The 114189-nt window shown below is 43.2% G+C and overlaps 1 protein-coding gene across 1 annotated transcript; it reads right to left on the bottom strand.

The window, feature by feature from the left end:
- Positions 1 to 30391: 30391 nt before the first annotated feature.
- Positions 30392 to 98896, bottom strand: LOC115464466 (vomeronasal type-2 receptor 26-like). The gene is made up of 6 exons (XM_030194844.1): positions 98604 to 98896; positions 95825 to 96116; positions 91346 to 92134; positions 61788 to 62015; positions 33177 to 33303; positions 30392 to 31298 (listed from the first exon to the last, which is right to left on the bottom strand). Exons 1-6 carry the CDS (start codon positions 98894 to 98896, stop codon positions 30403 to 30405), a joined length of 2625 nt encoding a protein of 874 aa, XP_030050704.1. The 3' UTR covers positions 30392 to 30402.
- Between the last annotated feature and the right edge of the window lie 15293 nt (positions 98897 to 114189).

Genomic DNA, 114189 nt, shown 5'->3' with positions numbered 1-114189 from the left:
TTTTTTGAGATGTGGAGGTCCAGAATTGCACACAATGGCTATATTCTTTCAAAAAGTACAAAGACCAGGGGACTCTCAATGAAGTTACATGGGTATACTTTTAAAACAAAAAGAAGGAAATATTTTTCACTCAATAGATCAGTGGCGTACCTAGCGTACTTGACACCTGGGGCCGACGGTTTTTTTAACACCCCCTCCCCATGAAAAAAATCATTTTTAGCAATGCCCCTTTCCATCCAGCGTCTGGTCTGCCCTTTCTCTCCCTTCCATCAGCGCATTCCGGCCCTTAGTCTGTCCCTTCCATCCATCCATGCAGTGTGCCCTCTTTCTCTCTCATCCGGTGTTCTTGGCCCCCCTCAGTCCTTTCACATTTTATGACCCCCCCCCCCCCCCCCCCATGCTGCTCCTACCAAACTAGGAGCAGCAGCACAGCAGCAAGCAAATGCAATAAAATGTTTTTAAAAAAAGAGCCAAGTCAGCACAGTGACAATTTAAATTAATAAATAATTTAATCGCGCCTGACGCGGGGCCAAATTACCTGGCTCTGCTGGCTGGCTAGAATGGAAGTCGAACGACGAGTGAGAAGGCTCAAGGGAGAGGGCTGGGGGTCAACAGCACCAACCTTGGGGCAGAGTCGGTCCGGTCGATGATGGCTGGTGATCCAAAATCCCTCTCCACCAAGATCCACTGATGCTACGTGCCACTGCCCCCGATGCTACTGGTGGCCCAGCGGGGGTGGAATGCGAGCGCAGCCACTTGGAGGTGAAAAACCCAGGCAGGCAGTCTGGCCTGGCGGCGCTGCTGCATACTGACGACAGAAGAGACAGAGGAGGAGCGGAGCCAGACACCCAGAGGAGAAAGAAGATGTCACTCACGCAGGCGCAGCAGCAGGAAGGCGCACGCACACTGGCGCAGGGTTCCGCAGAGCCCAGGAGGAAGGCGGCATTGAGGGAGGGGAGTTATGTCTCGGGACAGCGACAGAGAGGAGCCGCTCTGGCGCTGGGAGGAGATGCAGTGAGCAGCGCTGTTGAAGATGAAGACAGAAGTGTAGTAATAGATAAGTTTAGTTAGGGGAAGGGTGCAGGCAGGGATGGACAGGGACTGATGGAGCAGAACACCCCCCATTGATTTGCACCCGGGGCGGTCCACCCCTACTGCCCCGCCCTCGGTACGCCACTGCAACAGATAATTAGGCTCTGAAGAGCGTTGCCAGAGGATGTGATAACTGCAGTTAGCGAATCTGTGTTTAAAAAAGGTTTGGACAAGTTCCTGAGATAGTATGCCCCAGAATGGGTAGTATGGAATTTTGCTGCTCCACTTTGTGGAATTTAGCAGTTGTACATCAAATTGGCCCACTACTCCAGCAGAGTATAACAGATCAACAGAGCACTTGTTCTCAAAAGGCTGGTCCAACCACTAGACATGACTAGCTAAGCATCTGGAAAGCCAGTTTCTTCAGCGCAGCGAAAAAAAAAAACAACAACAGCGCCATCAAAGCAAAACAATAGGTTCTGACAGCCAAGCAAACTCAAAGAAACAGCAATTTTGTTAAAAAGGTGGTAAATTTAGGATACTGACTCCCAAAATTAGGTCCATAAATGCTTTGATAATTACTCTACCTAATTCTAAACAAGGGGGGCTGCTATTCAGTATGAATGGATTGGCTGTTGTTTGCATATGGTTAACAATAGTGATGTGCACCCTTTCAAAAGAGTACACACTCTTTTCTCGATAATGCACCCATTCAAACTATTGTGGAAAAGAGTGTGCATACTTTTAAATAATTGTTGCCCTATTTGCAAGTACTGCACAGTCTTCTATAAGAATGAACATTCAGTAATTTTGTTCCCATGACAACGTTGCCAAAAGAAAACAAATAAAATGAACATTCCTGTAAATGACATGGAAAATGAAAGGATTTTTGGGCTGTCCATCCCTATTATAGAGTGCTCTAATGTGTATTCTGCCACATTCCGTATTGATCGCTAACAGTTGGATGAGCCAATTTGGGCATAGATAGCAGAACTCTGTGCAAACTAATTAGCCAATTAAAAATTAACAATCAATAATTGCTTTTAACAAGCCCTTAATTGTCAGTAATTAGGAGTTGCGTGTGGATCCCCATCATGTCAATTCTGTAACACGCATGCCTAAATTTTATAGCGTGCAACTCCAAAGGGTGTGTAGCCATGGGAAGGGCATGGACAGGTAAGGGGAAATCCCATAAATTAGTTGTGATGTTATAGAATACCTACATTTGCATGCCTAATTGCCCTCAGTTGGGTGCCAGCACTTACACCAACCTTTAGCAGGTGTAAATCCTCGCACTCAAAGTTAGGTGTGAAATGCACACTAAGCTAATATTCTCTAAAGGTCAATTCATGCAGAGCATCCTTTACAGAATACTGCCATAGCATTATTTCAGTGCCTATCTTTAAGAACATAAGAATAGCCATACTGGGTCAGACCAATGGTCCATGTAGCCCAATATCCTGCTTCCAACAGTGGCCAATTCAAGTCACAAGTACCTTGCAGAATCCCAGTTAGTAGCAACATACCATGCTACCCATCCAGGGGCAAAGAGTGGCTTCACCCATGTCTATCTCAATAGCAGACTATAGACATTTCCTCCAGGAACTTGTCCAAACATTTTTTAAACCATATTGGATCAGACCAATGGAACACCTAGCCCAGTATCCTGTCTCCAACAGTGACCAACCCAGGTCATGAGTACCTGGCAAAATCCCAATTTAGTGACACTCTGTGACCTACTGATACTCAGTGGCTACCAAAAATGAGTAATATTAGCCCACCAAACATTTGTCGTTGGAGCACTACAGATAGTTTACTCGCCTCGATAAAAGAAATCCTAGAGCTTCCACTTCACCGTAACATTTATGACTCACTTTCAAGACACCTATTGTTGAGAAATTCAATCTGATTTCACATTCCAGACCCGGACCTGACTGAAGGCAGTCTGTGGTGCAAGATATTTGACCACAAATACATGTAACTCAGATCTTGTATAAGATCTGACCACCTGGTTTCAACCTTCCGCTTCATTTGTGGTCATACTTATAGGCTGGTTTCAGTTAGGTTATGTCACAGAGTCAGGAGTAGTGAGCCCTTGGGCCACTGCCGGTGACCGGCAGCAGCAGATGAACCTCCCAAACAGGAAACGAGGCTGAAAACAGACAGGGCTGGTACAAGCAGGACCGGAACAAGCAGGATTGGAACTGAAGCTGTAGGTAGGCAGGGCTGGAATAAGCAGGACTGGAATAACAGGACTGGAGCTGAAGCTGGAGATTGGCAGGGCTGGAAAGGAAGCTGAAAGCAGACGGGGTTAGAACAAGCAGTGGAGGAAATGAAGCTGAAGACAGACCGGGCTGAAACAAGCAGGGTTAAAACTGCTGAACACTTACAGGGCTGGAACAAGCAGGGTTGGAGTAGAAGTTGAAGACTGGCAGGACAAGAACTAGCAGGGCAGGAACTGCAACAAGCACAGACAGAGGAAAACTCATCTGAAGACCTCTGTTGCAAAGGCAAAGCCTGAAAGTTCCCAGGTGCTTAATAAAGGCATTTACAGATGATGTCACAAGTAAGAGTGAGGCTTGGCAGCAAGAATACCAGAGCACGGCTTGAAAGTGAGGCTTGGCTGCAGGAACCCCAAAGCAAGTCTGGAATGCTGGAACATCAAAATAGGACTGGAATGACCTCTGGAACACGTTTAGAAAACAGGAAGAAGGCAGTCCACAGCAGCTACAGGGCTTGGTCACCAGGAGGTGAGGTGAGTGTAGACACGGGTTACAGCCACAACCGTGACAGGTTATGGTCAGTACACATTCAGTGAATGGCACTGAATCTTTAGAGGCGATCCAAACTGTCTATGTACTGTCTTCCAGACAAATGAACACATCATCAATACATGTCCACTCATGTCTACCTGGTGGTCTTGAGGCTTTGTACACAACATCAGGCTCTGCTATTGACAGGCATATTGAGTGATAAGCATCTGTTTGTTTTTTTGTTTGTTTGTTTGTTTATGTCAGCGAATTTGATATACTGCTATGGCCTAAAAAAGGCAAGAAGTGGTTTACAGTAGATAAAAAAGCAAAGATACAGCTCGAAGGGAAGAATAATCAGGAGATCAGGGAGAACGGAAGAGAGATTGGTCAATATATCAAGAGGTAGGATAAACAGATAGGCTTTAAGGGCATGTTTGAAGGCAGGAAAAGAGGACTGATTACATACATCAAGTCTGAGATTGTTTCATAATTTCACACTATTGCTTAATAGTATGCCGTATTGATCAATATTGAGCACTGTTCTTCTATAACACATAGAGGGGCATTTTCGATGGAAACTGAGGGCGCCCATCTCAAAAACGAACAACTCCAAGGCATTTGGTCATGGGAGGGGCCAGGATTCATAGTGCACTGGTCCCCCTCACATGCCAGGACACCAACCGGGCACCCTAGGGGGCACTGCAGTGGACTTCACAAATTGCTCCCAGGTACATAACTCCCTTACCTTCAGTGCTGAGCCCCCCAAGTCCCCCCCAAAACCCACTCCCCACAACTATACACCACTACCATAGCCCTAAGGGGTGAAAGGGGGCACCCACATGTGGGTACAGTGGGTTTCGGGTGGGTTTTGAAGGGCTCCCATTTTCCACAACAAGTGTAACAGGTAGGGGGGGATGGGCCTGGGTCCGCCTGCCTGAGGTGTACTGCACTCATTAAACCTGCTCCAGGGACCTGCATACTGCTGTGATGGACCGGAGTATGACATTTGAGGGTGGCATAGAGGCTGGCAAAAAAAGTTTTTGAAGTTGTTTTTTTAAGGGTGGGAGGGGGTTAGTGACCACTGGGGGAGTCAGGGGAGGTCATCCCCAATTCCCTCCAGTGGTCATCTGGGCAGTTCGGGCACTTTTTTGTGACTTGGACCTAAAAAAAAAGGGACCAAATAAAACGGACCAAATTCTCACCAGGGACGCCCAGTATTCCAGGATCAGGAATTATTGATAGCCTTTTCCAGAGGAAAAAATATTAAAGAAATCATTAGCTCATCTGAATTACCAGTGGATCCGGTGGAATTATTATCAACCACCGAAATGAGCCATTACAGGTGTGGCCATTGTAAGACATGTGATATCACTATGCAAGGAGACATGTTCATCAATCCGCATGATCAAAAAGTATATAGGTCCTCTTTTTACACCAATTGCAGATCAACACATGTGGTATACATGTTACAATGCCCCTGTGCAAAGGTATATGTGGGCAAGACCATCAGACCTCTCAATATTAGGATGAATGAGCATAGACATAGTTTTGGCCACTCATGAGCTGGGGCACCTCTTGTGCCCCATTGTCAAGCTTTATCACATTCCTTTGAAGATTTTTCCGTCAGGGTAATTGATCGTGTGCTCCCCAAGAAACGAGGAGGCAACCCTGACAGACGCCTGTTACAACTTGAACAGCGGTGGATATTCCGCCTGCAGTCAGTGGATCTTCAGGGTCTCAACAACAAAATTGATTGGACTGTATTTTTCTGATTTATTGTTTTGTGTGTTTTGGTGTCCTGATTCTTATTGTTACAGGATACCACATGTGAGCATAGTGTTCAAGCAGTGGAGAGTACATTACCTCTTCAGATGTGCCCAATCACGCGACACTTTGCATCTTTTACGGAGTTATGTTTACAATGTTTTTGTGTTCACATGATGCAGAGGATGCACTAGTTATGGGGCCGTTTTGGCCGTTTTTTTCTTTTTGTCCTGCTTTGTTTGCTTTTTCTTTTATGTTTCACTTTGTGTGGTTTTGGTTTTTCAGGTTTTTAAAGTTGTTTTTTTTAAAAGTCCGTTCAAGCCTTTGTTTTTGGTCCTGCTGACGTCACAGTCCACAGCAGGTAACTCCACCCACTACGTGGGCGGGGCTTGCACACAGCTGTTGTTTGATTATCGCATCAGATGCACGATTGGCCGTTAAGCATATAAAAACAGCTGATTTTTTCGCGACGTTCGTGCAGCAGCTTAATCTTCAGCCGTGAGTCAGGCTGATTAAATGTAGGTATGTTTTTTCAGTTTTTTGTGCAGTTTGTGTGACTAATGTGACTTTGAATGGTTACCCATTATGTGTTGTCTTTTCAGAATCTTATGATTGCCACTTGAGCAGTGTTTTTGGACCGGGTGTTCGTGTTTCCCCTGAAGAAGCCCTCCTGGTGAAACGGGACCGTTGGGTGGGAAACCCCATTTCCGAGGCTGCATCGAGCTAAGTGTTTTTTATACACTATATGTTTTTTGAATTTTGGGACACACAGTGGAAGTAGCATATTTTCTAAAAAAAATACCATAAAAAAATAGATTGTTCCACGTCAAGGGAGGAGGTTGGGCTGAGACCAATGATTGATTTACGGTGATCCACTAATTAGAGTGTTGTCAGCAGTTGTGCTGGAATTTCACCAGTCTGAGGTTTCTTCCCTCCTTCCATTCATGGTTTAGGTCTCACACTCTGTATGAGTAGACCCGCAGTATATACCTTTTTTGTGGATACAAATGTAACAAATAAATTAATAAATAAATAAGGTGTGCTAGCGTTTTTAGCGTGCGCTAATGCTAGACACATCTATATCTATATATATCTATATATATCTATATCTATCTATCTATCTATCTATATATATATATATATATATATCTATATATATCTATATCTATCTATCTATCTATCTATCTATATATATATATATATATATATATATATATGTATATATATACAGTGCACTCCATTTAAGTGCACGTCAGATAAGCGCATGCTCTAACTGCATGCCGTACTTTGGTCCCGTTTTTGGCGCCATCAATGTCTATGGGGACAAACTTCGGTTTAGCGCACCACTGATAAGTGCAAGATTCGCTTATATGCATGGTTTAAGACCGCTTCTCTGCAGGAAAGACTCCGCATAAGCACACGCATAGAATATGGAAGCCGATTGGCACATGACAAAGGGGCGATAAATTTGAAATCTCATTGGTTAATTGCCACAGGCAGAATAAGCGAAAGAAAGTTATTAGAGTGTACACTGGAGGAGTCGTCGTCATCGCGCAACTGTAAGACTTTAACACTGGCTGAACAAATAGAAGTTCTTAAAAAATTAGAAAACAAACAAAGTCAAGCATCTATTGCTAAAGAATATGGTGTCAATCCCAGTCAAATTTTACGTATCTTGAAGTAGAAAGACCAGCTTCTGGAAGACTGGCAAAACAATACAAATCCACAACGTAAACGTAAACGGGCGGGAAAAGCTGAGGATGTAGAAGATGCTCTTCTCTGGTGGTTTTCTCAAGACAGGAGTAGACAGTTTCCTGTCAGTGGTCCACTGCTTATGGAGAAACCTAATCAGCTAGCTGAAAGTCTTGGACTAACTGAATTCAAAGCCACTGTTGGATGGTTGGAAAGATGGAAGGAGAGGAACATAAAATTCAAGAAACAGCATGGTGAAAAGCAAGACGCTGATGACTTTGGTGCTGAAAATTGGGTTGTTTCAGTTCTTCCTACCATCTTGAACGAGTTTGCACCTCGTGACATTTTCAATGCTGACAAAAACGGTCTCTACTGGCGAGCGATTCCTGATGGAACACTTGCATTCAAACAAGCCGAAACTACAGGAAGTAAAATATCGAAGGACCGACTGACGATCGTCCTTTGCTGCAATATGGATGGGAGTGAGAAGTTAGAACCACTTGTCGTCGGAAAGAGCAAACAGCCCCATTGCTTCAAGAATGTTAAGCGACTTCCTGTGTCATACAAGGCTAACGCAAATTCATGGATGACTGGGGAAATTTGGAAGTAGTGGCTAAAGAAGTTATACACTAGAATGCAGGCACAAAAGCGTCAGATTTTGTTGCTTTGTAATAATTGTGGTGCACACAGGGATGATGTCAGGCTGTCTAACGTCAAGGTGGTGTTCCTGCCACCAAACACTACCTCTCTGATCCAACCTATGCATCAGGGCATAATAACCAATTTCAAAAAACATTATCGGGCTCTTGTGCTACGTTGTCTGATGAGCGTTATGGATGACCAGACTGGCAAGGATAAACGTGCTGTTGAACTGGCTTGTAATCTATCACTGTTGGAGTCCCTACATGTGCAGAAAGAAGCCTGAAATCATGTTACACAGGCAACCATTGTGAACTGCTACAAGCGGGCAAGCTTTGTTAAGGATGTGGAGAGGGATGAAAGAGATGCAGCTGTTGCAAACGCATCAGATGAACAGGCTATTGACATCCCAGCCGGTGTTACTGAAGAGGAGTTTCATCACTACGTAACTGTTGATTACGATCTACAAACAGCTGATGACAGCACTGATGTCGAGATATGCGCCTACAAGCAGGGCCACCGAGAGCCGGAGCCGGGGGGGCCCGGGACAAGGCCGCCCCCGCCCCCCCACCAGAGGTCGCCGCCCACCCGAGATCGCCGGACCCCCCCCGCCGCCCACCTACCCGAGGTCGCCGGGCCCCCTCCACCCGCTACCGGCCGGGCCCTCGGAACTAACCTTAAGCCGCCTTTCACCTTCGCAGCAAGCAGTGGCAAGGCAGACCTCTCCTCCTTCCTTCCGTGCCCCACCCATTCTCATCAAAAAAGAGTTCCTCACCCAGAACATTCTTAAAGTGAAGGTTCTTCAGATAATGATGAAGCTAATGAAAAAGAGAAAAACATTTTTTAGTGCAGCTCACTGCAGGGATACACTCCTAATTTCAAGCACATGCAATCTGCTCACGATTTAATGGACATGTTTTCATTTTGAAGCAATATTAGGGTGGAGCTTATATTGAAGAAGGTCCCTTGTCATGGAATGGCCCCCAAGGTATCATTACCATTGATAGTGTTTATGATGTACGTGTAGGGCTAGATTTTATTTATGGCACCTAAAAAAATCAGCACTGGAAAAAATATGCCTAGCAGTATTCTATAAATTGTGCCAACTTAAGGCGCTATTTATAGAATACGCCTAGTGTTATAAGTTCGGCACATTTTAAGACTATGCTTAATGCCTGTCCCTGTGACTAAATATAGGCATTGCCATTTACGTCAAGTAAAACTTGCTGTTAATTCCTACAACTAACTTAGGCGCAGAGCAGGTGTACTCTATAACACTGCATATACATTTTAGAAACACACATGATCCACCCTTGTTCATCCCCCTTTTGAGATCTGCATGGTAGAATTTATGAGCATTACTTTAAAAAATACGCTAAGCAAGTGTGCGTATGAATTCTAATTATTGCCAATTAGTGTTGTTAATTGCTTGCTAGCATGTAATTATTGGTGCTGAATGATTGCTAATTAAGTTACATGTATAATTTGATCACCAAAATTGCGTACATAATTTTAGTCCCATATATAGAATCTGGTGGGTAGTGTGCACTCTTTTATTTCAATAAACATTTAATTTATATAGGAGTTGCAAGATGGCCGCTGACTGAGACAGACGTGTTTCAGAGCTCCTGCGGTGTTTCATACTTACGATTATTTCCTTGAAAATGCCGAAGAGGAGAGGTAGAGCTGCTGCTACTGCTTCTCAGGAGCAAAGACCTCCGATTGCTTTGGGTTTGATTGATCATATCTGCAGCGAGCTCAAATTTCGAGAGCTATGTCGGAGAGCGGTTCGCTGGTACAGCCTAGGATTGGAGACCATGAGCTGAACCTTGAACTGGAAGTGTATCTAAGCCCCGATGGAAGGGCTCCTCCTCCCCAGCCTGTGGGAAGAAGTTCCCCGTTGGCAGCGTCCGCTGCCCCGAATTCTGAAGTGTTACGGGGCGGACTTGGACGGGAAGTAGTTACAGCTATAGCAGAGAACCAGGGAGGCACTACATCTTTCTCCCTGCCAGCACACACGGAGGAAAAATCGAGGGAGGAGAAACGAGAGACAGTGGAAGGTGAGAAGCATGTCTCACATCAAGAAGGTGAGGATATCTCACTTGCAAAACTCTTTCAAAAACCACAAGAAGTGACACTAGATAATTTGTGGCAGTTGATTGCTGAAATGGGGAAAACTTTATGTCCCCAGATGAGGAAAATAAGTAATGAAGCTGTGATATTAGATGGGAAAGTCAAAGAAACTGAAAATGATCTGAAAGCAATTAAAATAGATTTGGTTAAACAAGAAAAAAACTCCTCACAAATGCAGACATTACAAATGACAATGCTTAAAGACCTGGTTAATCTGAGGAGAAAATCAGAAATGTTGGAGAATAGCTCAAGAAGCAACAATCTGCGTTTTATCAATTTTCCACGACAACCACTAATTTCTCCTAGAGAGATGTTGACGAATTATTTCAAGGAACTTTTAGAGGTGGAAGATAAAGATATACCGCCCTTTTCGCAGGTTTTTTATATCCCTGCGAAGAGTATGGAATTTCAACAAAAGAATAATGTACAAAATGTTCAACCACTTGATGTTTCAGCTTTGCTTGAAATGTCAGATAGGGAACAAATAACTGCCACTACTTTACTGGCTACAGTAGCGTTACCCTCAGATAAGGTCTGGGAAGTATTTCCAGAAAAAATAAAAAGTTTTTCGTGGTTTGCAAACTCGTGTGTTTCCAGACCTAGCGAGGGAAATGCAAAAACGAAGACAAAAGTGTTTGCAAATGAAGCAGGAGGTACTCCAATTGGGAGCAACATTCTACCTCAAGTATCCATGTAAATGTTTAGTTTCTTATCAAGCAGGGAAATACTGTATGTTTATTTTGATCCTGTCCAATTGTCTTCTTTTATAACAGCTAAAAGAACCCTTATTTAAAGATAGTCGAATAGAAACATGTTTGTAACTCATTTTGATTTAAAATGATTATTGCCTACTTTTTTCTTTATCTCCAATATATGGAATCTTGGACTCTAGTTGTGGACTTATATGAAGCTATAGAGTCTTTTCCTTAGTGTCTTTAATTTATTCAATATTTTTGTAGAAATTGATTGTGATAGCAGAATTTTTCTTTTGCAAGTGATAAGCTTGTGTAATGTAATTGTTATATAAAAATGATAAATAAATAAATAAAAATGTATATAAATGGATTATGTTTATTATTTCTGGGGTCCTTTTACTAAGGTGCTCTGAAAAATGGCCTGCACTGGTGTATATGCATGTATTGGATGCGCGTAAGTCCATTTTTCAGCGCACTTCAAAAAAGACCTTTTTGGGGGGGGGGGGTCAAAAATGGACGTGCGGCAAAATGAAAATTGGCACACATTCATTTTGGGCCTGAGACCTTACTGCCACCTATTGACAGGGTTAAGGTCTCATGCGTTAACCGGGCAATAATCGTCAGCACACGCACAATGCCAATTACCTCCCGGCTTGTGCCACACACCAGAAACTTTTCCAACGCGCGTAGCAGATGTGTGTAAAAAACTGAAATTACTGTCTGGGCCATGCGGTAGTTCAAAATTGACGTGCATAGGACGTGCCTACATGGCTTAGTAAAAGGGCCGTTCTATTTGCTATGCTGTTTGTCATAAGCAGGTTTAAGATCTTAACATAAAAACATGAAATCCAAAATAAAATCATTGAAAAGAACACCATAAAATTGATAGAACAGTACTCATTCAAACAGAACATGCAGAAGATCACAATAAATTAAGAGGCTGCTGAGTTCCCAGTCTCCCTGTCACCCCATGCCATTAGCTAATTCAAAATAATGTGTTTTAAGCTGGATTTTAAAATAAGCAAATGAGACCAAGTCAGCACGGCTTTAGTGTGGGGAAATCTTGCCTGACCAATTTACTTCAATTCTTTGAAGGAGTAAACAAACATGTAGACAAAGGGGAGCCGGTTGATATTGTGTATCTGGATTTTCAAAAGGCATTTGACAAGGTACCTCATGAAAGGCTACAGAGGAAATTAGAGGGTCATGGGATAGGAGGAAATGTCCTATTGTGGATTAAAAACTGGTTGAAGGATAGGAAACAGAGAGTGGGGTTAAATGGGCAGTATTCACAATGGAGTAGGGTAGTTAGTGGGGTTCCTCAGGGGTCTGTGCTAGGACCGCTGCTTTTTAATATATTTATAAATGATTTAGGGATGGGAGTAACTAGTGAGGTAATTAAATTTGCTGATGACACAAAGTTATTCAGTCGTTAACTCGCCACAGGATTGTGAAAAATTATAGAAGGATTTTACGAGACTGGGAGACTGGGCGGCTAAATGGCAGATGACGTTTAATGTGAGCAAGTGCAAGGTGATGCATATGGGAAAAAAGAACCCGAATTATAGCTATGTCATGCAAGGTTCCATGTTAGGAGTTACGGACCAAGAAAGGGATCCGGGTGTCGTCATTGATAATACACTGAAACCTTCTGCTCAGTGTGCTGCTGCAGCTAGGAAAGCGAATAGAATGTTGGGTATTATTAGGAAAGGTATGGAAAACAGGTGTGAGGATGTTATAATGCCGTTGTATCGTTCCATGGTGCGACCACACCTTGAGTATTATGTTCAATTCTGGTTGCCGCATCTCAAGAAAGATATAGTAGAACTGGAAAAGGTGCCGCGAAGGGCGACTAAAATGATAGCGGGGATGGGACAACTTCCCTATGAAGAAAGAACCATGCTTTTATCTTTGGAATTAGTTGCATATCTGTGATGTTTGACATGAAGCATCTGTGTGAGTATATAGACTTCACTGTATCCTGCTTCCCTTTCACATTACACAATCATATAGCATCGCTTCTTTCTGAAAATAACATTCTTCTAACATAGGATATTACCTTCCATGGCAAAAAATCAAAAAAGCTCTCACTTTCTCCACTCCATATGGTAGTATTTCCAGATCGAGAAGTGATCATGTCATGCAGTGCATGTGCCAGGCTGTACACAGTATTGTGTACATTATAGCTGTCACCAGAGTTTATGATGTCACAGTGTAAGATGTAGGCAGATGTTTCACTGCTGCAGGATCTCTGGATGCTCTTGGGGCACTGGTTTTTGCACAGGTCCTTCCACCACATCTCTGTCAATGAATCATTAGGAAACATGGCAGGATTCACCTCACGGACAAATTTGTGAAAATTTGGAATAAGTTTCTTTCCCACTGTAAAAGCTAAAGTGTTTTTTTTTATCAACATAGTATGCGGGGAAGAAAAATTCCCATTCAGCTGTGATGATCCAGACTTTTCCAGGTGCTTCCCAAATAGATGTATGCCTTACAATCTCTGTGTAGTCTTTATTACAATATAAAATAATCACCTTAGTTGAAGATTTCTGGATGATCTCAGAAATATTTTCCATATTTTGAAACAGCAGAGAACTGGACTGACTGAAGGTTTCTATGAATTCAATGCAACCTCCACTCTGCTCAATCCCTTTTCTCAGGATCTGCACAGCCCTCATGCTGTTTTCATCATTGGATGCAACGATACCAACCCAGGTCCAGCCAAAATGCTTCAACAGTTTGACTATCCCAGCACAGAGGTGCAGCTCACTGGGGACAGTTCGGTAGAAATAAGGAAACTCAACTGTGTCGCTCATGACAAGATTCATTGAGGTGTAACTGATCTGCTGAAAATAAAAGATGGAATTTATCAGCATCTTTGTCATGAAAAGATCACATTTTATTCATATATCAAATTCTTAGAGCCTAATTCTACTGTTAAGAGTGGAGGAGCAAAAAGGTGCGATGATAAAGCCAGCTAGTATAGTATGATTTATTTTTATTACATTTGTACCCTGCGCTTTCCCACTCATGGCAGGCTCAGTGTGGCTTACATGGGGCAATGGAGGGTTAAGTGACTTGCCCAGAGTCACAAGGAGCTGCCTGTGCTTGAAGTGGGAATTGAACTCAGTTCCTCAGGACCAAAGTCCACCACCCTAACCACTAGGCCACTCCTCCACTATTAATGCTATTAATAATGGTAGAAAAAGAACTGAATGGTCCATCTAGTCTGCCCAGCAAGCACACTCATTATCCACTCCTGATTATACAAAAAAAATGAATGTGATATAAAATACTTGATCATTGTCTCTCTTGGCAGTTCTGTGACACAGACCATAGAAGTCAGCCCAACCCTGTCCTTAGGTTCCAAGTACTGAAGTTGCCTTCAAAGCCCACTCCAGCCTATCCAAATCTGTTTTGTAAATTGTGGGACACCAACCGTAAAGTCTGCCTGGCCCTGTCCTCACATTCCAAATTACTGGAATTTCAATCAAAGCCCACTCCAGCCCATCCTAAACCGGTTTGCAATAAATGGGACCCAGACCATACAAGCTTGCCCACTGGTCTTAGCTCTTCACAGCCAGAGTTGCCATCTAAGCATCACATGACATATAAACACACGTATAGCCATGATTTTTATACCATTAATTTTCTACTTAAAGATGCTTTGTGTTCAGCCCATGCCTTTTTGAATTCTGTCACCATTTTTTTCTCCACCACCTCCCTCAGAATAGCATTCCAGGCATCAACCACCTCTCCATGAAACATAATTTTCTGACTTTACTCCTAAGACCTCAATTCATATCCTCTAGTTTTATCATTTTCCCTTCTCTGGGACACCGCCGAGTAAAAGGCAACTTTCCCCCATGTGAGCTCTGTTGCTGCGACTGATGAAATTCTGACCTTCAAACTTCACAGAAGCTTTGTTTATTAATTTCTTCACAAGGCACTGTTATTCTCTTCTTCAGCTTCTGTAGATCATGATTGCCGAACAACTTAAGGGTGGATGATTGTTTTACATATAGTAGGTTGTCTAACTGCTGCTGTGATCCAGAAAACAGGGCTGCTGAGATGTGCACCTGTGTTTTATAAATACACACCGGTTGAGAATTGCTGAATTAGAGCAATTCATCTTGTTTCCAGGCAGTAGAATCAGGCAACCTGATACTTCGGTTTGTTTCATTCAGGAAAATACATTAGTTATAATAAAACTGATGCTTAAATAAAACCCTACTGGTTTGGTTATTATACAATAAACTATTACTTGCAAAGAATTTCCCTCTCAGACTTATTGTACTGAGAATTAATAATTTTACTCTCATGAGTTCAAATAATACATCATATATATTAATCACATTGGCCTTAAAGTTTGAACCAGAGGCAACAGAGGTTAAAGTTGTAAGAAATACCAGGAGGGGGAAATAGGATGTTTCAGCCCATTGCTCTGCCGACTTAATATTTGATCCATCATTTACTTTCATGTAGTTCATTTTACAAACTTTTGTCTCTGAATCATCATTTAAATTCTTCAGTTTGTCACAGTTAAGAGTGAGAGGTTAATAATTTGGTTTCATTCTGAAAATATTGATGTTCTTTAAGGAAGGCTTATAGAAGAGTGAATGAAGTGAAATCAAAGATGACCTGTGGGTAGTGGTATATCCTGGACAGGCTGGAAAACTGGCTCGAATGCTCATCTGGAAGACCTTCAATAATAGCAGCCAGTGGTCCAGATGTTTTGCAGTTGTAATTTGGGATCCCTTTGTCCATTCCTGAAAATATGTTCGTGGCAGCTGTTTACATTAATAATAAATTGTTGTAAGGGTTATGAATGTGGAATCCCAGTGTGAGGTTGGGTAAGAGCTTTGAGCTGTTGTTAATCTCCTCCACCGGAGAAACAAAGGCCAGGAAGTTGTAATAGTTCAATGGTATATGGCTTTAAGGACAATAAATGTCATTTAATATAAAATTAGCATCAAACAGATACAGAAATACAGACATTAGTAGAAGACAAGAGTAAAATAGGTTTAGAATAAGAGTTTGAAGCATTGTTTGTGACAAACTTTATATATTGGTCTAATAACAGAGACAGAAATGTGTATGTTCCAGCTTTAGAAGAAATTAACTGCATTTCTTTCCTCTTTTTCCCTTATCCCATATTTTTTTCTGTTCTTCAGCGATGAATCAGGCCACAGCAAGTTAATGCACATCTTACCCTCATTCACACACCCATAATCACTAGACTCTAGCACCTCTCTTTCTCTGCCTATACATATGCATCTGAACCAACAATTTGAAGGGACATTTTTGGTAGTTTGTCTAAGTCAGACTTTGGATGTTTTGAGCTAAACATTCCGAATCTGAATAGGAAATATACCCATTTTTGAAAAAAGAAAAACATTTATCTTTTTTTTCAAAAATCCTGTTTCAAAAAAGGTTTTGTGCTTTTATCTTTATAGGCCATTTAAAAAAAAGCACAAGTTAAAAATGCACAAAATCAAGCCATTGGGATGTAGGAGGGGCCAGCATTTTTAGCAGACTGGTCCCCCAGACATCACAGGAGAACAATAGGTCATCCCAGGGAGGACTGCTGTGGACTTCATAGAAATGCTTCCAGGTACACATCTCACCATTGCTCCCTTATCTTGTCTGCTGAGCCCTATAAAACCCACGTAAAACCCACTACCCCATAATGTACACCACTACAATAGACCTTATGGGTGAAGGGGGCACCTTTATGTGGGTACAGTGGATTTCTGCTGAGTTTTGGAAGACTCACAGTTTCCACCACAACTGTAATAGGTATTAGGAGGAATAGGCCTGGGATGGATGAAGTATACTGTCTACTTCAAGGATCTGTATGCTGCTCTGATGGACCTGGCTATAACATCTGAGGCTGTCATAGCGGCTGGTGAGTACTATTTTTAGTCACATTTTTTGGTGGTGGGAGGGGGTCGGTGACCACTGGAGGAGTAAGGGGATCATCCCTGAGTCCCTCCAATGGTCATCTGGTCACAGAGGGCAACGTTTTGTGTCTTGTTCATTAGAAGAACAGGTGTAGAACAAAACGTTGAAGATTTTGCCATGATGTTTTGTTTTTATTCCATTATGACTGTAAAACATCCAAGTTTTCATGCCCTAATCCGACCTTTGAAACACCTCTGACACATCCCCTTGTGATTTGGATGACCTGCAGATGAAATGCATAGCTAGACGTCTGCAAAACAGGTTTAAAAAAAATATTTTAGACATTTTTCTCTTTCGAAAATGAGCCTCATAAAGTGTGGAAGGAAAAAGAAAAAAAAAAAAAGGAAGGGGGAGATCAGAAGGAGAAGAGAAAGGAAAGGGGTAAGAGCAAGAAGGAAGAGGAGTTGAGGTAGGAGAAGACCTCTAAACATCAATGAAGTTGACTATTTAAAAATTTCATGCAAAATTTTATTTTATTTATTTGTTGCATTTGTATCCCACATTTCCCCACCTCTTTGCAGACTCAATGTGGCTTACAATACATCATGATTAGTGAGAATACATGAGAAAGTATACATTTAGTAATAGCAGAGAATTTTTGGTAACATGATAATGATAGAACATGGAAGTATTTTAACAAATTTCATAATCCAATTCATTTTTATGGGTAGATGTATTTTATTTTTGTGGAAAATGGCAGACAATTTACAGGAAAACCCTCAGGCTTTTACATCAGTGTTTGAATTCCTAAATCTTAATGCACAGATTGTGTGTATTTAGGTTTCCTGGGATATTCAGGCAAAACACTTCACTTGTTATGTGCTGTCAATCATCAGATATAAAATCATCTGTACATTAGAGTGTTGCACTGAGCTTCAGAACAAAATGCTCTAATGCATGTACAGAATTTTTCTCGATACAGTAAACTAATGACAAGCAAACTGCTGCTGTATTAGAAAACGTGCAATGATAGAAAAATAGCGCATACCACAGATTACTGCATCAGGAGTGTTACCATTTTTACAGATAACAGTAGACAAAGAGGAAATCACAAAATGTTGTGATGATCTGAGGGGAGTGAAAAGCAAGGTTTGCTGTGGCTACTAAGTTGCTCAGGATCAGATATTCACCTTAGGTGGAGTGGCTACCTCAGCTGAAGTAAAGTTTCTGCTCTAAAGGACAGTTAGGATGGAGGTAATTCATACAAAAGTGAGCAAAATGGTGCATAGTCTGCAAAATAAGTCACACACAGGGGATGAAGGAGTTAAAGACACACGCGACATAAGAACAAAAGCAAAAGGAAGATATTGCATACTTACGTGCTTTCAATAAGGTACAAACAAGTAGTAGTTTCAAAAGAATGAAAAACTCAATATTAAAAGAATGTCAAAGGAATTAAGAAGGGGCGAATCTCAAAAAAAGATATGAATTTTTTCTTTCCTGGAAAGTATATTGGATTTCTAAAGTTCAATAGAAAACAGCATCAGAATGCAAACACTTTTCCCCAATACATTTACCCAGAATCTGAAGATGTCTGAAAACTTTTCACTCTGTTCATTAAAGAAGTAGACATAGAAAAGTACATTTTTACCTGCCCTAAAAACATGAGGGATTGAGAGAGACAACACCACATCCAGTTGTGTATTTTCACAATGATTTTATGGGGAAAATATTTACCGATAAAGAGATGAAATTCTTAGCAGGTCCTTTTTCCCCAGGGTACCTTTCAACGAGAAAATACTCATACTTAATATGAGAGAATTAGTAAATTGTAATCAGGTTATATTTGCAGTTCATGCCACTGACTAACCAAAAAAAAAAACCTAAAACAAAACAAACAAAAACCAAGCATGTCTCATATATGAATTGTCATGATGCTACTTACTAGGTATGTCCATCAAATGAAGGAACAGTTGTAAAGGATGGATGATGAAATGGGTGAAAGTTTTCTACAGTTACAAGTCCCCCGATCGCGATGTCCCCATCCCTATGGTAACCTGGTCATAGCTGTATTGAGAAGTAGTTTCCAAGTGTGCACTGACACTCAGCCTTCTTCCACAGGATGTCACAGAGCATCAATACTATTAGAACCAAATGAGCTTCCATCGTTAATGCTATGAAACAGTTTATACTGTGATAATGTTCGCTCTTGCCTTTCCAAATGTTATCGTTGGGCATAGCATGGGATGTGCTGCATGGTTCCCGATGGTGCTATCTAACTGAATATTTGAATGATGGGCAGAAAACATTCAATATTAAATTGCAGTGAAATAGACCTGTGCATTTACACACAAAAAGCATGAAGAAAGACTGAACAATTGTAATCCTTATGGTGAGATGATTGCTCTATTTCTAGCTGAGCTCCAACACCTGTGAGGACATCATGTGGTCTCTGTTGGGCTCTGTTGCTCAGAGGTTCATCCTTAAGGGATATCTGCTCCTGACAGCTTCATTTATCTTGAAATATAGGTTGTTTCTTTTAAATATAACCTTATGGATCCTCTGTCTTCATTAACTTAAAGACAAATATTAATTTGATTGGGATGCTTGTCTGGACCTCACTATAACACAACATTGCAATACAGTTGATGATAACAGAAAAAGATTTTTAAAAAAGCCCATTCATTCTGCAGATATTGTGTCCATACTGCTTTGATACATCTGAGATTCCAGTTAGAGTGTCACTAATTACAAAGCACCTCTCCTAGACAGTCTATTGTGCCCCTTCCTTGGTAATCCAGCACCACGAATAGTAGAGCACATCTGATCCCTATGACTACCATCCTGCACCCCATCTTTCTTACCTTTAGTCACAATGCTTTGTAATAATTAAAATAAATCTGCTTGATACAGATTTATTCCACTGGCCTAAGCTAAAACCATAAAGCCAGCGAAGTCAGTATCAGTAGATTCAGTCCTACTACCTATATAAATAATGACCTTGCCTCTATGGATTATCCTATATAATAATTCTCACCTCCAACGTTCTGTGCCTGAGACCGTGGATCCCTGGAGGTGGTCTGCTAGGCAGACACGCACTGACGTCACTGACGTCATGACAACTGATTCCAAGGCAAGGGGAGGAGTAGGGAAACATGCACAGCGTGTTTCCCTACTCCTCCCCCTGCCTCGGAATCATCTGTCACCCCCCGCGCTACGGCCCCCTCGACCCCCCGTAGCCCACCAAAAACCGCCCCCGCTGCCATTGTGGACTACCTGTGCTGACGGGGGACCCAAACCCCCGACAGCCAACGTGCTATTGTGCCCTTCGCGTTGCTTCCTCAATCATCTTCTCTGCAAGTTTCTCTGCATGCGTCTGACCTACCAATCAGAAATACCACAGTATAACTGCTGATTGTTTAAGGGTATTGTCATGGAATGCTGATAATGTTCTGTCTTTTCATTTATGCTTATCTTATTTGCCATGGATTGTTATTATCGTTTGATTTTACCTTTCTGTTTTATGTTTTGAAAAACCTTAATAAAAATATGAAACAAAAAAAAAAGAAATACCTCTGAATCAACACGCTCATACCTAAATCTACACTACCCATGATGCAATGGACTCAAATATAAAACAACCTATGCATCCAGCTTTTCCTTTAGCGCACAACTATGGAATGCATTGCCAAAAGCGCTGAAAACTACATACGACCACATAAACTTCAGAAAAACACTAAAAACTCACTTGTTCAAAAAGGCATATCCTTCCGATCCAACATAATTGACAGGACCCTGCGACACAACATCACTAAAGACCGAAATGGACATTACACAACGCTTCCACTCAACAAATCTTTTATGTGGCCCTACCACATGAACCTATCCTCCCACAACATCACCTTGTATTTGTTTACCCCAGAGCCTGCAAACACCTCTCTGGCACTATGTAAGCCACATTGAGCCTGCAAATAGGTGGGAAAATAAATAAATAAATACTAGAGAGATTTTCCATTTATTTTTTTTAATTAATTTATATTTGATGCTCATCTTTCATGGAACAAGGAATGGGACAAAGGGCACTAACAGTGGCATGAAGAATGCAAACCCCTCTAAAGGGGAAAAGAAACAGAAAGAGTGAAACAGAGTCAGGGCAAAACCGACGATAGCAGAGCACTGGAATAGGAGTAACACGTCACCATACTGGGACCGACCAAAGGTCCATCAAGCCCAGGATCCTGTTTCCAACAGTAACAAATCTAGGTTACAAGTACCTGACAAGTTCCCAAAACAGTACAATACATTCAGTGGCGTGCCTAGGGTAGTTGACACCCGGGGCTGGTCATTCTTTAACACCCCCCCCCCCCCTCCAAAATCCAGTACTAGGCATACCGAGAATATAAAACACTCGGGACCTATAGAGCAATTCTAGCATACCATAAGCAGTAATTTCTATGAGTCACACAATGAAAAGGAAAGCATCTTAAACACTACACCTATTGTAAAATGAAACCAGACAGAATAGTACAGATCGTCGATCCTGCACAGTCAATGCCAACTGAAAGCCATGTCTTTTTCACAAACACAGATACACCCTAATCCACTATAGAATAAGTAATCATAAACTTTCTATTTAGACAAAAATTAAACTGAACCCCCAAGATGCCAGACTCTGCATACAATGCACCACAACAGAAACAGAAAATGTACATTTGAAAAAACTAACAAATACCAATCACCACTTTACAAATTAACAAATAGAAATAAAACAAATATCTAATATAATAAAACGCACCCTCAACGTTCTGAGGACAACGTTCTGTGAAGCCTTGAAGCCTGAAGCCTTGAAGCCTGAAGCCTGAAGCCTTGAAGCCATGAAGCCATCTGACGTCACTCCCAGGTTGAAGGGTTCGTGGATTCATGCTGTGAAGCCTTCAAGCCAGCCAGCCGTCTTTGCCCCGCCCTCGCCTCAAACCAAACAAATCCGGAAGCGAAACGTCAGGGAAGGAGGCGGCACTCCCGACGTCTAGCCTTCCCTTCGCTGTGTTCCGCCTTCAAAGAAGGCGGGAGACAGCGAAGGGAAAGCAAGACGTCGGGAGCGCCGCCTCCTTCCCTGACGTTTCGCTGCACGAACCGCCACGGAGGTAAAGTTAAAACGAAGAAGAAAAAAAAAAAAACATGGATGCGAAGGGGGGGGCATGGATGCGAAGGGGGGGATGCATGGATGCGAAGGGGGAGGGACATGGATGCGAAGGGGGGGGCATGGATGCGAGGGGGGGGCATGGATGCGAAGGGGGGGGCATGGATGCGAAGGGGGGGGAGAAGAGGGCGGGCCAGGCTGGGACATGGGAGAGAGAGTAGCATGGATGCGAGGGGGGGGTCATGGAAGGGCGAGAGGGGACTTGCTGGAAAAGGATGAATGGAGGCGGCAGGGGACAGAGGAGCATGGATGGGTATGGATTAGGAGGGCAGGGCACAGGGAGAGAGGGGAATTACTGGAAATGGATGAATGGAGGGGGCAGGGGACAGAGGAGCATGGATGGGCATGGATTGGGAGGGCAGGACTCAGGGAGAGAGGGAAATTGCTGGATAGGGAAAAATGGAGGGGCCAGGTGACAGATGAGCATGGATGGGCATGGATTGGAAGGGCAGGACTCAGGGAGAGGGGAATTGCTGGATAGGGATAAATGGAGGGGACAGATGGGCATGGATGGATATGGATTGCAGAGCAGGCCTCAGGCAGAGAGGGGAAATGCTGGATAGGGAAAAATGGAGGGGCCAGGTGACAGAGGAGCATGGATGGGCATGGATTGGAAGGGCAGGACTCAGGGAGAGGGGAATTGCTGGATAGGGATGAATGGAGGGGACAGATGGGCATGGATGGATATGGATTGCAGAGCAGGCCTCAGGCAGAGAGGGGAAATGCTGGATAGGGAAAAATGGAGGGGCCAGGTGACAGAGGAGCATGGATGGGCATGGATTGGAAGGGCAGGACTCAGGGAGAGGGGAATTGCTGGATAGGGATGAATGGAGGGGACAGATGGGCATGGATGGATATGGATTGCAGAGCAGGCCTCAGGCAGAGAGGGGAAATGCTGGATAGGGAAAAATGGAGGGGCCAGGTGACAGAGGAGCATGGATGGGCATGGATTGGAAGGGCAGGACTCAGGGAGAGGGGAATTGCTGGATAGGGATGAATGGAGGGGACAGATGGGCATGGATGGATATGGATTGCAGAGCAGGCCTCAGGCAGAGAGGGGAAATGCTGGATAGGGAAAAATGGAGGGGCCAGGTGACAGAGGAGCATGGATGGGCATGGATTGGAAGGGCAGGACGCAGGGAGAGGGGAATTGCTGGATAGGGATAAATGGAGGGGACAGATGGGCATGGATGGATATGGATTGCAGAGCAGGCCTCAGGCAGAGAGGGGAAATGCTGGATAGGGAAAAATGGAGGGGCCAGGTGACAGAGGAGCATGGATGGGCATGGATTGGAAGGGCAGGACTCAGGGAGAGGGGAATTGCTGCATAGGGATGAATGGAGGGGACAGATGGGCATGGATGGATATGGATTGCAGGGCAGGCCTCAGGCAGAGAGGGGAAATGCTGGATAGGGATGAATGGAGGGGGCAGGTGACAGACAAACATGGATGGCCATGGATTGGGAGGGCAGGGCTCAGGGACAGAGGGGAATTGCTGGAAAAGGATGAATGGAGGGGGCAGGGGACAGATGGCCATGGATTGGGAGGGCACGGCTCACACTCTCTCTCTCATATACAATGTCTTTCTGACTCTCACTCTCACACACTCTGTCTCACACAGTATCACATTCACTCTCTATGTGCCACACAGTCACTCACACACTCACTCTCACAGAGAATCTGTGTCTCACACACACTCTCTCTCTCTTGCCCACACACACACACTCTCTCTCACACTGTCTCACATACACACTTGCACACACTCTCATTCTCACACACACTCTCTCACAAACACACTCACACCCAGACTCACTCTCTCTCTCACACACTCACACTTTCACTCTGACTCTCAAACAGTCACTCTCACATACACTCTCCCAAACATACACACTCCAAGGAAAACCTTGCTAGCGCCCGTTTCATTTGTGTCAGAAACGGGCCTTTTTTACTAGTAGAAAATAAAATAATACCATTTTATTGGACTAATACATTTAGCTTTCAGAGGCCAAAACCTCCTTCCTCAGGTCAATACAGTATAGTGCTGTTACAGTATCCTATCCTGATCTGAGGAAGGGGGTTTTGGTCTCTGAAAGTTAGTCAAAATGTATTAAAATTAGTTCAATAAAAAGATTACCTTATTTACATGTTCTATTTATATATTTTATTTACAGTTTGTTGTCTCTGGTTTCTGCTTTCCTCATCTTCTTTTCACTGTCTTCCTTCCATCCAGCATCTGTCTTCCCTCTCTCTCTGCCGTTCCCATTGGCACCCGGTATAAGAGGCTAGGGGAGGCTAAGCCTCCCCAGCCACAAGCCCCAAGCGTCTCTCTCTCTGTCATCTATCATACCTCGTGGTGTTAGAGCAGCAGTGAAAAGCATTGCAGGCTGCTGGGCTCTGTGCTTTTTGCCTTCTCTCTCTCTCTCAGCTCTGGCCTGCCCTCATTTCCTGTTTACGCAAGGGTGGGCCAGAGCTGAGAGAGAGAGAGAAGGCAAAACAAGTAAAGCATGGAGCCCAGCAGCCTGCAATGCTTTTCACTGCTGCTCTAACACCACGAGGTATGATAGATGACGTTTAAAATTTGGAGGAAGCCTGGAACTCGAAGGGAGCGAGGGAGGGGGGACCCTGGAACTGTCTGTGAGGGAGGGGCACCCTGGAACTGTCTGTGATGAGTCTGACTTCTTGAGGTAACTTTCCAGTTCAGTATTTTGCCTTCATATCTGTTGTGTCATGTGTTTTTCATGTGTGATCAAGATGCAGTATTCTGTTAGCATGTAGTATTTGCAGCCCTTTTTGTTTTGTTTTTGTTTTGTTTCACTAGGTTGTGTACTGGTGTTTTAGAGCCAGGTGTAAATATAGTGCTGCCTTTCCACGCATAAGGTTGTAGCTCGTCCTGTCCTTGGAATTAGTGCTGTTATGGTTTGGTAAGGTTATGAGTGTGTTTTTGCACAAGTTTGTGTATAGTGTTTTGCAGTGGAGAGATTGTGTGTTGGCCTTACTGAGGTGGCACCAAAACATGAGAAAGGGTGTAGAGCCTAAATCATGACACACTACCTCTTGAAGGATCTACATATGGTCATTAATAAAAGGAGCTCATTGTGAACACTAGCCACCCTAAAAGGGTGTTTTTTGGCTCTACACGTATCATGATATTATGATCCCTTGTTTCATATTGTTGACTGTCTGCATTTTCCGTATGGTGGTATATTGGTGTATTAGGTCTGCCCAGTGTAATATTTAAGGTACAGTAAGGTTATGAGTGTGTTTTTGCACAAAGTTGTGCATAGTGTTTTGCAGTTGAGCAATTGTGGTTAGTATATGCTTTGAGCAACCACTTTATTCTTTGACATATGATACATATCTAATATCTAAATTTAATAAAAGGTATTGATTGTGATTATTTTATTTTTACTTATTTTTTTTCTGTGTGTTGTCAGACAATTATGGATATAAGTCCCGCCCCTGGCTCCACCCCTAACCCCGCCCCATTTAGCCTCCCCAGACAATTGGGCCACTGACCACCTATGGCTGTTCCCTTCATCCAATGTCTGCCCCTCTCTCCCTTCCATCCACATCTGCCCTATCTCTCTCTTCCATCCACATCTGCCAGTGGCGTAGCCAGACTGCCAATTTTGGATGGGCCTGAACCCAAAGTGGGTGGGCACAAAATTTTCTCTCTACCCCCCTCCTCCAGCAAAATTTAGTCACACTAATCAGATGCATTTGTCACACAGGGTAAAGTGCTGCTTTTCAGTGCATCAGGTTTCAGAAAATAATTTAATAGCCTAACACCCTTTTCAGTGAGCTTTCAGAGGCCAAAACCTCCTGCCTCAGGTCAGTATAATGCTGTTAGTATCCTCTCCTGACCTAAGGAAGAAAGTATTGGTCTCTGAAACTTCATTAACACAGGTACCATATTACTTTATCCTAAATTAAAAATAAAATTATTTTCTTTACCTTTCTTGTATGGCCATTTACTTTTTCTCATTGTGTCGCTCCCAGTCTCTAGATTCTGCTTTCCTTTGTTTTCGCTTAACTCTTCTGCCAGGTTTTCCTGGCCATTTGTCATTTTTCTCTCCTTTTTCTTTGCTTTCTTCAATATTTTTCTGCCTCTCTCTCTCTCTGTCCTGATTTAATTCATTCTTACTATCCATTCTTTAATTTCCTTCATCTACTTATGACTTTTCATCTTTTTCTCACCCTTGTTCTCCCCATGCCCCTTCCTCTTATTCTCCAGTCTTTCACTACTCCCCTTTTCCATCCAGCAGCTCTCCTCTTTCTCTCCCCATCCTTCCAGTCTCCCCTCTCTCTCCCCATCCTTCCAGTAGTCTCCCCTCTTTCTTTCTGCATCCTTCCGTCCAGTGTCACCTCTTTCTCCCTACCCTTCCATCCAGCGTATTCCCTCTTTCTCGCCCCATCCTTCCATCGATCTACCCTCTCTCCTGATCCTTCCATCTAATGTCTCTCTCTCCCTCTTTCTAACCAGTGTCTCTGTATCTCTCTACCCTTTTCTGTTCAGTGTCCCTTCTCTCTCCACATCCTTCCAGTCTCTCCCCTTTCTCTCTGCATCCTTTCATCCATCTCCCCTCTTTCTCTCCCCATCCTTCCATCTGTTTTTCCTCTTTCTCTGCCATCCTTCCATCTGTTTTCCCTTTTCTCCCCATCCTTCCATGTTGTCCCTCTCTCTCTGCCATCCTTCTATATTTTCCCTCATTCTCTGCCATCCTTCCATCTGTTTTCCCTCTTTTCTCCCCATCCTTCCATCTGTTTTCCCTCTTTTCTCCCTATCCTTCCATGTTTTCCCTCTTTTTCCCCATCCTTCCATGTTTTCCCTCATTCTCCCCATCCTTCCATGTTTTCCCTCTTTCTCCCCATCCTTCCATGTTTTCCCTCTTTCTCTGCCATCCTTCCATCTGTTTTCCCTCTTTTTCTCCCCATCCTTCCATGTTTTCCTCGAGGCCCGCCCTGCATGCCAGCGCCAGCCCCAGCTCCCATTGCCGGCCACTGTTGCTTTTCCTATTGAGCAGCAGGGCCGGCACTACAAAAAGAAGAAGGACGAAAAATGTTTAAAAAAAAAAAAAAGCGCGGCTCCGGCAGGCACTGTCTAGGCAGCCTTGAGGCATTGGCTGCTAGCTCTGCAGGCTCCTCCCATCTCTTACGTTACTGCCCCTGCGTCGCTCCAGGGGCAGTGACGTAGGAGACGGGAGGAGCCTGTGAGCCAGCAGCCAATGCCTCAAGGCTGCCTAGACAGTGCCTGCCGGTGCCACGCTTTTTTTTTTTTTTTAAACATTTTTCGTCCTTCTTCTTTTTGTAGCGCCGGCCCTGCTGCTCAACAGGAAAAGCAGCAGTGGCCGGCAATGGGAGCTGGGGCTGGCGCTGGGCGGGCCTGGGCTGAAATTGGGTGGGCCTGGGCCCAGCCAGGCCCACCCGTAGCTACGCCCCTGCCATCTGCCCATCTGCCCTCTCTCTCTCTCCCGCTTCCATCCACTGTCTGCCCTTTCGCTCTGCCCCCTCTTTTTGGCCCCAATTTCCAGCCCCATTATCCCACCTGCCCCTAGTTCTAGCCCCAGCCCACATCTCCCACCTGCCCCCCTTTTTCAGCCACCAGTTTCAGCCCCACTATCCCATCAGTCCCCAGTTTCAGCCCCAGCCCTTTTCTCCCACCAGTGCCGAGCTTCAGCCCCAGCCACTTCTCCTTGTCCCCTTTTCAGCCCTCAGTCCCCACAGTTTCAGCCCCTGCCCCTGCCCCTTTTCAGCCCCCAGCTCCAGTCCCCTTCATCCACATGCCTTGCATTAGGGCCCCCTTTTCAAGCCCAGACCCATTCTCCCACCTGCCCCAGGCATGGCCCCATTCTCCCTCCTGCCCCCTTCTCAGACCCCAGTTCCAGGCCCCTTCTCCTATCTGCGCCCCTCCCCTCCCCAGTCCCCTTCTCCCATCTGATCCCTCCCCTTCTCCCATCTGAGCCCCCCTCCACGACCCATTCCCCACCTGCCTACCAGCTTCGTGGACAGATGACCCTCTTCTGCCACCCGGCACCTGACCCAGCCTTTTAAAAAAAATCTGTGAAGGTGGCCACACAGCGCAGCGCCTCATGTCTGTCTGCTCTGCGTGTAAAGGAAGCAAATCGCCTCGTTGGCCGGCCTTCTCTCACTGTATCCCGCCCTCTGATGTAACTTCCTATTTCTGGAAGGGTGGGACACAGTGAGGGAAGGCCAGCCGACGAGGCGATTTGCTTCCTTTACACGCAGAGCAGACAGACGCGAGGCGCTGCGTTGCTGCTTCACAGATTTTTTTAAAAGGCTGGGTCAGGTGCCGGGTGGCAGGAGAAGAGGGTCGTCTGTCCATGGAGCTGGTAGGCAGGTGGGGACTCAGGTGCCGGCGGAGCACCCCCCACCTGCTGACTATGGGGGCAGACCGCCCCCACCGCCCTGCCCTTGGTGGCATCTCAAACCCGGTGAAATCCAAGGCATTTGGCCGGGCCACACCATATTATCGAAAAAAAAAGATGGCCGGCCATCTTTTTTGAAAATACGGTTCCAGCCAGCTGTTGCGCCGCCGCCAAAATAGATCGCCAGCGACCTATTTTGCCGGCAACGTTCGATTATTCCCCTCCACGTTAGTATGTAATGGACCTTTGATCTTTCCCAGTGGATTGTCTCCAAAGTTCATTTTAATAAGGTTTTTTTTTTTTAGGAAACTATCAAACCTTTTAAACCCTGCTAAGCTAACAGCTTTTACTACATTTTCTGGCAAAGAATTCCAGAATTTAATTATATGATGAGTGAAGAAATATTTTCTCTGATTCATAAATTTATCTCTTTGTAGCTTCATTGTGTGCCCCCTTGTCTTAGTATTTTTGGAAAGAGTAAACAAGTGATTTGTGTCTACCCATTCCACTCCACTCATTATTTTATATACCTCTATCATATCTCCCATCAACTGTCTTTTCTCCAAGCTGAAGAGCCCTGGCCACTTTAGCCTTTCCTCATAGGGACGTCGTCCCATACTCTTTATCATTTTTATCGCCCTTCTCTGTACCTTTTCTAATTTCACTATATCTTTTTTGAGATGCGGTGACCAGAATTGAACACAGTATTTGAGGTGCTGTCACACTATGGAACAATACAAAGGCATTAAAAATCCTCATTTTTGTTTTCTATTCCTTTCCTAATAATACCTAACATTCTATTTGCTTTCTTAGCCGCCACTGCACACTGAGCAGAGGATTTCAACCTATCATTAACGATGACGCCTAGGTCTGTGACTCCTAATTTGGAACGGAAAAGAGCAGGGTATAATTGCTGCAAATAAATAAATAAATAAAACCTTGACTTACATAGCTATAGTTTGGGTTCCTCTTTCCCACATGCATCACTTTGCACTTGCTCACATTAAACATCATCTGCTATTTGGATGCCCAGTCTCCCAGTCTGGTAAGGTCCACTTGTAATTTTTCACAATCCTCTTTCGATTTAACAACTTTGAATAAATTTTTGTCATCAGCAAATGTAATTACCTTACTAGTTATTCCCATTTCTAGATCATTTATAAAAATAAAAACCAGCTGTCCCAACACAGACCCCTACTCTCTTTTTTTTCTCTCTTTTAACTACTTTTTAATCCACAATAGAACACTACCTCCTATCCCATGACTCTCCAATTTCCTCTGGAGTCTTTCATGAGGTATTTTGTCAAATGCCTTTTGAAAATCCAGATGCACAATATCGACTTGCTCACCTTTAACCACATGTTTGTTCACCCCTTGAAAGAAATGTAATAGATTGATGAGGCAAGATTTATCTTCACTAAATCCATTTTGGATTTGTCTCATTAATCCATGCATTTGAATATGCTCTGTAATTTTGTTCTTTATAATAGTCTCTACCATTTTGCCCCACACTGATGTTAGGCTCAGCACACCGTCATATCCAGTATGTGTGTACCCGACGATAATCAGGCAGTGCCACGCGCTGCCCACTTACCATTGGGTTTGCGCAGGAGCCCTTACCGCCACTTCAATGGGTGGTAGTAAGGGCCCCCCCCCCCCCCAAATGACCATGCGGCAAGGTCTTCATTTGTTGCACCGCCATTTCTTTAAAAGAAGAAAGACTTCCCTTTTACCCACTGCAGTAAAAGAGGGTCAAAAACATGCACCAAAGTCAGTGCAGGCCCTTTTTTGCTGCATCTCAGTAAAAGGGACCCTTAACTCTCCATTGCCCAAGATACAAAATAAGTACTGTATGTATAATGAATAAACTGCTTGGATTGTAACCACAGAAAGGCAGAATATCAAATCCCATCCCCTTTCTAACTAACCCCAAGTGTTACTGCACTGTTTCCCTGATGTGTGGAGGATGGCTCAGAAATCTATTTATTACAATAAAAAGATATCACCAACAACTTTATTATTGACCACTATATCTTCTTAATTTTATATTCAAACTGTGTATAATATCTAATTTTAGCTACAATATAACATATATGAAATTTAGGATGAACCCAACCAATGATGCAGTTTCTGGTTGGACATGCCCAACAACTGATAACAATATTTAAATGAATCAATCCTGTACACAAATATTGATAATTCTAGTCTTTTGATAAGCATTTTCTGCTGTTCCTTTTAGGTCTCAGCAGAATAACATAGCACTTAGGGAAAAAGATACAGCCCAGAAGTCCAGCACTGGAGGCCAGGATAGCAAATATCTCCACTGCCACCATGTATTTGCCCTTGGTACTCAGATATGTTGGGATGAAGGAGACCCAGACACTGCAGAACACCAGCATGCTGAAGGTGATGTACTTGGCCTCATTGAACCTGTCAGGCAGATTTCTTGCTAAGAAAGCTACGATGAAGCTGATAGCAGCCAAAAATCCTAGGTAACCGAAAACACAGTAAAATGCAACTATTGATCCCTCATTACATTCAGTAAGTATTGTTCCAGTTTCTGAATTCTTATTAAGATATGGGAATGGGGGAGCAGTGAACAACCAGACAACACACAGAACAGTCTGAATAAGGGAACAGGAAATTACTATAGAAAATGAAACCCTGGAACCCATCCATTTCTGGAGCTTACTTCCAGGCTTGGTGGCATGAAAGGCTGTGACCACAGTGATGGTTTTGGCCAAAACTGAGGAGAGAGCAATGGAGAAACTGATCCCAAAGGCAGTCTGTCGGAGAAAACAGGTCACTTTGTCAGGATGGCCTATGAAGACCAAGGAGCAGAGGAAGCAGAGCATGAGTGAGATGAGGAGAACATAACTAAGTTCTCGGTTGTTTGCTTTCACTATGGGGGTGTCTCTGTAATGAATAAAAATCCCCAAGATAACAGTACTAATGAGAATTAAGAAAATGCAGATGAAAGTCAAAATTATCCCCAAAGGTTCTTCATAGGTCAGGAAGGTTATCACTTTCGGGATGCAGGCATCTTTCTTCTGATTGGGCCATTGGTCCTCTAGGCATTTCATACAAGCGTTCATATCTGAGAATGAAAAATATTGTCCCAATATCTCACAGATAGCATCAGTTATAGGACATTAGCTTTTCCTTATAATAAGGCTTGTTTCAAAATGACAGACAGTATCATACATTAAAGAGTAATGAAAAATGAGCTTACTGGAAATGTAATCATGTATTATCTTTTAGAAGAGCAAAAGAGGAGCAGATCCAAGTAGAAAAATGAAATAATATTTATTTAACGGAGATACATAAAAACAGCATACAATTTTCCTCTAACTGCCCAACCTGGCCATGTTTCACCCTAACAATAGCTGAGACAGGGGGTTAACTTAAAACTGTAAAATGAATACTTAAAAGGCCATCAGATAATGTGATTTAAGAAAAAGATCTACAACTTAATACACCCTTCTCAAATTCTATAAAGGGTGCCTTAAGTTGTGTGCACTAATTTGGTTAATTGATTAACAAACCAATCAGTGCTGATAGTTGGTAGTTAACAACCAATTAACAGTTAATTAGAGTTTATACGTACAACTTTCTAGGTGTATTCTACAATAGTGTGCAGCTAAAAAGGGAGCATGGCCATGTGCGTGGAATGGGCAGGCTTTGGGTGTTTCAAAAAACAATGCACACTATTATGGAAAATACCCAATCTGTACCTAAGTTAGATGTAGATATTTAGGTATGGTTTTAACAGGCCTAAATGGGTGTACCTAAATTTTAGTTGTAAGAATAGCATGTGAGCATATTTTATAAACTACACCTAACTTTAGGCATAGTTTATAGAATCATGCCCAGCGCATGGTTTTTCAGTGCAGATTTTTAAAGCGCCATTTATAGAGTTTTGCCCCCTAATGGCCAGATTCTATATTTCATGCCTTAATTTCCATGTGGAAATTGAAGCATATTCTATTACAATGCATATAACCTAACTGGTTAACTAGCTAATCAGCGCTGTCAATTGGATGTTAACAAGCAATTATCAGCACTAATTGGCATAAATTAGAATTTCCATGCACTATTGTCAAAGCAAATTCTGTAACATGGTGCACTTGAATTCTAAGTCACATAGTTGAAAATTGGGTGTGGATATAGGCGTGGAATGGGTGAGTCATGGGCATTTCTATAATATATGTGCATTGTTATAGAATACACCCGTTCAGGATATACACCAGGTTATAGTTAGTGTAACTGACCATTACTAAATTTAGTGGTGTGGACCCTCGCTCAGTATTCTATATACCACATGGAAATTTAAACCTATTCTTAAAATTTAGGCATACTTTAGAGAACATGCTTAGGTGTATTTTTTTTCTGCACAGAATTTTCAGGCACCAAATATAGAATCTATATATAGAGAGAATTTATGTTAAGCCCTTGATACAGTCCTTGTTAGGGCAAAATATGGCCATGTGGGGCAGGTAGAAGAAAATCGTGTGCTGTTTTTATGTATCTGCATTGAACAAATATTATTTCATTTTTCTTCGTGGTTATGCTCTTCTTTTGCTGTTCTAGATATTGCAAACCACATGCCTGTTTGCTTTTTGAGATTACCTGATAAAAATACTTCCATCTGAAATGGATGCTTTTAAAGGATTTCATATGTCTTATCCAATTAGAGTGTGTGATTAGTTTTGCTAGCAGTATCCAGCTCATATTTTTGGATTAGACATAAGGTATTCCACTAGGCCATGTGAAGACCCATTTTACATAGAATATTGAGATTGCAATTTAGACATCCAGATCAGGATGTGTTCAATTATGGTGATGTTTTGGAAAAAGTAGGAATAGATACATATTTGCTGTCCCATGTTAGGTCTTCAATAAAGGCTGAATATGGGCCTGATAGTGACTAAACAGTGCCCATGAACGTGGCACATTAAAACATGAATTCACTCACCAGTTTGGTTGGTGACCTCTCCCTCTGGACAGGGGATGCAGTCATAGCAGCAGACAGGCTTTCCTTCCCTGGTTAATTTCCTGAACCCAGGAGAGCAACTCGGGCTGCATCTGGACTCTGGAGCTATCTGAGTATTGGGACAAAATCGGAATAACTTGACATAATACTGGATTATGACTTTGCAAATGCAGTGTTACTTTTCTGTTTAAACATGAGTCATTTTTTCCATTTAGATTTTGAGCTCATTGCCAAGAAATTCTGTAGAATATAGAGATCAGTACGAGCTCTATTTTGATTAGAAATATAAATAATATGAAATATGTTTGGCCTGGAATCAGTCGTTTAGGCTGATCGGGGAATGTTTTGAACAATGTTACTGTGCTGGTCATCTTTAAGTTTGAATAAAAGTATGAGAAAATACCTCTGCTTTCTCAAATAACTCTTAAGGTTATCAATAGAAATCAAACAAAATAAAACATGGAAAAGAAAATAAGATGATACCTTTTTTATTGGACATAACTTAATACATTTCTTGATTAGCTTTCGAAGGTTGCCCTTCTTCGTCAGATCGGAAATAAGCAAATGTGCTAGCTGACAGTGTATATAAGTGAAAACATTCAAGCATTACTATGACAGTCTGACAGTCTGACAGGGTGGGAGGATGGGGGTGGGTAGGAGGTATGCTTGAATGTTTTCACTTATATACACTGTCAGCTAGCACATTTGCTTATTTCCGATCTGACGAAGAAGGGCAACCTTCAAAAAAGCTAATCAAGAAATGTATTAAGTTATGTCCAATAAAAAAGGTATCATCTTATTTTCTTTTCCATGTTTTATTTTGTTTGATTTCTATTGATAACCTTAAGAGTTATTTGAGAAAGCAGAGCTTATCTCTCCGAGGCAAAGGCAGACAACCTCCTGTCCCTGGTGTCCATAGTGAAAAAATACTTCCTGACATTTTTCTTGAGTCTGCCCCCCTTCAATCTCATTTCATGTCCTCTCGTTCTACCACCTTCCCATCTCCGGAAAAGGTTCGTTTGCGGATTAATACCTTTCAAATATTTGAACGTCTGTATCATATCACCCCTGTTTCTCCTTTCCTCCAGAGTATACATGTTTAGTTCAGCAAGTCTCTCCTCATATGTCTTGTAACGCAAATCCCATACCATTCTCGTAGCTTTTCTTTGCAACGCTTCAATTCTTTTTACATCCTTAACAAGATACGGCCTCCAAAACTGAACACAATACTCCAGGTGGGGCCTCACCAACGACTTATACAGGGGCATCAACACCCCCTTTCTTCTGCTGGTCACACCTCTCTCTATACAGCCTAACAACCTTCTAGCTACGGCCACCGCCTTGTCACACTGTTTCGTCGCATTCAAATCCTCAGATACTATAACCCCAAGATCCCTCTCTCCGCCCGTACCTATCAGACTCTCCCCGCCTAACACATACGTCTCCCGTGGATTTCTATTCCCTAAGTGCATCACTTTGCATTTCTTCGCATTGAATTTTAATTGCCAAACCTTAGACCATTCTTCTAGCTTCCTCAGATCCTTTTTCATATTTTCCACTCCCTCCGTGGTGTCCACTCTGTTACAGATCTTAGTATCATCCTCAAATAGGCAAACTTTACCTTCTAACCCTTCGGCAACAGACAGTCAGATTGCGATGTTTTACACCAACAAGCAGGGGGGCACTGGATCTCGCCCTCTGTGTCAGGAAGCCATCCAGATGTGGCTTTGGGTGCACCGTCAAGACATGTTTCTCCAAGCCACTTATCTGGCAGGTGTAAACAACAGTCTGGCTGACAGATTGAGCAGGGTAATACAACCTCACGAGTGGTCACTGAACATGGGTGTAGTCAGTGGTGTGCTGGTAAATGTTTAACAACAGGCTCTCTCCCCGGTCCACCACTGCGACCCCCCCCCCTCCCGCCGTCCACCTCTGCGCCCCTCATCCACCTCTGTGCCCCCCCATCCACCTCTGCGCCCCCCCCCCAAATTGCAGAGCTGGCTATAGCCTGGTAGAGAGCCTGGGGGGGGGGGGGGCAATGCATTACTCCAGGAAAAAAAATTAAATGATCCCAGGTTCCAATCTAATTCATGTTTAATGTGGGCTAAAATGCCATAAATAAGTAAATAAATAAATATAAACTTTTAATGTTGAGCACCTGATTCTCAAAGTGGACATATTCCAAACACTATAATGAAAATAAAATGATTTTTTTTCTACCTTTGTTATCTGGTGACTTCGTTTTTCTGATCATGCTGGCCCAGTATCCGATTCTGCTGTTTCCAGGGCTTCCTTTCCATTTATTTCTTTACTTTACTTTTCCAGGATCTCCCCTCCCACCTTCTTCTGTGGCCAGTATATCCTCCATCTACTCTTCCAGCACATCCAGTGTCTCCCCCTGATCTCCTCTTCCACTTGGCCTCCTCTCCAGCATCTTCTGCCAATCTCTCCTTCCATCCACCTCTCTCTAGCATCTACCCACCTCCTCTCCAGCATTTCCCTAATATTTCCTTCCACCCGCTATCCTGTTTGTGCTAGAGACAAGCAAAAGTCCAAGGCAGAGTAAAGGATAAAAGCAGAAATTAACACCTTGAAACGCGCTGTACCACATCAAACCTAAAAAAACACCAAGTCCACGGCAGAGCCTGTACAGTATCATGTCAGCCATATGTATGCAAATGAAATGCTTCCTCCGGAGTCTCCATTCAAACACACAATTTCAACATAAAATAATAATAACAAAGAAAAGTGTCCCCTTAGGTTACCTCACAAAAATCATAGTTCAATTCAACTTTTTACCCAGCGGGAACATCCGATTGCCGATTTTGATGGTGAAAAAATAGAGCAGCATCCCTCTCTGATGATACCTGGGCGCATCACCGGTTAGTTTTGCAAATACTGTGCCAGGGGACTGGCACAGCACATGTTGCAGCCCACCCCAGGCGATCTGCCCTTCAGATGCCAAATTTCAAAACTTACCAAGGAGGTAAACGTAATGCAGGATCGGTGCTAGTGGGGTACAAACCGGGCAACTGCTCTGGGACCCCCAAACCTGCCTAAAGCTTAAGAAAACACAGCTTTCCAGTGGGCTGTAAAGGGATGGGGAGGGTCAGATTTCAGCTGTGGGCCCCAGCAGGTCTAACCCCAGCACTTCCCTTAATCTGCTAGTGCCTTTCAGCAGTCCCCAAAAAAGTTGGACACCAGCATGCAGCTGCGCTTTCCTTTTTGTTTTTTTCACTAAACACAAAGCATGTGAAAGGAAAGCCAACCCTTCCCTTTTCCGAGCCGCCACCTCCTGTACAAGGGCAGCAGCAGGACACACGGAGGCGCAAAGATCACTTCTGACAGCAGGCAAGAGAACAACATCAAAAGCCCCCCCAGTCCGGACTCACGAATCAGAGAAGAACAGCCCTTCAGATCTGCCAGGTCGCTCGCATCGCACACTCAGAGCAAGGGGGGAGGAAAAACGGAACGTGCGACTTCGACGACTCAAGTTAGAAGAACCACCCCCTTCTTGGCAGCAGGAAGTGCGTGGGAGGGAGGATGCATCCGGCAGACAGATCTCCCCGCTGACAACACAGTACTAGGGAGAGTAACCATTACCGCCATGTTGCGCCACCCCTGGGAGCCGGCTCGCCTGCAGGAACAACCGGCTCGCAAGAGCTTTATAAATGTAACAACCGGCTCTTGTGAGCTGGTGCGAGCCGGCTCCAGCACACCACTGGGTGTAGTCCACAAGATCTTAAGAGAATGAGGCACCCCTTCATGCTCGACCATAAAGGCCATAAAGCGTTTGATCTTTTTACCACTACAATCAGAAGGTCCCTCAGTTCTGTTCCAGATTAGTGTCAGATGCCTTTCTTCTTCATTGGGAAACAGGCCTTCTGTATGCATATCCTCCCATACCTTTAGTAGGGAAGACTTTGATGAAACTCAAGCAAGACCGCGGAACCGTGATCCTGATTGCACCCTTCTGGCCGTGTCAGATTTGATTCCCTCTTTTTCTGGAGTTGTCCTCCAAAGAACTGTGGAGATTGGAGTGTTTTCTAACCCTCATCACTCAGAACAAGGGGTCGCTTCTACATCCCAACCTCCAGTCTCTGGCTCTCACGGCCTGGATGTTAAGAGCTTAGAATTCTCCTTGGGTCTTTCAGAGGGTGTCTCCCAGGTCTTGCTTGCTTCCAGGAAAGATTCCACGAAGAAGTATTACTCTTTTAAATGGAGGAGGTTTGCCATCTGGTGTGGCAGCAAGGCCATAGATCCTCTTTCTTGTCCTACACAGACCCTTCTTGAATACCTTCTACACTTGTCAGAGTGCTGGTCTCAAGATCAACTCTATATGGGTTCACCTCAGTGCTTATCATCAGTGTGTAGAGGGTAAGCCTATCTCTGGACAGCCTTTAGTTGTTCGATTCATGAGAGGTTTGCTTTTGTCAAAGCCCCCTGTCAAACCTCCACCTAGCTGATGAAAGCTCCTTTTGAGCCACTGAATTCCTGCCATCTGAAGTACTTGACATAGAAGGTCATTTTCTTGGTGGCTGTTACTTCAGCTCATAGGGTCAATGAGCTTCAGGCCCTGGTAGTCGATGCACCTTATACTAAGTTTCATCACAACAGAGTAGTTCTCCGCAAGCACCCTAAGTTCCTGCCGAAGGTGGTGTTGGAATTCCATCTGAATCAGTCAATTGTCTTGCCAACATTTTTTCCCCGTCCTCATACCTACCCTGGCGAAAGCAGTTTGCACACCTTGGACTGCAAGAGAGCATTGGCCTTTTACATGGAGCGGATGAAGCCCTTCAGACAGTCCGCCCAGTTGTTTGTTTCTTTCGATCCCAACAGGAGGGGAGTCGCCATTGGGAAATGCACAATCTCCAGTTGCGATCCACGCACACTAGAAGGCTCTGGCAAAACTTTTTTTATATTTTGCTTGCAAAGTGCCTTTTCCAGGGCCGACGTGGACGTCGACCCACATGTGAGAATAATCAGCCTGCTGTCCTCAGAGAATACCTGCTACAGGTAAGTATCTTCGCTTCATTTGTTCTGACCCAGGGGACAGAGATAGACACCTCAAAACCCTGACTGTATCCTTCAAACAGAAAGGCTACAACCCCAAAATAATCTCCAAGAATATTGCCTCTTCCCTCAAAACACCCAGGGAAAATCTGCTACAGTACAAGGAAAAGAAAGCTACAGACAGAATCCCCCTTGTTTTGACATACAACCCAGAGCTGGAAAAATTAAGAGAAATCATAAAAGATCTACAGCCACTACTCCAGGAGGATGAATTACTGAAAGAGATATTCCCACCCCCACCAGTGCTGGCCTTCTGACAGCCACCCACCTTAAAACACAAGCTAATTAGAAGTAAACTCCCAACACAGAAGAAGAAGAAGAAGAGAGAGTCACACATCCTTGTAATATATCCAGCTGCAAACTATGCCAAAACATTTCACAGGACCCCACAGTCATTCACAAAGGAAAAATATTAACGTGCTGCTCGGGAGGGAAAGGTTAGGACAGCCGTTATAGTTGGTGATTCGATCATTAGGCATATAGATAGCTGAGTGGCTGGTGGACATGAGGATCGCCTGGTGACTTGCCTGCCTGGTGCGAAGGTGGCGGACCTCATGTGTCACCTAGATAGGATTTTAGATAGTGCTGGGGAGGAGTCGGCTGTCTTGGTACATGTGTGCACCAATGACATAGAAAAATGTGGGAGAGAGTTTCTGGAAGCCAAATTTAGGCTCTTAGGTAGAAAGCTCAAATCCAGATCCTCTAGGTTAGCATTTTCTGAAATGCTACCTGTTCCACACGCAGGGAGAAAGAGACAGGCAGAGCTCCGGAGTCTCAATGCATGGATGAGACGATGGTGCAGGGAGGAGGGTTTTAGATTTGTTAGGAACTGGGCAACATTCTGGGGAAGGGGGAACCTATTCCGAAAGGAAAACTTGGGCGCCCCATTCGATTATGCCCCTCCACTTGTTTTTTGTTTAAACTTGTTGACTTTTCAAATGGATATATTTTGGCCATTTAAGGCTTCATGAAACCCAAATTTATCTTGATATCTGAAGGATGCAGCAAGGTTGTTTCAGGAGCAGGGTCTAATATTATACAAATAGCATCTACTATCCAGATAACTTATCCATTGATATACACTGCAGAAATAGCAAGTCTAATTTCATATTATTAACTTATCTACATAAAGTTACACCGGTGTATTAAGCAAGCTAAATTATATAGCAATGTGACCACATCACACCATTTTTGCAAAATCTTCACTGGCTACCAGTACAACATAGGGCCAAATGTAAAACTCTGATCTTCAAGGCCCTTCAAGGAAATGGTCTGGAGTACTTACAGAACAGGATCTTCCTCTACACTCCTCCAAGGTCGTCAAGACCCTCCCAGGGAGTATCACTAACCACACTCTCTCCAAAAGGCATCACATGATATGACACCTGCAAGTGAGCCTTCTCCAGAGTAGCCTCCACTCTGGAATGTACTCCCTGAAAGTCTTTGCTTCAAGAAGCAGGTGAAAGTTTGGCTTTTCATGCAGGCTTGTAATGGAAGAAGCAACTAACTTACTAATCACTGTTTATCCACTCCTACCCTCGCTAAGGTAATATTCAAGCACCTTTCTGACCTCATTTGTAACTTTATTTAAATTAGAATCTTATTTTCTTACTCCTGTTACTCTATCTTATCTATCTATATGTTCTATCTCTGCTGACACCCTATGCTGTCTTTTAAAATTTATTTATTTATTTATTAGGATTTATTTGCCACTTTTTTGAAGGAATTCACTCAAAGCGGTGTACAATAAGAATAGATCAAACATGAGCAATAGACAATTACAGCGGTAAAAATATTCAAAAACAATACAAAGTATGGCATGGTGTACTACTTACAATGTCAACACAATACTTAATAGAACATTATAATTTATATTGAAGGGTTTATTGCATATTGTGTTGACATTCTAAAGTAGCTTTATATACCACACTTTATATTATTGTTTGAATATTTTTACTACTGTAATTGTCAATTGCTTATGTTTGGCTTATGTTGCTGTACACCACCTTGAGTGAATTCCTTCAAAAATGTTGTAAATAAATCGTAATAATTATAAATATTACTATTGAATATATCATGAAATTATGCAGATAAATTAGCATATCTTTATGCAGTTACATTAGCATAGTAATATCCATGCGATATTTTCATGTATCTTTGATTGTAAGCCACATTGAGCCTGCAAATAGGTAGGAAAATGTGGGATACAAATGCAGCAAATAAATAAATAGTAAATGACATTTCAATTCAGTTCAAACCAATTCAAATCAATTCTTTACAGGGTTCAGTGCGGTTTACATTCTAGGTGAGACAAAAGCAAATAGTGTTAGTGTGAAGTTTAAGAAACATGAGAGACCATCAAATTAATACATGACACTTAAAACATTCATGAAAGGATAATGGATGGTGTTCGGAGGTAGAAGTCATGATGGAATGTTTTGAAGCAGTCTTTAGGTAGAGAAAGGTTTTTAGCCTCTTCCTGAAGTTGAGGTAGCTGTTTTCTGTTCTGATGGGAATAGGTAGAGATTTCCATATTTTGACTCCAAGAACAGGGGCTTGAGAGCTGAAAATCTTGTGATGTCTAATTGTCTTTTGGAATGGTGATGCTAGCATCAGTTGTTGTTTCAGTCTGTTAGACTGGACCATACCTAGCGAAGCAGTATTAGTCAGTAGCTCAGCCCTGTAGGATTAAAAAAACTAAACAAGCAGCTTTGAACCTGAGTCTTTCTGCTATGGGAAGCCAGTGCAATTTGTTTAGATGAGTTGAAACACTAGTATATCTATTCAGTCTGTATATTAGTCTAGCATCTGTGTTCTATATGATTTGCAGATTTTTTTTCTGATATTGACACTTAATACCAAGAAATAGAACATTGCAGTAACCCAAGTGGGGTTGGACTAACATTTGAACTGGTAGTGCGAAGGCTTTTTGGTTGAAGAATGATCTAACTAGAAGTAGATGTGTCATTTTAAATAGTGTTTTTTTCCATAGCTGGTTAATATGGGAAGCGAAGGTAAATGAAGAGTCAAGCAAGACCCCTAGTACCCTAGTTTCAGATACAACTGCAAAAATTTGACCATTGTCAAAGATATTGAAGACAGGACCTCAACTCCCTGATATTGGAACCACAAGACCTTGGTTTTTTGTGCATTCAATTTCAGTGTATTGGTCAGGACCCAGGTGCTGACAGCAGTCATACCATTCGCTACAGACTGAGTTGGATCTATGTACTACTATTACTACTTATCATTTCTATAGCACTACAAGATGTACGCAGCGCTGTACATTTGAACATGAAGAGACTGTCCCTGCTTGAAAGAGCTTACAATCTAATTAGGACAGACAAACAGGACAAATAAGAGATTAAGGGAACTACTAAGGTGGAAATGATAAAGTCTGGGTACTGAACAAGTGAGTAAGGGCTAGGAGTAGTAGGAGTTAAAAGCAGCATTAAAAAGGTGAGAAGTTCCGAGAGAAGAGGACATTTCTCTGGTAAGTGAAAACTATTTTGCTTTGTGCTTTGGAAACATAAAGCTTGGGGTTTAAAGGAGGAGTTGTAGGTTAGTGATAGGCAAAATAAAAATATAAAAAGCAAATTTTATCAACTAATCTCCGTGGAGGGGCATAATCGAATGGAAACGCCTATCTCCATGGGCGTTTATCTCCGAGAACGGGTCCGTGAAGGGGCGGGCTGAACCGTATTTTCGAAAAAATGGACGTTTTTGAGCTGGGCGTTTGGTTTTTTTAGCGATAATGGAAACTAAAAACGCCCAGCTCAAAACGTCCTAATCCGAGCCATTTGGTCATGGGAGGGGCCACGATTCGTAGTACACTCGCCCCCCTGATATGCCAGGACACCAACTGGGCACCCTAGGTCAGTGCGGTGGACTTCAGAAAAAGCTCCCACATGCATAGCTCCCTTACCACGAGTTCTGAGCTCCCAACCCCCTCCCCCAAAACCCACTACCCACAAATGTACAACACTACCATAGCTCTTAGGGGTGAAGGGGGCACCTACATGTGGGTACAGTGGGTTTTGGAGGCCTCCCATTTACCAGCACAAGTGTTACAGGTGGGGGGGATGGGCCTGGGGCCACCTGGCTGAAGTGCACTGCGGTACCCACTAAAAGTGCTCCAGGGACCTGCATACACGCAGGCCTCTAGGACTTGTTGCTGCTGTATAACATTGGCACACCAGTTGACACCTGAAGACTAATCTCTCCGAAAACGTCCTTTATTGGAATAAGCATGTTTACTCACAGTTAACTGCAGAGGTTGTGCCCCACTGGCAACGAGTCTCCCTGGTACTGAGATTAGCAGTAGGTCAGAGCTGGCAGAATGCCCTCTTTCATAGGGTTACCATTTTGTGTCCTCTGAAAAAGAGGACACATGTCACGCCCCCCTACCCCGCCCCCGCCACGCCTCATGCCCCGCCCCTGCCACGCCCCCTTCAGGTCCGGGTTCCGCCACGCCCCCCCATCACTTAGTCCCCTCCCCCCCATCACATACCCCCCCTCACTTACTATCTAGCCCTGGTGGTCTAGTAGCATCTTCTCTTCTGGGCAGGAAAGAGCCCCCTCTTTCCTGCCCGGAGCGCTGCCTGCCCTTGCCTGCTGCATCCTCCTCGGTATGGCTGGGGATTCAAAATGGCCACCGAGAGTTGAAGCGGCCTCGCGAGAGTTCAACTCTCGGCGGCCATTTTGAATCCCCAGCCAGACCGAGAAGGATGATAGACAGGGGAGGCAGCGCTCCGGGCAGGAAAGAGGGGGCTCTTTCCTGCCCCGAAGACGTCACTAGACCAGCAGGGAACATGGTAAGGAAGGGGAGGGGACGGGAGACCAGGTCACCAGACCCACGGCGCCGATCTCCCGCCCACACGCCCACCGCACGCACGCGCCTGCCCGCACCCGCGCCCACGTTTGTCCAGAAATCCGGACAAACGTGGGCGCGGGCAAAATCCGCCGGACGCCCCGGACATGCCCTCAAAAAGAGGACATGTCCGGGGAAATCCGGACGTATGGTAACCCTACTCTTTCAGCCACATTCAAGGTAAGAACTAAGTTGTCTAACGTGGCTAACACAGGAAAGGGAACTAAAACTGGCTTACAAAAATGGCCACTACCGCATGGACTACAACAGGAAACACAACAGGGCACACTCTGACCCAGTAGGCAGGGGAAAAGCACCATGGGAGAAGAGCCTACCAACTACCAACATCGTGAGACTGTAACACAAGCTAATGAAATCACGGAGCCCAATACCCTACACCCACCACAATGCAATGCTGATGTGACCCTGTACAGCACCTGAGAGCCACATCTGACCCAGGGAAAGGCTGTGAGAGGATCGAACACATTCTGCTGTCATGGAGGTGGGTACGGCATTTGAGGCTGGCATACAGGCTGGAAAAAAAGTTTTTAAAGTGGGTTTTTTTTGGTGGGAGGGGGTTAGTGACCACTGGGGGAGTCCGGGGAGGTCATCCCCGATTCCTTCCAGTGGTCATCTGGGCAGTTGGAGCACTTTTTTGGGACTTGTTCATGAAAAAAAGGGTCCCAAAAAAGTGACCCAAAATCGTGGTCAAAACGCCTTTTTTTTCGATTATCAGCTAAAGACGCCCATCTCTCCTCGGCTGATAACCACGCCCCAGTTCTGCCTCCACCACGCCTCCGACACGCCTCCGTCAACTTTATTCATTTCCGCGATGGAGTGCAGTTGGAAACGCCCAAAATCGGCTTTCGATTATACCGATTTGGGCGCCTTTGCGAGACAAACGTCTATCTCCCGATTTAGGTCGCACTATAGGCGTTTTTCTCTTTCGAAAATAAGCTGGATAGTCTTTTCCACTTAGTTCTAAAAACTTTGTACCACAGCATTAACAGAATCTAGCAGGCACTGCAGGATCTACTTTAGTATTAAGGGGGGATAAAAAAAAGATAGAGAGAGGGAAAAGCAAGCAGGACCTAGTTTAGTATTAAGGGGGAAATAAAGAAAGAGAGAGAGAGAGAAAAGCAAGCATTATTAACTAGTTGCCGTGTACAAACCCTTTTCCCATAGTTTTAAACTGAACTTTCTCTAGAAATAGGCATTTTCCCCATAGTTTTAAACTGAAACTTTTCTAGAGGTAGAAACTAAACAGCCAAAAACTCTTGTTCTAAAAGGCAGTTATTTTCTGTTCCTTGGCTGCTGGAGAGGTAGCTCATCCAGCGACATCAATTAAGTGTTAATTAAGGTGTAGGGAAGTAGAATACTTGCATAGATTGCTGAGTCAGCTTTAAAGATCATTAGGCATATAAATAGCTGGGTGGCTGGTGGGCATGAGGATCACCTGGTGACATCCCTGCCTGGTGCGAAGGTGGCGGACCTCATGCGTCACCTAGATAGGATTTTAGATAGTGCTGGGAAGGAGCTGGCTGTCTTGGTATATGTGGGTACCAATGACATAGGAAAATGTGGGAGAGAGGTTCTGGAAGCCAAATTTAGGCTCTTAGGTAGAAAGCTCAAATCCAGATCCTCTAGGGTAGCATTTTCTGAAATGCTACCCGTTCCACACGCAGGGCCCAAGAGACAGGCAGAGTTCCAGAGTCTCAATGAGTGGATGAGACGATGGTGCAGGGAGGAGGGTTTTAGATTTGTTAGGAACTGGGCAACATTCTGGGGAAGGGGGAGCCTATTCCAAAAGGTTAGGCTCCATCTTAACCAGGGTGGGACCAGGCTGCTGGCATCGGCATTTAAAAAGGAGATAGAGCAGCTTTTAAACTAGAAACAGGGAGAAGGTCGACAGTCGCTCAAAAGTGCATGGTCCGGGATAAGGTATCTTTCAAAGATATCACCAAAACAGGGAAGATAGGGTGTCCTGATAGTGAAGTTGCAAAAGAGACCGTAGTAGATCAGGTGTCCTTAAATAAGAATAAAAATCAGACAAAAGATTGCAAATTAATATTGTCAAGTACTAAGCATGATGTAAATAGGAACAACAAACATACTTTGAAATGTCTATATGCGAATGCCAGGAGCCTAAGAAATAAGATGGGAGAGTTAGAATATATTGCACTAAATGAAAAATTAGATACAATAGGCATCTCTGAGACTTGGTGGAATGAGGATAACCAGTGGGTCACTGTCATACCAGGGTACAAATTATATCATAGTGATAGGGTGGATCGAATTGGTGGAGGGGTAGCATTATATATTAACGAGAGCCTTGAATCAAACAGATTGAAAATTCTGCAGGAAACAAAACACTTCTTGGAATCACTGTGGATTGACATTCCATGTGTAAAGGGAAAAAGAATAGTGATAGGAGTGTACTACCGTCCGCCTGGCCAGGATGAACAGACGGATGCAGAAATGTTAAAGGAAATTAGGGATGCAAATAAACTGGGCAACACAATAATAATGGGTGATTTCAATTACCCCAATATTGACTGGGTAAATGTAACATCAGGGCACACTAGGGAGGTAAAATTCCTTGATAAAATCAAGGACAGCTTTATGGAGCAGCTGGTACAGGAACCAACGAAAGAAGGAAAAATTCTAGACCTAGTCCTTAGTGGAGTACATGATCTGGTGCGGGAGGTAATGGTGCTGGGGCCGCTTGATAACAGTGATCATAATATGATCGGATTTGATATTAGCTTTGAAGTAAGTATAAATAGGAAATTAAATACGTTAGCATTTAACTTTAAAAAAGGAGACTATCATAAAATGAGAAGAAGAGTGAAAAAAAACTTAGTGGAGCGGCTGCGAAGGTCAAAAATTTACATCAGGCATGGATGCTGTTCAAAAACACCATCCTGGAAGCCCAGGCCAAATATATTCCGCGTATTAAAAAAGAAGGACGGAAGACCAAATGACAGCCGGCGCTGTTAAAAAGTGAGATGAAGGAAGATATTAGAGCTAAAAGAAAATCCTTCAGAAAATGGAAGAAGGAACCGACTGAAAAATAATAAGAAACAGCATAAGGAATGTCAAGTCAAATGCAAAGCACTGATAAGGAAGGCTAAGAAGGACTTCGAAAAAAAGATTGCGTTGGAGGCAAAAACACATAGTAAAAAATGTTTTTAGGTATATTAAAAGCAGGAAGCCGGCAAAAGAATCAGTTGGACCACTAGATGACTGAGGAGTAAAAGGGGCGATTAGGGAAGACAAAGCCGTAGCGGAGAGATTAAATGAATTCTTTGCTTTGGTCTTCACCGAGGAAGATTTGGGTGGGATACCGGTGCCGGAAATGGTATTTGAAGCTGACGAGTTGGTGAAACTTAATGAATTCTCTGTAAACCTGGAGGATGTAATGGGGCACTTCTACAAACTGAAGAGTAGCAAATCTCCTGGACCAGATGGAATTCATCACAGAGTACTGATAGAACTGAAAAATGAGCTTGCGGAGCTATTGTTAGTAATATGTAATTTATCCTTAAAATCGAGCGTGGTAACAGAAGATTGGAGGGTGGCCAATGTAACGCTGATTTTTAGAAAAGGTTCCAGAAGGTTAGTTATACATCCACTTGGAAATTTTCTTTTTGATATCATTTTTCTACCTGATTATTTTTGATACACCCCTTTTTTGACATTATGATTATTATTATTTAATTTTTTCCTAATTTAGTCCTGTTTTTCCCTCCCTTCTTCCTCCCCCCTCCTTCTTCTTCCCCCCCCCCCCATACCCTCTCTCTTTCTCTTAGCACCTTATCATCACTCTCTGTCTATTTTCTCACATATATATTCAAATATATATTTTATGTGCTTATTTTTTTCATGTGCATGTTTCAAATCTACCTTACCCCTTATTATCTATACACTCTATTTGTCTATATATAATGTTGCGACTCTGTCACTCTTTGTATACTCCTTGTACTCTCTCTGGCCAACAATTTTTGGACACCTACAGACTCTTGTATGTAACCAATCAGATACTGTTTGGAACCCTGTGTTTGCTGCCTATTGTGTAAACATCACACCTTACGATACTCCCTGTATAAGCATTCATTTTTGCATTACTGATGCATGCATTTACTCTGCAACACCATTTTTTCACATTTAATTCTTTTAGAGATTACATGACTGTTATTTTAATATTACTTTTATGGATTTGAAATTGGTTATAATTTTGCTTGTTTTTTTACATCTATATATGTTCATTTGGTTTTAACTCATATATATGTTTTGAGATGTTCATTTAGTATATACCTACACTGATATATTTATTTTGTATGCAGTATTTATGTATTATTTCTGTCATTATATTTGTTTTTATAGACTCCTGAGGAAGGCGCTACGGCGCCGAAACATGGCTGTGTTGAGTCATTTATTCACAATAAAAATCATTATTGTAACTAATTTATATGTCTGCCCCATTGTTTGAATACAGCCTATTTTCCCCACCCCTTTTCTGTTTTCGCTTTTTTGTCCTGTGGGGACCTCCTGTGGGCACCTCCACACTCCATGTGGTTTTTCTCTGACCCATAGAGAAAGAAACAACAGGTTTTAGCAGTCTGCTGAATATGTGCAGAAAAGGAGAGAAAGGAGTCGAAGATGAGGTTACGAGCTGATGAGACGAAGGATATGAGTGTTATCCACAGAAATAGAGAATGCAGGAAGAGGAGAGGTTGGTTTAGGGGGAAAGATAAGAAGCTCAATCTTGGTCATGTTTAGTTTCAGATGGCAGTGAGACATCCAGGCAGCAATGTCAAACAGGCAGGCTGATACTTTGGCCTGGATTCCTGCTGAGATTTCTGGTGTGGAGAGGTAGATCTGGGTATAATCAGTAAGGTTACTGAAAATCATGGGATGAGATCAGAGTACCAAGGGAACACGTATAGATGGAGAAAAGATCCCAGGACAGATACACTAACTGATAGTGGGATAGAAGTGGAGGAGGATCCACCTGAGTACACCCTAAAATTATGATGGGTGAGATAGGAAGAAAACCAAGAAAGAACAGAGCCCTGAAATCCAAGTGAGAACAGCGTATCAAGGAGTAGGCAGTGATCAACATTGTCAAAAAGTAGCAGATAGATCAAGAAGAGGAAACCGAAGAGGAAACCGCCCACCTTCTTTCCTCCTCGAAATGCACCACTTGTTCCTCTGATCTTATCCCCACCAACCTACTTAACACCATCTCTCCTACTGTCACCCCCCCCCTCTCCCCATCTGTCATATCCTCAACCTCTCTTTTTCTCCACTGCAACTGTCCCTGACACCTTCAAGCACGCCGTAGTCACACCACTCCTCAAAAAACCATCACTAGACCCTACCTGTCCCTCCAACTACCGCCCCATCTCCCTCCTACCCTTCTTCTCCAAGATACTTGAGCGCGCCGTTCACAGCCGCTGCCTTGATTTTCTCTCATGCCATCCTCGATCCGCTTCAATCCGGTTTTCGCCCTCTACACTCAACAGAAACAGCACTCACTAAAGTCTGTGTAATGACCTGTTCCTTGCCAAATCCAAAGGTCATGACTCCATCCTCATCCTCCTCGACCTATGCGCCGTGTTTGACACTGTTAATCATGATTTACTTCTTGCCACACTGTCCTCATTTGGGTTCCAGGGCTCTGTCCTCTCCTGGTTCTCCTCTTATCTCTCCCACCGTACCTTCAGAGTACATTATCATGGATATTCCTCCACCCCCATCCCGCTCTCTGTTGGAGTTCCCCAGGGATCTGTTCTTGGACCCCTTCTTTTTTCAATCTACACCTCTTCCCTGGGCTCGCTGATCTCATCTCATGGTTTCCAATATCATCTTTATGCTGACGACACCCAGCTTTATCTCTCCACACCAGACATCACTGCAGAAACTCAGGCCAAAGTATCGGCCTGCTTATCAGACATTGCTGTCTGGATGTCCAACCGCCACCTGAAACTGAACATGGCCAAGACCGAGCTTATCGTCTTTTCACCTAAACCCACTTCTCCTCTTCCCCCACTCTCTATCTCAGTCAATAACACCCTCATCCTCCCCGTCTCATCTGCCCGCAACTTCGGTGTCATCTTCGACTCCTCCCTCTCCTTCTCTGTGCATATCCAGCAGATAGCCAAGACCTTTCGCTTATTTCTCTTTAACATCAGCAAAATTCACCCTTTCCTCTCTGAGCACACCACCCGAACTCTCGTCCATTCTCTCATTACCTCTCGCCTTGACTACTGCAACCTACTCCTCACTGGCCTCCCACTTAACCATCTATCCCTCCTTCAATCCGTTCAGAACTCTGCTGCAAGTCTTATATTCTGCCTGGACCGATATGCTTATATCACCCCTCTCCTCAAGACACTTGCTTCACTGGCTTCCGATCAGATACCGCATACAGTTCAAGTTCTCCTTCTTACCTACAAATGCACTCAGTCTGCAGCCCCTCATTACTTCTCTACCCTCATCTCCCCTTACGTTCCCACCCAAAACCTCCGCTCACAGGACAAATCCCTCCTCTCAGTACCCTTCTCCACCACCGCCAACTCCAGGCTCTGCCCTTTCTGCCTCACCTCACCCTATGCTTGGAATAAACTTCCTGAGCCCTTGCGCCAAGCCCTCTCCCTACCCATCTTCAAATCCTTGCTCAAAGCCCACCTCTTCAATGTTGCCTTTGGCACCTAACCTTTATACCTATTCAGGAAATCTAGACTGCCCCAATTTGACTGCCCCTATTTGACTGACTGTACATTTGTCCTTTAGATTGTAAGCTCCTTGAGCAGGGACTGTCCTTCTATGTTAAACTGTACAGCACTGCGTAACCCTGGTAGCGCTTTAGAAATGTTAAGTAGTAGTAGTAGAATAGAGAACTTTGGATCTGGCCAAGAACAGGACATTGGAGACCTTAGCAAGCGCTGTTTTAGTTGAATGAAGAGGGCGAAAGCCAGATTGAAGTGGATCAAGAATAGCTTGAGATGAAAGAAAGTGTTCAAGTATCTTGGAGAAGAAAGGTAGGAGGGAGATGGGGTGATAGCTGGAAGGACAGGTGGGGTCTAATTAAGGTTTTTTAAGGAGTGGTGTGACTACGGCATGTTTGAAGGCTTCAGGAACAGTCGAGGTGGAAAGTGATAGATTGAGGATATTGCAGATAGAAGGGATAACAGTAGGAGAGATAGTGCTAAGTAGATGGGTGGGAATAGGATCAGAGGAACAGGTAAGTTTGATGCTGTCACTGGTAAGAGAAGCAGGATGTCATCCGCATAGGATAATAGTAGTTCATTAAGTCCCAGGTGTATTGAGGCAAGGGATGAAATAAAGAGATTGAACAGGATAGGTGCGATGGGAGATTCCTGCGGGACAGGAAGTTAGGAGACCAGAAGTTGGAAAGTTGGTTGTTTTTCTTGAGAGAATAAATTTGATTTGAAAGGAATTCGCTGAACCATTTGAACACAGCTGCTGTGTGGTCAACCGCATTGAACGCTGCCAATATATCAAATTGGAGAAGAATTATTTAGTCACCTTTGCACAGATGTTGTTTGACATATGTAGTTAGAACTAGCAGCAATGTTTCCATACAATATGATAATCTGGAGCCAAATTGTGACCAGTGTAAAACAGAAAAAAAGTCCAGATATGAAGAGAGATGTTTACTAACGTATGTTTCTAATACTTTACTAAAAAGGAGTGTGCTTGCCACTGGACGGTAGTTTGCAATTTTCCCATGTCAGGAGGAAGAGAGCAAGACAACAGATAAAGACCTCAAAGGTTATCCAGTCTGCCCAACAGTCACACTCATTATCAAATCTTGATTAAAGCAACAGTGAATGTGATATAAAATACTTGATCATTATCTCTTTTTGGCATTTTTGGAATATAGTCCATAGAAGTCCAACTGGTCCTTTTGTTCAGTTCCAACTACTGAAGTTGCCATTAAAGCCCACTCCAGCCTATCCAAATCCATCTTGTCGTGAGAAGGGCATAGACGGTAAAAATTTACCCGGAGCTGCCTTCATGTTCCAAGTTACTGCAGCTTCCATTGAAGCCCTCTCCAGCCCATCCTAAACTGGATTTTCATTTATGGGACCCAAACCATATAAGATTGTGTAGCACTGGCCTTTGTCCTTCAGTGCCAGAGTAGTCATCTAATCTCCACTAAACATGCAGACACACATGCAATCATCTAAATATTGTTGTTTATACCATTTATTTTCTAATTAAAGGTCCTCTGTGTTCATCCCCTGCCTTTTTGAATTCTGTCATCATTTTTCTCTTTCCTGACATTACTCCTAAGTCTACCACCCCACAACCTCAACTCATGTCCTCAAGTTTTACCCTTTTCCCTTCTCTGAAAATATTTGTTTCTATATTAATACCTTTCAAGTATTTCAACGTCTATATTATATCTGTACTGTCTTTCTTCTCCTCTTCACTCTCTTCTCATACATCTTTTGGTGCAAGCTCATTACCATTTTTGTCGCCATTCTCTTGATTACTTCAACTCTTTTTATATCTTTAGGAAGATATGGGCTCCAAAACTGAACACAATACACCAAGTGGATCCTCACCAACAACTTATACAGGGATATCAACACCTCCTTTTTTCTGTTGGTTACATTTCTCTCTAAATAGCATAGCATCCTTCTGGCTACAACCACTGCCTTGTAACACTGTTTCCTTCAGATACTCAAATACTCAGAGCTTAACTATGTATTGAGTGAATTTGTTTTCTCCTATTATGTAACATGCATTGCTATGTAATTTCAAAAAGCACAAAGACTGGGTAATGTGCAATGAAGAAATAAACAATTGATTCACGTTTTCACGTTCCATTCCAGGATTTTATAAACCTCAATCATATCTCCCCTGAACTGACTCTTCTATAAGCTGAGGAGCCACAACATCCGTAATCTTTCTTACATTGAAGTTGTTATGTCTCCTTAATCATTTCACTTAATCATTTCAATTTTAGAGCTCTGAACCTTTTCTGCTATATGTTTTTTGAGATGTGGGGGTCCAGAATTGCACATAATAGGCCAGTTCTTTCAAATAGTAGAAAGACCAGGGGACACTCAATGAAGTTACATGGAAATACTTTTAAAACAAAAAGGAGGAAATATTTTTCACTCAATGAATAATTAAACTCTGGAGCTCATTGCCAGAGGATGTGGTAACTGCAGTTAGCGTATCTGGATTTAAAAAATGGACAGGTTTCTGAAGGAAAAGTCCATAGTCTGCAATTGAGACAGACAAGGGGAAGCAACAGCTTGACCTGGGATTTGTAGCATGGAAACTTGCCACAATTTGGAATTCTGCCAGGTACTTGTGATCTGGCTTGGCCACTGTTTGGAAACAGTATACTGGGCTAGATGGACCATTGTTCTGACCCAATATGGCTATTCTTATGTTCTTAAACATAGGCACTGAAATAATGAGTGCTATGACAGTATTCTATAGAGGATGCTCTGCATGAATTGACCTTTAGAGAACTTTAGCTGAGTGTGCATTTCACACCTAACTTTGGGCACGAGCATTTACACCTGCTGAAGGTTGATGTAAGTACTGGCATCAAATGAAGGCAATTGTGCGTGCAAATGTAGGTATTCTATAACCTCACAACTATTTTATGGGATTGCCCCTTATCTGTCCATACCCTTCTCATGGACTGGTCTAGCAATGAACCATAGAATCCATTCAGAAGTTAAAACAGTTGCATATAGAAAGTTTGGTAAAAGCGTCATTGAGGACAGCCTCACAGTCCACCAGAGAATCTATGTTGCAGTGAAACAATATACATGCCCTGAGTGTGGTAAAGGCTTTAGGCAGAAGGCAGACCTCACAATACAGAATAAAATCCAAAATAGAGTGAAACCATTTACGTGTTCTGAGTGTGGATAAAGCTTTTGGTTGGAAAGAAAGCCTCACATGGCATCAGAGAATCCACACATGGATGAAGCCATCTACATGCACTGAGGAGGTAAAAGCTTCAGTTGCATTGGGACAGGTAATTAGGAAACGTACACTCTTGCTATGAAGTATGGAAAAATAGCACTCTGGTATTTAAATATATGTAATAAAACCTCCTTTTTATCTCTACATCTGAATTCAAAGCCCAAATCTACTGATAAACAATAGACATAAGGCTCAGATATTATTAAAAAAAAAAAAAATAGAAAGCTTGGCATCAGATAGAATAATGGAAAAGTGACATCCCAGGAAAGCAATAGGGCACCCTAGGGGGCACTGCAGTGGACTTCATAAATGCTCCCAGGTACACATCTCACCATTGCTCCCTTACTTTGCCTGCAAAGCCCCCCCCCCCCAAACCCTCTCAAAACCCGCTACCCCTAACTGTACACCACTACTATAGCCCTTACGGGTGAAGGGGCACCTATATGTGGGTACAGTAGGTTTCTGGTGAGTTTTGGAGGGTTCATAGTTTCCTCCACAAGTGTAACAGGACTGCTTCTACAGCAGTTTGAACTTAGTTAACCTCTATGAATGCTTTCCTGGGACTGGAACCTTTCTTATGGTCTGTATCCTAATGGCTTGATTTTGTTCGTTTTGTATTTGGACGTTTTTTGTTCGAAAATGGACTGAAAAACAAAACATCTGAACCATAAACATTTTTCAAAACAGTATTTTCGCAAGAAAAAGATAGTCTTTTTTGTTGAAAATGACCTTCTTTCCTGTTCAGAATTTGGACGTTTTGTGTAAAATGTCCAAATTCAGATTTAGATGTCATATCGAAAATGCCCTCCACTTGACCTACTGATACTCAGTGGCTACCAATGATGATCAATATTAGCCCACTATTTGTTGCAGCACCACAACTAGTTTACTTGCTTGGATCCAAGAAATCCTAGAGCTTCCACTTCACCCGTGACATTTATGACTCACTTTCAAGACACCTATTCTTGAGAAATCCAATCTGATTTCATATTTCAGACACGGACCTGACTGAAGGCAGTCTGTGGTGTTAGACAGTTGACCACAAATACATGTAACTCAGATCTTGTACAAGCTCTACCAGTGAACAGACCATAGGGACCACACCAGAGCCCTGGTAAGCCCTTGAAAGAGGCAAAGTTCAAATTTTAAATTTTAAATACTCCATATACACATCACCCGGTCTTTATAAATGTCATCTCAACATTTCACCTAAACATCTAAAACAGAATTACCTCCCCACACCAATCAAAATATACATGATTCTATTTATTCAATGCAGAGGTATGGGTGTAAGTACCTCATTAGATAAGCACTCAATGGCATAGTCCATTCTGAGTGCCTACTACATAGTGCAGTCCTTCATCCAACACATCCTGGACACATAGGAGCCGGTACCTCAACTGAGATCCCATGCCCCTTTGTGCTGGACTGTCAAACAATCAAGATGTTACCGAACTGGACAAGACATGTTTAATGCCCCAGGGGCGGCCCTGACAGAAACCAGACATTCCATCTCAAAGTACAGCATCTTGACCAAATTGAATTAATATGGGATCCCTAACCATTTTTCCATTAACTCAGGTTATTGAAGCAAACTGTATACAGAATCATCCTGATAAGAAACAGTGTCCCTCAAATTCAAGACACGTGTGGCCAAGAAGACAGGAACTCAGTCCACTATTCATTGAACCCTGTATCATCATTCTTGCTCTCCACCAGCTTAGTTCCCACTACAAGTGGTATGAAGTACCTAACTTCTAATAGTTAAACAATCTAATAAATGTTGTTCCCAGTTATACCATGGCACAGCTCTTCCTCTCTTCAATGTTATTCCCACATTAACAGGTTCTCTGTAACCTTTGATATATTACACATTTTCTTGCATCATTTCTTTAACTGGCAATCATAAATATTAACCTCAACCTTTCGCCATTACAAATTATCCAAACAAATTATCAACTTTCTTGAATCTCAGGAACGTTTTACAGTTAAAACAGTTGGCAATTTTCTTTGACAACATTCTATACTATCTCTCATTATACATCTTAACCTTTTTGTTAATAAAGCCACAAATTCTGAAACATGTTTTACATTACAACACGTCTTCATTTTCTTATAATAATTTCTGTTCAATCATTCCATGGGTGACGATGAATCTCCCCTCAAGATCAGAGTTATCTAGCACTCAGTTTCTTCTTACTAAACATGCCTTTTAATTTCAGTATATTTGTACTCTTCTTTTATACAATCCAAGTTTTCTGTCAGTATTTTCCAGCACAAAAGATTTCATTCTTACTTCAACCAGGACCCCTTCTTTTTCTTTTCTTTTAATTATAAATGTCTTGTTTGTTATTCTTCCTTCATAAGTTTGCTTTCTGGATGCTGTAAATGAATCCCATACTGTTCATTTCTAAAGTTCTTCCTCTTCCTTCGCTCTTTCCCATCGATAAATTCTTTTGTAAGAAGGTACAACTTCTGTTCATTTTCTCATGAAAGAGTGACACTGATCATTAAACTCCAACACAAAACCTTCTTTAAACTCTGTAAAAATATCAACTGGTACAGATTTTTCTTTCTGCTACATTTCCTTCTATACCAAGAAAACTTTGTTCCTTCATTTTGAAAACTGCACTCACTTCCTTTCTGTAAATTCTTTCCCATCTCTGCTTTTTCATTAATATTTACCAATGTCTCCAAGATTTTCTTTGTCACAGACAGTTTTCTTCTCCTTTGGTTTTTTTCTTTCTTATCAATAAATCTCCTTTCTTCTTCCTCTCCACTTTTATTTCATTTTCTCCTTTTGTTGCTTAATCATGAGTGTCACAGCTTCTTTTTTCTGCTTTCAACTCATATTGACTGATTTCTTTTTCCTTTGTCATATTTACACCGTTCATCTTCTCATCCACCCTGAAGTAACAAACCTCCTCCTTGTCTAATTCACACTTATTTCTCTCTGGCTTGCCTTCAGCATCCGTACATCCTTCCTCCACTTTTTGAAGAAGGTTTCCATTTTCTTCCACAATATTCAAACTGTTCTCGGCATACTGCTCCTCCTCAGTGAGGCCTTTCTCTGTCTCCTGAGGTTCCACCCGGCCAGAAGAAAGTTCTTCTGATTTTTGCTATTGACTCTCCTCCTGTAATTTCTCTTTCTCAACAGGGTTTTCATTCTTCTGTTCTCTCTCTGGGGCAATATTCTCTACAGCTGTGATTTCAGTATATTGTATTTCCTCCTCTGATGTATACAAGCAAAAATCTTCTTTGGTTGAAGAGATTTTATGCATTTGTTCTTCTTTCGCATTTTCTTCAGGTTCAACTGACAAAACTTCCTCAGTCAGACACCTGTTTCAGCTCTTCTTTTGTCCCTTCTACTTTACTCTCAGACTTCTTTGAAAGATTCCAACTTTGAATAAGTTCTTCGCTGTTCTTTATCCATTTTCTCTCTTTTCTTTCAATTGCAAGAGTTTCTCTTTCCACTGTGCAGAGTGTTTTCTCAGTTCTTCATCCTGCCGTACATTCCATGAGAGATGACAATATCCTTCAGAGTCTTGACTTACTTTGTACTGCTCCTCTAAATTTGAGCTCAATTTTCTCATACTCACAGGGTATTTTTGAGCATAGGAATCCTCTTGTTCTATTCACCTCCATCTACAATTCCAACTTATATGTCCCTCCTCTCCACAATTATAACAGATGATCAGCTTCTTGCTGTTCAGATCATTCTGGCACTGAAATCCTTTATTCCTTTCAGGGTAACTCCACTGATATTCTTCCCTCCTGCTTCTTTTCCAGCCATATTCCTCTTCTGCATCACCTCCTTCCAATTCAAATCTGCTATTAGTTGAATTGAGGAACACTTTTCACGTCCCCATTTTTGTCTCTGAATAACCTGCTCCAAATTGTTCCTAATATTTTGCATGGCTAAACCACCAGTCATCTTCCATTTCCAACTGTGAAATCTTCACTCTTGGAGAGACACATGAATCACCCAGGAATAATTAACATAAACTCATTAAAGTTATTCAGTCTTACATCATATATTCCCAACAATCACAATTTTGTTCCACTTCTCAGAATTCAAAATTCAAATTTTGAATTCTAAACCCTAATCCTGTCCATGATGCCACTTGTAGATTCCCTGGTGGTGAGGTTTTAGAATGAGTGGTAAGATGTTGTAATCATGGTGTATGGGTTTCCACACTAAACTCCCATCACTCAGGAAACTTACAGGAAAAATTGAGGAAAATATGTAGTATAAATGTTATATGATGTTATGATTTTGGCTGAGGGGGAGGGGGGGACGTCTCTTCTGATTGGCTGCCAGGGTTTGTGCTTACGTCAGGGGATAGTACTTTGGCCTGCAGCTGAAGAGTTCCTCTGCTTTTTCGTTATTTACGCTTGGTGGTAACTGGAAAGCCTGATAGTTTTCTCTCAGAACGAGCTCTGGGTTCTGACAGGGATCTGTGTTTGTGTTAGAGTTTTCTTTTCCTTCCCTCTGGGTTAGCTGCTGCTGTGTGTGTGTGTGTGTGTAGCTCTGTAATCAGGGTCAGCTGCTCGTTTGTTTAGTGGGGGATGGGCATTGCTCAGCCTCTGGGGCTCTGGGCTGAGTGAGAGCCTTATCTCCTTTGTTTGTTTGTTTTAAGGATTTCACTTCCCAGGCCTGCTGGCTCAGTGAGTTTAACCCTTTGTGTAATGTGTGTATTGTGTTCCTGCTTCTGCCAGTGTGTTTGTTCTATGGGCTCTGCTCCCTCTCCGGAAGGGAAGCTTCTCTCTGATTGTTTGTTGATTTATGGAACTCTCTCTCTCTCTGCTGGTTCTACAAGCTTAACCCTTTGTGTTCTGTTTGCCTCTGTCTACAGTGGGTTTGAGGCAAAGGCTTTCTGCCTTCCTTTTGTGTCTGGTTCCTCTGGCTTCTGCCTGGGGCTTCCTACCCTGGTGGGGGGGGGGGGGTTGCTGTGTTAGTTCCCTGTCCTGCGCTAGTCCCCTGGGTGGGCGTGGCCCACTCTGGTCCTTTGTTTCTCCCTCTACGCTATTGCTGGTGTTCAGCGCGTGTCTGGCATCTTGGGGTCCTGGGGGGGGCCCTCTGGGTTCTTTCACCCCTCCCTGTGTGTGTCTGGGTTCCCGTTCGGCCCACAAGAGTGGCTCTGTGTGCGTGGGTTCCGGTTCGGCCACAACGCCCACCTGTATGCCTATTTCCCTTCTTCCTGAGGGACTGTGGGGAGGGGTAGCTTAGGGGTATTGGGTAGCTGGGGTGTGTGGTGGTGGGTCGGTCTCCCCTTGGCCTGGGTTGGTGCCCTGCTGGCCTCAGTCAGGGCCCAAGGGCTCATGACCAACCCAATGGATTACATATGATGTGCAATACAAAATGGTAAAATAATTTCCTCTGATGTTTTCAGATCTTAAGAGTGATGATGGTATTGCTCTTTCTGTGCTTCAGCTTCTCTGTCACAGTAAAGCTATGCTATAATCAAGCTCTTTCACATATTCACAACTTTCTCCTTCACACATACAGAGCCCCTGTCACACAGGTCAGATCCCCTCTGTATCTTCAGTTCCTCTCACAACTGTCAGGACAGCTGTTGTCAAGTGTGACAGTGACTTGGAGTCCCCAACTGACCTTCAGCGGCCAATCAGAACCCACTACAACAAACTTCTAAAAGCATGGAACCTAACTGAAAAGTTTAAGGTCTGCATCTTGGACCCATAGAAAGCAATGAAAAAATTCATATTTTTAAATATTAATAATTAAATACCAAAAGCACTCAAATTTGCCATGCTGCCATAGCACATCTTTTTCCACGACCTTCCGTTTTTAGATTTCAAAACCACCCATTTTAAAAGATATCACAAACTTTTCTCAAATAAATCATATTAAAATTACTCAAATTCCACTTTTCACATTTCCAACAAATAAAACTGAGTCCCAGTTCCCCTCTCCATCGAGGACAATTCACAAAAATAATTTTTAAACTTCCTAGATGGCTCAAACCATTACCCTGGGACTATGATTACCCCATAAAATACACTTTTCTCCTAAAACCATTCCCCTAGTTTTCAAAAAAAGGTTCTTAGAAATCCACACATATCAAAAATGTACACAAAAAAATTAACCCTTTTAATACTGGATTCCCATAACCTACGCTGACCAAAATAAAACTCCCCAAAATTATTTAAAATAAATCTAATATCAGAACCTGTCCCCTAGAGAACCAAAGGCACCCTGACAATAAAAAATAAAAATTTTAAAATAATTCTAGAAAGCCCAACAGCAAAACACCCAGAAAGAGCCAAAAAAAAAACCCAAATCAAGGTCAGAAGACCTCTTATCTTGGTCCCTTAAAGCCCACTAGGTGGTTCAAATTCTTCTTCGGGGTCCCGGTAGACCCCTGGTGCTCCTCCCATTTTCTGAGGTGCAAGGTCACAAAAGGCCTGTAACTCCAGAGGAGCATCTCATAAATTGAGTCCCTGGCTTTCTTACGGCCTACTGTGACCCTCCAGTGTTCTATTGAGCATACGCGAAAGTTCACACATGCTCAGAACCCTCCCGGCTCCAAAGCAGGCTCAGGCAGGGGATTTTCCTGCCTGCCTGCTTCCTCCGGAGCTCATTCAATGGTCCAGCGGCAACACAAATGGATGAGTTTGGATGCCGCCAGACCTTGAAGAGCCCCAGAGCCCCCCAGCCCCAGTAATTTTGTCACTGGCCACCAATGAAAGGTAGAATGGGCCCCAACATGGCCCAAAGATCGGGAACACTCCCGAAAACCCCAGACCCTAAAAGGGTCCCAGAAAATAAAACAGATGGACCTCAGAGCAGCCCCCAGTCCGGTAAATAGATTGCAGGGACCACCCTGGAACCAAGGTAAGCCCCTGAATGGGGCAAGCTTCATATTTTAAATTTTAAATACCCATTTACACTAGATAACTGAAAGTGAGCAAATAGAGCCAACAATTGTTCAAATTGGCCATGCTATTGCTTAACAGTGTGCCCAATTGCTCAATAATGAGCACTGTTGTTCTATAACACGTGATATTATTGAACAGGCACACATACCTTGAATTCTATATATGGCAAGTACCAGAGCCATAGCGAGGGGAGCTGACACTCGGGGCGGGTCGCCGCTGCGCACCCCCCCCCCCCCCGGGTGCAGCACGGTGCACCCTCCTCCCGCTGGAGCGCACCCCCCCCCCCCCCGGAGCGCATACCTCCCCCCCGGAGCGCATACCTACGGCGAGGGACGGGCGGGAGGGCCGATCCACCCCGACTACAAGTTGCTGGGGTATGTCGGCTCCACGCTGGTTCACTGCTCTCTCTGAGGGCAGTGCACCAGCACAGAGCTGACACCCCCCCAGCGGCGTGCACCCAGGGCAGACCGCCCCCCCCCCTTCCTACGCCACTGGCAAGTACACTTGCACATGCAAATCAGCATGCATAGCCAACTTGTATATGCAACTTAATTGATTAATGAGGCAATCAGCACCAATAATTGGTAGCTAACAATCAATTATTGGCCTTAATTGGGAGTTGGGCATATATCACATTCTATAATGATGTGCATGTAACTCCAGAAGCAAGTAATTTCAAGGGGGGTGCTTAGGAGAGTTTCAGGGTTTTCATATCAGTTACAAACCTAGTTATAGAATAAGCCCAATTTACACCCCATTATAGAACAGCCCAATTCACATCTAATTTAGGCTTGGGGCATGGACAACTAGTTTCAGCAGGTGTAAATGCAAGCGCCTTAAATTTGACACTTAAGTGACAATTTAGGCACTTAAGCGCAATTCTATAAAGTGTGGACAGAAAGGGCATATTATTTGAGCAATACTGTGCACTATTTGAATAACAGAGCAGACTATTTTATACCATAGGGTACACTATTGATGACATTGAATCAGAAATATTTTAAAAAAAAAACCTTGAATAAGACACTCAATCTAGTAAACAATACAGGAGTCTAAAAAAATGGAAATTTAAAGAAAACACCTGTATAAACAACAACAACAAAATCTAGCAAACCACACAGGAAACTAAAAAATGGACATTTTTGATCTGCATATCCTTACTAAGTTGTAGGTGTGTAAATTTAGTTAAATTTGAACCTTAAAGGTTAGGCTGCTAAGCTTAGTTGAGAATAGGGGCCCTAGGCTCCAATATTTGGGTACATTTTTAAAAATCAGCCTTTCAACATTGTTATATGTTTTATATCAACATACATAATACTTTGGATTCTATAAAGTTGAGCAGTGTACAATAGTCAAATAAAACCAGGAGGAAAGAAACTACAAAATACAAGGGAAGTAAAGAAGAAAAAGGAAAAAAAGAGCATTCAAATAAAATAAAATGAAATGAAAATCAATATAGAGTAAAAATTAAATTAAGTAAATTAAGTAGGCTGTATCTCCAATCCTGGACCCCAGGGAAGGTAACAAAGGGAGTGGATAGTTTAAGCAGGTGGCTTAAATTGACCCAATAATTGTTCAGAATCGAGGGTTAGTGGGAGGGCACATGAGACAAATGGACCAGAGGGATAGAAAGGAGGGAGACAAAGAGAGAATGGAGAAGATGAGAAGTGTTGTAGGAAGAAATGAGAGTGTGAGGTAAGAAGGGGTGCAAAAAGGAAGGGCCTTAAATGCCAGAGCAAGGAGTTTAAATTGAATTGAAATCTGACCTTGGTGAATGTGCTGTCCCACGTCATCACCTTTTCATAGATAGTAAATTCCTGCTCTGGTGGAGCATAAGGGTTGTAACTTCCAACAATTTCATTAATCTGTGTCCCATCAGGTAGGAACACTGAGCTTAAAATATCATAACCAATGGCGAGATCACCATTCTCATCAAAAAAGATTTCCTCACCCAGAGCGTTCTTAAAGTGGAGGTTCTTCAGATAATGATGAAGCTAATGAAAAAGAGAAAAACATTTTTTAGTGAAGCTCACTGCAGGGATACACTTCTAACTTCAAGCACGTGCAAACAGACATGTTTTAATTTGGAAGCAACATTAGGGTGGACCTTATTTTTGAAGAGGGTCCCTTGTCATGGAATGGCCGCCAAGGTGTCACTACCATTGGCAGTGTTTATGATATATGTGTAGGGCTAGATTTTATTTATGCCGCCTAAAAAATCAGTGCTGAAAAAAATACACTTAGTAGTATTCTATAAAGTGTGCCAACTTTGTCTAAAGTTCAGCATGTTTTTAGACTATGCCTAATGCCTGACCCTGTGACTAAATGTACACCTAACTTAGGTGCAGAGCAGGTATATTCTATAACACTGCATATAAGTTTTAGGAATATCCATGACCCAACCTTGATCATCCTCCTTTTGAGATCCGCATGGAAGAATGTATATATTACTTTATAAAATACGCTTAGCAAGTCTGCACATAAATTCTAATTATTGCCTATTAGTTTCATTAATTGCTTGATAGGGTCCATTTATTGGTGCTGAATGATTGTTAATTGAGTTATGTGTACAACTCAACCGCCAAAATTGTGCATGTAAATTTACTCGTGAAACCAAAAAGGAGTGGGAATGTAAACCAGGCTTATCCAAAAACTGGAACCAGACAACAAGTATATTAATAATCAAACATACAAAGTTTATTAATATTTTTGTAAAAATGACTCAACACAATGTTGTGTTTCGGCCTGGTGGCCTACATCAGGATTCTTGTATCCGTAGTGAAAATAACACTCATGAATTGATGATATAAAATTTTCTCAAGCTTCAATCAATAAATGAAAGTCTTGAGACAAAAACATAGAGTTAGTCTTGAGAAAGACCGTTGTGAATGTGCCGTCTGTCTACCACGCTCACGCAGATCCCAGTGACAGGCGGTACATTCACAACGGTCTTTCTCAAGACCAACTCTATGTTTTTGTCTCAAGACTTTCATTTATTGATTGAAGCTTGAGAATATTTTATATCATCAATTCATGAGTGTTATTTTCACTACAGATACAAGACTCCTGATGTAGGCCACCAGGCTGAAACACAACGTTGTGCCGAGTCATTTTTACAAAAATATTAATAAACTTTGTATGTTTGATTATTAATATACTTGTTGTCTGGTTCCAGTTTTTGGATAAGCCTGGTTTACATTCCCACTCCTTTTTGGTTTCACTTTTTACTCCGTGGGTTCTATTGAGTTCTCCACGTACATGGATTCTCTGTAAATTTACTCACCATGAATAGAATCTGGGGGGTAATATGTACTGTTTTATTTCAATAAACATTTACCCTGCTGTTTACTAAGCTGTGTTAGCAGCTTCCATGCGCTAATGCTGACAAAGCCCATTCACTTTGAATGGGCTATGTCAGCATTGCCATGCTGCAGCCGTTAGTGTGGCTTAATAAACAAGGGGATTAATTTAAATAAAAGGCTTATGTTTAATGTTTCCATTTGCTATGCTGTTTATCATAAGCAGTTCTAAGAGCTTAACACAAAAACATGAAATCTATTATATAATCATTGAAAAGAATGCAGTAAATCATTAGAACAGTTCTCATTCACACAAAATAAGCAGAAGATCACAATGAATTAAGAAGGTGCTGAATCCCTAGTCTACCCGTCACCCCATGCCATTATCTAATTCAAAATAATGAGTTTTCAGATGGATTTTAAAATAAGCAAATGATAGTTCTGACTAGATATATGATAGAAAAGCATTCCAGAGCACTGAAGCTAAAAAGGCTGAGTTCCTCATCGATTCATAATGTGGTAACTCAGTCAGCTGTGAACAGATTGGCTTTGCCTACGTTTCTTCTTTTACTTTCATTTCTCTATCCTACAATTATAAAAGTGTAATTTTTGCTGTAATAATTTAATGTAATTTTTCTGCCAGTCAGGAAGTGCAATATATCAAGTTGAAGAAATCATAAACCATAAAAATACTTCTACACCTCTAATGTTTTGTGATGCTTCCTCTTTGCAGGTGTTTTTGCTACTGTTTTACTGGTACTGGGTCTGAGGAAAGGACAGAAGTTTAACAGCCAAGTGATCATTCACACTCTTCCAATACCTGCTCTATATTTGGAGGTGGGGGGGGGGGGGGTTCTTCTTTACCACTTAGCATTCACATTTTGAAAACCTCTTCAGCAAATACAGTGGGGGAAATAAGTATTTGATCCCTTGCTGATTTTGTAAGTTTGCCCACTGACAAAGACATGAGCAGCCCATAATTGAAGGGTAGGTTATTGGTAACAGTGAGAGATAGCACATCACAAATTAAATCCGGAAAATCACATTGTGGAAAGTATATGAATTTATTTGCATTCTGCAGAGGGAAATAAGTATTTAATCCCTCTGGCAAACAAGACCTAATACTTGGTGGCAAAACCCTTGTTGGCAAGCACAGCGGTCAGACGTCTTCTGTAGTTGATGATGAGGTTTGCACACATGTCAGGAGGAATTTTGGTCCACTCCTCTTTGCAGATCATCTCTAAATCATTAAGAGTTCTGGGCTGTCGCTTGGCAACTCGCAGCTTCAGCTCCCTCCATAAGTTTTCAATGGGATTAAGGTCTGGTGACTGGCTAGGCCACTCCATGACCCTAATGTGCTTCTTCCTGAGCCACTCCTTTGTTGCCTTGGCTGTATGTTTTGGGTCATTGTCGTGCTGGAAGACCCAGCCACGACCCATTTTTAAGGCCCTGGCGGAGGGAAGGAGGTTGTCACTCAAAATTGTACGGTACATGGCCCCATCCATTCTCCCATTGATGCGGTGAAGTAGTCCTGTGCCCTTAGCAGAGAAACACCCCCAAAACATAACATTTCCACCTCCATGCTTGACAGTGGGGACGGTGTTCTTTGGGTCATAGGCAGCATTTCTCTTCCTCCAAACACGGCGAGTTGAGTTCATGCCAAAGAGCTCAATTTTTGTCTCATCTGACCACAGCACCTTCTCCCAATCACTCTCGGCATCATCCAGGTGTTCACTGGCAAACTTCAGACGGGCCGTCACATGTGCCTTCCGGAGCAGGGGGACCTTGCGGGCACTGCAGGATTGCAATCCGTTATGTCGTAATGTGTTACCAATGGTTTTCGTGGTGACAGTGGTCCCAGCTGCCTTGAGATCATTGACAAGTTCCCCCCTTGTAGTTGTAGGCTGATTTCTAACCTTCCTCATGATCAAGGATACCCCACGAGGTGAGATTTTGCGTGGAGCCCCAGATCTTTGTCGATTGACAGTCATTTTGTACTTCTTCCATTTTCTTACTCTGGCACCAACAGTTGTCTCCTTCTCGCCCAGCGTCTTACTGATGGTTTTGTAGCCCATTCCAGCCTTGTGCAGGTGTATGATCTTGTCCCTGACATCCTTAGACAGCTCCTTGCTCTTGGCCATTTTGTAGAGGTTAGAGTCTGACTGATTCACTGAGTCTGTGGACAGGTGTCTTTCATACAGGTGACCATTGCCAACAGCTGTCTGTCATGCAGGTAACGAGTTGATTTGGAGCATCTACCTGGTCTGTAGGGGCCAGATCTCTTACTGGTTGGTGGGGGATCAAATACTTATTTCCCTCTGCAGAATGCAAATAAATTCATATACTTTCCACAATGTGATTTTCCGGATTTAATTTGTGATGTGCTATCTCTCACTGTTACCAATAACCTACCCTTCAATTATGGGCTGCTCATGTCTTTGTCAGTGGGCAAACTTACAAAATCAGCAAGGGATCAAATACTTATTTCCCCCACTGTATACTGTCAATATCTGATACTTCTGATAGATTTTCCTGAAACAATGATCCATCAGTATATGTATCTCTCAAAAGCTGCTCCATGACCTTCTCAGCAGACAGTAGAGGTTGCCCCCAGCTCCACTCTGTTGGCTTTACATGTTGCTGGACTCGTTTTCTCACCCTGTGTTGCCTCTGGCTTCCTTCACATCTATGTAAAGAAAGGAGCAAAAAAACTAGCCTTTCATAGGTGCACTAGAAGCTGCAGATGTCTGTCCTCTATTCTTTACAACAATCTCTCTTAGACTTCTAGTAAGCTTCTGCAGAAGTAGACTATTCTCTTGGTTCCTCCCTGTAATGCTACTGCTGGACCTAGATCATAAGTACATAAGACTTAGCCTACTGGGTCAGAACAAGGGTGTATCTAGCCCAGTATTCTGTTTCCAACAGAGGTCAGTTCAGGTTATAAGTACCTGGCAGAGTCCCCAAAAATGGGAAGATTCTGTGCTACTTACTCCTATGGATAAGCAGTGGCCTTCCCAGGTCTATCTTAATAACAGTTTATGGACTTTTCCTCCAGGATTTTATTTAGACCTTTTTTAAACACGCCTACATTAACTCTGGTTTGTTCAACCTCTCCCATCCCTTGGGCTGTGTCTAAGCTGAAAATAAATGCAATGAATACAGATTTGATTCAAACTAGCATTTTTTCATCTGGTTTGTTAAAAAATATAGAAAGTGCAAATGCCCTAAACAGTTGCACATTAACTTTCTTCCAAACAATAACTGTACATGCCTAATACATTTACAAGTATAAAGAAGAGATTTACCACTGGGCACAACGATGGTAAAATCCTTTTCCTCAGAATAAGCTCAATTTACCAGTACCTTCTCTCACATTCCTCTCAATCAGTTTCTAACCTAGTCAGTCACTTTGATAGCCCAATCCAAGGGTACTTAGTTTATTTAGTATTCATTTTTGTAGAACTGTGTCAAAGGCTTTGCTAAAATCTAAATATACTGTATCTAGTGCTCTCCCTCAATCCAACTGTCTGGTCACTCAGTCAAAGAAATTAATTAGATTTGTCTAACAAAACCTGCTTCTACTGAAACTTTTTTGCCTCAAGTTCTGTAAACCATTGGATTCTAAAAACATTACTATTCTTTTTAAAGAGCATTTCATTCATTTACTTACTACAAAAAGTCAGACTTACTGGCCTGTAGTTCCCAACCTCTTCCTTAGTTCCACATCTGTTCTTTTTAAGTCCTCCAGGAGCACTCCCGTTTCTACAGAAGCATTGAAAAGGTCAGTCAGTGAAGCTACAAGAACTTCTCTAAGTTCCTTCAGTACCCTCGGATATATACCTTCCAGCCCCATCACTTTGTCCACCTTGGTTTAGCCAGCTCCTCACAAACACAGTCCTCTGAAAGTCATTCATGGACTACCACCCCTCCATTCTGTAAATTCTAAGGGCCCCCTTTGCTCCCCCGGCATATTCTTCTCCAGGGACAAAGGGTCTGCACTTCCACTATCTGTTGGGCTGCCTGTCTACATTGTTTTGATATTGCATCCCATCCCAGTAATATTTCTGCTGTGGAGGTACCAGAAGGCCTAACACCAGGATATTGTCCATGATCATGGTCTTGTGTCTATCAGGATGTGAATGAACTCTTGGTTATCTGTGTACCCAAAACGTATTGTATTAAATGTAACAGTGTATTGTACAGACAATGAGTGTCAATTGTATTTTGTAGATTCGTTAGTAGAATAAAAGAGAAGTGAGGAATAGACAGAAATTAAGACAAACATAGTTTTAGGAAGATAAGTACATTTTATTTCTTACCCAAAGACAAGTCTTCAAGTTGGTACAAATTACAGATTTAGTCTGACAGCTCACCCCAAGTAGGGTCTTCAGTTCGGTACAGATTCTGGAGGTAACCGGACAGAGCTTCGCTGCTTCCAAGGTGTCGACGAAGGACTCCTAAATTAAGCCAAATTCTCCCTTCTTTTATACCCTCACATCTCAATAGAAGTCTATGGCAGGACCTATTTTGGACCTATTTTTTTTCAAATATTTCTCAATTTCTTAGATCATACTTTCATATCCGGCCACCTGTTCTGTACCCAACTCTTTTCCGTTCTAGCTATTTCTACAGATTGCCACATTTTCCGGTACTGTCAACATGTTTTTGGAACACGTTGTTTTTCTCGCTCAAAATATCTTTATCAGTTTCACATCTTCCTTTAGCAATATCTTTAACATCTGATGATCTCTGTACCATCTTATACAAAAATAAGCTCCATTTTAAAAACCACATTTTATCCATTTTATCTTTCATTCTTTCATTATAGGTGCTATATTCTATTACCAAGTTGTACCTGTTTGTGTCAAGACTCATTGTTCTGATCTGCTTTCTGCAGATTCTCAAATATAAAATCATTTGTTTGTTATCTGGCCTTGTCAGTACTTTTTCTGTTGTTTTAGGCCGTGTGGCTTTGCACACCTCTATTCCAGTGGTGGGTCTGAAGCCAGGCCATATATTAACATTCCCCTCTTCACCCTATCCCATAGGGTGACACCAGGGTAAATGTACCATGGTACCATCCATTCCAGAAGGTATTCTGTAAGGCCGTCTATTTTTCTGAGTCTTAATGTAAACCGGCACAGTCAGATGTATTTGGTTTTAGATTATTGGCACCACTTCAATTATTTCAATCCTCTTATCTACATTTGTGGTTATACTAAGATTTATAGTTACTATGTTAATATTTTTCTTCAACCCTTTAATATGCAGGTTTTAACTTATTCTTACCTATGTGAGTATATTTTGTTATCAATCATAAATTCTACATTTGTATACATTTGCATAGACATTTTGCTCATGTATCACATCATCTTATAAAGCGTTATATGGTTATATTATATCCCTGTGTGCTTTTTCCTGATTATACAGTTGCAGACATCTCTCTAGTGTCTCTAGCAGTTGCATAGCGATTGGTCCTTCTCAGAGGGAGATAGTCCAATGTGTTATCTCCTGTGGTGTTGGGAAGGAGATTTTCATACAGGGCATACTGTCCTGCTGTCGTCTTTTTCATTATTGCAGTTTCAATTAAGCGTTCTACTAAGCCTCTAGCACAAGGGATTATGCAACATCCTACTAGTACAAAAATTGCTACCACTATAATTATAGTAGTGGCTGCTGAAATGATAAATGTCTTCCATTTACCAAAAGCTTTATCCATCCAACCAGTCCAGGATGTGTCAACACCAGAGTTCTCCGCCAATTCTTGTGACAGTGAGGTTAAGCCTTCCAAAGCTCTGGTGATTGATCCATCTGGAGCAGTATTGTTGGGGATAAAGGTGCAACACTGTGTACCTATTTTCCGGCACACTCCGCCCTCCGATGCTAAAATCTGGTCAAGAACTAATCTATTTTCTAACGTCATTCTGCTGGTGGCGTCTAATTGTGCTGCAATTCCTTGAACTGCATCCCTGGTATAATTAACAAATCTCTGCTGGTTGTAATATATATAGTTTATCCAGTCTACGTTCTTATTTATAGTCGCCCACCAAAAGAAGGCTGATTCGAATCCTGCAGCTATTTGGTTTCTGGCTTTGAACTCATCAGGAACCCCTCTTGGAACTCCAATTGCATCTATATAGACCCGATCATCAAAAGATCCAGGCATTGCATTTCTCTTCACTCGTGAGGAAGAGCTGCTATGAGGAGGGAGCAAAGATGCTATTATAATTGGAATTACCAATTTGACTAAGGCACATCTGCCTGTCCAACTTCTGTGAAGTGTGTGGTGGATAGTACGAGTTCCACAATACCACCATACATCTGCTCTAGCTTGTGAAAAGTCTGTGAGATTTAGATTTCGCAGAGTTCCTTTTTGTAGGGTTGTGTTACAATTGGTCAAATTTCCCAGAAACCGTGTATTCTTCACCCCATATCGTTCCAGACATGTATGATATCTGGTAGCAGGATCTGGAATCCTGAATGCGGGTGGAACCCTCAGCCGAGGGGGTAAGTAGGGGTGGTGCTTGTCAAGATGTTGACAAGACTTATTCACCTCAGTTGTTACCTGAAGCAACTCTAGCATACACCAAAAACCATCTGGATCATTGTGGAGATCTAAAGGGAAAGGAACTACAGTTGGTTCTGCTCTTGCATGGGCACAAAAATAACAATTAGAGACATTCAAACTCTTCGTAGTATAATGTGCCCATTCGAGCCACAGGTTTGTCTCCCCAAATCCTGTTTCTAGTGCCACTAAATCTTTAGAATCATTAATCGGCACAATCTGGTAAGGAATCTTTTCTTCTGGGATCTTTGTTGGCATCAAAGGATTCATTTCAGGTTGGGCTGGGGGTGGAACAATCTTGAATTTTCCAATGGGATCTCTTCCTGTGGCATCAATTCCTAAGGAATAAGTTCTGTATGTAACAGCCGTTACTCCTCTGAAAGTGATAGCCACTTGATTACATTTGGTCATTGGACAAAGGCCATTCACTCGCAATTTCATTATGGAAATGCTCTTTTTTAGATCTGGAATCTCACTACCTGAGTATGGAACCCATGAACCTGTGTACCACCATACCTGTGCCCAACTTCCGCAATTGGAGAAGGGACACATGTACACTTCAAAAGCTGACAAATATTGCTGCACAGGATGTTCACCACACATTGTATAAGAACACACATCAAGGGTTATTGTGGTCGTATCCTTAGTAGTGGGTAAGGTTATTTCGTAGGTGGTAATAAATTGTTGTAGGAAACTTTCAAGATGCTGTGCTCCCTGTATCATGGGCATGGTGAGCACACACAACAGAAGGGCTAGGTACTTCATGTTGGTAGTTTTCATGGTTAAATGTAAGATCTGGATTGTACCAAAGGTAATTGGCGGTTAATGAAAATGAGTAACAAAATTAATCCTAGGGTCTTAGCCAGAACTGCAATTGCTATAATTAATATTCCTAGGTATACCAAAGCTTGATATATCATTAGGAAGAATTTGGTTAGGGTTGGTAAATTCTAATAGCTGGGTAGGGTGGGTAAATTCTAATAGCTCCTCTTTCAGTAGTGTCGGGGATTTCGAAAAGACTATATACTTCCAAAGGTCCCAATCCAACTTCTCTAATGAACAGGAAGGGTATCCAGTCTGTGCCTAGTACGGAGTATGTGATTAACCAAAAATCTACAACGTCACCAGTCTCTGGTCTTAATAGGAGGTCGTCGGTTTGTTCAATTTGTAAACCTAACGTTCCTCCAAACAGTACCAGAGAGTGTGTGACCGTTCGGCTAGGACCTAGTGTCCAACTGTCAAATAAGGGTTCACACAGTGTCTGATATCGTGTGAAGGGGTCCCAATTGGGATCGTCTTCTGGAGCAGGGTCCCAATGGGGATGTATTAATTCTCTTAAGTCAAAAAGGTACTCTGGAGGTTCAGGGATTAAGTGTTCACCTAAATTTAAAGGCGACGGTATAAAGAAGAGATTTACCACTGGGCACAACGATGGTAAAATCCTTTTCCTCAGAATAAGCTCAATTTACCAGTACCTTCTCTCACATTCCTCTCAATCAGTTTCTAACCTAGTCAGTCACTTTGATAGCCCAATCCAAGGGTACTTAGTTTATTTAGTATTCATTTTTGTAGAACTGTGTCAAAGGCTTTGCTAAAATCTAAATATACTGTATCTAGTGCTCTCCCTCAATCCAACTGTCTGGTCACTCAGTCAAAGAAATTAATTAGATTTGTCTAACAAAACCTGCTTCTACTGAAACTTTTTTGCCTCAAGTTCTGTAAACCATTGGATTCTAAAAACATTACTATTCTTTTTAAAGAGCATTTTCATTCATTTACTTACTACAAAAAGTCAGACTTACTGGCCTGTAGTTCCCAACCTCTTCCTTAGTTCCACATCTGTTCTTTTTAAGTCCTCCAGGAGCACTCCCGTTTCTACAGAAGCATTGAAAAGGTCAGTCAGTGAAGCTACAAGAACTTCTCTAAGTTCCTTCAGTACCCTCGGATATATACCTTCCGGCCCCATCACTTTGTCCACCTTGGTTTAGCCAGCTCCTCACAAACACAGTCCTCTGAAAGTCATTCATGGACTACCACCCCTCCATTCCTATTTGTGTTTGTCTTCTGTAATTGAGCCTGGAAAAGGTGGGGAAATGTGGGATACGAATGTAACTAATAATAGTAATAATAATAATCTTGCTCCCAGTCAGAACAGAAATGTTTATTAAGCAAGTCTACCTTATCTTTATCAGCTTCTCCATATTCCTCCTTTTTCACCTTTGAGTCTCACAATGCCACTTTCCACCTATCACTAATATATCTTAAAAAAAAAAAAGTACTGTCCCATCCCCCCCTCTTCATTTTACCATATTGGCTATTTTTTACCCATTTGTATTTTGTTTTCCTGACTACTCCACCATCTTCTCTTAGCTTTTCCAGATACTGTTGCCAGTTTTCCTCTTTCTGCAATCTCTTGAGGTTTATAAAGACTAACCTCTTTATTACCTTGTCAGCTACTACCTTTGAGAACTCTTGTTTTTATTAACTTTCCTTACAAAAAGGTTGGTAGCCCTTACAATAGCTGTTACAATAGATCCTTTCAATTTTAACCACTGCTTTCCAACTTCGTCAGATATTCCAATCCAGACAACAATTCATTGAGGTAATTCCCCCATCTGAACAAAACTATGTTATTGATGTCTAGAATCTTCACTTTTGATGAACCCTCTCCACACCTATTTTAATATTATACCACAGCATCGCATTGGGATATATAAAGTCCTTTGTTGCAGTTCTCGTAAGTGACTCACATTCAAGCCTCAAAAAAATGACAAAGTAAGCATTTATCTCTCAAAGACTTTGTCTGAAAGCAAAAACTGCTTTCTGATCTTCACGGTAATCATGTTCTAATTTAGGTGATATTGTAGAACACTGCTCTCGTGTTTCATTGGCACTATAATGCTGGGACTCAGTGTGCCCACTCCAGCTCAAAATCCTTAGTAAACTGAGACCTAGGATATTAGGAATAACTTTTCCAAAAAATATAATTAAGTTTGACTCCTTCAAATTTGTCAGGGAGACCTCATGAGCAATTATAAGGTTTCACACAAATTTTAATTATGCTGCATTTGTCATTCTATGTTATATTATATTATACTAGTAAAAAAGGACCGTTTCTCAAACCAATGAAACGGGTGCTGGCAAGGTTATCATCTAATGGCGATTATGTTTTTAAGGGAACTGTTAGGAAGAATGTGCTGTGATGATAAAGAATAATTGGGAAGGGTGTATAATGAGTAATATGGTCCAGGGGTATGACATGTGGATTTTTGTTTTAATCTTTGTGTTTTGTTTTAATTTTTATTTATAGTATATTTCCAAAAAGCTAAAGAGTACACAGAAATTTAAAAATTTTTATTAGAAATACTAGTAAAAAAGGCCCATTTCTGACACAAATGAAACGGGCGCTAGCAAGGTTTTCCTTGGAGTGTGTATGTTTTGGAGAGTATGTGTGAGATTGACTGTGTGTGAGAGAGCGAGAGAAAGTGAATGTGTGTGTGTTTGTGTGTTTTTTTTGTGTGTGTGTGTTTGTTTTGTGGCGGAAGGGTGAAGGTTGGAAGGGGCGTTTGAATGAGTGACTGTGTGTGTTAGTGATAAGAGTTGTTTTTTAGGAACTCCCTTGGGGGGAATTCCCTGGGGGGGGGGGGGGAGGCATGGATGGAGAAGTTGGAGGGGGTAGTGTTGGGCTTGTATGTCTCTTTGTGTCAGGGGAAGAGAGACAGTGTGTATGAGTGTTAGAATGTGTGTCTGACAAATAGAGTGAATGTTTTTTTTATTGTCCTGGGTGTCAGTGATATAGGCATTGAGAGTGGGGGGGGGGGGGGGGGGGGTTGTACTTAAATTAAGCTGTAGCTTGTTTCTCTATAGGGGAGTCAGTGTTTATGGTGGTGCAGGTGTTTGCATTTTTTTTCCTATCGCAGGTATGTGAGGAGAGAGAGATAGTGTGTGTGTGTGAGAGAGAGAGCGTGTGACTGTGTCAGAGTTTGTCACAGAGTGTATGAGAGAGATATTGTTTGTGTGGGAGTGACTGAATGTATGTGAGAGAGGTGGAGTTGTTTGAGAGACACATGTAGGTTTTTTTTTTTTTTTGAGAAGTGTACCTTGTTCAAAAGTTGTTGTGGCAGCATTGAAGTGCTTCTTTTTTTTTTTATTCTTTGTTGCTTTTCGCTGATTGTAGCAGAGTCCAGCCGGCTCCCCTTCTGCTTTCCCCTTCTGTTTCAGCTGTGGTCCCGCCCTCATTTCCTGTTTATGCAAGGGCGGGACGTTGATAGAGTAGGGGAAAGCTGAAGGGGAGCCGGCTGGACTCTGCTTCTGTCAGGTTAGTGAACTGATTTTAATGCTATGGTTGGGCAGCAGGAAACAAAGGAGGGCAGTTGATGTAGAAGAGGGAGCTTGATGGGAGGAGGGTTAGTATGGGGGTGTTTAACGGTGACGGGTGGGTAGGGGCTTGGGTCAGGGGCGTATCTGCGTGGGGCCACAGGGGCCTGGGCCCCCGCAGATTTCGCCCTGGCCCCCCTCCCCGCCGTCAACCCTCCCCCGCTGCTTACTTTTGCTGGCGGGGGGCCCCAACCCCCGCCAGCCGAGGTCCGACCCGCAATCTCCATATTTCGTCTTCCTCCGTGGCCATGTGCTTCAAGGAAGTAACGCTGCAGTGCTGATTGGTTGAATCCAGACGCCGAACTGGATTCAACCAATCAGCACTGCAGCGTTACTTCCTTGAAGCACATGGCCACGGAGGAAGACGAAATATGGAGATTGCGGGTCGGACCTCGGCTGGCGGGGGTTGGGGCCCCCCGCCAGCAAAAGTAAGCAGCGGGGGAGGGTTGACGGTGGGGAGGGGGTGGAGAGAGGCGGCGGCGGCGGGGGGGGGGGGGGGGGGAGAGAGGCAAAAATGTGCCCCCCCCTCTCTGGCTCTAGCCCCCCCTACCGCCGGATTCCAGATACGCCCCTGGCTTGGGTGGACCGTGTACTTGGAGGGAAAACTGAGTTTCTGGGATTTTTGTAATTCTGTTTGCCGGGGGGGGGGGGGGGGGGCGGTGTGTTGCTCGGTGGGTTTTGTTTTGGGGTTTCCGTTTTTTTGCCTCCTGTGGGTCCATTTGGGGGGGGGGGGTCCTGTGTGTGTTTTCAGTCCTACGTTCAGGGAGGCTGTCTGGCTCGCTCCCGCTCTCCCTCCGTCGTGGTGTTTGTGGCTGCCTGCCTCCATCCCTACCTGTCACGTTCAGGCTGGCTCGCTCCCTCCCTATAGTGTTTGCAAATGACATCAACATCGTTCGTGTAGGCAATGTTAGGTGGCTGGTTGAGATTGTGGGTTGCGCTGTCAAACTCGTGGTGCGTGTGATCCGATTCGTTTAGTGTCAGTGCTCCGCCCTCAACGTCATCATGTTGTGACGCGAGGGCGGGGCAGACAAACTGCGATCTTTCAACTACAACTTTAGAACGTTGGAAAGAAATTTCTGAGGCTTCATTAGAACGTTGGAGGTGCGTTTTATATAGAGAGATAATGCTTGTTTACATTTGCAAGATTTCTTTATAAACCATAGACGGTCGGTAGCCAACTGTTTTGGGGAGGCTAAAGGGGGCGGAGCTTACCTCCGTCTCCGTGGAAGCGACGTCATGTCGCTGCCATGGGCGGAGCTTACCTCCTAACTCTCCATGGAAGCGACATCACATCGCTGCCACGGAAGTAAAAAAGATAAAACGTGCACGGAGGGTGGGAGGGCGGGCTGGGGGTCACAAAAAACGGAAGTCCATGATTGGGCTGGGGAGGTTTAGCCTCCCCAAGCCTCTTATACGGGGTGCCTATGTTATAAACAATATTTTTAGTGAAAACTTTGTTACATTGAGGGAAAAGCTTTCCTTGTTCAGGACCATCTATGGCTTTTACAATTGCATTAGAAGAGTTTCGAACTCTTGAAAATGCTACATACAGTTGCCCATGTGTAAACACTGGTTCTGGGAGGAAAATGCCAACTTTTTCAAATGTTTGTCCTTGTGACTTGTTAATTGCCATTGCAAAAGCCAATTTCACATGAAATTGTTTTTGACGTAATGTAAATGGAAGGTCAGTGTTAGATGGTGTTAGTTCAATACATGGGATAAAAACAGTACTCCCTGCAGTTGACCCAGTGATTACTTGACTAATAATGAGGTTAGTTTTCAAGTCTTTCACTATTAAGCGAGTTCCGTTACATAAACCTCACTTGGTATTTATTTTTATTTTAGTTACATTTGTATCCCGCGCTTTCCCACTCATGGCAGGCTCAATGCGGCTTACATGGGGCAATGGAGGGTTAAGTGACTTGCCCAGAGTCACAAGGAGCTGCCTGTGCCTGAAGTGGGAATGGAACTCAGTTCCTCAGTTCCTGAGTAGGATAATTATGGCTCCAATTTTTAAATGCAGTTTATGGCAAGCCATGCCAGTTGGAGTTTGTTCATGAAGGAATTCTACAGGATATAACTGATGTTCCTCATCATTGGAGTCATGAATGGAGTCCGAACTTAAATAAGTAATTGTCTCACCTTCTAAAATATTTAGAACAGCCTCATTTATCTTATCAACATGTGCATTTGGGGGGCAAAGAATAGCCTTTTTAGCAACGTTATAAACAGTATCTGTGGTAATTTTTTCTCCAAAAACGGCATTAACTATATCGCCATCACAAACATGCTTCTGTGGGATTTCAATAAAATCTTTGAAACCGTCTGGACATGGAAAATTTCCGTCTGCTAAAGTAATAAGCCAGTTGTTGGAATCTGGGTCTACAGAGCGGACATTGTTGTTTAATTTTAGTATTTCAATTTTTTTTCATAGTTTATTTAACTTAATGCTGGCTTCAATAATGTGAGCTTGATCACCGTGTGGTACCACTGGTAGAGTTTGTCGAAAATCTCCATCAAGGAAAAGAACTTTCCCGCCAAATGGTTTCTGATTGTTCATGATGTCTTTGAGGATTCTACCTACAGCAGTAAGTGCCATACTGGGTGCCATAGAGGGGCATAATCGAACGTCGCCGGCCAAATAGGTCGCCGGCGATGTATTGTGGTGGAGGCGCTACAGCTGGCCGGAACCGTATCATCGAAAAAGATGGCCGGCCATTTTTTTTCAATAATACGATTTAGGACGGCCAAATGGCTTGGATTTCGCCGGGTTTGAGATGGCCGGGTTTGTTTTTCAGCGATAATGGAAAAAAATACTGGCGATCTCCAACCCGGCGAAATCCTAGCCATTTGGTCATGGGAGGAGCCAGCATTTGTAGCGCACTGATCCCCCTGACATGCCAGGACACCAACTGGGCACCCTAGACATGTGGGTACAGTGGGTTTTGGAGGGCTCCCATTACCAGCATAACTGTTACAGGTAGGGGGGGATGGGTCTGGGTCCGCCTGCCTTAAGTACACTGCGGTACCCACTAAAAGTGCTCCAGGGACAGGACTTGTTGCTGCTGTATAAACTGGCCACACCAGTTGACACCTGAAGACTAATCTCTTTGAAAAAGTCCTTTATTTGAATAAGCACGTTTACTCACAGTTAACTGCAGATCAGAGGTTGTGCCCCACTGGCAAAGAGTCTTCCTGGTACTGAGATTAGCAGTAGGTTAGAGCTGGCAGAATGGTGTACAATGCCCTCTTTCAGCAACATTCAAGGTAATAACTAAGTTCTCTAACGTGGGTAACACATGAAAGGGATCTAAAACTGGCTTACAAATATGGCCACTACCTCATGGGCTAACAGAAGTAAAACAGGGCACACTCTGACCCAGTTAGCAGGGGGAAAAGCACCATGGGAGTACAGCCCAGTACCCTACACCCACCACAATGCATTGCTGATGTGACTTTGCAGTGTACCTAACAGAAAAGGTGTCACACTCACCCGAGAGCCACATCACAACTAGGGAAAGGCTGTCGGAGGATAGAACACAATCTGCTGTCATGGAGGTGGGTACGGCATTTGAGGCTGGCATACAGGCTGGCAAAAAAGATTTGTAATTTTATTTTTTTAGTGTGGGAGGGGGTTGGTGATCACTGGGGGACTACAGGGAGGTCATCCCCCATTCCCTCCGGTGGTCATCTGGTCAGTTGGGGCACCTTTTTTAGGCTTGGTCATGAAAATAAAAGGACCAAGTAAACCCAGCGAAATACTGCTTATCGCCGGGGTTTTTTTTTCCATTATCGGCGAAAGCCGGCCATCTGGTAGCTACGCCCATGCCCGCCCATGTCCCGCTTTCGCTTAGCCAGCGACACGCCCCTTTGAACTTTCGCCGGCGAGGCGACGGGAAAGCGGTGATGCTGTCAAAAACGCAGCTTTCGATTATACCGATTTCGCCGCTTTTCCGAGATCGACGGCCATCTCCCGATATATGTCGGGAAATGGCCGGCGATCACTTTCGATTATAAGCTGGATAGTTGACTCATCCCAAACAAGGATTTTAGCATCTCTAATGATGGAAGCATCATTTGATGTTAATCTGATACTTGATGTTGATGTTTCCAGTAGAGGAACAGGTAACTTAAACTGTGAATGATGTTTGTCCTCCTGGAAGGAGATTTGCAGCAATTCCTGTAGAAGCAACAGGTAGTGCAATTCCTCCATCTCCTTGGATGGAGTTCAGGATAGTATTATACGTATACGTTTTTCCACTTCCAGCAGGACTGTCTAGGAAGAAGCACGTGTGGGTTATGTTTTTTGTATTACAGGCAGAAAGAATAGTATGAAATGCTTCCCTTTGCTCATTATTTCGTTTTTCTACCATTTGTTCAGCTTTCTGCTTTTCATCTCCAACATTGAAGGCAAGTTTAGGATCTTCTATTCTGTTGGATGACTGTTGGTAAACCAAAGTGTTCAAGTTTTTTGCCATGTGTAGTCAGAATGGCTTGGATTTTCTGAAGGCACAATTGTTCACAAATGGAGCAATCACCTTTGCAACCATGGATGTGTTGCAAATCTTGTGTCATATTAAGTATGTATTTTTGGAAAATTTGGAAAGCATTTGATGGTACGGCAAAAACACAAATGTATGCAAAAAGGTGTCTGATTTGCTGTGGCATGCTGTATGTGAGTGTATCATCTAAGGTGTTCTCCCACAGAGCTTCATCGTCAATAAGCCCCATTTTCTTGGCTGCATCTTGAAATGTATTATAAAGAACACATGCAACTGTTTTTAAGTCTTCAAAGGACTTAGCCCCTGGTTTGTGTAGTAGAATTAGCCTTAAACAGTAACGCTCAGGGTCCGCTGAAAAATGAACTGCATACATTCTCCCAATTGTTTTGTCATGTCCTGCTTTTCTACGTTTCCACTTTCGTTCTCTTTTGTCGAAAGTATAGTACATAGGAATATCTATATACAAAATGGTCTTTGAAGGATTGTCTTCTGCATTAAGTTTGTCGCTGTTAAAGTGGTGTCCCTGGTTCTGGCTCTTTGTACTGCAGCCTCAACTTCGTTAGGGTGAAAAACAATGCTTTGTTGATCTGGTAAGTGTACTTCCAATCTCTGGATAGTATGTGATTGGTGATGCAAAACCGTTTAATCGCCATGCAGCTTCAGGAGCACTAACATATCTAGAATGAGTAAACGTTTTAATTTCATCATGTTGTAAAGTTTGGTGCTCTGTAATAACTACATTGGCACAATCGTGTCCTTTGTAGACATATTTAAAGAGGTACTTGACACTTTTAATAGATGCCCATACTTCCACATTTATATGGGAATTGTACTTTAAAAGTAAGTAAGGGTTATAAGGGACTACCCAACTGTTATTAATGAATTTTTCATTTAAGAGTGTACCGACACCGTTATCCCTTCTGCGGTATTTAGGATATCCGTCACAGTTCTCAATAGTTTCATTTAGAATGGTTTTGGAAACTGTTTAGAGCACTTCCCATAAATCATGCAGGGATAATTTAAGTTATGGTCACTGCATGGGCCATGTATCATATGTTTACCAACTGTTGCATGGAGACATGGAAAGTTGTTTATTTCTGGAATTTCAGCACATACGATTTTGTCAATTATTTCCTTTCTTTTCAGCTTGTGTTCCTCTTTCATGATAATTAATATATGAGCATGAGGTAAACCACGCTTTTGACATTCAATGACATGAATTTTTGCAAGACAGACACCAAGTATATGTTTTTTGCATATATCGTGTAGTAACTCTTTTAGTTTTAAATGAAACACCCTTGCCAATAAGTCAGGTCGAAACTCTGGTGCCTGACCTTTTTTTAGATTTTGAGTAATTTCTTCTCATCTTGGGTTGCAGGTCATAGTAATGAACAGATCTGGAGGAGTGGCCTAGTGGTTAGGGTGGTGGACTTTGCTCCTGAGGAACTGAGTTCGGTTCCCACTGCAGGCACAGGCAGCTCCTTGTGACTCTGGGCAAGTCACTTTTACCCTCCATTGCCGCATTGAGCCTGCCATGAGTGGGAAAGTGTGGGGTACAAATATAAAAAAAATATTTGTGAACTATTGCCATTGCATCCTGAAAACTTTGATGCATATTTCTTGGGCTGCCAGCAAATGATGATGGTAAAATAAATGCCTGGCTAGGTGTAAATCCTCTATTTGCAGCTTCACTTGCAAGGTGGTCCATTAACCCAGAGTATTTTTCCAACTCTGTCGAATATAATTAAGTCTGTTTGCCTCTGTTTTAATCTATGCATCCACAAAATATTGTTGGTTAGTTTTCCTGCACTAAGAAAAGGATTGAATTTGTCTCTTATTGCCAAACGGTACCCATAGTACTGCATTTGCATAACTCTTAGTCTTGGGTTGTTTGATTTGCGAGACGGAGGTGCATTATATATTTTGGTTGTTTAGACAAAGGAATATGTTTCCCCCAGCTCTGATCTCCATATGGAAAGAGTAATGGATATACCATTGCTTCTAGATTGGGGTCCAACACACTGATTATCTCAGTTTTGTTTTCTTCATTTGGCTTGTTTCAGCAATGTATTATCAGATCTCTATGTAAGGGAGGTTCCCCATCTGTATTTTGAAAAATGAAAGCCACCTCATTGGCTCTAGGGGCATTGTATCATCTTGAATCGTTTTTGCGATCTTGAACAATGGCCATTGAAACTGTTGGAGGTTCTATTCTTCTTCATTGTGCTTCACATATGCATTCATTTTCTACTTCATACAGCATCTTGCAAGCATCTGCAAATGGATTTTCCGGTGCCATAAAATCGCTAAATTGTCTCAGTAATGTATGGTTGATGTGTGCATTTGTTGAGATTCGTAGTCTCTGAACGGCTGCTTCATCAGGATCAAGAATATATAATTGAGCCAATTGTCTTTGATTGTCATTTTGAGGACATAGTGCTGCTGTTCTATGGTAAACAGTACCATTAATTCGAAAACAATAAGGGCCATATCCGGGTGGTGGTGCAATGTTAGCTCCCATGGAGGCAAAAGCTAAGGAACTATTAATGGACCTAATGTTTTGTACAAATTTCTTTGACTATTCATGTTCCCCGGAGAGAAACTGTTGTATTAATTCATTGTAACTAATCCCTGGAAGTTGTACTTTGCCCTTACTACAACATTGTGTAAATAGGTTGTCAGAAGTTGTTTCATTGTGAAAATGTTTGGCATTGCAAAATATACAGACTGCGTTCATTGGACCATAACTATAGTATTGAGTTTCTTTCTCATTGATAGTCTCTTATTGCAATTCCTGTGGTTGAAGTTCTGCACTGTGCTGTCACTGTATCCGTTCTTCTTGCTTTATTTTGTGCTGTGGCACATGGTTTTTTTCTTTTGTTTCAGATTTCCAATTGTTTTGCGTTTGAAATCTGTTATATTTTGTATAGTCATTCTTCGTTGCCTGTCTGTCATTTCTGCAAGTCTTTTCCATCCTAAATCTTTTCATCTTTGTCTTGTTGTTTGTCTCTGTTTCTCTGTCATTTGTTTAATTCTTTCATGTTCTAAATATGTTCTCCATTTTCTATTTGTTGCTCTTTCTTCTTCTGTCATTTCTTCAAATCTTTTGCGTTGTATAGCAGTGTGCCTTGTTCTGTGTGTTTGTCTCTGTTCGTCCGTCATTTCAGCAATTCTGTGCCTTTCTGAATCGGTGTTTCTTTGTCAGTTACTTACACTGTCCTCATCAGTCATCTTTTGTATCCTGGACCTTTTTCTTGCAGTGGCTTTTTGACTTTAATGTGCCTTTTCGTCTTCACTCAGAGCTTCACGCCTTTTTTGTTGTGCTTCAGCTCTTTTTCTTTTAACTTCAGCCTGCTCCTCAGCAGTTAGTGTTCTTTTTCTAGTCATGTGATGTTCACCACGTTGGTATGTGTCTCTGATGTTGTTTATGAGCTACAGTATGTTGGACTGTGTCTCTGCTTCTCCTCAGTGCCCTGCCTTCCCCTCCATGTGCTGCAATTCTTCCCTACGCTCTTATCCCCTCCAATGCAATCTACTACTACTACTACTATTTAGCTTTTCTATAGCGCTACAAGGCATACGCAGCGCTGCACAAACATAGAAGAAAGACAGTCCCTGCTCAAAGAGCTTACAATCTAATAGACAAAAAATAAATAAAGTAAGCAAATCAAATCAATTAATGTGAACGGGAAGGAAGAGAGGAGGGTAGGTGGAGGCGAGTGGTTACAAGTGGTTACGAGTCAAAAGCAATGTTAAAGAGGTGGGCTTTCAGTCTAGATTTAAAGGTGGCCAAGGATGGGGCAAGACGTAGGGGCTCAGGAAGTTTATTCCAGGCGTAGGGTGCAGCGAGACAGAAGGCGCGAAGTCTGGAGTTGGCAGTAGTGGAGAAGGGTACAGATAAGAAGGATTTATCCATGGAGCGGAGTGCACGGGAAGGGGTGTAGGGAAGGACGAGTGTGGAGAGATACTGGGGAGCAGCAGAGTGAATACATTTATAGGTTAGTAGAAGAAGTTTGAACAGGATGCGAAAACGGATAGGGAGCCAGTGAAGGGTCTTGAGGAGAGGGGTAGTATGAGTAAAGCGACCCTGGCGGAAGATGAGATGGGCAGCAGAGTTTTGAACCGACTGGAGAGGGGAGAGGTGACTAAGTGGGAGGCCAGCAAGAAGCAGATTGCAGTAGTCTAAACGAGAGGTGACAAGGGTGTGGATGAGGGTTTTGGTAGAGTGCTCGGAAAGAAAGGGGCGGATTTTACGGATGTTGTAAAGAAAGAAACGACAGGTCTTGGCGGTCTGCTGGATATGAGCAGAGAAGGACAGAGAAGAGTCAAAGATGACCCCAAGGTTTCGAGCTGAGGAGACAGGGAGAATGAAAGAGCCATCAACAGAAATAGAAAACGGGGGGAGCGGGGAGGTGGGTTTGGGGGGGGAAAATGAGATGCTCGGTTTTGGTCATATTTAATTTCAGGTGGCGTTGAGACATCCAGGCAGCAATGTCAGACAAGCACGCTGAAACTTTGGTTTGGATGCAAGGTGAGATATCAGGGGTAGAAAGGTAGATTTGGGAGTCATCAGCATAGAGATGGTAGGAAAAGCCATGGGATGAGATTAATGAACCAAGGGAAGAAGTGTAGATAGAAAAGAGGAGGGGACCAAGAACAGAACCCTGAGGTATGCCGACAGGCAGAGGGATAGAAGTAGAAGAGGATCCACCAGAGTGAACACTAAAGGTGCGGAGGGAGAGGTAGGAAGAGAACCAGGAAAGGACAGAGCCCTGGAATCCAAGTGAGGACAGGGTATCGAGAAGTATGCTGTGATCGACAGTGTCAAAAGCAGCGGAAAGATCAAGAAGATTGAGGATGGAATATTGACCTCTGGATTTAGCCAGTAATAAGCCATTGGAGACTTTAGTAAGCGCAGTTTCGGTTGAGTGGAGAGGGCGAAAACCAGATTGTAATGGGTCAAGAATAGCATGTGAGGAGAGAAAATCAAGGCAGCGGCGGTGAACAGCACGCTCAAGTAATTTGGAGAGAAAAGGAAGGAGGGAGATGGGTCGGTAATTAGAGGGACAAGTAGGGTCAAGTGAAGGCTTCTTAAGGAGAGGTGTGACCACAGCATGTTTAAAGGCAGCAGGGACAGTCGCAGTGGAAAGTGAGAGGTTGAGAATGTGACAGATAAAAGGAATAAGAGTAGGAGAGATGGCATTAAGAAGGTGGGTGGGAATGGGATCAGAGGAACAGGTGGTACATTTTGAGGAAGAAAGGAGAAGTGTAGTTTCCTCAATAGTAACTTCAGGAAAGGAGGAAAAGGAATGAGGGGAAGGAGAGAGAGGGGAACGGACTAGTGGAGGGAGAGCTGGTGAGGTAGAGAAAGCAAGGTTTATCTTTTGAACCTTGTTGTGAAAGAATTCAGCAAGGGTCTAAGGAGATAATGAAGGGGGAGTTGGGAGAGGGGGCACCTTGAGGAGAGAGTTCAATGTGGTGAAGAGAAGTCGAGGATTAGAGCCAAGAGAGTTGGTCAGTTGGATATAATAATCCTGTTTGGCACGTAAAAGAGCAGATTGGAAGGAGGTCAGCATGAACTTAAAGTGTAAGAAATCAGCAAGGGCCCGAGATTTCCACCAGAGGCGTTCGGCGGAGCGGGTACAGGAACGTAGGTAGCGGATATTAGAAGTCAGCCAAGGTTGGGGTTTTGTACGCCTTACAGGGCGGGTCATCAAAGGTGCAAGAGTGTCTAAGGCAGAGGATAGAGTATTGTTGTAAGAAGAAACAGCCTCGTTGACAGACGTGGATGGTGCCACAGTAGAGAGGAGGTTTGTAACATGGGAGGATAGAGATGAAGGGTCAATATCGTGAAGATTCCTAGATAAATTAGATAGGATAGGACGGGACTGGGAGGGAGTAGATTTAAGTGTGAAAGTTATAAGATGGTGATCAGAGGAGGGATGATCAGAGGCAAGGAAACTAGAAGGTGAACAGTTGGAGGAGAAGATGAGATCAAGACAGTGACCATTTTGATGAGTGGGGGAGGTGGAGCATAGTTGGAGATTAAAGGAGGACGTTAAAGCGAGTAACTTGGAAATATAAGAGTTGGAAGGATCATTAGCAGGAATATTAAAGTCACCAAGGATGAGAGAGGGGGAGGAAGGATCATGGAAGAAGGCAAGCCAGGCATCAAAGTCACTGAGAAAGGATGAAAGGGACTTATCAGGGGGACGATAAATGACCGCTATTCAAAGAGGCAGAGGAGAGAAAAGGCGGATAGAGTGGACTTCAAAGGAGGAAAAACAGTGAGATTGAGGTGGAAGAAGGGATTGAAATCTGGAGGAGGGAGAGAGAAGTAGTCCAACACTGCCCCCGCGACCAGCAGGGCGAGGAGTATGTGAAAATAGATAACCACCATGGCACAGGGCTGCGACTGAAGCAGAGTCATCAGGGCAGAGCCAGGTTTCTGTTATGGCGAGCAGATGGAGGTGACGCGAGATAAAGAGGTCCTGGATATAGGGGAGTTTGTTACAGATAGAGCGGGCATTCCATAGGGCGCAAGAGAAGGGCAGAGAAGAGGAGGGGAGTAGAGGAATAGAGATGAGGTTAGAGAGGTCACGGTGAGATCTGTAGAGTTTGGATAATAGTTGGTGAGGAGGGTCAGGATTGGGATTGATGTCACCAGCTGAGAGTAAGAGAAGGAGTAAAAGAGAGCGGAGGAGAGTAGGAGAGGTGTGGCCACAAAGGCGTCGAAGGCGAGAGGTATAGGTGGAATGGGGAAGGCAAAATGGAGGGAAGAAAGAGACGGAGATTAAAAGCCAAGAGGGAGGAAGAGGGTAGGAGAGAAGGTGAGGTGATGAAGTCAATGGATGGGAAGTGAGTTCCTGTAGCGGAGAGAGGTAGGGGGTGAGGGAAAAGATTAGGAAGGGACAGAGCTAGGAAGAGAATGTGAATAGGGGCCATAAATGATTCTCCTGTGCCGTTCCCTCCCCTTCCCTCCCCTCTGTCTCCAGCGATTGTGGCCTCTACATGATGTGCACCGATTCGCCGATGTTCTCCCCTCCCCTTGCCGGCCATGCCATCCATATCCTGCAATTCGCCTGTGTGTGATTGTGTGTGTGAGAGAGAGATTGGTGGATAGAGAGAGTGTGTGTGTTTGAGACAGAGAGAGAGTAAGTGTGTGAGAGAGAGAGTGAGTGTGAGAGAGAGACAGAGACAGAGAGAGTGAGAGAGACAGAGAGTGAGTGTGTCTGAGAGACAGAGAGAGTGTGTGTGTGTGTGTGTGTGTGTGTGTGAGAGAGTGTGTGTGTGTGAGAGAGAGAGAGAATGTGTGTGTGAGAGTGAGTATGAGAGAGACAGTGAGTGTGTGTGTGAGAGAGAGAGAGAGAGTGTGTGTGTGTGTGTGGGAGAGAGAGAGAGAGAGACAGAATGTGTGTATGTGTGTCAGAGCGAGAGTGAGTGTGTATGTGAGAGAGAGAGACTGAATATGAGAGACAGAGCGTATGAGAGACAGAAAGTGTGTGTGTGAGAGAGAGACAGAGTGTGTGTGTGTGTAAGACAGAGAGAGAGAGTGTGTGTGTGACAGAGAGATTGAGTGTGTGTGTATGTGTGTGAGAGAGAGAGAGAGAGAGACTGTGTTAGAGGGAGAGAGTGTGTTTGTGAGAGAGATAGAGTGTGTGTGAGATAGAGAGAGTGTGTGTGTGTTATTGAGAGACAGACTTCATGTGAGTGTGTGAGAGATACACACACACACAGACTCTGTGTGTGTGTGTGTGTGTCTGTGTGAGAGAGAGAGCGAGAGAGAGTGTGTGACAGTGATTGCACTGTCTGTGTGTTTTGTATCCTTTTCTTTTTGAGATATTATCCTGTTTTTTCTGTTATATATATAAATGTATGTGCTTTGTCGTCCGCTGGGTACCTCATGGCTCCATGTCTGCCTAATGTCAGCTCAGCTTGCCTCCAGCTTTCCCTTCCCTCTCACTGTTCCGCCCTCTGATGTCATAATGTCTTTTTGCGAGTGCAGGACAGTGAGGGGGAATGTAGCGTTGTAGGATGCTGTCCTTCGCCTCTCAGTCTCGTGCCATTGCTTACTGCTTTCGCCTGCTTTCCGCCGCCCTGCTGCCTAGATTGTACCTCGGGGTTCCATCGCTGTCTGCCTGTCTGTTTTCGTAACATTCCCTAACGTCAGTTCAGCTTGCCTCTAGCGTTCCATTCCTTCTCATTGTTCCACCTTCTGACGTCATTACGTTTTGACGCGAGGGCGGGGCAGTGAGGGGGACCGGAACGCTGGAGGCTGGCTGACGTCATTTGATGTTACGAACCCAGGCAGCCAGACAGCGATGGAACATTGGAGGTGCAAATTATTATATAGGATTGTATTATATTATATAATGCTACATCTCATAATTACATAAGTGCATGTATTGCCATACTGCAACAAACTGAAGGTCCATGAAGCCCAGCATCCTGTTTCCAACAAAGGCCAATCCAAGTCACAAGTACTTTTCAAGATCCCAAAGGAATACAAAACTTTCTTTGCTGCTTATTCAGGAAATAAGCAGTGGAGTTTCCTCAACTCCATTGTAATAATGGTCTATGGACTTTTCCTTTAGGAAGCCATCCAAAAACATTTTAAACCCCGCTAAGCTAACTGCTTTTACTACATTCTCTGGCAACACATTCCAGAGTTTAATTACACGCTGTGTGAAAAAATATTTTCTACAAGTCATTTTAAATGTACTAATTTGTAGCTTCATTGCATGCCCCTAGTCTCAGGGAAAGAGTAAACAAGCGATGCATGTCTACCCGTTCCACTTCATTCATTATTTTATGGACCTCTAACATATCTCAACTCAGCCATCTCTTCTCAAAGCTGAAGAGCCCTAGCCACTTTATCCTTTCCTAATAGGGAAGTCGTTCCATCCCTTTTATCATTTTCGTCACCCTTCTCTATACCTTTTGAAATATAATGACCAGAATTGAAAGTAATATTCGAGGTGTGGTCACACCATAGAGCAATACAAAGGCATTATAACATCCTTAATTTTTGTTTTCCATTCCTTTCCTAATAATATCTTACATTCTATTTGCTTTCTTAGCCGCTGCTGCACACTGAGCAGATGGTTTCACCATATCAGCAATGATGTCGTTTAGATCCATTTCTTGGTCGGTGACTCCTAATGTGGAACCTTGCATTACATAACTATAATTAGGGTTCCTCTTTCCCACATGCATCTCTTTGTACTTGCTCACATTAAACTTCATCTGCCATTTAGATGCCCAGTTTCCCAGTCTCTTAAGGTCCTCTTGTAATTTTTCACAATCCTCTTGGGATTTAACAACATTGAATAATTTTGTGTTGTCAGCAAATTCAATTACCTCACTAGTTACTCCTATCTCTGAATCATTTATAACTATGTTAAAAAGCAGCGGTCCCAGCACAGACCCCTGGGGAACCCCACTATCTACCCTTCTCCATTGAGAATACTGACCATTTAACCCTACTCTCGGTTTTCTATCTTTTAACCAGTTTTTAATCCACACTGTTTACTAAGTGACAATAGCAGCTGGCAGTGCAGTGATGCCGAAAAAGCCCATTCACTTTGGCCTGGTTGGCATTGCCGAGCTGTAGCTTCTAATGCAGCTTACTAAACGGGGGGTAAACATTGCAACTATAGTTGCTTTATTACTTTGAGGTGCTGTTCACAATTATTTTATAATTATTATAATTTTATGGGTGTAAATATGCTCTGTTACTAATTCTTTCTGTACTCATATTCACTCATTCAACTAAAATGTTAAGATTGTGGTTTATATCTTAATTAAGAATTTATTTCACTGTCATTCCATCTAATAGAGGTCAGTGTCAGGTGGCTGTTTTTCCCTTGGTCTAATCAACTCATGGTTTATACATTGCTTGTTGCTTCTTTGCATATGGTTATGTTTTTATGAATATTAGTTCATACTAGTAAAAAAGGCCCGTTTCTGACACAAATGAAATGGGCGCTAGCTACTACTACTACTACTACTTAGCATTTCTATAGCGCTGCCAGGGTTACGCAGCGCTGTACAAGTTTAAACATGGGGAAGGACAGTCCCTGCTCAAGAGAGCTTACAATGTAAAGGTTTTCCTCGGAGTGTGTATGTTTGAGAGAGAGTGTGTGTGAGAGATGGAGTGTGTGTGTCAGAGAGAGAATGAGAGAGAGACAGAGTGTGTGTGTGTTTGTGTGAGAGAGAGAGTGTCTGTGTGTGTGTGACAGAGAGATAGTGTGATAGACAGAGAGTGTGTCAGAGAGAGTGTATTGTGAGAGACAGTGAGTGAGTGAGTGTGAGCCCCCACCCCACTCTCGCAGGGCCCCCACCCCCCCTCTCGCAGGGCCCCCCTCCCCACCCCCACCTCTCTGGTCTCAGGACCGCCTCCCCACCTCCGTCTCCCCTGCCCCCCTTCCAGTCATCCATATCCAGTGACCCTCCTCTTCACCTGCAGCCACCCATGTCCAGTGACCCTCCCCTCTCCCCCCCTGATGCATCAAACCCCCTCGCCACCCACAGCTGCCATTGGTAACGCTGTCTGGCCGCTGCTGCTTCTCCTGTTGAGCAGCAGCGGCCGCTACAAAAAGAAAAAAGTCATAAATGTTTTTAAACATCAAGCATGGCACCGCAGACAGCCATCAGGCATTGGCTGTTGACTCTGCAGCCACTCCTCCTCTCTACTCTCACGTCGCTGCGCTCCTCCGGGGTCTTACTCCAGGGGCAGTGATGTGGAGGCAAGAGGAGGAGCGGCTGCAAAGCCAACAGCCAATGGCTGTGTGCGATGCCACGGTTGATGTTTAAAAGCATTTATGGTTTTTTTTTTCTTTTTGTAGCAGTCACTGCTGCTCAATAGGAGAAGCAACAGCGGCTGGACAGCGTTACCAGTGGCAGCTGCGGGTGGCGAGGGGGTTGATATGCTCAGGGGGGGGTGTTGATGTGCTTCGGGGGGAGGGGGTGTTTGCCGGGGGGGCTTGGGTGATGCCCCAAGGGGGGGTTGATGCACCGAGGGGGGGTTTGTCTGCGGTGCCGCGCTTGTAGTTTTTTGATGCGCCACTCCCTGCCCCTTGCTCGGAGCAAGAGGCAGGGAGCGGCGCACTCACAGCTGATTCCCAGGCAGGGGGAAGAATAGGGAAACATGCGGAGCAAGTTGCTCCACGTGTTTCCTTACTCCTTCCCCTGCCTGGGAATCAGCTGTGAGTGACGTCAGCCTGGCTATGGAGCCTAGCTCAGCAACTCCAGGAGCCACAGACACAGGCAGTCACATATTAGAACGTTGGTGGTGAGAATTATTATATAGGATTCTTAATTGTTAAGGTATGCTTCCTTATCATATCCCAACTGAGTGGAGGTTTCCTCAATAATATTTTATATTATTGGCTGTCACCTTCATTTCATTGAATGTTAAAGGACTGAACAACCCAATAAAAAGAAAAAAAAATCCTTAACTCACTGTCTAAATCGTCACCAGTTTTTATACACTTTCAGGAGACACATTTAAATGTGGCTGAATCTGCTAAGCTACAAACCAAATGGTCCCTACAAACAATTTTCTCTTCAGCAGATGGCACAAAAGTAGTGTAGCCACTTTGATTAGGAAAAGAACAGACATATAATTGATATCTCATGACAGTGATAGTCCTGGATGCTGGGTTAAAGTGGAAGTCACTTTGTGGGGCAACCCCTTTGATCATATTGAGTATATAAGCTCTACTACTACTACTACTTATCATTTCTATAGTGCCACTAGACGTACGCAGTGCTGTACACTTAAGCTCTAAATTCTGATAGCCCTGATTTCTTTCACATTGCTGCTGATGTAATATCTAATGAAAGTGACTAGGGGGAGATTTTAATTTAATTCAAAATCCTGAAATCGATAGAAAAACCATATATCCTATCAAAACATCCAAGGCTTGGTCAGTTCTGCATGAAGTAATGATACAGCTACATTCCTCACTACACAATTCATGTTCCAGAATAGATTATTTTTTGATATCCAGCTCCCTTTTAGATAAAACACGCCACTCCAGTACTGAAAGTATCACACTATCAGATCATGCACACATAGTCCTTCCACTTAACATCACTGAGCATGCAAAACATAAGATAAACTGGTGATTTAATGCCATCTTATTAGAGTGTTCAAATTTCCAACACTATATCTCTATTCTGTTCTATTCAAAGTATTTATGTCCTGCTAATATCAATGCAGAATCTATGTGGGTTACATAATATCAAAAACGCACATTTCGAAGCAAGAAAGCCCTTCAAAATTATTCATTCAAATAGTTATTAAAAAGATAAGTTTTTGAACCTTTATCTAATAGTATATAGCCAGAAATCACCCAAATTTAATTTGTACAGGTATAGAATTGCACAATTTACTAGCCTGAAAAATAAAAGAACCATGCCTTTATCTTTGCAATTAACTGCATGTCCATGATGTTTGACATGCAGCATCTGTGTGAGTATACAGACTTCACTGCATCCTGCTTCCCTTTCACACTGTGCAATCATATAGCATCGCTTCTTTCTGAAAATAACATTCTTCTAACATAGGAAATTACCTTCCATGGCAAAGAATCAAAAAAACTCTCATTTTCTCCACTCCATATTGTGGTATTTCCAGATCTAGAAGTGATCATGTCATGCAATGCATGTGCCAAGCTGTACACAGCATTGTATACATTATAGCTGTCAGCAGAGTTTATGACATTACAGTGTAAGATGTAGGCAAATGTTTCATCACTGCTGCAGGATCTTTGGATGCTCTTGGGGCACTGGTTGTTACACAGGTCCTTCCACCACATCTCTGTCAATGAATCATTAGGAAACATGGCAGAATTCACCTCACGGACAAATTTGTGAAAATTTGGAATAATTTTCTTTCCCACGGTGAAAGAGAAGGTGTTTTTTCTATCAACATAGTATGAGGGAAAGAAAAATTCCAATTCAGCTATGATGATCCAGATCTTTCCAGGTGCTTCCCAAATGGATGCATGACCTACAGCCTCTGTATAGTCTTTACTACAATACAAAATAATCACTTTAGCTGAAGATGTATGGATGATCTCAGAAATATTACTCATATTTTGAGAGAGCAGAGATCTGGACTGACTGAAGGTTTCTATGAATTCAATGCAACCTCCACTCTGCTCAATCCCTTCTCTCAGGATCTGCACAGCCCTCATACTGTTTTCATCACTGGATGCAACAATACCGACCCAGGTCCAGCCAAAATGCTTCAATAGTTTGACTATCCCAGCACAGAGGTGCAACTCACTGGGTACAGTTCGGTAGAAATAAGGAAACTCAACCATGTCACTCATGACAAGATTCCCTGAGGTGTAACTGATCTGGTGAAAATAAAAGATGGAATTTATGAGTACCTTTATTATGAAAAGATCACATTGTATTCATATATCAAAACCTTAGAACCTAATTATACTGTAAAGAGCGGAGCAGAAAAAGGTGTGATAATAAAGCCAACGAGTATAGTAACATATTAATGATAGCAGAAAAAGACCTGAGTGGTCCATCCAGTCTGCCCAACAATTATACTCATTATCAACTCCTGATTATACAAAACAAATGAATGTGAAATAAAATACTTGATCATTATCTCTCTTGGCATTTCAGTGACACAGACCACAGAAATCAGCCTAACCCTGTCCTTAGGTTCCAACTACTGAAGTTGCCGCCAAGGCCCACTTCAGCCTATCCATATCTGTCTCATCACTTGTGGGACATCAACAGTAAAGTCTGCCTGGTTCTGTCCTCATATTCCAAATTACTGGAATTTCTGTCAAAGTCCTCTCCGGCCCATCTTAAACCAGTTTGTCATAAACAGGATCCAGACCATACAAGTTTGCCCACTGGCCTTAGTTATTCACAGCCAGAGTTGCCATCTAAGCACCACGTGACATACAAACACACATATAGCTATTTAAGTTATGATTTTTATACCATTCATTTTCTAATTAAATATGCTCTGTGTGCATCCCATGCCTTTTTGAATTCTGTCACCAGTTTTTCTTCACCGCCTCCCTCCAGGCATCAACCACCCTCTCTGTGAAAAATTATTTTTCTGACATTACTCCTAAGTCTCAATTCATGTCCTCTAGTTTTACCATTTTCCTTCCTCTGGGACACGGCTGATAAAAGGGAGGATTGACCACCAGAGGAGGGGGCTGGCGAAGAAGGGGAACAGGCATGGGCGTAGTTTGACTGTTTCATTTGGGGGGGCAAAGGATAGGGCACAGCATATTAGCATATTCATTTGCATATATTTATATATATATATGCAAATGAATATGCTAATATGGAGGAAGGAAGGAAGGAAGGGAAAAAGCTGGCTTTTTTTGGGACTAACCATAATGAATATGTATGAGATATCAAGCCAGCTCTTTCTCCCTTCCTTCATTCCTTCCTTCTTTCCTCCTTACCCAGTACAATCTCTTCCTCTCCAGTAGTATTTCCCCACCCCCTTTCCCATACCATGCCAGTGTTGACCTTAGAAATGCATAGGCTCTATATGTATTTCCTTCAAGAGGTAGTGTGTGTCATGATTTAGGCTCTACAACCTTTCTGATGTTTTGGTGCCACCTCAGTAAGGCCAACACACAATCTCTCCACTGCAAAACGCTATACACAAACTTGTGCAAAAACACACTCGTAGCCTTACTAAACCATAACAGCACTAATTCCAACAACAGGACGAGCTACAACCTTATGCGTGAAAAGGCAGAACTGCAATTACACCAGGCTCTAAAACACCAATACATTACCTCGTGAAAAAAAAGCAAAACAAAAAGGGCTGCAAATACTACACACTAGCAGAATACTGCACCTTCATCACACATGAAAAACACATGACACAACAAACATGACACAAGGAACTAGAAATCAAAAAATATAAAGGCAAAATACTGAACTGGAAAGTTAACTCAAGAAGTCAGACTCAGCATGCAGCAATACCAGAAAAATTGAAACTTACATGCAAAATATCACAGATGCATATTTCCAAAAGCTGTCATATTCCAATTAATAAATTCTGAATACAATACTTTTTTCTACCTTTGTTGTCTGATCATTTAGTTTTTCTATTCACTTTGGTCCCAATGTCTTCTGTTTTACGCAGTGTCTTCTTTCCATTTGATATTTTTTCTCTCATCATGTCCACCATCCTCCTGTATCCTTATGCGTCCTGTCTACCATCTGTAGCCCTGTTCCTATCCTTCCTCGAGTTTCAGTATCTGCTCTCAATGTGTTCCAAACCAGCCCTTAAACTCAGCAGTTTTCCCTCCATCCATATCCAGCATTTCTCCTCACTCCCCTCCATCCATGTGCATCTACTTCCCCTGTCTTCCCTCCCCTCCATCCTTGTCCAGCGTTTCTCCTCTCTCCCTTCCCCTCCATCCATGTGCATCTCCTTCCTTTGTCTTTCCTTCCCTCCATCCATGTCCAGCATTTCTCCTCTCTTCCCTCCCCTCCATCCATGTGCATCTCCTCCCTGACTTCTCTCCCCTCCCTCCCTCCCTCTCTCCCTCCATCCATCCATCCAGCAACTCTCCATTCTCCCCTGCCCTCTCCTCCATCAACCCATATCCAGCAAATGTCCTTTGTCCCCTGCCCCCTCCATTCATACATCCATGTTCAGCAATTCTCCTCTCTCCCCTGCCCTCTCCTCCATCCATCCATATGCAGCAAATTTCCTGTCTCCCCTTTCCCCTCCATCCATCCATGTCCAGCAATTCTCCTCCTTCCCCTGCCCTCTGCTCCATGTCCAGCAACTCTCCATTCTCCTCTGACTTCTCCTCCATCCATCTCCAGCAAATTTCCTCTCTCCCCTGTCCCCTCCTTCAATCCCTGTTGTCCAGCAATTCTCCTCTCTCCCCTGCCCATCCTGTTTCTTTCCATCCCCTTCCCCATTCTATCCAGCGTCTCCCTCCTCCCCCTCTCTCCCCCTTCACAGCATCTCCCCTCTCTCAATAAAGAATGACAACGTGGATGCAGCAGCTCACAGGTTTGCTTGCTGTGTTTTGAGTGAACGGCGACGGCTGCACGGGGGAATGGAAACGGATTTACCAAATGGCTTCCTTCCTTACAGTGGACTAGATAGGCTGGCTCACTTCCACTCCACTCCTGAAGTTGCAGCAGCGAACAGGCAGGCGTAAGAGCAGTAAGCAGCCAGGCTCGACGCCGTCCTTCGCTTCCTGCCATCTCTACGTCCCGCCTTCCTCTGATGTCATTTCCTTTTGGGTGGGCAGGGCGCTGAGAGGGCAGGAAGCGAAGGACGGAGTCAAGGCTGGCTGCTTGCTGCTTTTACTACTATGCCCCCCTCGCCCCCCCCCCCCCCCAGTCAACACCCATGGGAGCAGGAGTCATGAGAGAGCGGGAAGGAGCTAAAATCATATGAAGGTGAGGCTTTTGGTCCGTGGCAGGAAGAATAGGGAAGGTTAAAAAAATTGCTTTGAGTGCTGGCCCGACACACTGGTTGAGAACTGCTGAGTTAGAGCAATTCACCTTGTTTCCAGGAAGTAGAATCATGCAACCTGATACTTTTGGTTTGTTTCATTCAGGAAAATACATTTGTTATAATGAAACTGCTGCTTAAATAAAACCCTACCAGTTTGGTTATTATACAACAAATTATTACTTGCAACAAATTTCCCTCTCAGACTTCTTATTGTACTGAGAATTAATAATTTTACTCTCATGAGTTCAAATAATACATCATATATATTAATCACATTGGCCTTAAAGTTTGAACCAGAGGCAACAGAGGCTAAAGTTGTAAGAAATACCAGGAGGGGGAAATAGGATGTCTCAGCCTATTGCTCTGATGACTGAATATTTTACCCATTGTTTACTTTCATGTAGTTCATTTTACAAACTTTTGTCTCTGAATCATTATTTAAATTCTACAGTTTATCACAGTTAAGGGAGAGAGGTTAATAATTTGGTTTCATATTGCTAAAGGTTGATGTTCTTTAAGGAAGGTTTATAGAAGAGTGAATGAAGTGAAATCAAAGATGCTCTCTGACCTGTGGATAGTGGTATATCTTGGAGAGGATGGAAAACTGGCTCGAATACTCAGCTGAAAGACCTTCAATAACAGCAGCCAGTGGTCCAGATGTTTTGCAGTTGTAATTTGGGATCCCAGTGTCCATTCCTGAAAATATGCTCGTGGCAGCTGTATACATTAGTAATAAATTGTTATAAGGGTTATAAATGTGGAACCCCAGTGTAAGGTTGGGTAAGAGCTCCGAACTATTGTTAATCTCCTCCACCGCAGACACAAAGGCCAGGAAGTTGTAATAGTTCAATAGTATAGGACTTTAAGGACAATAAATATCATTTAATATGAAATTAGCATCAAACTATAAGATACAGAAACACATATATTAGTATTAGACAAGTTTAAAATAGGTTTAGGATAAGGGTTTGAAGTATTGTTTGTGACAAGCTTTATATATTGGTCTGATAACAAAGACCAAAGCGTGCAATCTCTATGTTCACCACAACTTAATTGTATTTCTTTCCTCTTTTTCCTTTCCTCTATATTTTTTTCTATTCTGCAACATGAATTAGGCCACAGCAAGTAAATGCATATCTTTCCCTCATTCACACACTCATAATCACTAGACTCTACCATCTCTCTTTCTCTGCCTCTACATATGCATCTGAACCAACATTATGGAGCTGCATTTTCGATACTTCATACAAATCAGACTTTGGATGTTTTGAGCTAAACGTTCCAAATCTGAATAGGAAAGAACCTATTTTTGAAAAAAGAAAACATCTACCTTTTTTTCTAAAATACTATTTTGAACAGGGTTTTGTGCTTCACACGTTTATCTTTGTAGCTAATTTTTTTTTTAAATGCACAAGTTAAAAATGTACAAAATCATGCCATTGGGATGTAGGAGGGGCTAGCATTTTTAGCAGAGTGGTCATCCAGACATCGCAGGAGAGAAATGGGGCACTGCAGTGGACTTCATGTAAATACTCCCAAGTATACATCTTACCATTGCTCCTTAACTTGTCTGCTGAGCCCTATAAAACCCACCCAAAACCCACTACTCCCAACTGTTCACCACTACAATAACCCAATAGCCTATATGTGGGTACAGTGTGTGTCTGGTGAGTTTTGAAGGGCTCACAGTTTCTACCACAAGTGTAACAGGTAGTTGGAGGTATGGGCCTGGGTCCGTCTGTCTCCAGTGTAGTTCATCTACTACCACACTACTCCGGGGAACTGTATGCTGGTCTGATGGACCTCGCTATAACATCTGAGGCTGTCATAGAGGCTGGTGAGTACTATTTTTATTCACATTTTTAGGTGGTGGGAGGGGGTTGGTGACTACTGGGGGAGTAAGTGGATCATCCCTGAGTCCCTCCAGTGGTCATCTGTTCACTTAGGGCAACTGATGAGGTCAGATGGAGAAGAAAGAAAGGGGGAAGAACAAGGAGGAAGAGGAGGTGAGGTAGGAGAAGAACACTACACCTCAATGAAGTTGACTATTTTAAAATTTCCTACAAAGGTTCGTAATACAATTCATTTCTATGGGTAGCTACAGTTGACTTTTGTGGAAAATAGCATACAGCTCACAGGAAAACCCTCAGGTTACTACATCAGTGCCTGAATACTCTGTTCACACGAGTAACTTTCCTAAATCTTAATGCACAGATTGTAGGTTTTTAGATTTAATGGGATATTCAGGCAAACACTTCGCTTGTAATGTGCTGTCAAGCATCAGATGTAATCATCTGTGCTTTAAAGCATTGCACTGAGCTTCAGCACAAAATGTTCTAATGCATGTGCAGAACTTTACTCTTGATACAGTAAACTAATGACAAGCAAACTACTGCTGCATTAGAAAATGTGCAATGATAGAAAAATAGCGCATACCACAGACTGCTGCATCAGGCTTGTTTGTTTCCCTTCCTGTCAGGTGTCACCATTTTTACGGATAACAGTACACAAAGAGGGAATAAAAATGCTGTGGTGATTTGGGTTGCTGTGGCTACTATGTTGCTCAGGATCAGATGGGAGGGTGGCTACCTCAGTTGAAGTAAAGTTTCTGCACTAAAGGAGAGTTAGATGGAGGTAATTCATACCAAAGTGAGCAAACATGGAGCATATTCTGAATAATAGATCACACAGAGAGAGGGTGTGAAGGAGCTAAAGACACACTCAATAGAAGAGAAAAGCAAAAGGAAGGAGATATAATACAAGTTTTCACATACTTATGTGCTTTGAATAAGGTACAAACAAGTAATATTTTCAAAAGAATGAAAAGCTCAATTTTAAAAGGATGTCAAAGGAATTAAGAAGGGCAGAACCTAAAAAAAAAAGTTGTTGTTTTTTTCTTTCCTGGAGAGTATGGTGTATATTTAAAGTAGTTTAATAGTAAACAGCAACAAAATGCAAGCATGCTTTGGAAAGACGTGGGGCGGTCACTTTTCTGAAGCTGTCTGAAAATTTTTCATTCTGTTCATTGGAAGAAGCAGACACAGTGAAAAGTACATTTTTACCTGCCCTAAAGGTATGAGGGATTGAGAGAGACAACACCGTGTCCAGTTGTGTATTTTCACAATGATATTATGGGGAAACTATCTACCTTATAAAGAGATGAAATTCTTAGCAGGTCCTTTTCCCCCAGGGTATATTTCAATGGGAAAATACTCATACTTAATGTGAGAGAATTGGTAAATTGTAATCAGGTTATAATTGCAGTTCATGCCAGTGACTAATCAAAAAAAAAAACCAAAACAAAACAAGCGTGTCTCATTTAGGAAATAAGCCATGATGCTACTTACTAGGTATAGCCATCAAATGAGGGAACAGTTGTGAAGAATGGATGATGAAGTGGGGAAACGTTTTCTACAGTTACGAGTCCCCCAATCATGATGTCCCCATCCCTACGGTAGCCTGGTCGTAGCTCTGTTGATAGGTAGTTTCCAAGTGTGCACTGACACTCAGCCGTCTTCCATAGGATGTCACAAAGCATCAATACAATCAGAACCAGATGAGTTTCTATTTTTACTGCTGTGAAACAGCTTCTACTGTGATAATGCTCACTCTTTCCACTCCAAATGTAATAGCTGGGCATGGTGTGGGATGCTGTATGGTTCTTGATAGTGCTATCTAACTAAATATTTGAATGATGGGCAGAAAACATTAAGTATTAAACTGCAGTGAAGTAGACCTGTCCATTTACACACAAGAAGGATGAAGAAAGACAGTAAAATTGTAATGCTTATGGTGAGGTGACCACTCTTTTTCTAACTGAGCTTCAATACCTGTGAGGACATCATGTGGTCTCTGTTGAGCTCTGTTGCTCAGAGGTTCAGCCTTAAGGGAAATATGCTCCTGACAGCTTCACTTTCCATGAAATATAGGTTGTTTCTGCTAAATAAAACCTTATGGATCCTTTGTTTTAATTAGCTAAAAAAGACAAATATTAATTTGATTGGGATGTTTTTATGGTCGCACTGTAACACAACATTGTAATACAGGTGATGATAACAGAAAAAGATGAAAAAGCCCATCCACTCTGCACAGTTATTGTGTCCATACTGCCTTAGATACATCTGAGATTCCAGTTAGAGTGAGACTAATTACAAGGCATCTCTCCAGGACAGTCTATTCAGTTCCTTCCTTGGTAATCCAGCACATTGAATAGCAGAGCACTTTTGATCCCTTTCACTACTATCCTACACCCCTTCTTTCTCACATTTAACCACAAGGTTTTGTAATAATTAAAATAAATCAGCTTGATACAGATTATTCTGCTGTCCTAAGGTATACCATAAAGCCAGCGAAGTCATTAGATTCAGTCCTACTACTGGCCTTGCCTCTATGGATTATCTTAAACATCAGCGCCAACTCTTAATTTAAGCCAGTTAAATTGTTCATGTCATGCACTGTAATAACAGTGCATTGTCCAGTTAGGGAAGTCAAAGGTTTAATCTTAGATCATTTGCAGACTATTTCCCTGAATTCAAGAAATGCATTTGCAAGTTTCGCACAATCGTATGAATAAAAGTTTCTTTAAACATGTGTTAGCAGAATGTATGTGTAAAAAAATATGTCTTACCTGATAATTTTCTTTCCATTAATCACAACCAGGGCTGGTGTTAGATCTGCTGGAACCCAGGTCATAAATTAAAGAAGGGACCCCCCCCCCCCAACTAATCCCCTCTCATTCCTGCCCTTCCCCTGATCTCCCCACCCACCATTATTACCATACATAAAATAACTTTAAATGAATTCTTCAAACACATAAAACACAGGCAGATGTTCACCAAATACAGAACAAAGGATCAAACTCAGAAGTAACTGCAGAGGTGTGGAAAGCAGCATCATGGGTCTAGTTCAGGTGGCCTAGAACATCAGAAAGCACCATTTAGCAGTGCCTGTGAATAATGGAGCTGGAGCATATGCAAAGAAGAGGAGCCTGCTCACAGTGTCCTAGTGCGGGAGACCCTGGAAAGGCACATGGAAGCTTGGCCACTGTTTGGAAATAAGGATACTGGACTAGGTGAACCATTGATCTGACCCAGCATGTCTACTCTTGTTTTAATGTTATATTCTCCAGCACAACTGCAGGAGAGCTGTGCTAGGATATGGAGTTGTACTAGTAAATTCAGTCCCCTTTTCATATCAGGGTCACATGGCTGCTGGGGTAGAGGGATACTGATGTGTGAACAGAAGCAGGACTCATGATTGCCTGCTCAAAGTAAAAAGCAATGCACATCCTTTCTCATTTAACAGTTTCCCTGCTAATGTCCAAAATGATAGTTTTAGAATGCCGGTTGTCCTTCCTCAGCTACGAGCCACTACTACTACTACTACTACTTAACATTTCTAAAGCGCTACCAGGGTTATGCAGCGCTGTACAGTTTAACAGAGAAGGACAGTCCCTGCTCAAGGAGCTTACAATCTAAAGGACAAATGTACAGTCAGTCAAATAGGGCAGTCAAAATGGGACAGTCTAGATTTCCTGAAAAGAAGCATAAAGGTTAGGTGCCGAATTAGACGTTGAAGAGGTGGGCTTTGAGTAAAGATTTGAAGATGGGCAAGGAGGGGACTTGGCGAATGGGCTCAGGAAGTTTATTCCAAGCATAGGGTGAGGCGAGGCAGAAAGGACGGAGCCTGGAGTTGGCGGTGGTGGAGAAGGGAACTGAGAGGAGGGATTTGTCCTATGAGCGGAGGTTTCGGGTGGGAACGTAGGGGGAGATGAGGGTAGAGAGGTAATGAGGGGCTGTGGACTGAGTGCATTTGTAGGTTAGAAGGAGAAGCTTGAACTGTATGCGGTGCCTGATCGGAAGCCAGTGAAGTGACCTGAGGAGAGGGGTGATATGAGTATATCGGTCCAGTTGGAATATAAGACGTGCAGCAGAGTTCTGCACGGATTGAAGGGGGGATAGATGGTTAAGTGGGAGGCCAGTGAGGAGTAGGTTGCAGTAGTCAAGGCGAGAGGTAATGAGAGAGTGGATGAGAGTTCAGGTGGTGTGCTCGGAGAGGAAAGGACGAATTTTGCTAATGTTATAGAGGAAGAAGCGACAGATCTTGGCTATCTGCTGGATATGCGCAGAGAGGGAGAGGGAGGAGTCAAAGATGACTCCGAGGTTGCGGGCAGATGAGACGGGGAGGATGAGAGTGTTATTGACTGAGATAGAGAGTGGAGGAAAAGGAGAAGTGGGTTTTGGTGGACAGATGATAAGCTCGGTCTTGGCCATGTTCAGTTTCAGGTGGCGGTTGGACATCCAGGCAGCAATGTCAGAAAAGCAGGCTGATACTTTGGCCTGGGTTTCTGCAGTGATGTCTGGTGTGAATAGATAAAGCTGGGTGTCGTCAGCATAAAGATGATATTGGAAACCATGCGATGAGATCAGTGAGCCCAGGGAAGAGGTGTAGATTGAAAAAAGAAGGGGTCCAAGGACAGATCCCTGAGGAACTCCAACAGAAAGCGGGACAGGGGTGGAGGAAGATCCATGAGAATGTACTCTGAAGGTACGGTGGGAGAGATAAGAGGAGAACCAGGAGAGAACGGAGCCCTGGAACCCAAATGAGGGCAGTGTGGCAAGAAGTAACTCATGGTTGACAGTGTCAAAAGCTGCGGATAGGTCAAGGAGGATGAGGATGGAGTAGTGACCTTTGGATTTGGCAAGGAACAGGTCATTACAGACTTTAGAGAGTGCTGTTCCTGTCGAGTGAAGAGGGCAGAAACCGGATTGAAGTGGATCGAGGATGGCATGAGAGGAGAGAAAATCAAGGCAGCGGCTGTGAACGGCACGTTCAAGTATCTTGGAGAGGAAGGGTAGGAGGGAGATGGGGCGGTAGTTGGAGGGACAGGTAGGGTCAAGTGATGGTTTTTTGAGGAGTGGTGTGACTACGGCGTGCTTGAAGGTGTCAGGGACAGTTGCAGTGGAGAGAGAGAGGTTGAGGATATGACAGATGGGGGGGGGGGGGTGACAGTAGGAGAGATGGTGTTAAATCCTTGTGACCATTGGCAAGTCACTTAATGCTCCATTGTCCCAGGTACAAAAACGTAGATTATGAGCCCTCTAGAGACAGAGAAAGTACCTGCATATAATGTGTACAGAGCTTCATAAGTCTAGTAGCGCTATAGAAATGATTAGTAGTAGTAGTAAAGACAGGCTCAAGTCATCATGGGTCCTGTCAATCTGCGAGCTCCCACTCCCACAGGCTCCTGAATTGCATGTAATATCGGCATTCTTTTTTTTGGTTTTTTTTTTCATCCTACGCATTTTCTCACATTGCCCAGTTTTCCCAAGTATCATTCACCATCATCAGTCAGCTCTAGCCTTGCCTTAGTTCCTTATTGTCCCTCCAGAGCAGTCCAGATGCTTGGTTATGCCCCTTTGCTAGCACTCAGCTATGATATCATCAGTTCAGAACCCTGTGCAGCCCTCCTAAATAGCCAGTCTTTCTCAATCTGCAGCAGGTGAAAGAACTTCCAGTGCAGCCTCCTCTGATCTAATAGGATATCCAGTGGGGCAATGTTTCAGTCTGTAAATTGATAGTTTGATTACCATGATTTTCTAATGAAACAAAAGAGAAAGCCTGCATGGGACGAGTCATCCAATATGTATTTCATTTTCTTACATGCACAAATTTGAGGAATGTGCACAGCAAAAATTTTCAGTTTAGTTCAACTTCAATTAACCATCTGGTTCATCTTTGGAAGCTTAATCATTTGCATTATTCACTTCACTGTGTTTCATAATGGCAAATGGGAAAGTAATTTTTGCACTGTACTAGTGAGATTTTCCATTTTTTTTAAAACAAATTGCTTTCATGGAACAAAGAAAGGGACAAAGGGTACTAACAGTGGTGTGAAGAATACAACCCCCCTCTCAAAGGGGCAAAGAAGAAGAAAGAGTGAAATAAAGAACCCAAGGCATAGAAACGGAGTCAGGGAAACACTGATGAAAGCAGAACACTGGAAGAGGGATAACGTCACTAGCACTGGCAGAGTGTATGACATAAGAACATAAGTATTGCCATACTGGGACAGACCAGATATCCATTTTAATAATGGCTTATGGAATTTTCTTTTAGGAAGCCATCCAAGCCTTTTTTAACCACACTAAGCTAACTGTTTTTACTACATTCTATGGCAAAGAATTCAAGGGTTTAATTACACATTGAGTGAAGAATTTTCTCTGATTCATTTTAACTTTACCTCTTTGTAGCTTCATTGCATGCCCCCTAATCCTAGTATTTTGGGAAAGTGTAAACAAGCGATTCACGTCTACCCGCTCCAGTGCACTCAAAATGTTATAGACCTCTATCATATCTCCCCTTAGCCATCTTTTCTCCAAGCTGAAAAGCCCTAGCTGCTTTAGCCTTTCCTCATAGGGAAGTTGTCCTATCCTCTTTATCATTTTTGTCATCCTTCTTTGTACCTTTTCTAATTCCACTATATCTTTTCTGAGATGCGGTGACCAGAATTGCACACAATATTCGAGGTGCAGTCTCACCATGGAGAGGTACAATGGCACTATAACATCCTCAATTTTGTTTTCCATTCCTTTCCTAATAATAACTAACTTTTTATTTGCTTTCTTAGCCACCAACACACACTGAACAGAGGGTTTCAATCAGTGGCATTCCTAGGGTGGCTGACATCCGGGGCGGATCGCCGATGCACCCCCCCCCCCCCCCACGGGTGCAGCACGACCCCCCATCCCGGTGAAAGGACACCCAGCACGACCCCACCACCGGCAACTGCACATCCCCGGGGTGCATTTTTACCTGCTGGGGGGGGGGGGGGGGGTGCCGCGCGCCCTGTCTGCTTCTACTACTACTACTTAACATTTCTAAAGCGCTACTAGGGTTACGAAGTGCTGTACAATTTACATAGAGGGACAGTCCCTGCTCAAAAGAGCTTACAATCTAGTAGACAATTGAACGGTCAAATTGGGGCAGTCCCTGGATTTACTGAAACGTTAAGAGTTAGGTGCCGAACGCAGCAATGAAGAGGTGGGTTTTAAGCAGAGACTTGAAGATGGGCAGGGACGGGGACTTGGCGAATGGCTCAGGAAGTTTATTCCAAGCATAGGGTGAGGCGAGGCGAAAGGGCGGAACCTGGAGTTGACGGTGGTGGAGAAGAGGGAACTGAGAGGAGGGATTTGTCCTGTAAGGTTTCGGTGGGAACGTAGGGGGAGATGAGGGTAGAGAGGTATGAGGGGCGTGTGACTGAGTGCATTTGTTAGGTTAGAAGGAGAAGCTGAACTGTATGCGGTGCCTGATCGGAAGCCAGTGAAGTGACCTGAGGAGAGGGGTGATATGAGATATCGGTCCAGTTGGAATATAAGACGGCAGCAGAGTTCTGCACGGATTGAAGGGGGGATAGATGTCTAAGTGGGAGGCCAGTGAGGAGTAGGTTGCAGTAGCAAGGCGAGAGGTAATGAGGAGAGTGGATGAAGGTTCTGGGTGGTGTGCTCGGAGAGGAAAGGACGAATTTTGCTAATGTATAGGAGGAAGAAGAGACAGATCTTGGCTATCTGCTGGATCTGCGCAGAGAGGGAGAGGGCGGTCCCGTTGAGTTCAGACAAATGACTCCGAGGGTTGCAGGCATATGAGACGGGGAGGATGAGGGTTGTTACGACTGAGATAGACATGTCGGACGGAACCCGAAGAGAAGTGGGTTTTGGTGAAAGACGATGAGCTCGGTCTGGACATGGTTCAGTTTCACCCGGTGGCGGTTGGAACATCCAGGCCAGCACACTTTTGGATAAGCAGGCTGATACCTTTGCCTGGGTCTCCGCGGTGATGTCTGGTGTGGAGAGATACAGCTGGGCTGTCATCAGCATCGAGATGATTTACTGGACACCATGAGATTAGTCAGGAGCCCAGTGAGGAGTGGTCCAGACCCATTGAGAAGAGAAGGTGGATCCAAGGACAGAATCCCTGGGGAATAACCAACAGATAGGGAGATGGGGTGGAGGAAGATTCCATGAGACTGAACTCTGAGGTGCGTTGGGAGAGATGGAGGACAACCCAGGAGAGGACGGAGCCCTGGAACCCAAATGAGGACAGTGTGGCAAGAAGTAAGTCATGATTGACAGTTGTCAAAAGCGGCAGATAGATCAAGGAGGATGAGGATGGTGTAGGTGGCCTCTGGATTTGGCAAGGAACAGGTCATTACAGACTTTAGAGAGTGCTGTTTCTGTCGAGTGTAGAGGGCGAAAACCGGATTGAAGTGGATCGAGAATGGCAATGAGAGGAGAGAAAATCAAGGCAGCGGCTGTGAACGGCACGCTCAAGTATTTTGGAGAAGAAGGGTAGGAGGGAGGTGGGGTGGTAGTTGGAGGGATATGTAGGGTCAAGTGATGGTTTTTTGAGGAGAGGTGTGACTACGGCTGTGCTTGAGGTGTCAGGGACAGTTGCGGTAGAGAGAGAGAGGTTGAGGATATGACAGATGGAGGGGTGACAGTATGAGAGATGATGTTAAATAAGTTGGTGGGGATGGGATCAGAAGAGCAGGTGGTGCAGTTCGAGGAGGAAAGAAGGCGAGCGGTTTTCCTCCCTCGGTGATGACAGGAAAGTAGGAGAAAGAGGCCTGGGTTGGTTGGTTGAGGGCGAGGGTTGAAGGGTGAAGAGGAGATGACATGGTAGTGCACTCCTTTTGCACCTTGTCGCGGAAGTAATCAGCCAGTGATTGAGGAGAGAGCAAGGGGGGGTGGGAGCGGAGGGTACTTTGAGGAGGGAGTTAAGGGTGGCGAAGAGACGACGGGGGTTGGAGCTGAGAGAGTTGGTCAATTGGGTGTAATAGTCCTGTTTGGCAAGGAATAGGGAGGAGTGGAAGGAGGATAGCATGAATTTGTAGTGAAGGAAGTCTGAATGGGTGCGAGATTTCCTCCAGAGGCGTTCAGCAGATCGGGCGCAGGAGCGAAGGTAGCGGATGCAAGGGGTCGGTCAGGGCTGGGGATTAGCACGCTTTGTAGGACGGGAGGTGGATGGTGCGAGAGTGTCCAGAGCAGAGGAGAGAGTGGCATTGTAAGCGGAGACAGCCTTGTTGACAGACTCGGAGGACATGATGGAGGGGAGGAGATTAGAAATACTAGAGGATAGGGTGGGAGGGTCAATAGTCTGGAGATTCCTGGAGGTAGTGGTTAAAGTTGGACGGGGCTGAGGGGGGGGTGAAGAAGTGTGAAGGTGATTAGGTGATGATCGGAGAGAGGAAGAGCTGAAGCGTGGAAATTAGAGGGAGAGGATGAGGTCGAGACAGTGGCCGTCTCGGTGAGTAGGGGAGGTGGAGCATAGCTGGAGGTTGAAGGAGGGTGTTAGAGTGAGGAACTGAGAAGTGTGAGGGTCGGATTGGTCATCAATGTGTATGTTAAAGTCTCCTAGAATGAGGGATGGAGATGAGGGTTCTAGAAAAATGGAAAGCCAGGCATCAAAGTCGGTGAGGAAGGAAGAGAGGGATTTATTAGGGGGGCGGTAAATGACTGCCACTCTGAGTGGCAATGGGTAGAATAGTCGGATGGAGTGTGCTTCAAAGGATGAGAAGCAGTGAGACTGCAGTAGGAGGAGGTGTTGGAAACTACAGGAGGGCGAAAGTAGTAGCCCGATGCCTCCATCGCGGCCAGCTGGAGAAGAGATAACCTCCATGACAAAGGGCTGCGACTGAGGCAGAGTCGTCAGGGGAGAGCCAGGTTTCAGTTAGGGCGAGCAGTTGAAGGGAACGAGAGATGAAGAGATCGTGGGTGAAGGGCAGTTTGTTGCAGACCGAGTGGGCATTCCACAAGGCACATGAGAAGGGGAGGGAAGAGGGGGGGAGGAGGGGAATAGAAATGAGATTGGAGACATCACGGAATCGTTTGCAAGGATAGGAGGAGGACAGGTGAGGGGGGCCTGGATTAGGATTAATGTCTCCCGCGGATAGCAGGAGGAGGAGCAAGAGAGTGTGGAGGAGGGTGGGGGAGGTCGGGCGACGAAGACGGGGTGCACGTAGGAGGAATGGTGATGGGTTAATGGCAGGAAGGAAGTGTTGAAGGTTGAAGGAGGAGGGGGACAAGAGAGATGGTGAAGTGGTGAGGGACGGGGGTGAATAGGGTATTGCTGTAGCGAGCAGGACGGAGGGGACATGGGTGGGCAATGAGTTCCAGCGGTAGGCAGTGGTGGGGGGGAGGGGGAAAAGATTAGGAAGGGACAGGGCAAGGAATAGAATGTGGATAGGGGCCATAAGTAGTGATTGCGGTGTAACAGGTGTATGTGTAGTGACTGAGGTGAGAAGCAGATAGATAGAGCGGAAAAGCTGAATTGGAGGCTTGGAATTGGAGGGATTGATGGACTGGAGAGCAGGTAAGTAAATGGCTGACAAGTTAGCAAGCAGGCAAGTGAGGCAGTAGCTGCCAAGCTAGCAGGCGGGCTGGAACAAGCTGGTGCAGATAGACAGGAACGAGCAGGGAGAGGCAGTGAGAAGCTGGGGAGCAGGTAAGTCAATGTAATGGCTGACAAGTTAGCAGGCAGGCAAGTAAGTCAATGGCTGACAGCTAGCAGGCGGGCTGGAGCATACTGGTGCAGATGGACAGCAGGTAAGTCGATGGCTGACAAGTTAGTAGGCTTCGCTCATTCCATGCTCCCTCTGCCCCGGAACAGGAAGTAACCTGTTCCAGGGCAGAGGGAGCACAGAACGAATGGAGCAGACAGGTGCGGCACCCCCCCAGCGGCGTGCACCCAGGGCAGACTGCCCCCACCGCCCCTCCCCCCCCCTTGGTACACCACTGGTTTCAATGTAACATCAACGATGATGCCTAGATTCCTTTTCTGCTCAGTGACTCCTAATGTGGAACCTTATATTACGTAATTATAATTTGTGTTCCTCTTTCCCACATGCATCACTTTACATTTGCTCACATTAAACATCATCTACCATTTGAATGTACTGTCTCCCGGTCTTGTAAGGTCTTCTTATAATTTTTCACAATCCTCTTGCGATTTAACAATGTTGAATGACTTTATGTCGTCAGCAAATTCAATTACCTCACTAGATTACAATCTCTAGATCATTTATAAATATGTTTAAAAGCAGCAGTCCAAGCACAGACCCCTGGGGAACCCAACTATCTGCCCTTCTCTATTGAGAATACTGACTAACCCTACTCTCTGTTTTCTATCTTTTAACCAGTTTTTAATCGACAATAGAACACTAACTTCACTACGGGCTGAGCATACAGAAGCACTGGGCACTAACACTGGGCACTAACATCAGCAATGGGCACTAACACCAGCATATTTATATTTATATTTATAAAAAAGAAAAAGCCGATATAAGAACAATATATGGACAGCATTTTTCTTCCCACCCCCATTGAGCAGATAAGTGACATCTTTCCTTTGAAAAAGAAATGTTTTCTCTTGAATAAGAACTGTTTATGATAAGGAATTTTTCACATAGGATACCTACAAGGAGTGAGGGAGGGGTTAATAGTGCAATGATGGTGGCACGGGTGTTTTGATGATATAAGCTGTCATATGGCTTAAAACTCAAGCACTAGTATCTGAGCACTATTATACACTACTATACATGAATAGATCACTAGACATAGAAGCGAAACTGATATACCCAATTGTAAGGTTTCTAGTTTTTTGATATCTTATTATTTTCAGTCAGTTCCTTCTTCCATTTTCTGAAAGATTTTCTTTTAGCTCTAATAGCTTCCTTCACCTCACTTTTTAACCATGCTAGCTGTCATTTGGTCTTCCTTCCTTCCTTCTTTCTTCCTTTTTTAGTACATGGAATATATTTGCCCTGGGCTTCCAGGATGGTATTTTTGAACAGCACCACACTTGATGTAAATTTTTGTCTGCAGCTGATCTTCTCAGTTTTTTTCACTGTTTTTCTTATTTTATCATAGTCTCCTTTTTTTAAAGTAAAATGCTAACATATTGTATTTCCTGAGTTTACTTAATCCTAAGCCAGTATCAAATCTGATCATATTATGATCACTGTTATCAAGCGGCCCCAGCACCATTTCCTCCTGCACCAGATCATGTGCTCCACTAGGACTACTGCTTCTTGGCTCCTATATCAGCTGCTCCATAAAGCAGTTCTTGATTTTGTCAAGAAAATTTACCTTCCTAGCATGCCCTGTTGTTACATTTACACAGTCAAGATCGGGGTAATTGAAATCACCCATTATTATTGTGTTGCCCAGTTTATTAGCCTCCCTAATTTCTGATAACATTTCTACATGTGTCCATCCTGGCCAGGTGGATAGTAGTACACTCTTGTCACTATCCTTTTCCCTTTTACACATGGAATTTCAATCTATAGGGATTCCAAGATGTGTTTTGTTTCTTGCAGAATATTCAATCTATTTGATTCAAGGCCCTCCTTAACATACAGTGCTAACCTTCCATTTTTTTCCAATTGATGTTTAAATAAAAATGCTTCCACAGCTCTTATGTTTTCATATACTTTGTCTCTGCCTTTCTTTTTTTAAGAGGGGGAGGGGGTGGAGGGTGGTAGCTGCCAGAGGCATCGTTCTTAATCTTCCAATACTCAGCTAAGGCATTTGGCAATTCGGCATGCTGGCTGCAAACCTTTAGCTTCTGTATTGAGGTGGTTGTTGCATTGTTACCTTGATTGGTTGTAAGATGCAATGGTATGGAACCACATTGTTTGCAAGTCACTGCCCTTTCTGGTCTGGTGATGGATGATCGTGTGTGAATGGTTCTGTCCTATCTGATATTTTGGCATTCTTTTTTCCCTTTGATTTACTCTGTATGTCCTTTTGGACTGCCTGCCAGTAAAGGTAATATAGAAAGTACAAATAAACTATAAACTAAGATACTCTCAAAATTTGATGCATCTGCTGGAAATCCCTGAAATGGGGATCCATCAGAATCTGTATCAGCAAGAATCTACTCCATACCATTCTCAGCAGGGAAAAGAGGGCCTCTTGTTCCGCAGTTTTTCTGTACACTCTACTAGTCTCCTGCCCCCTTAACCTATATTATTTCTTTCTTCCTTCAACTCTGTGAAGACAGGAACAAAAAACTCATCTTTCATAGATGCACTAGAATTTTTAGATGTGGCTACTCTCTTATTTACAACAATTTCTTAGACTTGATTAGATCATTCTCCTTGTTCTTCTCTGCTATGTCTGATGCTTGTCCTAGATCTGTCAAACATTCAAGGGCACTATTGCAGAGGGATTTGAGAGTGCAAATCTGTCTCTCCCTGCTTTTGTTTTCTTCCTTCTTTCTCCTTTCCCCTCTTCTAACATTTACTCCCTCTCTTCTCCAATCTCACATTCCATCCTCTTCCCTTCTTTCCCCATCCCTTCCGTCCTTGAGTCTGCTCTTCTCACTCCCTGTCTCTTCTCCTCAAAGTCTGGGACACATCTTCATAAACTTCTCCTAACACTTCCACCATGGGTCTGGCCTCATTTTTGTTGGTAGGGAATGGGGAATGGGAACTTCCACTCAGGCTGCCTCCCCTTCCTGAAGGACAGAGCAAATATTGGAAAAGTGAGAGAGAGAGGAAAGGAATGCATTTAATTTTTCCTAACCTGGAGCATGCACTTTTCCATCTTGTTGTTTGACAAATATACATGAGAAAAGCACCGTTTCTATAACCCTCCTAACCCTATTTTGCTCATGTCTACTATGGAAATGCATCTGTATCTTTTAGTTTAAAGCTAATTTTATATTATCTGACATTTATTGTCTTTAAAGTCCTGTATCCTTGAATTATAACAATTTCTTGGACTTTGTGTCTCCAAGGAGGAAATTAAAAACAGCTCACAGCTCTTACCCAACTCACACTAGGGTTCTAAGTTTATGACCCTTATAACAATACTAGTAAAAAAAGGCCCGTTTCTGACACAAATGAAACGGGCGCTAGCAAGGTTTTCCTCGGAGTGTGTATGTTTGAGAGAGTGTATGTGAGAGTGACTGTGTGTGAGAGAGAGTGAATGTGCGAGTGTGTGTGTGTGTGTGAGAGAGAGAGAGAGAGAGAGAGAGTGAGTCTGGGTGCGAGTGTGTCTGTGAGAGACAGAGTGTGTGTGTGAGAATGAGAGTGTGTGCAAGTGCGTATGTGAGACACAGTGTGAGAGAGAGTGTGTTTCACACAGATACAGTGTGTGCGCGAAACAGAGTGTGTGTGAGACACAGACTCTCTGTGAAACTGAGTGTATGAGACCAAGAGAGTGTGTGAGTGACAGTGTGACACATAGAGAGTGAATGTGATACAGTGTGAGACATAGAGTGTGTGAGAGACAGTGTGTGAGAGTGAGAGAAAGACATTGACTGTGAGAGAGAGTGTGAGAGAGAGTGTGTGTGACAGAGATACCTCCCCCCCCCCCTCTCTGGTGTCAGGCCCCCTCCCTCCCTCTCTCTGGTGTCAGCCCCCCCCCCCCCCCCTCTCTCTCTCTGGTGTCTGAGCGTTATTGTGCAGGACGCTGAGCTCTGGCTGTGCTCCAAGGAACTGACCAATCCTATTTAACAGAATGCACCTCCAACATTCTGAAGCCGAGAAACCTCATGTGGTTGGTCACTTCTGCTTGTGACGAACCTGGAAGTACGTGATGTCAATTCAGGAGATGGATACAGAGAGCAGGAATGCCTCAGCCATGCAGTCAGCTTCAGAATGTTGGAGGTGCGTTTTATTATATAGGATATTCTTAAAGTATAGAACTGCCTTGAATATATTGTCAGGAATGGACACTGAGATCCCAAACTACAGCTGCAAAACATCTGGACTACTGGCTGCTGTCATTGAAGGTCTTCCAGCTGAGAAATGAAATGAGTTTTCTGGCCTGTCCAGGATATACCATTACCCACAGGTCAGGAAATATCTTAACTTTACTTCACATCCTCTTCTATAAACTTTCTTTAAGGAACATCAACCTTCAGGAAAATTATACCTAATTATTAACCCCTCACCCTTAACTATGATAAACTACAAAATTCAAATATTAATTTACAATCAATAATTTATAAAAAAAATAAATGCATGGAAGAAATTAACCACTGAGGCAAATATTTAGTCATTAGATGAGATGGATGAGAGCTAGGGTAGCCAGCATTCAAATCCTATTTCCCCCTTCGACCTACAATACTTTTGACACTCAGTAATTCACTTTTCTCTTCTTTGCCTCTGGTGGAAAAGCAAAGTTGCTCACCTGTAGCATGTGTTCTCTGAGGACAGCAGGACACATATTCTCACATGTGAGTGACACCATCTGAGAAAACTCAGGTGCAGATGCTGATCAACCTAACATAACTTCTTTTGGTATAGCCTCACCACACATGTGTGGGTTCTTTCCTGTTCTATGTGCGAGAGTGGGATCATCAGTACTATAATATAGATAAAAGAAAACAACTCCTGGGGAGTGAGGTATGTGAGAATACTTATCCTCGAAGAACACCTGATACAGGTGAGTAACTTCACTTTTTCCAAGGATAAGCAGGATATCCATTCTCACAGCAGAGGTGGTCCAGGAAAGAAGGAAACAATTGAGGATTCTCAAACAAACCTTTTATTGAATAATGACCCTACTTGGCCAAATTTTGGCACTAGCCTTCATTGGGGGTCATCACACTTTTCAATATTTGCCTGATTGATCACAAATCCATATAAAATCTCCCTCTGTACTGGAGCAGCATCTGTTGTTTTTCTTGAACTCACTGAAAACTCAAAAACACAATCAACCTTAATTTGAGCACAGCATGTTGAGGGCGCCCAAAATCGGCTTTCGAAAATAAGACTGCTAATGTGCTATGATGGTTCTATCTATGACTCTACCACATATTCCCTTGGGAATATAATGGTTGGAATGGGTACGAACTGAGCACATTCATTTTCACAAAAATTTATATATAAAATTCTGAGGCTTAAAACCAGTGCTTTTTTTTGTGCCGGTATGCACCGGTACGGCGTACCAGCACCTTTTTCCGCAGGTCCCGCTCCCACGATTCTCTTTCCCCTCCCCTGCCCTCCCTGTCCAGCGATTCTCTCTCCCCTCCCCTCTCCTGCCCTCCCTGTCCAGCGATTCTCTCTCCCCTCCCCTCCCTGTCCAGCATGTCCCCTCTATCCTCTGCCCTCCCCTCTCCAAGTCGCGGTGAACCGGTCTGGAAGTGAAGGCAGCAGTGAGACAGGCACACAGCAGGCAGGTTCGTCTTCGTCTCCTCTCACGCTGTATTGTATTGAGTGTCTTTAGGAATTAATTCAGTAGTGTTATAAGAGTACATTCTTCCAGACAGGAGGTTTCTGAATTGTCCCATTGAATATTGCCAGATAGCAGGTTAAGTGCCATTTAACCAGCAAGGAATGATGTTTAGCATCTAATGCAGAAAAGGTTTGTGCATTGCTTTTACATTCGCCATAGGATCTACCAATAATTCTATGCAAATGTATTACAATGAAATCATTTGTATTAAATGAGCATTCCAAGTGATGCATGGACATTTTCATACAATGCACAGAAAGAAATATCTATCTTTAAATGCAAACTTTTCCAGCAGGTCAGGAGCTGTAATTTCAGAAGGGCAACTTCTCGGTGCAGCAGTCTATTTTCCTTTTTAAGTAGTACTTTCATGTGTGTGTTAAATGTGCCATGTATGTGTGTTTGCCGTATGCTACAGTATTGTTGTCATGAAATAGGCAGACACCCCATGTTATCATGTTGTAGGACGAATATCCAGAGCACACGCCTATGATGTGGTTGGTGTCTTGACTCTGAGCATGCATATAACATCAATGCTTACCGAGACACTATGGTGCACGTGTGCTGGATGCTTTGCCTACCAAGCCACTTGCAGAATTTTTGTGCATCTCATTTGCAAACGATTTCCTTTAAGCAGATATAGACGCACACATATTTTTGTGGTGACTTTTAAGTATTGGGGGCCTCAAAT

Source organism: Microcaecilia unicolor, chromosome 3, assembly GCF_901765095.1.
Source record: "Microcaecilia unicolor chromosome 3, aMicUni1.1, whole genome shotgun sequence".
Classification (NCBI taxonomy): Eukaryota; Metazoa; Chordata; class Amphibia; order Gymnophiona; family Siphonopidae; genus Microcaecilia; species Microcaecilia unicolor.
The sequence above is the reverse complement of the archived record's forward strand: the minus strand, read 5'-3'. Positions and strand labels throughout refer to the sequence as shown.

Coding starts and splice junctions, on each gene's coding strand:
- LOC115464466 (XM_030194844.1), bottom strand. CDS start 98,896: ATGCCCAGCTATTACATTTGGAGTGGAAAGAGTGAGCATTATCACAGT. Junction 92,135..95,824: donor AGATATACCACTATCCACAG/GTCAGAGAGCAT, acceptor TATTTTCACCAG/ATCAGTTACACCTCAGGGAA. Junction 62,016..91,345: donor TTGATTCTTTGCCATGGAAG/GTAATTTCCTAT, acceptor CTTTTTCATTAG/CTTCATCATTATCTGAAGAA.